The sequence below is a fragment of the Ovis canadensis genome, chromosome 10, assembly GCF_042477335.2.
Source record: "Ovis canadensis isolate MfBH-ARS-UI-01 breed Bighorn chromosome 10, ARS-UI_OviCan_v2, whole genome shotgun sequence".
Taxonomy (NCBI): Eukaryota; Metazoa; Chordata; class Mammalia; order Artiodactyla; family Bovidae; genus Ovis; species Ovis canadensis.
The window spans coordinates 46,878,198-47,020,270 of NC_091254.1; the positions used below are offsets into that span (position 1 = coordinate 46,878,198).

General features: G+C 46.1%; 3 protein-coding genes, 1 long non-coding RNA gene and 2 other non-coding genes across 9 annotated transcripts; 2 read left to right on the plus strand and 4 right to left on the minus strand.

Annotated features, from left to right (window-relative positions):
- Nucleotides 1-756: 756 nt before the first annotated feature.
- Nucleotides 757-3,647, minus strand: RASL11A (RAS like family 11 member A). The gene is made up of 4 exons (XM_069602248.1): nucleotides 3,097-3,647; nucleotides 2,669-2,725; nucleotides 2,475-2,554; nucleotides 757-1,501 (listed from the first exon to the last, which is right to left on the minus strand). The coding sequence occupies exons 1-4, from the start codon at nucleotides 3,203-3,205 to the stop codon at nucleotides 1,028-1,030; spliced, it is 720 nt and encodes a 239-aa protein (XP_069458349.1). The 5' UTR covers nucleotides 3,206-3,647; the 3' UTR covers nucleotides 757-1,027.
- An 8,930-nt stretch (nucleotides 3,648-12,577) lies between these two features.
- RPL21 (ribosomal protein L21) lies at nucleotides 12,578-17,074 on the minus strand. Of its 3 annotated transcripts, XM_069602251.1 has the most exons (7): nucleotides 15,096-15,166; nucleotides 14,648-14,719; nucleotides 14,386-14,464; nucleotides 14,084-14,145; nucleotides 13,484-13,596; nucleotides 12,818-12,968; nucleotides 12,578-12,710 (listed from the first exon to the last, which is right to left on the minus strand). In XM_069602251.1, exons 3-7 carry the CDS (start codon nucleotides 14,450-14,452, stop codon nucleotides 12,621-12,623), a joined length of 483 nt encoding a protein of 160 aa, XP_069458352.1. In that variant the 5' UTR covers nucleotides 14,453-14,464; nucleotides 14,648-14,719; nucleotides 15,096-15,166; the 3' UTR covers nucleotides 12,578-12,620. The 3 variants fall into 3 exon arrangements, with proteins under 3 accessions (XP_069458352.1, XP_069458350.1, XP_069458351.1); XM_069602249.1 differs by lacking the exons at nucleotides 14,648-14,719; nucleotides 15,096-15,166 and adding an exon at nucleotides 16,763-17,074; XM_069602250.1 differs by lacking the exons at nucleotides 14,648-14,719; nucleotides 15,096-15,166 and adding an exon at nucleotides 16,709-16,766.
- On the minus strand, nucleotides 13,327-13,453 carry LOC138447028 (small nucleolar RNA SNORA27). Its single transcript, XR_011259660.1, has one exon. It is a non-coding gene; the product is annotated as a small nucleolar RNA SNORA27 (small nucleolar RNA).
- Nucleotides 13,700-13,770, minus strand: LOC138447025 (small nucleolar RNA SNORD102). Its single transcript, XR_011259657.1, has one exon. It is a non-coding gene; the product is annotated as a small nucleolar RNA SNORD102 (small nucleolar RNA).
- An 18-nt stretch (nucleotides 17,075-17,092) lies between the features above and the next one.
- LOC138446879 (uncharacterized) lies at nucleotides 17,093-26,277 on the plus strand. The gene is made up of 4 exons (XR_011259588.1): nucleotides 17,093-17,225; nucleotides 23,271-23,402; nucleotides 23,520-23,605; nucleotides 26,023-26,277. It is a non-coding gene; the product is annotated as an uncharacterized lncRNA (long non-coding RNA).
- Nucleotides 26,278-53,907: 27,630 nt separating this feature from the next.
- On the plus strand, nucleotides 53,908-112,148 carry USP12 (ubiquitin specific peptidase 12). Of its 2 annotated transcripts, none has more exons than XM_069602253.1 (9): nucleotides 53,908-54,290; nucleotides 84,801-84,881; nucleotides 92,486-92,699; nucleotides 97,773-97,999; nucleotides 101,622-101,698; nucleotides 101,818-101,901; nucleotides 105,030-105,227; nucleotides 107,730-107,808; nucleotides 108,940-112,148. In XM_069602253.1, the coding sequence occupies exons 1-9, from the start codon at nucleotides 54,243-54,245 to the stop codon at nucleotides 109,039-109,041; spliced, it is 1,110 nt and encodes a 369-aa protein (XP_069458354.1). In that variant the 5' UTR covers nucleotides 53,908-54,242; the 3' UTR covers nucleotides 109,042-112,148. The 2 variants fall into 2 exon arrangements, with proteins under 2 accessions (XP_069458354.1, XP_069458353.1); XM_069602252.1 differs by lacking the exon at nucleotides 53,908-54,290 and adding an exon at nucleotides 55,676-55,795.
- Nucleotides 112,149-142,073: the final 29,925 nt, after the last annotated feature.

Genomic DNA, 142,073 nt, shown 5'->3' on the forward strand with positions numbered 1-142,073 from the left:
CCTGCCAATCCAGGCAAGAGTTGCAAAGGCTAGATTAAGACAAAGTGATGCTTTAGAGAAAAATAGGAGAACAGACAGACCAGGTGCCCCACTGGTGAGGGTAAGGGAGACAGAGAGGGATGGAGAATTTTCAAGCAACTCCAGGGAGCGTGCACTTACATTGTCAGCGCACTTACATGTCTTTGGCAATACTCAAAGGGAGATTGCTTCTCTAATATGAAGGAGAGGGTAAACTTCCATTTGAATCAATAAATGATGTTATTCATGTCATAATTTTTTGGCATCTATGTGCAAGGAACCTCTCCCCTTGAAAATTACCTGGTGTCAATTTCATGCCTGGGGAAAAGTGCCCTAATTAAAGATGTGTGTGGGAGTGCAGGCTCAGTCAAGTCCAGCTCTTTGCGAACCCATGGACTGCAGCCCTCCAGGCCCCTCTGTCCATGGGATTCTCCAGGCGAGAATACTGGAGTGGGAGGCCATTTCCTTCCCCAGGGGATCTTCCTGATCCAGGAATTGAACTCGAGTCTTTTGCATCTTCTGCATCGGCAGACAGGTTCTTTCCCAGTTGAGCCATCCTGCAGCTATCCAAATCCCATTCCTCCTCCACAGAGTCTTCTTTCTCCCACAGATTCCTTCTAAACCAATCCCACACTGCGGAAGCCACCAATCAGAGTTCAGACCCAGGGCAAGCTCAGAGCAGTTCTGGGCTCTGGTGCAAGTATGATTTCTATAAAAAGACATTTAAAAACAAGGAGCAAGGTTGCCATTTGCCTTTAATGGAAAAGTGGCTAGCTGTTAGTTTTTTAAAAATCTTTTGTTAAAAAAAAACAACAAACAATCTTTATACAACTTCTAGACAATCACTGTTTGAATTTTCAGAAATACATATACACTTGAAAACCAACAGTCTGTATAAAAATAAACTCTGAGTGTCTGATTAAAAAGGGGGGCCCACCCCCCGCAGTCTTCTCAGTAGCACGAATGCATGGGTTAAAAGGAGACGAGTCAAGCAGCAGTGGTGCTGTGTCTATCCCAGGGTGGGGGCAGAGGGGGCCTTGGCCTTGGAGGACAGAGCCTGCTTGAAGCGCCTCTTGAGGTCCTGCATGTTGGGTGAGCGCGGCCGCGGGACGACTGAGGCTCTCCTCCTCTCTGACCCCAGGCTGTGCAGCTTGCTCACTTCTCTGCACAGATGCCGGAACGCATCACACACGTCTTCATAGTTCTCGCTGGTGGAAACTTCCAGGAACAGGCTGCCCAGCTCATTGGCCAGCTGGACGCCCTCTCGGGTCTGCACCTGCCGGGCATGCAGCAGGTCCCCCTTGTTGCCCACGATGACGACGGGGGCTCTGGAGTCGGGGTGGACCTTCCGGATGTGCTGGTGAAGGGGGCGGATGGCCAGGTAGCTGTCATAGTCCGTGATGGAATAGACCAACAGGAAGCCCTCTGCCCACTGCACGCACTTGGACAAGGGGTCACCCGGCTGCGTGAGGCTGTCCTGGACCTGAAAAGAGCGAAAAGAGCCCGGATCTAGGAAGGCCTCGGTGGGAAGGCACCAAGAGAACATCAAAGCTACCCTTGGAAGAAAAGTTTGAAAGAGAGATCACTAAATATAGTTTTCAGATGCTACCTGGCTTCTGCAGCAGGCTTTTAACATGGAAAGACCCGATTCTCAGGCAGGGTCCCCGCCTGGGTTCTTTTCTGAGCTGTTACCCATGCATCACTTTTAAGCTTGGCAGGTTGTCTGTGATGAACCCTGGAGGACTGACTGAAGAAGGACTTCAGTGAGAACTTTCAACTCAGGATGGCGCAATTTTTAGGGAACTAACTTCGAACAAACAAAACTTTGAGCATAAGCCAAGATAAATATCTATTCCCAAACCCATAAAAATATTTTTAGCATGTCCTTCTTGAGAATGTTACAGAAACAAATTCCTTCTTTCAGATCTTCCCTCCCTAGGACAGAGAGCAATTAGTAACGTTAATCAAGTTACATTCCTGACAGCTTGCCCAGGGGTTATCTGAATGCAGGTACTGCAGAAACAGCTAGAAACGGGAGCGCTTCGGGGGTCCTCCTGGAGAGAAGACCCTCTCCAGAGTCCCACCCCACAGTTTTGTTCAGGCTCCAAGACTGAGCTCTTACAGAATTCCTGGGACCCCTGTAACCAGTGATGCCCGGGCTACTGCTGCAGAGAGAAGGTAAGCCTGACTCCCCGTTTCGGAGGAGGTGGCTGACAGGAGGGGACGGCCTCTAATGACCCCCTCTCCCCCCTCCCCTCCCCCTATCGTGGCCGGTTTCTAACACTGGGCCCCACCTGGGGAAGGCCCACCCCTCCATCTCCTGCCACGGCAGGCGGATTCTTTACCACCAGCGCCACCTGGGAAGGCCCCTGCATCTCAGTGCACAACCGGCTCGCGTAGACACCTGGCTCCGGCGTCCGCAAGCGCGTGGGCCGCCGGCTCCCCGCAGTCCTTACCTGGATGCCCCCGGGGGTGTCCTGGATCTGCAGGGAGACCTGGTCTCCCTCCACGTACACAAGCCGCGAGTACAACTTGCCTGGAGGATTAAGGAGACTTGGGTTTTAAATTCTCATACTCTCATCAAGAAAAAAAAAACAAACAAACACAAATATCCGAGCACGCAGCCCCAACAGCGCGAGAGGAATCTAACCTGTATTCGGCTCATAATCGCCGATGAATCTCTTGGTCAGGAAGCGCACGATCATCGCTGAAAAGGAAAGAGGAAAATTAAGCTGCAGGACTAGGGCGAGACTGCCAAAGCCGACCGGCTCAGGAAAGAGGGCGTGACCGGCCGCGGAGCCGCGGGTACCGCGCGCATCCTCAAGGCTCCGCAGAGCCCAGGGCGCGGCCGTGGCCTCCGCAAGTTCTGAGGCGGGTGCGGCCGTGGGTGTGCTACGGCCGCACCGGGCACCACACAGGTGCCCACTGGCTAGGGCCCGGGCATGGATGCTCCGGGGGAAGCCGCGGGAAGCCAGGTGAGCGGGGCGGGCGGCAGGCCTGCAGGCGCGCGGACACGAGTGGGTCTCCCCTGCCCTCCCCCGCTCCGCGGAGAGCCCCCCTTGTCCCCGGGGTACTCACCACTCTTGCCCACGCGGCCGGCGCCCAGCACGGCCAGTTTGATGTCCTTGGGCAGGAGGTAGTCGGAGGAGGACTCGGGGATGGGCGCGAGGAGAAAGTGCCCGGACATGGTGGGCGGCCGCACGGAGCGCGTGCTGGAGCGCGGGGACACCGGTGCGCGGGGACCGCGGCGGCCGGCGCGGCAGGCCAGGCCCGCGGCTTTTAAAGGGCTGGGCGCGCTGGGGGCGCTGCGGCCTCCTCCTCTTCCCGCCCCTTCCCGCAGCGGCGGGCAGGGGGCGGAGCCGGAGGGCCCGGGCGACCGTCACCACCGCGCCGCTGCCTGACGCTCCGCGCCGGCCCCCGGGCCCTGGAGACCCCGCCTCCACTGCGCCCGCGTCGCCCGGGCGGCCCCTGCATCCCGCAGAGGCGAGCCCTGGGTCACTAGACCAGTGGTTGAATCTGAGATCAGAGTTACGAGCTGGGGCACGAAAGGAAGAGGAAAAAGGCGATCCGCCAGATGTTTCCGCATCAATGGGAAGGATAAACTCCTGTCCAATGTTGCCATTTGTATCGTTGAAAGATGCTGAGGGGCGGCGTTATTAAGGAGAAGTGCCCTGACTGCCAGTGGAAGGGAGGCGCGGTCAGTGTGACCTCGCTCCAGATTTGTGAAGGCCCCTTGGGGAAGCGGTCGTTCACAGCTCAGCCTCCAGACCCAGCCTGGCTGCTGATGCCGGCTGAATTGACTCTTTAGCGACACTCAATCAGCGTCCCATCCATTGAGAGCGCTGACTCCGGACTAATTCTCCACCGGATCCCGTCCTAGGACCTGAGTCACTCGTTCGCTTCGTTATACAAGTGCTTACTTCTAGGTGTAAAGTGGAGTTTAGGGTGGGCGTGGAAGGGGGAGGAAGAGGACACAAAAGCAAAAGCTGTCTTGGGTTTCCGAGCCCACAGTGGCCAGGCTGAACAGCCTGGCTCTCAGTTGTCGGCCTTGAAAGGCCTTGACTCTGACCCCTCTCACATCTACATGGGTTAATCGCCAAGTTTCCTCATTTCTTGGGCCTCTCAGTCTCCTGGGGTCTCCTCGGCTCCCTCCCTCCTGCTCGCCTGGCTTCTTGCCTGAAGAATCTGGGAGTGGACTGGCGTCCTTCCTCCTCCCCCGGGGTCGCTTCCTTTGATCTCTGTCATCCCCAGCCTTGTACCCCAGTGATGAACTCTCAGGGCACCCTTGGCCAGCTGTCATTACTGCCTGGTGGAGTGTTTATTTCATGTCTGTCTCCCAGAATGCAGGGCCTCTAGATTGGTCTTGGGTGCCCAGCACATAGTGGTATCTTGGGAGGCCATTAATAAATGTGAGTTCACTGACTGACTTTCTGAATGAATGGGGTCTTCACTGTGTAAACTGGAGAAGACAGAAGTCACATGTGTAACCTCATTCCCCAAACCCTGGTTTTGAGGTTAACTTACTCTCAGGAGAAAATGTTCCAAGAAATACCCTGAGAGGGATCGCCTTATGTCAGCTGAACTGGCTTTTGGCTCTGCACAAGGCAGTTCCTTTCCGTGCACCCTCAGTCTTACTGGAGAGACTTGAAGCCTGGACCCTCCTTCCCTGACCGGGGAAAAATCCCACAAAGATGGTGGTGACTTACAGAACCACCTTGAAATCACCGGGTTCAGTGACAAGGACCTGGGCTATTGCCTTTCAGGTTCTCTTGGCCTCTGCTTCTTGAGCACAGAATGGCTCCTGCTTCACCAAACATCAAGTACTCATCCAAGCCAAAAGGGAAGGAGGGAACCCTCTGTCTCTTTTTATTATGAAATAAAGTAACTCTCAGAAGAACCCAGTAGGCTCTCTTACATCCCGGTGGCCAGAGCTGAGAAGCTGGGAATGAGTGTTTCCAATGCCCAGCAGAGAAGACCAGGACTAGCTTGAGTCAGTTCTTCCCGGAGGTGACACAAACTGCTACTATGCTAGGAACCCAGCAATGGAAGAGGGGATGCGTGCTGAGCAGCAGTCATGGGCTCTGTCCACACACCCTCACTCTTCTGAGGCTAAAATGTAGAACTTACAAGGGGCAAGAGAGCCCTTTCTTGGCTGAATCGTGGGTTTTCTGTCATGTATATACGATCGTTGTAGGTTAAGGTCGCCCCAGAGGGAAGATTCCTAAGACTGTTCTCTGCCCGGTGGCAGTTACGTTCTGTCTGTACTTACACTGCACCTTTGCTCAGAGAGCTCGAAACGTTACTCCATTCTCCTTGGAAAGCTCTTTGCATTTGCAAACACACAAGATCACCCATGACCTTTCAATGCAGATGTGTACCTGAACAGTAGAATTATAAATAGCCTTGCCTAAACTGTAGGTGCTTGTCTTCTATTTCACTTGAATTTCTTTGTGTCCAGAGTTATGTAATATGGTGGTGCAAGCAACATATCACAGGCAAGCTGAAGTGGTTTTAAAAAGATAATAGAAGTGTGTAGGCACAGATATGAATATACAGATCCGTGGGTGTTGAGAAGTGTGAAGAGTAGATTTGGTAATACGCAAATAGCAGGCTCCAGACGCTATTAACCTTCACCAGCCACAGGAAGGAGCTTGATTTCCAGCCCTAGACAAAACTTTGCCAGGGGTCCTCCTGGACTTCAAGAACATCTCTTCCAGCACCATCACCCAATGTCAGCTACCTTTCCTATGTATCCTAAATTCCCCAGTATAAAAATTAGGCTGTCCTCTACCCACTCCCTTATTTCAGCTCAGCAGTCAAATGATTGAAAATCTACTCTCAGCAAAGCTGCTAAGTGCTGGTACAGAACACAGAGAACAGCTTTCTATTATCAAACATTTACCAAGAGGACAACAATGTGTAAGACACTCTCACCTGCCTTCACAGACAGCCCCATTGTGAAGTTAATTAAGAACTGAAGTCAAGTGAAGTGAAGTCGCTCAGTCATGTCCGACTTTTTGCGACCCCATGGACAGCAGCCTACCAGGCTCCACTGTACATGGGATTTTCCAGGCAATACTGGAATGGGCTGCCATTTCCTTCTCCAGGGGATCTTCCCAACCCAGGGATCGAACCCGGGTCTCCTGCATTTGCAGACAGATGTTTTACTGTCTGAGACACCAGGGAAGCCCGAAGTTAATTAAAATAATTATAAAATTATCATTTATATATTATTCTTGAGTTTACAAAAAATTCTAAATTATCTTCAGTTCAGTCGCTCAGTCATGTCCGATTCTTTCCAACCCCATGAATCGCAGCACACCAGGCCTCCCTGTCCATCACCAACTCCCAGAGTTCACTCAGACTCACGTCCATCGAGTCAGTGATGCAATCAAGCCATCTCATCCTCTGTCATCCCCTTCTCCTCCTGCCCCCAATCCCTTCCAGCATCAAAGTCTTTTTCAATGAGTCAACTCTTTACATGAGGTGGCCAAAGTACTGGAGTTTCAGCTTTAGCATCATTCCTTCCAAAGAAATCCCAGAGTTGATCTCCTTGCAGTCCAAGGGACTCTCAAGAGTCTTCTCCAACACTACAGTTCAAAAGCATCAGTTCTTCAGCACTCAGCCTTCTTCACAGTCCAACTCTTACATCCATACATGACCACTGGAAAAACCATAGCCTTGACTAGACGGACTTTAGCCGGCAAATTATCTTAATTCTCCCTTACTCTTAATCCTGTGAAATGGGTAAAAAAAAAATTTTTTTAACTTTTTGGCCATGCTGAGAGGCATGTGGGATCTAGTTCCCTGATCAGGGATCAAATCCACACGCCCTGCAGTGGAAGCATGGAGTCTTAATCAACAGGACCACCAGGGAAGTCCCTTTAATAACTTTTAATGGAGTATAATCTATAAAAGTATTGAAACACTAGGCTGTGCACTTAATATAAGTCAGGATACTTAAAAACAAACTCATGGATACAGAGAGGAAGGCTGGTGGTTACCGGAGGGGAAGGTTGGAAGGGAGGCGAAAAGAGTGAAGGGGGCCACCTGTATGCTGATGGATCGTTAACTGTAACTTTGGCGGTGATCGCTTTGCAATGTACACAAGACGCTGGTTTTTAATGCTGCACACCTCGACCTTATGTTAGAAATATGAGGTGGGGGTCAGGTTATCAGGGAAAGCTACAGGGAGAAAAGACTGGTCTCTGGGCATATTGGATAGATGGAAACACAAGGTTAGAGACAGGTTTTATCTAGTTGGGGGAGCTGCATGAGCAAAACCAGGAAGGTAGGACGTGGTGGCACATAGTCTCAGATCAGATGCTCTCTAGCATCTTCAAGCTGTTTGCTTACTCATCTCCTGTGAGAAATTAACTGGAACTCTTGCTCTTTCTCAGGAGCAGACACTCAATCACGTCTCCCCTTGAGCTAAGCCATCATCTCATTTGATAGACAGCAAAGAGTACCCTGTGGCATCCCTTTTCTAACCTGAATGATTTCCATAAACTGCACTCTTGCTGGGAAAGTTCTGTGAGGATTCTCTATGCCTTTTTCATGTGGGACTCTGAGAGATGGCCCATCCGTGGCTCTTCACCACATGGCTCCTGCTGTTTGAAAAGACCCACAGTAGAGTCTTGGATGGTTCTTCACGCCTCTGTACATTCTCCATCTCAGCATAATAGCTGCAGTTGCTGCCTCACTCTTCTCATAACCAAGCAATCTACCTAAGATTCTATGAAGATTTCTCGCTTGAACAATACTAATTTTTCCCTTTTAAATAGGGCTGGGATGAATATGCTATAAACACTCATATCCCAAACAAATCAAATTCAGCTTGAAATTCTCCTGTGCTCAAAAAAAATAAGATAAACCTGTTATATTATAGTGATGCTTATTGCTAAATTTTAGCAATTGTTTATATTTTAGAATCTTTCCTATCCTAGTACAGAGAAAACTGCAAATCTACGCTAATGGGAAAATAGAAGAGATATGAAACTGAGGGTTTTTTTGTTTTGCCAAACATTTAGAAGGTAATTTCAGAGGTATAGCTTATTCAACCCTTCAGATTGGGTTCAGCTGAACACGAACATAAGGCCTTCACAGTGATACCTGGCTAGATCAGAAGAGAAAGTCCAAGAAGCCACACAGCCTCAATCACGATTGTGGCTCTTAATAAGAACAGGGTAAAAGTTTTATAGTTAGAATATTTTTTTTCATTTTCATTGGTATGTGTGGGAAAAAGGGAATTGTACAGTAAGGGATTCATTTATAAATGCATACTTTGTGATGGTTCCTCATTAAAGGACCTGCATTTCAAGGCAGGCACATACTTTTATCAGCACACACAAAGCTCAAGGGTTTCAATTTAATTCATCTCTCCACTAATAAAACCTTCCAAGCTCATCTGTAAAATAGTTGCACTAAACGAGAGATGCCCAAGAGTTGGAAATACAGATGTAGAGCTTCAGAGAAAGTGAGCTCTGAAATTGTCTCAAGTTTATTAGAGACGGCTGAAGATAAATCTAGTGGATCTCACATTTGAGAATACTGCTCAATCATCCAGGGAGCTTGTTTCAAGTGCCAGGCCCCACCCCTAGAATTTCTGACTCAGTAGCTCTGGGATAGGTCTGCATTTTTAACAAGTTCCTAGATGTGGATGCCGCCTCTGGGGCACCATACTTGGAAGAACCACTGCTCCTAGAAAGAACTTAGGAAGAACAGATGTGGAACCTCAAGGAAGATCCAAAATAAAGTGGCCGAGGGAGTTAGACAGGTAGGGAACTTGGTGAAAGGATGATGGCAGAAGGGCCTTCCCAGGTGGCATCGTGGGAAAGGACCCACCTGCCAATGCAGGAGATACACACATGCATGACGGCTGAAGCCTTTGAAAGGAAAAAAACTTCCTGGCTCTGACAAATACTAGGGAGATGAAGCCAAATTGGAAAACTCTCCAGATTTAATTAGCAGGTGTTTGGTGACCTTTAAGAGTATTTCATTAGAGTGGTGTAGGTGGAAGCCAGATTTGAGTGGGAGACTGGGAGTTGAAGCTACAAAAGAAATGAGACACAGAAGCTGTTTGTTTCATTTGCTGGCTCTCAGCAGTCCATAAGCTGAAATGAAGGCAGCAGCAGTGGAAAGGGTCAACAAACAAGAGAAACCAAGAATAATTGGTGAAAACAAGGGCCCTGTGTCAATGCACCTCTCGAAGCCTTATTTTGCCTTGATTTAAATAGGATTTCTGATTGGACTCCTTCTCCTAAGTTGTAACCTCCTTACGGGTGTTTAACCTCCTTTCAGGGTCAAGTAGGGGAGGTGACAGTAACCATCTCCTGATTTACTGAATCTGACTTTGGCTGGAAGTGGTACAAGATGAGGTCAGAAAGGGAGGTAGAGGCCAGATGATACAGAGCTTTGAATGTGAGAATAAAGGTCAGAAAGACAGGAAGGTCCAGCAGAGATGGCAGTGGAGGCAAAAGGAAACCAGGTAAGTGGTCCAGAAGCTAACGAAAGCCAAATTCAGTAATGCAACATTTTCTCCCACCAGATTAGCGAGGACTAAATTACAATGGGGCTTCCCTGGTGGCTCAGACGGTAAAGAATCTGCCTGCAATGCTGGAGACCTGGGTTTGATTCCTGGGTCAGGAAGATCCCCTGGAGAAGGAAATGGCAACCCAGTCCAGTATTCTGCCCTGGAAAATCCCCGCGGACAGAGGAGCCTGGCAGGCTATAGTCCATGGGGTCAGAGTCTGACACAACTGAGCGACTAAGCAGCGACAAATTAGCAACAACTGGGGAGTGAGAAGACAAGCATTTCACTCACTCAGTGGGCAGACTGGTACTACCCTTTAGGAAAGCAATCAGTATCAAGAATCTGAAATTCAGTACTGTGGCTGAGGATGCCGATTCAGTGTCTCACCATTGACAGCAATTTATAAAACTGCTGTACTGCACACCAGACAGAGGAGTTCCCATTTCCTGGTGACCTCCTGAGTGGCCAGTCCCATCTGCAGCCCTTTCTCTGGTCTAGCCTCAGCAGCCCTCCAGCACTGAGGTGTCCTATGATCCTCCATTTCCTTTTTGACAAGTCAAATTACACTTCATTTAGTTAGTGGAATCACTCAAAGCACACAAAGGACTTCTAGAAAATCCTTTGGTCCAGTCTGTTGGACTTGCAGACAATCCTCATTTTACAGGAGCAACACAAAACAAGGTTAACATGACTTGCTGGAGCATAAACAAAGGTTTGAAATAGCCTGATGTTTCCACGTTACATGAAATACTTAATAACCCCAATTACTCCTGAGCAACATGGTTGGTTAGCCCTCAAAACTCAGAAACACTGTAGGTTATAAGTCACTATAGTCAATAAATGCTCTTCAATGAGAAAAGCACTGCCTTTTAAAACAAGTAGACATCTCCCTTAGGTTGATTTTCCTGTAGTTTATAAAGTCCACAGGAAAATAAAACCACCTAAAGTATGTCTACTTCAAAAAAAAAAAAAAAAGAAAAAAGCAGTGCTTTTCTCATCCAAGAGCATTTATCCAGGACTTATGTGCCAGGGGCTTCCCTCATAGCTCAGTTGGTAAAGAATCCACCTGCAATGCAGGAGATCCTGGTTCCTGGGTTGGCACGATCAGCTGGAGAAGGGATAGGCTACCCACTCCAGTATTCTTGGGCTTCCCTGGTGGCTCAGCTGGTAAAGGAAGTGAAAGTCGTTCAGCAGTGTCACACTCTTTGCAACCCCATGGACTACACAATCCATGGAATTCTCCAGGCCAGAATACTTAAGCTGGTAGCTTTTCCTTTCTCCACAGGATCTTCCCAACCCAGGGATCAAACATCTGTCTTGAGAACTTTTTTTTTTTTTTTGGGGGGGGGCGGTGGCGGATTTCATTCCATCAACCTAAACCAGATGGTATTTCCGATTCCAAGCACTTTCATACCCTTCCTTAACATGCTTTTATCAGGGATGGTTCAACTATGATTCAAGGTAAATGAAGGAAAAGCAGAAATTCCATCAAATGAAGAAAGTCAAGTATGGGTGTTTTGGGCCAAGGCAAGTGTATGTGCAGAACTGGGGCAATGCACAGAATTTTCCTAATAGAGCCATCATGTAGGAAAAGAATATTTAGTAGGACCTGGACTTCAGTTAGAGTTACAGACAGCTGTTTTAATATTCCTGCCCTGGATGAAAACTGCAAACTCAACAGATCACAATGTTGCCACCAAACACTATGTGGCACCATGCTGTGTGTTTTACATGGCTTCCAATCAATCTCCACAACCACCCTGGAGGGGGAGATCTTTCATTCCTCTTTGCAAAGGCAGCAGAAGCGACACAGGCTAAGCAGTATGCATTTTAAGAAGAGGCTCAGCAAGTGTGAAGTCTTGAAGCTACTCTAACAGTAGCTGCAAGAAATGAAGAGAAAGTGAGACTAAAAAGGCAGGAATGAAGAAATAGCTGTGAAAGACATTCATAAAATAGAATTTTCAAATAGGCAAAGTGACTTCAACTGGTGCATAAGCGATACCATCAACTTACCTTGAAAAACACAGAACAGGAATGCCAACAGATGCAATTCATTAAGGTTTCATTTTCTGCAGTGGTGGTAAACAATTTCTTTTGCCCAACAGTCATGTTTAAACATAACCCTCCACCACCAGGTGCGCATCTTTAAGGGCAATTAATAACCTACCAGTCACTGTGTTAGGTTAGGAATCCAAGACTCAGTGCCAGGTTTGCTGGACTCCAAGCACACCTACGACCATCCTGCCACCCCAGATAAAACCAAAGGCCGCCAACACCAGGTTTTCACTCATTCACAGCATTTACTAACATCATTTACAGGTTCTTGTCTCTAACAGTGGGGAGAGAACACCCTTTAAACAAGCTTGCTACAATACTGAAGGCAAGGGAGTGGGGTGGGTCAAGCCCCTACTGGGTGTTTACCACATCCAACTAATAATACCCAGCAAGTAACAGAACCCAAAATGTGCTCCAAAGACACTAAGCAGCTTTAAAATCTTATTACTATGAAGCAATAAACCCTTGCCCGACCCTCCCCCCTCATTACCTTGGCAACTTACTTGATTTGTGCCTCTGCTTCCTTTCATGCAGAATGGGCAAAACTGAACTTATTCCAAGTTTTTTGAGCACATTTTGTTAAGTGTTTAGAAGGCCACATCAGTTTAAATAAAAAAGGTCTTCCGGTTTTTAACACTCCACTGAGCACTGCTGCATGAATGGTCTAAACAGCTCAGGCTTCAAAGTTAAGTTCCTGATCCTCAAAACACATCTATTTATGATGCAATTAGGAATAATCAACTTTTCCTGAATTTAACTATAACGCAACAGATAATCTTAATTGTTCATTCATTATATCCCCCCCAACAGGGATTTAATAGGCTATTTTCCAAGAAGTAAAAATACTTTACAAATAATATCTGGCAGTTTATTAAAAAAAACTGAACAACTATCTTACACCTTTCAGGAAGAAAAAACACTAAATTTGAAAAGACATTACCCACTGAATTTGGACACAACAACTCTACTCAATTAAGAGAAACATTTGCAGTCCAGGTCTTTATTTTTACACCCATCAGGCCATGAATTCATAGGGGATGGGCTCCAACAGTTCGGGTTCCTTTCCATTGGTCCTCACAAAGTGTGCTTCTCTAGGTGGAGCAGGCTAAAAAAACACAAGGGAATAATTATATAAAGTACTGTAACTCAATTTTAAACTGCTCCCAGAACCAATAACACACTCAACACCAAAAAACCCTGCCAAGTACTCACCTGGCGCTTCAGCTGAACCCAAGTCCCTTTCTCTTTGGCTTCCTTCTTTTTCTGATCATTTTCCTTCACACGTTTCAGGAAGCTATCTCGGCTCTTAGAGTGCTTAATATGCTCAATACGCACATTAATTCTCTTGGCAAGAATCTTGCCCCTGGAGAAAAAAGAGCCTTGTAAGTGCTTCATCAAAAACACAGCCTAAATTCAGAGAATCCTTTCACGGGTTTCCCTCTAAACCATGAACCTCTACCCACAGACAGGATAAACCAACAAGATGATAGCAAATTTACAATCATTTATTAAATCTTGCTGAATTGGGTGTTGAGGCAAACATCCCCATTCATAACCTCTCTTCTGTGAGATGACAGACTGAAATACCAAACAATTTAAACAAAACCAGACCACTAATAAAATGTACAACTTATTAAATTCTTACTTTCTGAAAACTCTAACTACTTAATTAACATACTGCATAAGACTTTAACACTGAAAGGTGCAAACTAAGTTTATTACAATGTTTCCTCTGACAGGTTACAAGACAAACACCCAGTTTGCCTGAGTTTTAAAAGGTTGTTTCCTTTGCCCCACTTGAATGACCAATAAAGACATAAGTCCAATTGGCAAAGTGAAAGGGGGTGTGAGGCAATACACAAATTGGACCTTACTTACTTAACTTGTTTGTTTACAATGATGCCAACAGCATGCTGGGTAACATTGTAGACTCTCCCTGTTTTGCCATGGTAACATTTGTGGGGCATTCCTTTTTGAACAGTACCCATTCCCTGTTTAGAAAGGAAATCAATGTTATACCAACAATTTCCCCTCTCCTTTTAAGCCCAAAGTAAGATATTTTAACTTTGTTTTTTCTTTAAAAGGCAACTCAAGAGCTCTCAGAGCCGGTGAAATGTCATTTTCACATTGCTTTAAGCAATCAAAAAGACAATCATCATTAAGCTCTGGAGTGCCAGGACACACACACTCAAGTTCTTATGATCCACCCCCCCAACACTTTTCCACTAGCTGTTAAAAACAAGTAATGAGAAAATTCTTAAGACTCAAAAATAGCATTTTAAAAGCTTGTTTTTGAAAGTGAAATTACAATAGCGATTCCACACTCTAAGGAGCTCCTTCTCAGTAAATGGAATGGATTTCCCCTCAATTAGGAAGATAAAAAAGATGTAATACACACTGTTCAAATTTCAATATTAAACACAACTTTTCTAACTTCTAATGTTATTCTGTGGTTAATTCTCCAGTTTTCTAATTTACCTTGATATCTACAATATCACCCTTCCTGTAGATTCGCATGTATGTGGCCAAAGGAACAACTCCTGCAAAAAGAAAAAAAAGTCAATATTGAGAGTAAAAGAAATACTTACTATCTTCAACACACTACTTTTTGGCTTTTAGAAGTACTTTATCTTGATAGCCAACAATTTAGAAATTATATATAAAATGCATGTTTTATATTTATTAAAAGGCAGATGCTGATTAATCAGTGTCATTTATTAAGAACACACTGTATGAACTGCAACACACAGGCAATAAACCAGGAGGGCAGCTCCACTCACCATGTTTTCTGAAAGGCCTGGAGAACATATAGCGGGTGCCCCGCCTCTTTCCCTTTGTGTTGGTCATCTTGGCGAATCACTGAAACCAGAAAGCACAGAACACTCAAACACGGTGTCAACATTGCCATCTTCTCCTTTAACCAAAAAACATGTAATTACAAATGCACTCATTTCAGTAGCAACATCAGAATTAGGCAACCATCTACAAGGTTAGCTCACCAATCAATAGCTCTTATAAAAGGGGAAGCAGCAGTAATTTTACCAAGATTTTTGCCAAAATCGCTGAAAGTCTAAGAAGCAGAACTGGATTTCAGAATCCAAACCAGCACTTTCCCTACGAGAATATAAAAACACAACAGACCCTGGAATACTATTTCTGAGACTGCCAAGAGCACTGGAATTACTAGTAGGCAAAGCACAAAACTCAGTCTTTTATTTTTGCATATTGGATAACCCCCCCTTTCAACCTACAGGTTTCTCTTATACAGCATCTATTAACTTATCAAAAATCTCTAACTCACTTCACATATCTAATTACTCAGTTGTTTACCAGGAAATGTAAGGTTTATCTACATGCTGTTTAACTTTTCACTGTTTCCCAAAAGGTCAAAATAATGGTTTTAATTGTTTCAGATCACCCAAGAGAACTACCATTGCTGGCAACGACTCCTACCACAAGGAGATCACAAGTTAGAACACAGTGTTCTAACCTAACCAATCTCTCAATGTTACCATATCTTCAAAAGAAGTGACTCCCAAGAATCTTTTTCATATGACTTGCCTGGCAAGGAAGCAGAATAATGTTTTAGCTAACCCATCAAAGTTAAACCACTGTGCACACTCTTACTTCACATTCTACTAATTACTTTGTAATGGTCTATATGGGAAAAGAATATTTTAAAAAAAGACATATGTATAACTGATTCACTCTGCTGTACACTACAAACATTGCAAATTGACTGACTATATGCCTATAAAAACTTTTTTAAAAATTCACAATGAAAAAGAAGGCTAAGAAGAATCTATCAAGCCCAAAAACGCTTCAATTCTCAACTCTACATTTGCACTAAGTTCATATAAACTCGACTTACGTTCATAAACAAGGAGACATGCTCTGTGGGTATCAGTAATGTAAGTCATCTCTTGACTACTGAGCCTACTAGTTAGAAATCCATTCACAACCCAAGACACATGACTTGCCTTTCCCAAAGTCAAAATGAGATCCACTACGGAGCGCATCTCGCAGTTTGGGCAACTCTGGCAACTGGCTGCTACAAACTAGCCTGCCAGCTTCCTCTGTCCTGGGACTTCCCAGGCAAGAATACTGGAGTGGGTTGGCATTTCCTTCTCCAGATCTTCCGGACCCAGGGATTGAACCCGGGTCTCCCGCATTGTAGGCAGACGCTTTACCGTCTGAGCCACCAGGGAAGTCCACAAAGTAGACAAAAAGACACAAAAACTAGGGCTAAGTGGTTTCTTACTTAACTCCGCCTCCCCCCCCGGTCCCTCCAAACTTTTCAGAACTAAAGCGTCTGCCTACAATGCAGGAGACCTGGGTTCGATCCCTGGGTCGGGAAGATCGCCTGGAGTAGGAAATGGCAACCCACTCCAGTATTCTTGCCTAGTGAATTCCACGGACAGAGAAGCCTGGTGGGCTACAGTCCACGGGGTCGCAAAGAGTCGGACACGACTGAGTGACTTCACTTCACTCAACACTTGCTGCCCTGCATTAATAATACACCGGTAGCCAACAAAAGCATTTTCCCTTTGTCCAACTGGGGCCCCAAGACAACATTTAAACGACCCGAAATCACTCCCTCTGTATGAAAGACTAACGGCCTCGGTTTCTTGGTCCAGCTGGACTCTGGGCACCTCTGAGGTTCTCCGACCAGGACCCCAGGCTTACACACACGCCTCGCCAACCCGTTCCTACCACACTGAAGCCCCTAGCCGGCAGCACGTATACTTCAGCTTCTACAACGAGAATAAGAATGCCACCCTGAAGGCATTCGAAAAGAAAGGGTCACGCGGCCTCAGAGCCGGTCCGAGGAATCCCAGGTCAGCGAGGCTGAAGCCGTGCAAGCGCCGGAAGAACCAGTTCCCTTGCCCCGACAGACTCGAGTCATGTCACCCAGGGGCCGCGGCCCCGCTACTCCGGGGTCCTTCCCCTCAGCAGGTCGTGCCTCGGCCCAGCCCCGGGGCCGCGGTCCCGGGTCTGGATGGACACGGCCCCACCACTTGAGCCAACGGCCCCCGGAGAAGCTAGACAGCCTTTCTAGGGCTTCATGAGCGGCCTCAGCCGCCACAGGGTTGAAACTCATGCCTGAGGGGCCGGGGGAGAGACGGGAGGCGGCGGGAACCACGCGTTGGCCTTTACCTGGAAGATGGCGGTTCCGGCCGAAAAGAAGGAGGCGGGGCCGCGCATGCGCCTTTCAAGGGCCTGTGGGCTGCCCACTGCGCTGCCTGAAGAAACGCCGATCGACAGCCATTCTTTCCTGGGGAGTGAGGTCATCGTCCCTGAGGACGAGGAGAGCCTGTGAGGATACTATCCCTTCTTGCGAAAAAGAGGGCGAGGTAATCGACCGACACAGGCTGACACTTGGCTCTTGCCAGACAGCCCGGAAAGGGGCCTTCAAGGGGGTCCAACGGGCGCCGACGTCCCTAGCGTGCTGACGTCATCACCTGCGTCAGACACCACGCCGGGTGCGGGCGTGTGCGTGCGTCTTCGGGCAGCACCGGGCGCGCGAGGTTATAGGTCTGTACTCCCTGCTGCAGTCTGTGGGGATGGCTATATGTGCAGAAAAGCCAGGCTATAGTGAAGAAAGCGTATTGTCCGGTTTGTACGTGTTTCAAACTTTTTTTTTTCTTAATGCGTAAAAGCATACTACACATCTGGTAGGTTCGTGCGTGTTACAACCACTTTGAAAAGCCACAGGGCAAAATCTAGTGAAACGGAAGATGTAGGAATAATCAGATTCCGGGGATTTCCCTGACGGTCCAGTGGCTGGGACCCCCGCTTTCCCAATGCAGGGGTCCCTGGTTCCATCCCTGGTGGAGGATCTAGATTCCCATCTACCGCATCTTGTGTTGCAACTAAAGATTCCGCAGGTTTCAATAAGGATCCTGCTAAGGCCCTAAGATGGAGGGGGGGGGGGGTGGTATTTTTAGTTGTTGGCCGTTACAATCACTCCCTTCCAGCTCCCACAGGTCATCTTTCCTTTCTTACGATTTTCCTTGCTAAGGCTCCTTGGATAAACGCAGCCTCTGCCGTCTCCCTGACCGCATCTCCACAGTTGAGCGTCGTCCTCGGCTGCACACAGGCCAACTGCAGTCACTATAATAAGTCATATCTGGGCTGTAGTTTGCACACACGGACTTTGTTTTGTTTAACAGATAGCAGTGTTAAGCCATGTGGCTCAGATGGTGAGGAATCTGTCTGGAATCCGCCTGCAATGCGGGAGGCCTGGGTTCGATCGCTGGGTCGGGAAGATGCCCAGGAGGAGGGCATGGCAACCCACTCCATTATCCTTGGGTAGGGAATCCCATGGCGGACTAGAGTCCATAGGGTCACAACTGAGAGTTGGACACTACTGAGCGACTAGCACACGCACCCACACACATACACACGATTTTAGTTAACTTAAAAAAAAAAACAACCATCCTGGGAGTTCCCTGATGGTCCAGTGGTCAGGACTCTCTGAGTCCTCTGCAGGGGGCATGGATTCTAACCTTGGTCTGGGAACTAAGATCCTGCACTTCAGTTTAGTCGTGTCCAGCTCTTTGATACCCGATGAACTACAGCACTCCAGGCTTCCCTGTCCATCACCAACTCCGAGAGCTTGCTGAAACTCATGTCCATCAAGTCGGTGATGCCATCCAACCATCTCATCCTCTGTGGTCCACTTCTGTTCCCACCTTCAATCTTTCCCAGCACCCTGGTCTTTTCCATTGAGTCAGTTCTTTGTATCAGGTGGCCAAAGTATTGGAGCTTCAGCTTCAGCATCAGTCCTTCCAATGAATATTCAGGGTTGATTTCCTTAAGGATTGGCTGGTTTGATCTTGCAGTCTGAGGGACTCTCAAGAGTTTTCTCCAACACCACAGTTCAAAAGTTCCGACAAAATGTGGTCCACTGGAAAAGGGAATGACAAACCACTTCAGTATTCTTGCCTTGAGAACCCCATGAACAGTATGAAAAGATCCTGCAAGCTGTGAAGTAAAAAAAAAAAAATCCTTACTTGTCATAGTAAAATTGTTCTATGTCAGATTTCTATTTTTTAGCAGATCCTGTTATTTATCTCACTCATCAGTGGATCTGAACTAAGGGTAACATGGTATTACTCTTATCCTAAGAAAAACATAATTAGTATGAAAATAATAGTATAACAAAATGAATTCCAAAATTAAATGTGTTCTTGCTGTGGCCTACAGTTTTAGACTTTGTACATATGTATTTGTGCATATGTATGTATATATTATATATCTTTGTAACGTGTGTACATATGGGTGTGTATATTATATATATATCTGTCTATATACATATATTTGGGTAAGGAGGGAGAAACTGAGATAGAATTTTTAAATATATATACCCTGAAATGCACAGATCCTAAGTGTTCATTTGGATGATTTTTGACTAATATATACAATCTACTATATATAATTAGTATATATACTTATATATACAATCTTATAACCAATATCTCCAAGCAAGATTAGAACATTGCCTGTGCTTCTTCCCAGGAAATCCCCTCCCCAACTAGAATAATCCAATATTCTGATTTTTATAACCATAGATTAGTTTTACCTATTCTTAAATTTCACATAAATGGAAATGTACGTACAGTATGTACTCTTTGTTGTCTGACTTTTTTTTCAGCTTAGTGTATGTTGTTGCTGGTATCAGCAGTTGAGTTTATTTTTTATTGGTAAGTAGTCATCCACTGTATGAATATACCACAGTTTGTTTATATATTCTTCTTTTAATGGAAATTTGGTTTTTTTTTCCCTTGATTTTATGCTGTATGAATAAGTTTTAGTCACTCTGTTGTATTCGACCCTTTGTGACCCCATGGACTGTAGCCCGCCAGGCTCCCCTGTCCATGGAATTTTCTAGGCAAGAATACTTGCCCTTCCCTTTTCCAGGGGATCTGGCTAACCCAGGGATTGAACTCAGGTCTGATGCTGGGAAAGATCTAAGGTGGGAAGAAAAAGACGACAGAGAATGAGATGGTGCTGGAAGTTGGTGATGGACAGGGAGGTCTGGTGTGCTGCAGTCCTTGGGGTTGCAAAGAGTCGGACACAACTGAGTGACTGAACTGAAATATTCTTGAGAATATGTTTTCTTTTCTCTTGAGTAAATACTGAGAGCATTGCTTGATCATAAGGTATGTCTAACTTCGAAGAAAATTACCACATGGTTTTCCAAAGTGAACCCTTTTTTTATTTATTTAGCATTTTCCTCTGAAGAGAGACTACAGCGTTTATTTTTAACACAGGCTTTTAAAGTAGGTTTGTGTCATTAGCTCCATTGTACAGATTTGAAAACCAAAGTGGTTTCCTAAATGTCTGATGGTCAGTTTATCCCATTTGAGATCATTAACTGTAAAAAGAATAAGAAAAGGCTTGAAACTTAAAAAGAAATGTGAAGTAAATTAAATGTAGAAAGTAGAAAAACTCAAAATTCATTCAGTATTTATAAGCATCTAGATTAAAACAGGTACCGTTCTGAGGGATGGGACCATAAAAATGAATAAAACATGATCCTTGCCCTCAAGGACTCCAAAGAGCTTGGTGGAAGAGGGAGGCCACAGACTGTTCTAGGTGTACTAGCCGAGGACACGGAGTGTGAGCAACACAGGAGTTCTGTGGCTGATCCACTGTGCCGAGGTGAGCGGAAGGGGTGGGATAGAAGAGTCCCTGGGTGAGAAAGGAAGCTTCGCAGAGAAGGCTGAACTTGATGAAGGAGGCACTCTTTGACCAGAGAACAAGTAGCAAGGGTACTTTAGGCAGAAAGTATCACTGCTTCTGTAAAGGCATACAGATGGATAATAACCTTAAAAACTCAGAAATGAAAGTCACCCAGTAGCTTTAGAAAATAAGGTCAACAAATGAACAGGAGTGTGACATTAAAATGAAACCAATTTTGGACTTCCCTGGTGGCGCGGTGGACAGGAGTCTGCCTGTCAACGCCGGGGACATGGGTTTGAACCCTGGGCCTGGAATATCCCACATGCTGTGGAGCAACTAAGCGCCTCTGCCACAACTACTGAGCTCGCACTCTAGAGCCCATGCTCTGCAACAAGAGAAACCACTGCAATGAGAAGCCTGTGCACCACAACGAAGTGGAGCCCCCGCTGGTTGCAACTAGAGAAAACCCACAGGCAGCAACGAAGACCCAGCACAGCTGAAAATAAATAAAAAAAATATTTTAAAAAATAATAAAATGAAGCCAATTTTATAATTTTGCACCGGACTTGAGTAAAATACTAAGCAAAATCCGTAAGTTTGCTCATTAAAGTTCATGGGACTTCCCTAGTGGTCCAGTGGTTAAAAAACTCCACACTCCCAATGCAGGGATGCAGGGAGCATGGGTTTGATCCCTGACCAATCTAGACAGCATATTAAAAAGCAGAGACATTGCCTACAAAGATCCATCTAGTCAAAGCTATGGTTTTTCCAGTAGCCATGTATGGATGTGAGAGCTGGACTATAAAGAAAGCTGAGCACCGAAGAATTGATGCTTTTGAACTGTGGTGTTGGAGAAGACGCTTGAGAGTCCCTTGGACTGCAAGGAGATCCAACCCATCCATCCTAAAGGAAATGAGTCCTGAATATTCATTGGAAGGACTGATGCTGAAGCTGAAACTCCAATACTTGGGCCACCTGATGTGAAGAACTGACTCCTTGGAAAAAACCCTGATGCTGGGAAAGACTGAAGGCAGGAGGAGAAGGGGATGACAGAGGATGAGATGGTTGGATGGCATCTCTGACTTGATGGACATGAGTTTGAGCAAGCTCTGGGAATTGGTGATGGACAGGGAGGCCTGGCGTGCTGCAGTCCCATGGGGTTGCAAAGAGTCAGACACGACTGAGCGACTGAACTAAACTGGGGAACTAAGATACCTCAGGGTGCGTGGCTCACTAAATAACAATAAAAAGTAGCTCATGTCTCTCTTTCTTGTGGGAAGATACTAGCAATGTGTACATTTTGTTTTATTTGGGTTTTCAGAAGACACTGGCAGTGTAACTCCAGCCTGGCAAATTTTCTAAGCTAGGAGAAAGCATGGATATATCCTCTTATGTGTGAGACCTAGTTGAAGACTCCAGCTGAGTATCAGTAACCTCCATCGGATTTGCCTTTGTCTTGGTGGATTGGCACGAGGACAATTTCAAGAACTGATGAGTTTCTAGTATGAAAAGCATATAATGAGAATTCTTGTCTCCGGGAGAATGTCACTGTAATGATAGCCAAAGTAATGAGGCAGAAATACCATGAATAATTGAAAAACACATGGTGAAGAATAATTATGCAAAATTATCTTTTTTCCATTAAAATTTTCATTTGAGATCTTGAGAAGAAGAAAAAAAAAATGAACAAGATAAGCTCCTTTAAAAAGAAAAAGAAATCAAGTAAGACAGGACTTCCCTGGTAGTCCAGTGGTTGGGAGTCTGCCTGCCAGTGTAGGGGACATAGGTTCGACCCCTGGTCTGGGAAGATCCCACATGCTGCAGGGCAGCTGAGGCTGTGTGTCACAACTGCTGAGCTGACAGGCTGCAACTACTGAAGCCTGCCTGCCTGGAGCCCGTGCTCTGCAACAAGAGAAGCCCCCGTTCGCCACAACCACAGAAAGCCCACACAGTACCGAAGACTCAGGGAAGCCAAAAATAAAAATTGATTAATTTTTAAAAATCAAGTAAGACAAAGAGTGTACCCTTTTAGAATTTGATTCTCTCCATGAAAAAGGCATAAACAAGCTTGTGTCCGTGGGATTAGGCATTTAAACTGAATCTCAACTTTCTCTGCATCTAGATTTTTCTGTTCCCAAATCCTACTTCTTCCTCCAGCTTCTAAAATATCTTCAACTGCCCTAGACATTAAGGCCAGAGCACCATGAGGAAGAACTGAATCAAATATCAGGAGCCTTGAGGCAGAAAGTGTATTGAAGGGAAAGTTGGGAAAGCCATTGCGGTGATTTATGGAGACCTAGTTATGCTTTGACAGTAAGGCACAACTTGGAAGTGTGCAAACAGATACAATGTAGGGTTTTCTAGTTTGCAGGAAGCATCTAGGAGATTGTCAGACTTGTAATAAATTCAAGGAGAAAACTAGTCAGTTGGAGTCAACTTATTCCTAATGATTACATTAGTTTTTCCAGGTAACACCATCACTTGGAGCCATTCCCATCTCTTCCAGGCAAACTTACTTTTTGTATTTGTAGAGAAGGAAGAAAGAGACTATCTCTCTGATCCTATTCTCTTGCTTCCTAATAATTTTGAATAGGGCTGACAGACCAATTTCATGTCTATTGTTAGCCCTTATTGACTATGATTTCCTGGTCCTGCATTGAGAAATTTCTTCTTCTTTTTTTTAATGACCTCATTCAATGCTCAAAGCAATAAACATAATATCGAGTCTTTTATTTCACTGCAAATTTCAAGAATCTAAGTTGAAAATCAGTTGGTCTTTCAAGGCCCAAGCTTCATTCATGTGGAGAATTAGAACTTACTAGTTCAGAGACAAAAGACTGTCTTAGAAAGGTTCAAAAGATTTCTTGGATAATAAATGGGTCTTACAGAATGCATTTGGATGAATTAAGTGTAAATGAATCAAGCACAATGGATTAAGTTATCCTTAATTTATTTCATTTCCTATTTATTTATTTAGAAAAATGTTGCACTTCAGTGACTTCCCTGGTGGTCCAGCCCTTAAGATGCTGCACTTCCACTTAGAGGGTCCAGGTCCGATCCCTGGTCAGGAAACAAAGATCCCACATGCTGCATGGCATGACCAGACAAGGTGAAAGAAAATGTGACGTTTTGACTCCTTTCACCCCTTTCTCCCATCCTTCATCCCCCTCCATCTCTGGCAGCCACCAATCTGATCCCTGTATCTTGTCTTTTTTTTTAATTTTAGAGTCCACATGTAAGAGATTTCAGGCAGTATTTCTCTGACTTTTACTTAGCTTAATGCCCTCAAGGTCATCCATGTTGTCACAAATGGTAAGAATTCTTTCCTTTTTTATGGCTGAGTAATACTCTATATTTTAGTAAGTAATACATATTTTTTTCAATCTGTGTGTGTATATACACAAATAAACCCTAAAGATATGTCAATAAACTGTTAGAACTAATAAATGAATTCAATAAGTTTGCAGGATACAAAATCAATACATAAAAGTCTGGTATATTTCTATATATATACATTGCTAACTATCAGAGAAATTAAGGAAAATTCCCATTTTTAACTACATCAAAAAGAATAAAATTCTTAATTTTAACCAAAGAAATGAAAACATATATACTGAAAACTACACACCATTAAGGAAAGAAACTGATGAAGGTACACCTAAGTGGAAAAATACTCCATTTTTAAGGAATGAAATGAAATTAATACTGTTAAAGTGTCCAAACTGTTTGAAGCAAGCTATAGATTCAGTGCAATTCCTATCAGAATTCCAGTGGCAACTGTACAGCTGCTGAATTGCCTTGAACTGACTTGGATTTTTAATTTATACTGTAATTAGGCTGATTTTGCTTCACTATTATTCTGTTATGTCTGTAAATTTCCAATGAAACTGCTTGTTAGGTCAAATTTCTGGGAAAATCACATAAATATGGAACTAGCAGTTGATGAGACTTGTTAAAATTTCTCTTGGAGACACTTTAAAAAGAAATCCACAGACGTTTTCCCAAAACAGCCTTTCTGGTTGTCAAGTGAAATAGGTGAGCAATTAGGCTTTGGTCCTCTGAGTAGACTCAGAATTTTCTGCTGACTGGCCGTGTCCTGTCTCCACCCCTCTGCTATCATTCAGGTCCTTGGCTGTACTCTCAGGGAATAAAGAAGAGTTTGTGGTTGAAATATTTTGACTACAGTACTTCCTGACAAAAGACTAAAACCTTTTTAGCCATTAGAAAAATTACTTGGGCTACAGTTTCATAATGCCAGGAATTTCTGAAATAGAATTTTTTGGAAAACTGACAGTAACTTTAACCATTGTAATAAACCACAATGACATCAAAATGCTTCTGCAAAATGACTGATACAAAGTGGTTTTGAAAAATTTTAGCGCTGGAGTTTGTAGCTGAAGCAAAAAGTGTTATGTGAACAATCTTTGTCAGACATTATTTTAGTGCTGCTAATTTTCACAAAGCTTTCACATTTTGCAAATGCAATCCCACTGCCAACTATTTTCTTCAAACTAGTTTTCAAGCATCTGTGATACTTAACAGTTGGTTTCTGTAGTATTTGAAAGCTGATTTAGGTGCATGAAATTGGTAAGGCTCAATTTAAATAATTTGGTAAAATTCTATTTATTTTTAGTTGATCTAGGAGAAGATATTTGAAACTGGAGAATAAACTGGATAGGAAACTTATTAGGGTAGTGGTCTGATTGCTTTGGCAGAGTGGATTCCAAAAATTTTAAATGTAAGTTTCCCATGGGTAAGGACTTAGTCACTTTGTATCCAGTGCTTAGAGAGTGGAGCATGAAGGTGGCTCAGTCCTGTCCGACTCTTTGCGACCCCATAGACTGTAGCCTACCATACTCCTCTGTCTGGGGGATTCTTCAGGCAAGAATACTGGAGTGGGTTGCCATTTCTCCAGGAGATCTTCCCAACCCAGGGATTGAACCCGGTCTCCCACATTGCAGGCAGAAGCTTTACCATCTGAGCCACCAGGGAAGCTCAGGTAAATGCTTAAGACATAATTGGAAATAGAGATGGAAAAAATGGAACTGGATGGGGGCAATAAGATAGCCCAATTGGTTCAGTGTTACTGTGGGTAATTTTAGAAAATACTGATTATTTCGCTGCATCAGGTCTTAGTTGCTGCACGTGGGATCTTCCTTGGGGTCGGCAGGCTCAGTAGCTGTGGCCTGGTGGGCTTAGTTGTCCCACAGTATGTGGGATCTTAGTTCCCCAACCAGGGATTGAACCCACTTCCGCTTCATTGGAGGGCAGATTCTTAACCAGTAGATCACCTGGGCAGCCCCTGGGCACAACTTGATAACACTTTGCTAGTTGAATGTTCCCATTTCCTGTATAACTCAGCAATTCTATCAGTAAGTACCCTACAACTGCTTCTGCACATGGACACAAGGAGACATCCATAAGGACATTCATAGCAAGATGAAAATGGCATTTCCACCTTCTTTTCTGCAAGCATTGAATAGATGCAGAGTCTATCTCTGTGGATGAAGTGACCTAGAATTTTAGTTATATGCGTAACTCATTAGGGAAGTGCTTAAAAATAAACAGAAGATTTTCATAGAACTACACATTCCTTTTTCACTCTGGGTAATTTTAACATGGCATCAGACTGGCAAGTCACCTCTAATAAAATGTAAACTGAAAACAGATTTTTTTTTCCTTCATTGTCTAGACTATTTAATTTTGTTCTCCTTTGCTATTTTGTCTAGTTTCAAAAGGAGCGGCTTCATGTGAAATTTGTGGGAAGGCTGCTATTCAGAGTTTAATGCCATTATGTAGTAGCCCCATGAAAATCCAGCAGGAAGAATGTAGATACTTCTAGAAGATGCTGAAAACTATTTGAAAAGTGAAGAATTCATAGATATAATTTCTCTAAAGTCATCGAGTTGGAGATTGAATAAATGGATAATTGAATGAATGAGTGATTCAAAATACATCATTAATGAATTGGAAGTAATCAACTATGTCACCTGGTCCTAAAAATATTCCTGAAAGGGCTTCTCTAGTGATTCAGATGGTAAAGAATCTGCCTGGAATGCTGGAGACGTGGGTTCAATCCCTGGGTTGGGAAGATCCCCTGGAGAAGGAAATGGCTACCCGCTCCAGTAATCTCGCCTGGGAAATCTCATCAATAGAGGAGCCTGGCTTGCTACAGTCCATGGGGTCACAAAGAGTCGGACACGACTGAGTGACTAACATTTTTTTTTTTCCCTAAAGGATGAAGCATGTGATAAAGCCATTGAATTCCGCGGTCGAAATCCCACTGGCAAATGACAGCCTCTGTAAATGCATCTCTTTACAGCATTGTGGTGATAGAGAAGACAGTCTCTGAGTTCGGGAATGCTAGTGCTGGTGGAACTCCTGGGGGACAGGGAGGGCAAGCACATGATTGGAGCAAAGGTCTATCCCACTGAGGCTGATTCTGCTGGAGGGGTCTCCTGCTGACCCGTTGGGGCATGGTGCCATCTCAGGGTCTCAGTGTTGATCAGATGCCAGCAGGTTGGACATTCAGCCCCTGCAGAAGCCAGACCAGAGTTGAGGAGGGAATAAGCTACTGGCGTGTACAGCTTCCACCCCGCCTCCTATGTCCTTTGTTCCTGAACCCCTGGAACAGGCTTGTAGGTGACGAGGAAAGACTGACACAGGTCCACAGGTTAGATCAACTTGACCGCCTGGTTTTTGCTAGGGGCTAGGTTTTTCTCTCCTCATATCCATGAGTTTATGTATTTGGAGAAGGGCCTTAAGGGAGATTATTGTTGTTGTTTAGACAGTAAGTCGTGTCCTACTCTTTGTGACCCCATGGACTATAGCCCACCAGCCTGCTCTGTCTATTGGGATTCTCCAGGCACAAATACTGAAGTGGGTTGGTATTTCCTTCTCCAGGGGATCTTCCCGACCCAGGGATGGAACCCATATCTCCTGAATTGGCAGGAGGATTCTTTACCATCTGAGCCACCAGGGAGTCCCCTTAAGGAGATGCTGCTGCTGCTGCTGCTAAGTCACTTTAGTCATGTCTGACTCTGTGCGACCCCACAGACAGCAGCCCACCAGGCTCCCCCGTCCCTGGGATTCTCCAGGCAAGAACACTGGAGTGGGTTGCCATTTCCTTCTCCGATGCATGGAAGCGAAAAGTGAAAGTAAAGTTGCTCAGTCGTGTCCTGACTCTTGGTGACCCCATGGACTCCAGCCTACCAGGCTCCTCCGTCTGTGGGATTTTCCAGGCAAGAGTACTAGAGTGGGGTGCCATTGCATTCTCCCTTAAGGAGGTGATTCAAGTTAAATGAGGCCCTACAGAGTGGGCACTAATCCAACAGGACTGTTGTCCTTAGAAGAGGAGGGAGACTAAATGTTCATTATAGCTCAGTAGAGCTGGAAGAAATGTGAATAAACAAAAGTGAGGAACAAAGGGGAAAAAAGACAAGGAGACCTCAAAGAGCTCTCTCACCAGTGGCGCTCAGAGGGGAGGCCCGGTGAGGACCGAGAGAAGGCCGCCTTCTCTTAACCAGGAAGAGAGGCTTCACGGAAACCAGCCCTCGTGGCACCTTGCTGTTGGGACTTTTAGCCTCCACAACATGGGGAAAGAAATGGCTATTGTCTAAGCCTGCCAGGCAGTGGAATTGTAATCTGGCCACCTGTACAGATTCTGTACACATTCCAAAACACATTCCAGCCACACGTCTCTCCCATGCCTTCCTGCCACTAAACAGTTTATTTTTTCCAAATCCCCATCAGCGTGGTGAACCTGCTACCACTGCCCAGGAGTCAGGTGGTCATTCCTCAGATGTCCTTCCCTTTTCTACAGTAAAGCAGGAGGACGCTTCTTGCAGGCCGCCCCTACTCGTTGGGTCATCCCTGCTGTCTGGTTCCATCCTACCATGTACATCCATGAATAAATCCGGCCAGTTTCTCTTTCTCTGCAAGTGGCTGCAAGGAGCTTTCCATCGGTCCACCAGTGTGTGTGGAGAGGGGAGCAGACAAGCTGTAGGAAGAGGTGCCATGGAGTGTGGACCGCCTGATTTGAGGTTTCTAGACCTGCAGAGCCTGGTCTCAGTACATCAAGCACAGCACGCTGCTGGGCATGCCCTGGGTGTGAGGGCCAGTGGGTCAAATGGTCAGTCCCTCTGGGGCCCTCAAACTGTCCAGGAGCTGCTTTTCAACTGCAAAAATAGTTATCAGCAGGACTACTTCCCTGGAGGTCCACTGGTTAAGAATCCGCCTGCCAGTGCAGGGGACATGGCTTCAACCCCTGGTCCGGGAAGATCCCACGTGCTGAGGGATAACTAAGCCCATGCTCCACGACTACTGCAGCCTGTGAGCCTAGAGCCTGTATTCAGCAATGAGAAGCCACCGCACTGAAGAGCCCCGCTCATTGTAACAAAGAGTAGCCCCCACTCATTGAAACTAGAGAAAGTATCCGCTCACAGCAACGAAGAATCAGTGTGAGTAAAAACAAAAAAGTTACTGAAAAAAAAGTATTTATCAGCAGTTGGCTTTACTTGGCTCTTATTGGGTCTTCCCAGGCCCTCCCCACCCCCAATCCCACCCCCATAGCATCTCTGCCACAGACTCTCCCAGGCCATTGGATCTGCAGCTCACAGGGCTTGTAACACAGCCTGGATTTGTTTCAGAACCTTTCATACCCTCTGCCCATTCCAAATGGGCAGCCTGGTAGGTTACCCAGTGAGTCGGTCAGAGGGGCACACAGCAACACGTGGTTGAAGCCGCCTCTAATAGCTCGGTGCTGTGTCTCCCTAGGGGTGTGGGGCGGGGCACAGCAGCTGTCTCCCACTTGCAGAAGAAGACATCCCAGCATGCCCCAGGCCCCTGGGACCATCACTGATGCCGCGGCCCCTGGACTTCCCAGGGGGTTAGCTCCTACCCCCTTGGCACGTGTTTTGCCAACGCACCCAAGGCTCCTGCCCCCTCCTGCTCCCCGGATCCAATTAGCATAATGCCATCAGAGTAATGGACCAGCATGACGTTCTGCAGAGTATCAGGCAAACAAGCGCCCTCCTGATTGTGTCCAAACAACAGGATTTGATTTAGTTCTGAGGCAGAACAGTTACGATAAACTGTTGTCCTTGACACATGGAGACAAACTGCTTTTAATTTTTTTGCTGATAGAGAAGGGGGGTAGTGAAAGCATTTTACAGATAATTTGGTGCATACTAGGTGCTGGAGAGTTGGACTGTGAAGAAAGCTGAGCACTGAAGTATTGATGCTTTTGAACTGTGGTGCTGGAGAAGATTCTTGAGAGTCCCTTGGACTGCAAGAAGATCCAACCAGTCCATTCTGAAGGAGATCAGCCCTGGGATTTCTTTGGAAGGAATGATGCTAGAGCTGAAACTCCAGTACTTTGGCCACCTCATGCAAAGAGTTGACTCATTGGAAAAGACTCTGATGCTGAGGGGATTGGAGACAGGAGGAGAAGGGGATGACAGAGGATGAGATGGCTGGATGGCATCACTGACTCGATGGACATGAGTTTTGGTAAACCCGGGAGTTGGTGATGGACAGGGAGGCCTGGCGTGCTGTGATTCACAGGGTCACAAAGAGTCGGACACGAGTGAGCAATTGAACTGAACTGAACTGAGGTGCCAGAACAATGGAAACAGTGACAGACTTTATTTTCTTGGGCTCCAGAATCACTGCAGATGGTGACTGCAGCCATGAAGTTAAAAGATTCTTGCTCCTTGGAAGAAAAGCCATGACCAACCTAGACAGCATGTTCAAAAGCAGAGACATTACTTTGCCGATAAAGGCCTGTCTAGTCAAAGCTATGGTTTTTCCAGGAGTCATGTATGGATGTGAGAGTTGGACTATAAATAAAGCTGAGTCCTGAGGAATTGATGCTTTTGAACTGTGGTGTTGGAGAAGACGCTTGAGAACCCCTTGGACTGCAAGGAAATCCAACCAGTCCATTCTAAAGGAAATCCGTCCTGAATATTCATTGGAAGGACTGATGCTGAAGCTGAAACTCCAATACTTTGACCACCTAATGTGAAGAATTGACTCACTGGAAAAGACCCTGATGCTGGGAAAGATTGAAGGCAGGAGGAGAAGGGGAGGACAGAAGATGAGATGGTTGGATGGCATCACCAACTCAATGGACGTGAGTTTGAGCAAGCTCCGGGAGTTGGTGACGGACAGAGAAGCCTAGCGTGCTGCAGTCCTTGGGATCTCAAAGAGTTGGACATTACTGAGCAACTGAACTGAACAGAGGTGACAGAAAGTGTTGCCTTTGGAGCAGCCAACCCATAACAACCCTGATGAGGAAGCCAGGGTTATAAACATGCCAGCCAGTCTCCAAGCTCCTGCTGGTGCCTCCAGGTACTCAAATCCAAATAAAATCCAATCCTACAGGTTAGACTGTGGGACAGGAGACAGAGCAGAGAAGGCAGAGACTGGGTCAGAGATGCAAATGGAAACCAGCATGACATAGTGCACGCTTGATAAATGAAGTGAATAATTGGATTCTGACGTTAAAGGCTTCTCTGGTGGCTCAGTGGTAAAGAACCTGCCTGCGATGCAGAAGACCCAGGTTCCATCCCTGGGTTGGGAAGATCCACTGGAGAAGGGATTGGCTACCCACTCCAGTATTCTTGCTTGGGGAATCCCATGGACAGAGGAGACTCCCAGCTGCCACTGCCTGTTTTGAGACCCATGACCCAGGTCCCACTCGGCACTAACTCTTTCTTTTCTCTCTCTTGCCCTCATAAGTAATTGTCTTATGTCTGAGCCATGTTCTATCTATTTTTCTTTTCTCTGCGTATATTTTGTTTGGCATTGCTTAACATCTGTAGAGGATGAAGGGCATCCTGACTGGAAAGCCAAGCATTGTTATTATACTTTGTATCTTAAATCATGGAAAATTCATTCCTTTCTCCTTGTAGGGTCTGTTCTGCAATACACTGACATTGTGTCTTTCTTACTTTTCATGCACAGCAAAACCAGAACTTACCTTTCAGATCATCACAGTATCCCTTTTCTGAACTCCGAAACATAGTTATTCCATGAGGGAAACAGGCATGGGAGAGAAGACCTTTGATGTTCAGGGGCTTCACCTGCTGTCTCTACCTGCCCCCAGCCCCGCCTGGGAGGAGGAGCACATGCCGAGGTCATGTGTACTCTCCACTTGCAGAATTTAATGCCGCCTTGTCAGCATGTTTCTCCTTACGAGTCACCCTAAGTCACTTTTGCTTCCCCTTCCTTCTCTCCAGTCTCAGTGGAAATGAACAGCTGGCTGGCCATCCTTGCTCCCCTCCTCCCCTCTCCTCTCCTCGGGAGCAGAGTCCTTTTGTAGCAAGAGATCATTCTTTAGTCACTCTGGAGCCATTTCTCTCCCTGGATGACTCATATCCCTTTCTTGAAAGTCCGACCTCGGTTTTATCATTCTGAGCGGTTAGTCATCAGATGGCTTTTCTTTGAAATCCTCCCTAAGCGCTTTTCCTCGCTAAGGTCCGAATGAGTTGGTTACTCTTTTGCAGAGCATTTCCAGGAGGGCTGAGACCATAATCCTTTTCATAATTCTTAGGATAAAAACATAAAACCCAATGAAGTAAACCGCTGACAACTGTGCCCTGACAAATAAGGAAGCAAATACATGGAGTTGGGGGATTACCCTCATTTCTCTTAAATATTCCGTTATGTTTCTTGCTCTGAACCAGGTCCTTACCTGCTAGGCTGCTGTCCTCCCTGATGTCCATTTTCTCCTTTGTAATCAAACCCTTAGTTATTGGCTGGACAAGAGACCCCTCAGAGTAGGGACTCTTTCTTAGGCTCCTTCCTAGCTCAATGGGACTGTGATCAGCGGAATGATATAGGAAATGTTGCATGTGAGTACTGACAAATAATTTTAAAGGGTAAGCACAGGCCCTGTGACCCTTTCTCCCTTCTCCTTGCCTGGAAAAGGAGATGAGATGGTAGAGACCAAGCACCTTCAGGGGCCACGAGGATGCTGTCTGCAGAGGAAGAGCTGTACAACTATCGGCCTGGACCCAGATGATCACGTTAGAGCGGCCTGGGCTGCCTACCTTCTGGCTTGTTTTATGTGTGAGAGATATTCATTTCTATTTTCATAAGCCTCTTGTGTGTGTGTATCTCTGTGTGTGTATGTAGGGGCAAGAGTATGTATTTATTTCATGCAGCTAAACTTGACTCAATGGGCCTTAGGAGGTGTTTATATGTGTTTTGTTTTGTTTCACTTGCAGAGAATGATACAGAAACTATCCAGCTGGTTATGTTTTCCTCTCCTCTGTGTAAGAATAGCTCAAGTGTACCAAATGCTTACTAGGCTTCCCAGGTGGCTGAGTGGTAAAGAATCTGCCTGCCAATGTCAGAGATGCAGGAGATGAGGGTTCGATCCCTGGATTGGGAAGATCCCCTGGAGGAGGAAATGGCAACCCTCTCCAGCATTCATGCCTGGAGAATCCCATGGGCAGAGGATCCTGGTGGGCTACAGTCCATGGGGTCACAAAGAGTCGGACATGACTGAGCATGCACGCACACTAAATGCTTTCTCTCTAGCAGGTATCTGGTATGCCTTGATATTAATCCTGACACACATGCTTCTACGATGCTGCTTTTATTTTCATTTTCAATGAAAGTACACTGACACCGAGAGGCAAATAACATGCTCAAGGTCACACAGTTGGTTAAGAGCGGATACAGGATTTGCATCCGACAGCCTGGCCCCAGAGCCCACCATCTTGGTACTTCATATAAATTTGGATTCTGTTCCCCAGTTCAGTTCAGTTCAGTCGCTCAGTCGTGTCCGACTCTTTGCGACCCCATGAATCGAAGCACGCCAGGCCTCCCTGTCCATCACCAACTCCCGGAGTTCACTCAGACTCATGTCCATCGAGTCAGTGATGCCATCCAGCCATCTCATCCTCTGTCATCCCCTTCTCCTCCTGTCTCCAATCCCCCCAGCATCAGAGTCTTTTCCAATGAGTCAACTCTTTGCATGAGGTGGCCAAAGTACTGGAGTTTCAGCTTTAGCATCATTCCTTCCAAAGAAATCCCAGGGCTGATCTCCTTCAGAATGGACTGGTTGGATCCCTTGCAGTCCAAGGACCTATCAAAAAGGTGTTCATAATAGCTACCGTTCACTGAGTCCCTGCTCCATGCAGGCACACTGATGAGACAGAAAGCAAATTCTAGAAAGCCTGGACTGAACTGGGCAGAGGGGAAGCAGAGCAAGCAAGGCAGCCGGGAGCCCAAATGGCGCATGTTTCCAACATCAGAGCACCTTTCAACAGTGCTGGGTAGCATAATTTTCCTCTCTTTCCACTGATGTATTTTGAAATTGTGATTGACAGATGCATTCTTTTTGATGCTCAGTGATCCACGACTCTTTCTTGTGCTTCTGTCTAAATTACTCTCTTAAATTGCTTCATCTGGACTCTCCCTTTGTTTTATGTTGAGAATACTGATATCATACAAATCTTATTCATCAAATGCTTAGATTAGCTCTGGAAAGTACTTACCCTGCGGTACATCTTGTCTTACTGACTCATATCCAAACTCATCACGAGACAAAAGAACATGAAGTATAATAAAAATACAGTAATTTCTCAGCTATTAACCCGCAGATATTAAACTACAAATAAAGTCAAGTAAAAGATTCTTCGGTGTCACTTAATGAACTAACATTTAAAAATCATCCCCTTTTAGACTAACAACCTTGGGAAAATTCAATACTCAATATACTCAATAAAGTATTGATTGATGCCACGTGAAAATAACCATTCTTTTTAAATTCTCCTTTAGCTATTCTTTAACAGGAGAAAACTCTTCTCCGTTTGCATTTTGAACAATTAGTAAGGTGAACTTTCAGTCCAAATTAAACTATCTTTCCCCATGAAATTCTGTCATACATTTTTATGCTCCTCTGCTTCTTGAATAATCGATCTCACCATCTTTTTAATTGAGAGCTACATATGAAAGTGTGACTCATGAGTATAAATCCTACACATTGCAACTTTGAACCAATATTGCAAATTAAATTCTCTGAGCCTTTTTTTTATGCTGATGCACTGTAATGATACAAATAATATCAGCTGCAAGATATAAAATTTAGCTATTTGTAGCTAAGTTGGTTATAGGGCTTTGAACTACCCAACTAGTACTTGAATATGGAATCAGTATAACTTCTATAGTATCATGCAGTATACTGTAAGAGCAAATGGTGTAGCATAAAAACCACTCCTTGTTGTTCAGTCACTCAGTCGTGTGACTCTTTGTGACCCCATGGACTGCAGCACTCCAGGCTTCCCGTCCTTCACTATCTCCTGGAGTCTGCTAAAACTTTTGTCCATTGAGTCAGTGATGTCATCCAACCAACTTAACCTCTGCTGTCCTCTTCTCCTCCTGCTCTCAATCTTTTCCAGCATGGGGGTCTTTTCTAAACCACTTAAAAAGAGACAAACTCCATAGTTTTGATCACTATTAAAAAATAAAATTCTGTATTGCAAAAATGTGGCATGCAAAAAAGCAAACTGCAGATTTGCAAAATTAATATACAAGACAAAAATATAGAGAGCTCACAAAAATAACTTAAAAAACCATAGGACACCAACAGAAGCATAGGGAAAGACTACAGACACAAAATTCATGAAAGAAGAGGTATAAACAGCTAATAAACATAACAAAAGTTATTCTCAAAAACAAAGAGATGCAAATTAAAAGACGCAGTGATTTAAAATATCTCACCTGCGCAAACATGTTAAAGCAACGCTCAGTTAAATAGAAGCGGTTGGAGTGTGCATTCTTGCTCTGCTCTGATCTTAGGGAGAAACCCTTTGGTCTGAATCCATTAACTATGATGCTAGTTGAACATTTTTCATAGATACTCTTGATCCGGTTGAAGAAGCTCCTTTTTATTCCAAAATTCCCTTTTGTTCTCTAGTTTGCCAATAATGCTCAAGGTTGGCAACAATGTCACAAGACAGACACAGATTCTCTGCTATGGGAGTATATGTTTGCACACTGTCTCTAAAATCAAGTTAGCACTATGTATCAAATACATATGCCATATGTTTAATTTTTTTTTCTTTGGCCACACCCTGGGGCATGAGGGATCTTAGTTCCCTACCTGGGATCGAACTGCCTGCAGTGGAAGCTTGATTCCTAAACCCTGGACCACCAGGGAAGTCCCTGGGTCATATTTCATGCAAGTACTTTTGCTTCCACAAACCAGACCTAAGACAGTCATCTGATATATGCCTAAAGATTTATTTACAAAAATATTCTTTGAAATGTTATTCATAACAGTGACAAACTGAAAAATAACATAAGGTCAGTATTAGGACAATGGTTAAGACAATTATGGCTGAACATAAAAGAGTAATATGCAACCATTCCTTTTCAATTTGCAGAGGCTTTTTAATGCTTGAAAATGGGCGTGGGGGAAAGTATGATAAAGATCAGTTCTGGTCCAGGAATCTGGCTTCAGGGTCAAAGAGGTGAGATGAATGGATTTGAAGTGACAGGGCTCTGAGATCCTGACCAGGGACATGATTTGGGGACCAGAGACAGGGAAGACTTAAATTAGGGTCACAAGCCCACAGATCTGCGTTCAGTGGGGGAAGAAGTAGAACCCAGTGTAGGAAAGAAGAAGCAGACTGAGAGTCACAGTGAGGAACAGAGCAGAGGAGACAGGGACCATGCTGCCAGTGCAGGAGATGCAAGAGGTGCGGGTTGGATCTCTGGGTTGGGAGAATCCCCTGGAGGAGGAAGTGTCAACCCACCGGAGTGTTCTTGCTTGGGAGAGCCCATGGACAGAGAAGCCTGGTGAGCTACAGTCTACGCAGTCCCGAAGAGTCAGACACTACTGAGCAACGAAAACCTAAAGCAACTAAGGTTCCAACAGAGAAAGGGGGGAGGAAGCCATGATTTCCCAGGGGGTAGGAATTATGTTTATCTTGTTCCCTACTGATTCCCTCGCTATAAGCTCATTCCTGGTTCTTAGTTGGTGTCCAGGAAACATTTATTTAACAAACGTTTGTGGGCAGGGTAAAGGGAAGAGACACATAATCAAATTCCCAGCCACGAGGAAACAGGTTTATTAATATAAAACCTAGTTTTCTTTGGTAGGAGGATAAGCTGCATGAAGAGGAGCACTGGGATTTAAATGGGAAAGTTATCTGTCAGGTCCAAATGTGCTGACTAAGGAGCACACAGCAGATAATCACGACGGTGGACTGGAAATGTTCACCTGCAGTGGTTTTCAAAATCAATGAAATAGACCAAAGATGAAGAACCAAGTGTAAATCTATTAAAAGGCAATTGGGGAAATATAGATGCAGACTGGGTATTTGGCAGTGCTAAACAATTATTGTTCATTTAGGTGTGATAATAATAGTTTGGTGATCTCAAAGAAATACAAGGAAATATTTACAGATAAAGTAAGAAGATATCTTGATTTTCTTCAAAGTCATCCTGAGGTGTCCAGGGGTAGGGGTACAGATGAAACAAGCGTGGCTATGTATTGATAACTGCCAAACTGGGTGATGGCAAAGGAACTTTCTGGGGTGATGGGAAAATTCTTTCTATTGATAGAGTGTGGCAGGCAAACAAGTATATGCATGCATGCTGAGTTGTGTCCAACTCTGTGCAGCCCCATGGACTATAGCTTACCAGACTCCTCTGTCCGTGGAATTTTCCAGACAAGAATACTGGAAGGGGTTGCCATTTCCTCCTCCAGAGGATCTTCACGACCCAGGGATTGAATCCAAATCTCCTGCGTCTCCTGCATTGGCAGGCAGATTCTTTACCACTGTGCAGCAGGGAAGCCTCAAACAAGCATATGATTTATCAAAGCATATTGTACACTTAAAATCCATGCATTTTACTACATGCAAATTTTCTGTAGAAAAATTGGATGATGAGTAAATTGGGTTCTGTTTATTCAGTGGGTAAGTTGGGTTATATTTACCCAATGGGTAAATTGGGCTCTAAATTGGGTTACTATTCTCTCTGCTTTTTTAATATATTTGAAAATTTTCATAACAAAAAAAGCAAAAAGGAAAGAAGAAAGAATCTACTGCAGTCTTGGCAGCAGGGAAATTATTTAAATTGGAGTAGTGGCATGGAAAGAAGGCAGAAAGATAAAGAGTGAGATCTTTTAGGTTCAAACAGGTGATTGGATTGCTGGATGGAGCAGGATTTGGCCTCCCTGGAACACTCACCTGGTGCCTCAGAACTGCGGTTGGTTTGGGTCGCTTTGAGCCAGGCATTAGAACAGGAGAACACAAAAGAATTCATCTGGTATTTTCCAATGCAGTTCTTATTTTCTCCAACCAGCTTCATTACCTGCATCATCAAAATGCCCGCTTGATATTCTCATCCACGGAACTGCTACTCCACCATCTCTCAAGGGAAGAAAACAAGAAAACAGTGAGAAGAAATTTTCTTTGATGTGCTTTGGTTTTAGGGTTGAGACTTTCTCAGACCATTTCATAGTAGAACCAGGAGGAAGGATATTTAGGGCTTTCCAGGGTATGCTTAATCCTAGAGATCCGGTACCTTGACTCTTTCCCTGGATGGCTTCTTCTGTTCGAACTATGTCAACAGAATAGATCATATTGCCATTTTCGTGTGTGTTGAGTTGTTTTCATTTTTATATTTGAATGCGAGCAATCTCTCTGGGGATATTTTCCTGAAGATCTGATATTCTAATTACTAACAATGACTATGAGTGGTGTTTGATGGAAGAGTTAGGGAGCAGGGATGGTCGAGGAGAGTTTTCAGGAAAAGGCTGGCAGGTCCTGAGCATGTAACTAGTGTGAACAGGTTCTAACATGGCATGTGCCTGGGCAGGAAGGCAGCGTATTCACCCAGAGCTTTACAATAACATTCTGAGTAACATTCAAACATACCGTTAAATGCATTGTTCCAGACGTATGCTGACAGGGTGGAAAGAAGACACTACCTGAGGCAGCTCTGGCCTGGAGGTGGATCGTTCCCCTAGTCCTGCTCCAGTGGACACATTTACCTAGCCTCTCTTCCTTGCTTCTTCTCTTCTCCCTGTTTTTTAGAGCTTAAATGTTTTGTCTTCTGGTTCTGAAGATCAGAAGTCTGACACATGCCTCACTGGGCTAAACTCAAGGTCTGGGCCAGGCTGTATTCCTTTCTGGACACTCTAGGGAGAGGTCATTTCCTTGCCTTTTCCAGCTTCAAGGGACCACCCACATTCCTTGGCTTGTCCCCTTCCACCATCTTCAAAGCTAGCATCCTAGCATCTCTGTGAAACCCCTCTCATCATCACATTTTGCTTCTTCCCTTCTGACTGAATGCTTGCTTTGGCCAAAGTGGCCCTCATCCCCCAAACAGTCTCATGCCTCAAGGAGAGCTGACCTACAGAGCAGGTCTGGGGGCAAGCCTGCTTAGTCAACCAGCAAATCCCACATCTGTACCCTGCCAGTGATCTGCTCAGAAACTAACTTGTGTCTGTTTTCTCCACTTAAATGTGGAGGAACTCCACGAGAATGTGGATGGTCATCTGCCTTGCCAAGAACTTGGAACAGTGTTGGGCACAGAATTCTCACTTAATGAATGAATTTATATTTTCCACTCCTCTTTGGCAAACTTTAATTGACCACCCACTTTATGTCAGGGACTCTTCTGAGTTCTGGGGATGAGAAGATATATAAGACTTAAGGATGGGTTTCCCAGGTGGCTTGGTGGTAAATAATCCACCTGCCAATGCAGGAGACATTAGAGACACAGGTTCAATCCCTGTGTTGGGAAGATCCCCTGGAGGAGGAAATGGCAACCCACTCCAGTATTCTTGTCTGGGAAATCCCATGGACAGAGGATCCTGGTGGGCTACAGTCCATGGGGTCATGAAGAGTTGGACATGACTGAGTGACTGAGCTCACCTAAGATCAAGGAGTTTAGCAGGGAAGACAGACAGTTCCCTAACAACGCACCATGGCAAACACTGTCATGAAGTCACACAGAGAAGGCCGAGTGGGCAAGGCTTCCCAACACCTCCAACAGGGAGCAGATCATGAAGGATGAAGAATTAGGGCAAATGCAGTGACAAAGTATCTTGTTGCCCAAACCAGGACACCGTGGAGAGTGAAAGGAAAGCTAGTCATAATTACACCGAACAACAGGTGTAAGCAGAGACCGCTCTGGGCAAACCATGCCATGTGTGCCTTGGCGGAAGCCCGCGGAGACAGGGAGATGTCTGTGTGCTGTGGTAGGGGAGGGGCCGGGCTGGCAGGTGGGGGCCCGTGTGAGGGGTGTATTCTGGTGAGCAAGGAGCCCAGGCGTGTCCTCCAGGGTTGGGGCCTGTGGGGCTTCTTGGCAGGAGAGCAGCAGAATCAGATCTGCATTTGGGACAACAGCTCTGGCCATGACGGGGAGAAAGGTCTGGAGGGACACAGGTCAGAGGAGGGAGACCAGACCAGAGGAGGGACACAGACCAGAGGAGGGACACGGACCAGAGAGGGACACAGGTCAGAGGAGGGACACAGACTAGAGGAGGGAGACCAGACCAGAGGAGGGACACGGACCAGAGAGGGACACAGGTCAGAGGAGGGAGACCAGACCAGAGGAGGGACACAGACCAGAGGAGGGACACGGACCAGAGGAGGGACACAGACTAGAGGAGGGAGACCAGACCAGAGGAGGGACACAGGTCAGAGGAGGGACACAGGTCAGAGGAGGGAGACCAGACCAGAGGAGGGACACGGACCAGAGAGGGACATGGACCAGAGAGGGACACAGGTCAGAGGAGGGACACAGACCAGAGAGGGACACAGGTCAGAGGAGGGAGACCAGACCAGAGGAGGGACACAGACCAGAGGAGGGACACGGACCAGAGAGGGACACAGACCAGAGGAGGGACACAGACCAGAGGAGGGTGACCAGACCAGAGGAGGGACACAGACCAGAGGAGGGACACGGACCAGAGAGGGACACAGGTCAGAGGAGGGAGACCAGACCAGAGGAGGGACACAGACCAGAGGAGGGACATGGACCAGAGGAGGGAGACCAGACCAGAGGAGGGACACAGGTCAGAGGAGGGACACAGACTAGAGGAGGGAGACCAGACCAGAGGAGGGACACGGACCAGAGGAGGGACACGGACCAGAGGAGGGACATGGACCAGAGAGGGACACAGGTCAGAGGAGGGACACAGGTCAGAGGAGGGAGACCAGACCAGAGGAGGGACACAGGTCAGAGGAGGGACACAGACTAGAGGAGGGAGACCAGACCAGAGGAGGGACACGGACCAGAGGAGGGACACGGACCAGAGGAGGGACATGGACCAGAGAGGGACACAGGTCAGAGGAGGGACACAGGTCAGAGGAGGGAGACCAGACCAGAAGAGGGACATGGACCAGAGGAGGGACACGGACAAGAGGAGGGACACGGACCAGAGGAGGGACACGGACAAGAGGAGGGACACGGACCAGAGGAGGGACATGGACAAGAGGAGGGACACGGACCAGAGGAGGGACATGGACAAGAGGAGGGACATGGACCAGAGAGGGACACGGACCAGAGGAGGGAGACCAGACCAGAGGAGGGAGACCAGACCAGAGGAGGGAGACCAGACCAGAGAAGGGACACGGACCAGAGAGGGACATGGACCAGAGAGGGACATGGACCAGAGGAGGGAGACCAGACCAGAGAAGGACACCGACCAGAGGAGGGAGACCGGACCAGAGGAGGGAGACCAGGCCAGAGGAGAGAGACCAGACCAGAGGAGGGAGACTAGACCAGAGGAGGGACACAGACCAGAGGAGAGAGACAAGACTGGAGGAGGAACACAGAATAGAGGGGGCACACCAGACTGGAGGAGGGATACCAGACCAGAGGGGCATGCTGAGGCTTGTAGCAGGATGCAAGGGCGTGTTCCAAAGGAAACATATTGACCAGGTGCTCCTGAGGTGGCCCTGACGGAGGGGCAGAGTGGGGAAGGTAGAAATGGGTGACGCTCACGTTCCCAGCCTCAGAGACCAGTGGCTTCTGCTGGAGACAAGCAGAGAATGACCTCAGCTGCTTGGCAGACTCTGAAGAGTCATCAGGGAGCAGACACAGGAAGCTGAACCTTGCAAGGCCAAGTGCCCAGCCAAGCGGGCAATCCAAGGGCTGAGTCACTCCATCCAAGGGGTCAGCACAGGTGGAAAACAGGAATCAAGGTGACTCATGGGGCCCAGGGAAGCCCGTGAAGGAGAAGTGCTGAAGCAGATGGGCAGTGGGGCAGGAACCGAAGGAGGCCTGGTTTCACATTGAGCCACAGGCATGTCTGGTGTGTTTGTAGCCTCCGAATCCTAATAGTGATTCAGAAAGGAGCGGAGACCCCTGGGCAGACCCATGGGGGCACTCGAAGGCAGGCCATAGGGTGGGGAGGCATACGGGGTGGCAGAAGAGAAGCTGTAGGCAGGTCAGTGTGGGGCCCAGAGGGTGGAGGAACTCAGTCTAAACGAATGCATTGACACTGTCTGTGTATAAGTCCTTGGTGAGTATTTTTCATGATTATTTTTTATTGTGGTGAAATGTATAATCCATAGCATAAAATTTACCATATTAACCATTATTAAGTATACAGTCCAATGGCATTAAATGTGTTCACATTGCTGTGAACCATCACCACCGTCCATACCCCAGACCTTTTCATCATCCTCGATAGAGACTCTGTACTCATTAAATACTAACTCTCCATTCCCCTCCTCCCAGTCCCCTGGCAGCCACCATTCTCCTTGTCTCTATGCATTCAACCATTTTATTATTTATTTATTGGCCACATTCCATGGCACCTGGGATCTCAATTCCTTGGCCAGGGATTGAACCCGTGCCACTGCAGTGGAAGCACAGAGTCTTAACCATTGGACTGCCAGGGAAGCCTTTGATCATTTTAGGAACTTCATGTGAGCGGAATTGTACAGTATGGCCTTTTGTGACTGGCTTATTTCACTTAGCATCATGGCCTCAAAGCACTTCCATGCTGTAGCATGCAACAGAATGTTGTTCCTTTTCCAGGCCAAATAATATTCCATTATGTGTATTTGCCATAGTTTGTTTGTCCATTCATCCATCGATGGACACTGGGGTTGTTTCCACCTCTGGCTACTGTGAATTCATTTCTCTTCGAATCAAGCAACCACACACTATTCTGACTGAATCATCTTGTTGAAGAGAAAAGAGGAAAGGATTCATGAGAACGGTCACGCACTCTCTTATGTCATGCAACCTGGGGGCCAGCAGAGGCCAGTCCTTACATGCAGTATCTCATTTAATCTCCCCAACAAGCTGATGATGTCAGGGTCTTCCCCTTTGCAATAAAGAGGAAACTGGAGTTTAGAGGGTGAAGAGTTTGTTCAGGATCACAAACTGGACACCCTGTGGGGGCAAAGGGGAGGGATCCAACCAAGGTGACACCCTAATACTATTTTTTAAAAATTGTTTACTTACTACTGGCTACACTGGGTCTTCATTGCTGCTTGAGGGCTTTCTCTAGTTGCGGTGAGCGGGTTCTCTTTGTTGAGTGCCTGGGCTTCTCACTGCGGTGGCTTCTCTTGTTGCGGAGCACAGGCTTCGGGGCGTGTGGGCTTGCTAGTCGTGGTACATGGGGTTCATTGCTCCGAGGCATGTGGGATGTTCCCAGACCAGAGATTGAGTACATGTTCCCTGCATTGGCAGCTGGATTCCTATCCACTGTACCACCAGGGAAGTCTGCTGCTACTGCTGCTGCTAAGTCGCTTCAGTCGTGTCCAACTCTGTGAGACCCCACAGACGGCAGCCCATCAGGCTCCACCGTCCCTGGGATTCTCCAGGCAAGAACACTGGAGTGGGTGCCATTTCCTTCTCCAATGCATGAAAGTGAAAAGTGAAAGTCTGAGACACCCTAATTCTTAAGTTGAAACCCTCTGGTATTTCAGAAGTCGACCACTGCTAACTACCAGAGAGTTTTATACAATTTTGTTTTTCCCTTATTTATTATTTTTGATGTCTGTTTCCTATTTATTACAAATGATTAATTATTGAATCCTTAAAAATAAAAAGCTCCTTGCTGCTTGCATGAAGCAAAGATGAGGGAGCAGTGGGAACCAGGTGTGGCCAGTTTGTCAGAAGCAGCAGCCCCTGGCTTGAGCCTTGAATAGAATAGGGCGTGTGTTTCCCTGTTCCCTGGAAGACCTGTTGAAAGAAAATCTGGTGTCATCTGTCATTGTTGCTCAAGCTTTGTGCCAGTAAGCAGATATATCTGCTCTTGTATGTAACTGTTGTTCAAAAGAGAAATAAATTTTCTACTATGCTTGTTGAACTTCTCTGGTGGCTCAGACAGTAAATAATTGGCCTGCAATGCAGGAGACCTGGGTTTGACCTCTGGGTCGGGAAGATCCCCTGGAGAAGGGAGTGGCTACCCACTTTAGTATTCTAGCCTGGAGAAGTCCATGGACAGAGGAGCCTGGTGGGCTACAGTCGATAGAGTCACAAAGAATTGGACATGACTGAGCGACTAACACAGACACAGACACAGACATAGACACACACACACACACACACACACACACACACACTATGCTTAGTAGAATTGGCCAGAGGGAATTGGGAAAGGCTAAAGATATTAAGAAGAAGTGGCAAGAATACACAGAAGAACTGTACAAAAAAGATCTTCACGACCCAGATAATCACGATGGTGTGATCACTCACCTAGAGCCAGACATCCTGGAATGTGAAGTCAAATGGGCCTTAGAAAGCATCACTACGAACAAAGCTAGTGGAGGTGATGGAATTCCAGTGGAGCTGTTTCAAATCCTAAAAGATGATGCTGTCAAATCACTGCACTCAATATGCCAGCAAATTTGGAAAACTCAGCAATGGCCACAGGACTGGAAAAGGTCAGTTTTCATTCCAATCCCAAAGAAAGGCAATGCCAAAGAATGCTCAAACTACCACACAATTGCATTCATCTCACATGCTAGTAAAGTAATGCTCAAAATTCTCCAAGTCAGGCTTCAGCAATACGTGAACTGTGAACTTCCAGATGTTCAAGCTGGTTTTAGAAAAGGCAGAGGAACCAGAGACCTAATTGCCAACATCCGCTGGATCATGGAAAAAGCAAGAGAGTTCCAGAAAAACATCTATTTCTGCTTTATTGACTATGCCAAAGCCTTTACTGTGTGGATCACAAGAAACAGTGGAAAATTCTGAAAGAGATGGGAATACCAGACCACCTGACCTGCCTCTTGAGAAATCTGTATGCAGGTCAGGAAGCAGCAATTAGAACTGGACATGGAACAACAGACTGGTTCCAAATAGGAAAAGGAGTACATCAAGGCTGTATATTGTCACCCTACTTATTTAACTTATATGCAGAGTACATCATGAGAAATGCTGGACTGGAAGAAACACAAGCTGGAATCAAGATTGCCGGGAGAAATATCAATAACCTCAGATATGCAGATGACACCAAAGCCTTTTGATGAAAGTGAAAGTGGAGAGTGAAAAAGTTGGCTTAAAGCTCAACATTCAGAAAACGAAGATCATGGCATCTGGTCCTATCACTTCATGGGAAATAGATGGGGAAACAGTGGAAACAGTGTCAGACTTTATTTTTGGGGGCTCCAAAATCACTGCAGATGGTGACTGCAGCCATGAAATTAAAAGACGCTTACTCCTTGGAAGAAAAGTTATGAGCAACCTAGACAGCATATTGAAAAGCAGAGACATTACTTTGCCGACTAAGGTCCGTCTAGTCAAGGCTATGGTTTTTCCAGTAGTCATGTATGGATGTGAGAGTTGGACTGTGAAGAAGGCTGAGCGCCGAAGAATTGATGCTTTTGAACTGTGGTGTTGGAGAAGACTCTTGAGAGTCCCTTGGACTGCAAGGAGGTCCAACCAGTCCATTCTGAAGGAGATCAGCTCTGGGATTTCTTTGGCAAGAATGATGCTAAAGCTGAAACTCCAATACTTTGGCCACCTCATGGGAAGAGTTGACTCGTTGGAAAAGACTCTGATGCTGGGAGGGATTGTGGGCAGGAGGAGAAGGGGACGACAGAGGATGAGATGGCTGGATGGCATCACTGACTCGATGGATGTGAGTCTGAGTGAACTCCAGGAGTTGGTGATGGACAGGGAGGCCTGGCGTGCTGCGATTCATAGGGTCGCAAAGAGTCGGACACGAGTGAGCGACTGAACTGAACTGAACTGAAAGCAAAAAAAAAAAAAAAAACAGTCCTACAAAAACACCCAGAAAAGGTTAAGATGCAGAAGTGCCTGGGAGGATGAGCACTCTTCTGGAGAAAAGCACCGGACTGTTTCCTGGACAGGTGTTAGGCAGGAGGTCACGTGATGGTGGTCATGGGTTCATTGGTTATATGATCACATGAGAGTAATCTCAAAAGAGATGAAAAGAAATATCATCTCTTTTCCATTTGGGCCTTGAGGATGGAGCACCAGGAACAGGAGAACAGACAGGATTTTCTGGGTTCACCTCCTTTCTTCCCATCTCTCATTTCCTCCGTGACCTTTTCCCTTTGACAGAGCAGGAGAAATACCCATGGCTAGCCCTCTTGAGGCAGGCAGACAAAAGCTTGCCCTTTTGTAAAGAGACTGCTATCTTTCTTAACTCACAGAGTCTGAGCCAGTGTAGACAGAAGAGCCCAGAGTCTTACAGGAGGTAGTGTCAGATGTCAAATGTGTGTTCTATTTAGGCAGAGATGGACCAGAGCTGAACTAGGCTCCCATTGACAAGTTACTTAAAATTAAAAAAAAATTTAGATTGTGCCCAATAATTTTAAAATATTGTCACATAACTGCATCTTTTGGTTTAAAAAAATTCAATTTACTCAACTTTTGAAATTGACATACTTTTGCATATTCCCAAACTGAAAAAGCATAAAAAGTATGCATCCACTCCCACTTCCTCAGTCCTGGGAAATCACCATGAACAGTTTCCTGTATGTTCAACAAGAGTTTCTGTATGCTAAATATAGTTTGGAATTTTTGCCTTTGTCTAACTTCACTATGCTTGGCTATTTTAATAGAGGATTCTTCTAAAAAGAAGAAGTGGGTGTCATGCCTGTCTGTCTCAACTGATGACAGAGCTTGCGCGTCTCAGGAAACCCCCGGGGGCTACACTGCCTCACACTAGATGCCCTAGGCAAGCTCCTCAAAGTCAAGTGCACAAGAGGCCCGGTGGGTGGTAAGATGCAAAAATGGCAGTAAAATCACAGGTCAGAGGCAAATGTTTACAATACAAACTCCAAGTACATGGTTAAATTCTGGTGAATCATACAGAAAAACTGTCTTGACATTTTTGAGAAGTCCTAAGGAGAGGGCAGGATGAAGTAAGATGCTGCCTCCACAGAAAAATCCTAAAGGCACAATCAAGAAAGTTGGAGTCAGGATTGGGAAAGTTAGATGTAGGTGCTTCAGACTTTCAGAGTCCACAAAGTACATTTTCTCTCTTTTTTTTTTTTCCTGATGCACTTTCTTACAAGAGCTGAGCAAATGCTGAAATGAAAATGAGAAACTCCAGATGGAAGAGACTCAGAGAAGCATTGGAGTGTCTCTGAGGGCTTTCGGAGACTTCATATTCACGGCGTGGATTATTCAGCATAAAACAGTTCTACCTGCTCTGGAGGGGGCATGCTTAAATAGTAGGTGTTTATCAGTTTCTGTTCATTCACTGACGTTTATCCATTGAGCACTTAACTGTTCTTTCTCAGGCCTTGGGGATAGCTCTAAAACAGACAGGGTTCCAGTTATCGCAAATGTACACATGGTGGTATCAGAGCAGGCCTCCTGGAGAAGGTGACCATGTAAAGGAGAGTGTTCCTGGAAGAAGGAATGGCCAGTACAGAGGCTCAGAAATGGCTTGGAGCTTGTTGGTATTTGAGGAAGAAGACAGAGGTGAGTGTTACTTAAAAGATATAATTATGTTACTCCGAGATTTTCCAATTTTTCCCTTTGGATCAGATGACCCTACTCTCTAGTAAGTGGTAGAACTCTGGATGACCTAAAGAAGAAACAAGCCCTTTCTTCTCTGCACAATGATACTACTACACATCACACAGTTGGTACTTAGCTGACTTAAAGTGGTTTGTGTACACGTCTTCTCTCTCAACTAGACGGGAAGCTTCTCGAAGGAGCAAGCTTTTTGTTCCTGGAGTGTCGGAAGTATTCAACAGATATGTGTCACTAAAAAAATGCAATTCAGATGCACAAGGTTGAGTAATTGCATGACTGGAATGGCTCACTTTTCTATCCAAGGTTGTCACTCTGTGGCTCTCTCTCTCTGTTTCCCCCTTTTCACAGGAGATAGAGTGGCTGATTGAAAACACTGGAAAACATATCCACTTCTCAAGTCACGCTCAGCAGCTTTTGCACTTTTTTTAATCAGCCAGGATGCTCCCCAGTTTTCTCCAGTCTCCCACAGTCAGGCCCTGCTTAGTAAGGAGCCAAGTACTGAATAAACCATTCTGAGTTACCGTCGTGCTCACCAGAAGTCAAGGTTTTTCTCCCCAGTTACAGACCAGTTAGTTTTATGTCTCCTTGAGATTCTCTATCATGTTTAGGCTCAAAAATGGCAGGATGAGGAATCCAAATGGAGAATAGGAAGGACAAGAAACAGGTTTCTCTCTTCTTAAACATTTATTTATTTTTATTAAACATTTCATTTTGTATTGGGGTACCACCATAGCTAGTTAACGATGTTGTGATGGTCTCAGGTGAACAGCAAAGGGACTCAGCCATACATATACAAGTGTCCATGTATTTATTTACTTGGCTGCTCCAGGTCTTAGTTGCAGCATGTGGGATCTAGTTCCCTGACCAGGGATCAAACCCAGGCCCCCTGCATCGGGAGCATGGAGTCTTAGCCGCTGGGTCACCAGGGAAGTCCCAGGAAACAGTGGAGTAGGCTGCTTCTACCACTTAGTACAGATGGAGATAGCTGTAGAGGTTCCAGAGACCATAGCCCTTGCTGGTCATTGTAGGTTGGATTGAATCCCCTTAACATTCCACCGTCATATCCACAGATACCATGGACCACTCAGTGCCCCAGCCTCAGACGAGCTTCAGGCTCGGATGGTGTCCTCCGTGGTCCCTTCCCTCACCACTGTTCATCCTGTTCTTCCAGGTTGTGAAGCTGGCCTCACCTCGTCCCTCCTGCAGGCAGACTTTCTTCACTCTCTCAGCTCGTTTTCCATAAAATTCATCTGTTCGTCCCCAAAGGACCATGTATTTCTTGAGGGCACAGATTTCTCCTAAGCATCAGTAGATGACCAATTGATACTGGTTTTAAGGAATGAACTAGATTTTTTCAGTTTTAAATAGAGTATAAAGGGGCTGTGCCTTTGGCCCTCTATTTGAAAATCTAGATTTAAACAATGACAAAGTTTTAGATATATTAGCTACAATGCCATGCTGCCCAGCAAAGCGCAGTTGTATATCCATAGAGCATATGCTTCAACTTCATTCGTCTGAATTAGAAATCAGCCTTGAAAAGACAGTCACTGATTTGTTGATCGACCAGCAAAAGAACATCATTGTTTTGATTAAATGATGGGGGGTGGGGGGGCTTCCCAGGTGGCGCTAGTGGTAAAGAACCTGCCTGCCGATACCACAGACGTTAGCGACGTGGGTTCGATACCTGGGTCAGGAAGATCCCCTGGAGGACAGCATGGCAACCCACTCAAGTTTTCTTGCCTGGGAAAGCCCATGGACAGAGGAGCTGGCAGGCTGTACAGAGTTGGACACGACTGAGGCAACTTAGCATGCTGGACAGTTTGTTGTTATTCACTCGCTCAGTCATACCCGACTCTGTGCAACTCCACGGACTGCAGCACTCCAGGCTTCTCATCCTTCACTGTCTCCAGGAGCTTGCTCAAACTCAAGTCCATTGAGTCGGTGATGCCATCCAACATCTCATCCTCTGTCGTCCCCTTCTTCTCTTGCCTTCAATCTTTCCCAGCATCAGACTCTTTTCCAATAAGTTGACTCTGTATCAGATAGCCAAAGTATTGGAGCTTCAGCTTTAGCATCAGTCCTGCCAATGAATTTTGTTGTTCAGTCCCTCAGTCGTGTCTGGCTGTTTGTGACCCCATGGACTGCAGCACACCAGGCTGTCCTTCACCAGCTTCAGCAGCTTGCTCAAACTCATGTCCATTGAGTTGGTGATGCCATCCAACCATCATTCATTCATTTCAATGAATATTCAGGGTTGATATCCTTTAGGATTGACTAGTTTGATCTCCTTGCTGTCCAAGGGACTCTCAAATTTGAAAGCATCAGTTTCACAGTTCGAAAGCATCAGTTCTTTGGTGCTCAACCTTCTTTATGATCCAGCGCTCACATCCAACTGGACAGGTAGATGATAATTAGTGTCACCAAGAAGGTTAATTCATTCAACTGTCGAGGATCCAGAGAGAGAAGGGGAGAGACCCTGGGTTTTCAGCATTTGGGTCTGGCCCCTGGCCCTGCACTATGTGGGCAGCGCTGAGATAAACATGGTAAAATGAGCACAAAATGATCCTGGTCCAAGGGCCTTGGGAGCTTACATTAGAAAACGCATCTAAAATACAGATCAGATGACTGGCACAGAGCAGAGCCTTGTCCTCTCGAAGGGAGTGAGCTTGCAGCATGCGAGCTGTACTCGCTCATCCTGATTATTAAAACATCGAAAAGCTTGCCAGTCTACGCTGAGTGCCAGACACTTTTATAACCGTGTCTCCAGGTTTTATCCTCGTCACACTCCTCTCTCTCTCTCTTTTAAATATGTTGTTGAGTCACTAAGTTGTGCTCCTCTGTCCTCCACTATCTCCTGGAGTTTGCTCCAATTCAAGTCCATTGAGTCAGTGATGCTATCTGAACATCACACCCATCACACCCCTCTGGGGTAGGCATAAACATTACTCTTATCTTTCAGTTGAGGAAAGTAAGGCAAAGCAGTATCTCTCTGAGTATATTTTGTAGCTAAAATCTGGATTTGGGTCCCAAAGGAGTGAGTACCTTTTAACCTCATTCTGTTAGAATCAAAATGAAGCACTTTGACGTTTGCTGGGTTAGCAGAGTATATACAAGCGTAACCTCTGGAGCCGGGTTAAAATCCTATTGCTTACTAGTTGTGCCAGCTTGGAAAGTTATTTCTGGGCCTCTGTTTCCTCATCTGGAATGAGGTGATGGTGGCACCGACTCCATGCCTGGTGCACAGAGAAGCCCTTAATAAGCACATCCTGTCATTGTGGGTGTCTTCCGCACTTCTCCCCACCTCCTCACCGTGTCCTTCCCTCCCCATCACAGGCAACATCTTACTCACTGATGTCAGCTGGTTGCAAACCCTAATGCCTGCAAGGGAGAGAGAGGCAGCAGAAATATACAAAGTGACACATGGTGAACTAGAGGCAGGAAGAGAACAGAAAATACAAAGTGGCTTGCAAGGAACTATACAAGGGAATATATAAAAGATTGTACAAAATTATTCAGATGAAGCCATTTAAATAAATATCGTGCTGACCAAATGGAATCAGCTTGGCCCTAGGTTGTTTACTCGGTTGGTCCCTGAAGTTATCTGGGTGTAAACTGGAGCTGATACACTCAGGGAGGCCAGAACGAAGTCAGTTGCCCACAAACTCATCTTTTCCCTGCATACAATGAAGCTCTTTGTAAAGCTGATATGGCTGCAGGTGAAAACTGTGTTCTAAGCCCAGATAATCCCTTTCAAGCTCTGGGAGCAAAAGTGTGACATTTCAGCTTACTCATCTTCAACTGCATTATAAACGGTAGAAAACAAAAACCAAAAAATGCACACCAGCACAGCACCTAGTGCGTGGAAGACTCTCTCTTTACATTTGTATCTTTCTATTCAACCTTAGGCTGGAGACCCGAGACATTGAGATATTTGCCTTTCGCATCTGTGATATCACCCAATTTATTTACGTTTTTGATCTCACTGCGAGGCATGAGAGATCTAGTTCCCCGACCAGGGATCAAACCTGCATCCCCTGCAATGGAAGCACAAGAGTCTTAACTGGTGGACTGCCAGGGAAGTCCCTCACCTGAATTTTGATGACTCTAAATTACAAAGGTCTGTACAGTCAAAGCTCTGAATTTTCCAGTAGTCATGTATGGATGTGAGAATAGGACAATAAAGGAGACTGAGTGCCGAAGAACTGATGCTTTTGAACTGTGGTGTTGGAGGAGACTCTTGAGAGTCCTTTGGACAGCAAGGAGATCCAACCCATCAATCCTAAAGGAAATCAATCCTGAATATTGGAAGGGCTGATGCTGAAGTTGAAGCTCCAATACTTTGGCCACCTGATGCGAAGAGCCGACTCATTAGAGAATACCCTCATGCTGGGAAAGATCAAAGGCAGGAGGAGAAGGGGACAACAGAGGATGAGATGGTTGGATGGCATCACTGACTTATTGGACATGAGTTTGAACAAGCTCCGGGAGATGGTGAAGGACAAGGAAGCCTGGTGTTGAGCCATGGGGTCACAAAGAGTCAGACATGACTGAGCAAACTGAACATCAACCAACACAACTCCAGGTAATTCTACCAGAAATCCATGTAGAAAAGTCCTTGTTCTTATGTGTGTGATTGCAAGCTCATCAGTTGTGACTCTTTACGACCCTATGGACTGTAGCCTGCCAGGCTCCTCTGTCGATGGGTTACACTTACACGTAAATCTAGTGGCCTCTTTTCTTGGAAAGATCTCGGTGGGCAGCATAGATAGAGGGGGGGGCTCAAGTTCTGGTGCAGACCTGCTTGATGAGACAAGATGAAGATAGATTTCAATCCAAATAGGGGAGACAGCCCGAGGGGCATGGCGACCCTGGTAGGAGGCCCAGGCACACACTGGAGGCCTAGGCAAGATGGAACATAGCAAGAAGGAGTTCAGGTGGGTGATACTTCCCAGTCTGAGCAGAGAAACAGGGAGACGAGCACCCAGCACCCTGAACGTGTGTTTTGGAGCTTTCTAGTACTGGCTCAGGCATCAGGGCAAAGAGGGTGGGCCTGGCTTCCCAGGAGGCAGGTGCCTGGAGCATCAGGCCAGCTACTATGGGACTTGGTTACATTCTGTTTGCAATTTATTTTCCCCCCAAGCAAGCTTATAATGGAAATCACTATGGAAACAGCATGCATGTACCAGAAATCTATTTTTCACCTAAATTTTGTTTGAATGTTTTGTTTCTTTTGAATGTTTTGAACTGAGGAGATAAGGAATATCTGATTTTAGAGATGCGTCTGAATTTCTGACCCACTGAAATGGGGGAACCCAAAAAAGCATTCCATGACTACAGTTCTTTAATCGTGAAAAATCACGCTTTCTAATACAATAAGGGCTTCCCAGGCGGCTCAGTGGTGGAGAATCCGCCTGCCAATGCAGGAGCCACAGGAGATGCGGGTTCGATCCCTGTGTGGGGAAGATTCCCCTGGAATGGCAACCCACCCCAGCGTTCTTGCCTAGAGAATCCCATGGACAGAGGAGCCTGGCCAGCCACAGTCCTTGAGGTCGCTAACAGTCAGACACGACTGAGTGACTGAGCACACAAGCAGGCTAATACAATAATTTATATTCTATTAACTTGAACTTCTTTCTCAAATAGGAAGACGTGAAGCTGCCCTGCCTGACAGGAAGCACAGGGTGAAATTATGCATTTTACAAAAGCAGAAAATGGTAACTGTTCTCCTGGCTAACACCAGCTTCACCATTTCTCACAGGACCTTTTTCTCACTTGCAGGACTACTTGTCCCTGGGAACATCATCGTCACTGCTGGGTTGAGATCTTTCCTATTTTGCAACTCGACTTTCAGAACAAATATATTTAGAAACTATATTTGTAACCAAATTCTAAATTTATGGCCAACAAGCAGGCAGGAAAGCAGCTTCGCCCCCTTCCTTGTAATTTACCTTTCTTGATTCAAAGAGCTAAATATATATAGTTTCTTCTTTGCCCCTTTCACGTTTATTGAATTAATTTGTCTTTCGCTAAATCATGGTGTTTTGACCCAGGTTATTCACCCAAAGTGTGTAAAAAGAGACAAACCACCTTGCATTTTTGCCGTTTGGGATGCTGGATGACCTGGGCTATTTTAACAGTCCAGAAGCAGGTTTCCCCCCACTGCACCCAGGATTATCGAGACCGCCCCTCAGTTTTCTGGCTGGGCAGTGGCGGCTAGCTGTTCCCTCGGCCGTGGTAGAAGCTGGAGGTCAGCTCCTTTCAGGATGGACGCTAGTCATCCCCGCGCCCCTCTTCGTCCCTCACCCGAAGCGCAGGCTCTAGGACCGCGAGGGCCGCGGACGGAAGGCGGTGCCGCTCGAGCCCCGCCCCGGCCGAGCGCGGGGTGGAGCCGGCGCGGGAGTTCCCAGAGCGGCGCGTTCAGGGAGGCGGAGGGAGGTGTTCGCGGGAGAGGGCGGGCCCGGCGCGGGAGTGGGCGGGGCTCGCGGCGGCGGGCGAGGCTCGCTGCTGTGGGCGGGGCCGGCACGGGAGAGGGCGGGGTGCGCGGCGGTGGGGGCGCGCCGGCGGCGGGCGGGGCCGGCGAAGGAGTGGGCAGGGCGCGCGGAGGTGGGAGGGGCGGGGCGGTGCCTGTGGTGGTGGGCGGGGCGGGCGCGCCGCCAGGCCGCGCATCTGCTGGGCAGGCCGGGCATTAGGGCCTCGGCGGAGCCCGCTCCCCAGCGCGCTGGGCGGGGTGCGCGGCGGGCAGGCGCGGGCCGCGAGGTAGCGGCTGCGCCCTGCGCCTGGGAGGAGCCGGGGGCGGGCGGGCGGCCGGCAGGCGGGGGCTGGGGCCCGCGGCGGGGAGTGCCGGAGCGCCGGCGGCGAAAGCGGCAGCGGCGGCTGAGCAGCCTCGGTGCGTGGGTCCGCGGAGGCTCGGGGTCGGCCCGCGGTGTGAGCGGGCGGCCCGGCTGCCTCCCTCCCCGCCCGCCGCCGCCGCGATTGGGTGGAAGATGGCGCTGGGCGGATGGAAATCCTAATGACGGTCTCCAAACTCGCCTCCATCTGTACCATGGTAGGTACGGCGGGCGGGCGGCCCGCGTCCCCGCCCTTGCCGCCCGCGGGGCCTAGCGCGGGGCCGGCCGGGGGCGGTTGGACGGCGCGGCCCGAGCGCGGGCGGAGCGGCCCCGGGGCGCGCGTGGGCAGGGAGGGGCGCGGGCCGGCGGTGCTCCCGATCGCCGCGGCTCTGGGGGGCCGGAGGCGGGAGCACGCGCGTGGTGTCCCCGCCTTTGCGTCCGGAGCGCGCGGGGCCGCGGCGGGGTAGGCAAGTCCCGCTGCCGGCCCGCGCGCACGGAAGTCGGCGCAGGTCTGCTCTCCGCGCCCTGGCGAGGCCGCGTCCCCTCGCCGGGCCCGGGGGACGGGTGTGTGTGTGTGTGTGTGTGCGCGCGAACAGGGAAACTTTCAAGTGCTGTCGAAACTGACCCCCCCTCCTCCCCTCACCGTGTCTCCTCCTCGGAGGTGACCGAGCTCCCTGGTTTGGAGCTGGGGAGTCTTGTCCGGGAATGCCCGCCGATCCTGAGAACAGCTTAAGCGTTCCTGTCGTTTGTTTACTTGAACGCACCAGACGCATCGGTGTGTGACTTGGAAGTATTTCTGTGCGGGAACTGACGGCAGCATCGCTGTCTTGTGTCGTGTCGGGGATTTTTAAGTAGAAGGGGAAAAGAGCTTCAGGGGAAAAGAGCTCCTGCCTCGTGGACAAGTCCCGAGTTAAGCAGAGCAAGTGTGCGTTTAAATCTTGGTGTTCTGTGCTTGGCCAGGGTACCCGTTGTCACTTCACACGGTGGGGGCGAATTCGTTTCCTTAGCTCCTCATGACTTTTACATCTGGCGATCTCTCTGGCGATCTTAGTTATGAGCCGTCTCAGGAAAAAAAAAAAAAAGTTATTCTTCTACCACGTGGGCCTAGCGATCTCGTTTATTAAAGACTCCTGCAGTCTTTCCTTCTGTTTTACGCCTTCCCAGCCCTTTTTGTGCCTGTGGGAGATTCCCCCCGCCCCCCACCAGCTGTCTTCCTCGTATGGGTGGTACATTTCCTGTACCTTTCTTTAAGGAGCTTCGAATCCGATCGGAAAGATGGCTTTTAGCCGCAGATTTCTGAACTGCACTCTGAGAACCAGTATTTTTAAAAATGGCTGAAATCAGGTGGGATTAAAATCTACAGTATTAAAGACATCACGCTGAAGAATGAATCATGAAGAGTCCATTTCAAGTGGATGTTTTTTCGCACAGTTCACATTTTAGGAAAGCATTGATGTTAAAGGGACCGTATTAAAGGATGATTTCCAAGGGTCAGGTAGATAAATTACGTTTAGATGTGTCAGTTATCATCTTACTCTGTTTCAGAAAGAATGTGATAATTAAGTCTTTGAAAATGATAATCTTGATAATCTCGCCAGATTGCTGAGCCTGCACAGACCACCGAGCCTGCACAGATTGCCGGGTCATGGTTCCCTGTCAAAGTCTAGAGTTTCTGGAGAGATGTGTCTGTCTTACTGACTGCTCATCCACTCCAGTATTTCAGGTATACATTTAGCACCTACTTCGTGCAGGAGGGTGTGCTGAGCACTGGGGATACAGCAGCAGTCAAGTGGGACTCTTGCTTTCAGGGTTGTTTACCTTCTACTTAAGGGAAACATGCATCATTCACATCAACGAATTTATAGATGCGCTAGTCACATTAAGAAAATGAGGCAGAGCAATTTGCCATGTCAAACACTGAGTGGGATCTTGATCTCAAGAACCTTATGCTCTGGAGTTCTTCCTAGGGCTTCTGCTCTGGTGCATTAATTGCATGTAGTGTGATGTGTGTATTGTTGGCAAATACAGAAACATCAGTGCTCAGCCAAATGAGATTGCTCCTGAAGCAGTGTTAAAATTGGGTGTGTCAGTGTTCATATTTGAATAAAAACTCTGACGCTGTCCGAGATAGGGTTGAACATCTCAAAGTAGCCTGCAGTCTTTTGCTTAAGGAGGACTTCAGCCTATCTTCTGAGATATCACCAAGTAGACAACCAAGAAAAGAAAAGTATTTACCTGTGTGCCTTTGTAGATTTCTGGCGCATTCACAGCTCTCTCTCAAGCGGGTAGCCTTACTTGAATAATCTTACACCTGTCCATCCCCAGCCTTCATCCCCACTCATGTCTTTTCACAGCATTTTTTTAATCTCAGTGGTACTTCTCACATTGCTGCTGCTGCTGCTGCTGCTAAGTTGCTTCAGTCGTGTCCGACTCTGTGCGACCCCATAGAGGCAGCCCACCAGGCTCCTCTGTCCCTGGAATTCTCCAGGCAAGAACACTGGCTATGTTGTAAAGTTTTCTCTTACCGCCTTATTATAATAGATTGTAAAGGCCTTAAGCAGAGGGACTGTTGTTTATTTGTTCAGTTTGGTAGAGCACTACCTTCTGCGGACAGTCAAGAGTTTCTCTGGGTCCCTTCCATCCCATGCTAATGTCTGGGGGGAGTGCGTTTGGCTAAACGTGGCTGAGATTGAGGTTGTGTGTTGGGTGGTGGGAGGAGGGGGCTGGATCTCTTAGAGAATCAGCAACTGTGAAAACATTTATAGTGAGTTGACATTTTATTCTATAAATAATAAAGTTGACAGAATTTTATTTCACCTGTGACAAAAGGCACTTGGGCAAATCAGCAGTCCCGTGATTGGATTAAGTACCTGTTAAAAGCGAATCTCTTCCGAAGTGTCTTCTCCTAGATCACTGTTCTGCTGGCACGAGAATGTTAGTCAAGTTTGTTGCTCTTAAATCAATGTTGCAGCTTAATCGAGTGAGGGATTGCATTTAGGCTGCAGGGAAGCCATCTGCAGGGTGCCTCTAGAAACCCCTCTTATTTATGATGTCCAGGAAGTAATTTCAGTATTGCATGATGCTTGTTTTGCCGCCAAAGTAGCTTCCAACTTGAGGGCCTGGCACGGAGTATTTACCTAATATTTAACATTGTACTTCATCGTGGTGAAATGATGGGAAAGTGACAAATGCACGCAGAGGGGCAGCCTGCGTTGTGAAATGAAGCGAAGTTGTAGAACAACTTGTAGCGGCCGGGACCAGGTGACCGCACGGGTCAGGGCCATCAGGAAGCTCAGTAGTGGGGGCGCTGGGGGTGTGAGAGGCATCTAGGCTTGTTTGGGTTGTAGGAGTCCTGGCCGGGGAGGGGGCATGGGCCGGGGCTTGAGTAAAGGAGAAGTTGTGGCAAAGGAATGTGGTAGGCGGTGGGATGGCCTGGCTTCTTGCCCGTCCCCAGTCCCTGGGGTCGGCTAGGTCCCCTGGAACATGGGACTGCTGAGCCAAGACCATAGTCTGCAGCTTGGTGTGTGACAAGTTTGCTTTGAAAAAGGCGTGGGAATCTTGAAACTGACTGTACTTACTGCAGGAAAGTCGCAGGTGAGGCTGGCTGCTTGTCTTTTCTTATTGAGTCTCACTGGGGTCACTCACCCATGGTACCTTGTTCATGGGAGTGAGGCTGTGGGGTAGGCTCTTCTTGTAGTCTGAATATTCTATTAAATAATAACATTCTGTGTTCCTTCTTAGGAAATAGGGTAGATGTGCTGTGCTTAGTTGCTCAGTCATGTCTGACTCTGCAACCCTGTGGACTGTAGCCCATGGGAATTCTCCAGGCAAGAAGACTGGTGTGGGTTGCCATTCCCTTCTCCAGGGGATCTTCCTGACCCAGGGATCGAACCCAGGTCTCCTGCGTTGCAGACTGATTATTTACCATCTGAGCCACCAGGGAAGGGTGGATGTAGTTCTTTTATTAGCGAAATATTTAATTAATTTTTATCTATATTTTAGTAGTAAAACTAGTGTTTCTGTGACAGGAATATTTAAAGTGAGTTGCTGTTGGTTTTCTAATTTTGCTGTGTTTAATGTTAACTTAGGAGGGATGAAAACTTCAAAAATAAGGAGTCTTCTGTCATATAATTGGTTGGATAGGAAATGTTTGAACATGTGTTTGAGGACCTTAGTGGAGAAATCATTGAGAATAAGTTTTATTTAAGCTGGCTGATCTCAATTTGGCCAGAATACTTACTGGGCATAAAAAATTATTTTCATTATAGAAAATTTGGAAAATATTCTATTAAAAAGAATTTGGAAACTCTGAAGGCAGCAGAAAATTTACTTAACCCCCCCGCCCCCCAGCTTGTTTTGTCCTTTTTTTTTACAAAAAAAATCATCTATTTTTGGCTGCTCTGGGTCTTTGTTGCTGCCCGAGGGCGTTCTCTAGTTGCAGTGCGCAGAGTTCTCATTGTGGTGGCTTCTCTTGTTGTGGAGCCACAACCCAGAAGTTGTGGTGCATCTGCTTTAGTTGCCTGAGGTATGTGAGATCTTCCACCATCAGGGATCGAACCCTCGAACCTGTGTCTCCTGCGTTAGCAGGCAGATTCTTTACAACTGAGCCACCAGCCTCCCTTTAAAGTCAGTTTAACAGAAGCTTTCCTGAAAGTTTTACTGTCTCCAGAAAGATTATGTAAGCATTTGTTTATTTAGCATTGATTTGTTTCCAGCAATCTTCATTTTTTAGGTTTAAAAGATCTGATTTTGTTTTGATTTCTCTCTCAGTAGCTCCGTTCTAGAAGCTTAATATAGTATTTTATAATGTGTCCTACCGCATGGTATAATTAAAAAGAGCAGTTGGACCAGAAGGAAAACTCTAGTCCAGATTTTGACATTTAGATCTGCGCATATGGGAAAGTCTCTTAAAACTTTCCGAGTTCATTTTTCTCATCTGTAAAATAAAGGGGTTGGACTAGACACTAATAAATATTCCTTCTGTGGTTTTTTTCCTTCTAGATGTAAAACTCAGTATTCTCTAATCCTTTTAGAGTTTTTAAATGACTGTTGATTTCATCATTTGGGGAATGTTAATCATGTTTAATTAATTCTACTTTTTGGCCCCCTTCACCCAGTTCTCTTCACACTTCACCCTTGTCGCCTCTGGCAGCCACCACTCCTGTTTTCTGTATCTATGAGCCTCGTTTTTTTTTTAAAGATGCCACATATAAGTGAGTTTATATGGTATTTGTCTGTCTGACTTATTTCACTTGGCATAATAACCATAATATCCATTCATGTTGTTGGAAATGGCAAGATTTTTTTTAGTGGTTGAGTAACATTCCATTGTATACATACACCTCATGTTCTTTATCCATTCATCCATTGATGAACAACCTCATGTTCTTTATCCATTCGTCCATTGATGAACATTTAGATTGTTTTTTCCATATCTTGGCTATTGTAAATAGTGCTGCACTGAACATAGGGGTCCATTTATCTTTTTGGATTAGTGTTCTCATCTTATGTGATAAATGTCCAGAAGAGCAATTGCTGGATCATATGGTAGTTCTATTTTTAATTTTTTGAGGAGCCTCCATATTGTTTTCCATAGTTGCTGTATCAACTTACATTCCTGCCAACAGTGAGCAGTGATTCTGTTTTCTGCACGTCCACACCAACACTTGTTATTTTTTGTCTTTTTGACACATTCTAACAGGTGTGAGGTGATACTTCCTTGTGGTTTTGATTTGTATTTCTCTGGTGATTAATGATGTAGAGTATCTTTTCATGTAACTTTTGGCAAATGTGTAGGTGTTTTTTTCAAAAGATGTCTGTTGAAATCTTCTGCCTGCTTTGTAATCGGATTGGCTTTTTGCTATTGATTTGTATTAGTTCTTTCATATATTTTGGATATTAGTCCCTTAGCAGATATATGATTTACAGTAGTTTCTCCTGTTCAGTAGGTTGCATCTGATCATGTTTTAGATAACATGAAGAGCATGGAATTAGATATAGTTAAATATGGATTATACCTAGTTTGCTAATTTTTAAAAAATGTTGTGGAATTTATGGATAATTATGGTCCAAAGTAAATGTTTCTTCTTTCAAAAGCATTTAGTGGAGGTTAGCGATATCACCATTTTATACATTAAGGGCCTCAATCCACATAGCTGTTTACTTATTTTTGACATTTTTTTCTTTTCCGATACCATTTTTTAAAGTAAGATTTTTGAATTGCTCCCCTTTTTGAGGGCTTTCCTGGTGGCTCAGATGGTAAGGAATCCACCTGCAATGCAAGAGACCTAGGTTCAATCCTTGGGTCAGGAAGATCCCCTGAAGAAGGAAATGGCAACCTGCTCCAGTGTTCTTGCCTGGAGAATCCCATGGACAGAGGAGCCCTTGCATCCATCAGGTTGCAAACAGTCGGACATGACTGAGTGATGAGCAGGCACAAGCCCTTTTTGATATTCCACATTTATTTTCATGAGTGTGAATCTGATCTTGGACAAATTAGTTCTCTGTACCACAATTTTCTTATCTGTAAAATCAGGGTGAAATAATGTTCACTTTATAGGGTTCTAGAATGGTACTGGCCCATGACTAATCATCTGATGTGTTTGTAGTTATTATTATTACCTTTGTAAAGTGGTTTGCTTCTAGTTGATGACAGGTTGGCAAATACTAGTAACCAAAAGGGAAATCTTTTAAATAAAATGCAGTTATTTTAGTTCATTTTCATCATAAGAAACATGAGTTTATTAATAGTATGTGCTTCTGAGAAAGCACACAGTTATTTTGAAGTTAAGTGGGTTAGATCATAATATTCAAACTAAGAACGTGGATTGTCTTTTTTCGCCTGTTTTGAGTAGTTTGTAGGAACTACTGCTTTTGGCTGGGAATAAAAATGTTCTAAATTTGCGACATTTTCAAGCATGTTTGAGAAGTTTAGATAAGTTGGGAATAGTACTTTGAGAAGAAAAGTCTTATTTTTTATGCTGAAAAAAAGCACACCAACTTGTCATCATTGGTAGAATGAAGTTTGTGTTTTAAAGTCAGCTTCAGGCCTTATTTCCTTTTGGATTTTCCTGTTCTTTCCTGGGGCCACATTGTTGCATTTGATTCCTTCATGCTGCCTCGGTCCCCTACCAGGGTGACACTTCTTGTTGGCCTGTGGTGCAGTTACTGAACCCACTTTTTGAAGAGGATTGTTGAAATATCTGTAAAATGCTTTGTGTTGGAAGAAAAAGATAAATGCCAGGTATAACGGTGAGTTACATGAGATGCTGAATCAAGAATCCAGAGACCCAGTACTGTTGAAAATACCCATATAGAAGTCGTCATCATTTAAAACCTTATGCACAGAATTTATATTAGAAGGAGACGAGAGAGATGGTTTGTATACATAATTCATCTTGGAAGAAAAACCCTGAAGTCTACTTTCCCAGAAATAATCAAGAATTTTGTGATGGTGTGAAGTACACGATATTTAATATAGAATGTGATTGTGTGAGTGGCTGTGGGTCTTCATAATCCTGTGTGTTCACTGGCTTATCCTTTGCTGCTGCGGCTTCCAAAGAAAGATCAACTTTTTCTCAGAGTTGTGTGACGTCTATAGAATGATGTCGAAGCTTGCTTTGGACCTCCATCTGTAGTAATCCACACATCGAAAGCTGCAGGCCGGTAAAAATTCTTTTCCAGCTCAGAACAAGATGTGGATATTTTTCCAGTGCCAGCTGACAGATATTCTTACTGAAATGCTGCATAGGTTCAGGGACCAACCCTGTACTTCCTACTTGTGAATAGTGGTCTCATCATGGTATATTTTAAAGGAGTTAGAATATTGTTGCCTTTGATTTTATTTTAGTGCTTTTTCTTTCAGTGACCTAAGCCAGGCTTCTTCCTGATGCTCAGTGTGTAAATGCTTTTCATGGAAGGCATGATGGGTTTATTCTTTTTAAGCCAATAGCGATATGTTCTTTTTTGTTCCCCCCTGTAAAGAGTGCCTTTTCTTCATAAGCGCTTTGAGGAAGTGTTCACAGGGACCTGCATGCTGTCAGGGTACATGTGGTACTGAGAATATGGAGAAGAGCATGATGAGCTCTGGTCTCACAGGAGCTTCCCGTTCAGTGTGTCCCGAATAGGTCATAGTTGTGCCCAGGGAGAAATCCTCTTGGCTGCTGGGCAACCAGGAGCTGTCTGGATTGACCAGAGACCCTTAACCAGTTGCATCCAGAAAAGAACCCGCCTGCCAGTGCAGGAGACATAGGAGACGTGGGTTCGGTCCCTGGGTTGGGAAGATCCCTTAGAGGGGGAAATGGCAGCACACTCCAGTATTCTTGCCTGGAGAATCCCATGGACAGAGGAGCCTGGCGGGGCTACAGTCCAGGAGGCCACAAAGAGTCGGACACAACTGAAACAACTTGGCAGACAAGTACGCGTGAGAATAGTCTCACCTGTATGTTCCTGTGGGCTCCACACTTAGTACCCACTGTGTGTACCAAGATGAGAAAAAGGTCGAGAAGGAGGCCAGACGTATCCAGCACGTCAGGAGTGAGTAATAATCAGTGTGTGAAAGAGGAAATGGTCGTTTCTCCCTGGGAGAGAGACACGGGCTTGGGGAGGAAACCTCTCGGAAGAGATCGGAACGTTGTGCGGTTGCTGTTGTTCAGTCTCCCAGTTGTGTCCGACTCTTTGCGATCCCATGGACTGCAGCACGCCAGGCTTCCCTGTCCTCCAGTATCTCCCGGAATTTGCTCAGATTCGTGTCCAGTGAGTCAGTGATGCTCTGTAACCATCTCATCCTCTGCTGCCCCCTTCTCTTGCCCTCAGTCTTTCCCAGCATCAGGGTCTTTTCCAGTGAGTCGACTCTTTGCATCAGGGTCTTTTCCAGTGAGTCGACTCTTTGCATCAGGTGGCCAAAGTATTGGAGCTTCAGTTTCAGCATCAGTCCTTCCAGTGAATATTCAGGGTTGAATTTAGTGCAAGGAAGTCAGTCATTGTGTTGCCAGGAAGAGAGGGGATTCCAGAAGTGAGCAGAGGTGCAGCCTCCTGGGATCTGCATTTATCCTGAGAAGGTATAAGTTCAGAGGAGAGTTGGGATAAAGGGGTAGTGGAGTTGATAAAGGCACATTGGTAAATTTTACTACATTGATTGTTAAAAAGTTGTTTTTAAAAAAATATAGTGACAATAACATGATGAAGTAGAAGGGACTATTTAATGGTAGTTAAAAACTTGTTAAAAGTCTTGTCCCCTATCCACAAAACCTCCCAAGAAACAGTTTTAGAAAATTTAAAGTTGTATATGCATGGTAAAAATTAAGGCTAAATATATACCTACACAAGAAATGATTTTCCTTGTTTCCAAACTAGCTGAAACTTTATCACTCAAATTCTGAGGGCAGGAAAACAGGAAAGACAAGATTGGGGAAAAAAAAAAAAGAGGATAAACAGAAAACCAAAGTAAAATGGAAGAAATAAGCTGTTTTATTATAATAAATCTAAATGGATTAAATTCATCTGTATTATAGTGAAGGAACTATCAGATTACATAAAGAACAACATATTGCTGAAAAACCTTTGTAAAACAAAAGGGCAATGTGTATAACAATAACACAACACTATCACCACGTCTAAGAACTTAATGTACAGATAGGTTTTCTAGATATTTTAAGATCATTTAGTCCTTTTTTGTTAGTCTCATACTCCTTCTCACATCTGTCATCTTTAAGATCCTTTCAGAGCAAGGAAAGCTCAGGGAATATTAGCCCCACTTTCACAGAGTACAAAAACAAGCTTCAAGTCGTCCCCAACGTGACTGGGGATGAGATCCATGTTTCTTGAGTCCCTAGTCCGTGATGGTATCTACAGGGCAATACGTTGCCTCTTTCATGGTTGAGATAAAATTGTTTTTCTTTCCTTCTTAAACAAGAATTTGGGAATTTTTTTTTGTTCCTAATTTCTAAGCTTCTGTGTGTGTGTGTGTGTAGCTTTGAGTCCCACTCCACTTACTAACTATGTGTGTTTGGATGGACCACTTACTGTGAGATGGAATCATTCTCCCCATTAGATCAAATGAGAGAATGAATGCCTGTGAAGGGAGATGATCGACGTGGAACTGCTTTCTTTGCACTGGAAACATAAATGGAGATCCCCGTGGTGGTTGGTGATGGGCATTCGTCCTCAGGGGCAGAGGGCGGGGCGTGTCTGGCCACCTGGGCTGTGGCATGGCAGCGGGCTCCCAGGTTCCCTTTGACGAAGTAGAAGTCAGCGCAGAGTTTGAAAATGAGTATTTTAGTGATCCTGGTCTTGTGGTGCTCAGGTAACTGATGAAGCACAATTTCAGGTTCTCTTTCATTAAAAAAGTCTTTTAGGAACTTATGGTTCACAGACCTTTTTTTTCTTTTCTTTTTTTTCTAATGAGGCATCTGTGGGCTTGCCTCTCCTATAGCACGCAGTTCTTTGCCGAGTTATTCGTGCTGTGAGGGAGCTGTTTCCTTGTGATGTCACCTAGCTTCTTGTTGCTTCCTTCTAGTGGCATTTTTTTTTTTAAGTCTAAAATTATAGTGACTCAATTGTGTTGATCTCTATAGTGTTCATCTACCTGGGTTTTTCAGGAATGCCTGAAAAGAGAGCTTTAGTAATTCTTTCAAATTAGGCTTGTAGAAAGAGAGCCCATCCAGGCACAAAGAAAGGAAGCAATGGAATAAGTCCTAGGGGCAAGGAAAGAAGAAAATAAGAGCCCCCTATTCTCTGGAGTGGAAAATATGTTTATAATGTGAGATCCTGTAGACAAAAACATTTCCTCTGCTCTGAACCTCAGTCCAGAAAGCTGGCCACTGTCATTTTGCAAAATTTTTTTTTTCTTTTTTCCCTAGAATGTTGTTCCACAGTTTTTTTTTTTTTTTTGGTTTGTTTGCTTTCCCTGACGTTGGGACGATTCCCTGGTGTTTAATCTGCTTCACGCAGGTGCTCTTCTGCAGGACGATCAAGGTGGTACCTTGGGGTGGCAGTTGGTACTTTACAGTTTGCATGAGGAAGATGTGTCTTGAAATAGCAGAGGAAGGGTGTTCTGGTTTCTACCGAACAAGACAGTATGTTTAGACGGTTTCAGACTTCGGCCGTGAATGACGTAGCTTTGGTTCATCCAGGAGCAGGTGAGAAATGGAAATCAAGTGTTCTCTGTGTCCCCCTGAGGGAATCGGGGTTACTAAAGGTGAACAGAAGTCAGAACAGTTTTGAAATGTCAAAGGCTCAAAACTAGATACAGTTGATCAAAAACGAAACCCCAGGTACTGTATTAATGACTCTGCTAGGCAAATTTATTATTTTTGTTTTCATTAATTTGCATGTTATTCTTTAAAAAAACAGTTCATCCTTTTTTTTTTTTCCAAGACTAGTTTCTCTAGTTTACTAGTGAGTTTCATTTGTTTTTGCTGCATATTTTAACTCGAAGGAGGCTTACATCTCTCTCCCAGGGGACGCAGCCAGCCCACAGGACGGTTCCCCTCCCTGGTTAAGTAGGTGCCCCAGGGGAGCTGGTCAGCCCAGCAGGAGAAACCTAGAGGCACCTGTGAGTGCTCTAGTGGGTTTTCCCTGTAAAAATCCAGCTCTCGCCCCATGAGCATGCTTGCAAATCTGCCTCGTCTTCTTGTTTGAAGACATTGATACATTGCCCTTTTTGACCGAAAAGTGGACTCTCTTACCTTTTCTCATCTCTGCTTGTGGTTTGTTTTTATTTTTGTCCTTTCGAGGTGGCGTTGCTGCCTCTCACGTGTCCTCCCGCCTCTCCCTCGTGGTTGCAGTGTTTCACCCCAGATGTCATCTTCTCTCCTTTTCGCTCCTGGAACTGCGCTGTGGTTCTTATACCACTCCTGTATATAGTGTTAGTGATGAGCTGGCTCATCTCCGTGGTCACTTTCGAGGCAGGGTGGTGCCTCTCTCTTGTCTTCCCACCTCTCCCCTCGTGTGTTAGACATGGGGTGGTAGATACGCCTCTGAGGTTGCATAAATTGTTTTGAACTATCAAAATGAGGATTTTAAAAGGGAGCACCTTTTGCATGCGTTACCCCACCTCCTCAGCCTTGCTCCTGCTGAGAAGTCAACTGTCAGTCTTGGTGTCCCTTCTAAGTGAATCGTCCTTTTTCTCACGCTGCTTTGAATTTTTTCTCCTTGTCTTTGACTTTCAGTGTTTTCACTATCACATGCCTGGTTGTGGGTCTGTGTGTTTATGACCTATAGATTCTTAAGTTTGGGTTTATGTTAAATGCCTATACAGTTCAGTTGAAAGTTTGTTTTTTTTTTAGGGGGGTACATTTCAGTTATATCAACTTCATAGGCCAGAGTGGTTAAATTCATTCAAAATCATTGTGTCTCAACCAAGAATATATTACTGCAGTTAAATATTACAAACATTCTCACAGAAGACATTCTTAAGAAAATTGGAAGCAAACTAAAATGAAATGATAGTATGAATTTCTTTCATGAGTTGTATATTGGCATGCCTTTAGACTAGCCTCGCTGAGTATTTATGCTACAGATGATATTGCTCGGTGTGAGCTCCTTGGAAAGGCAGTGCTCTTGAGGGTGTCCTGCATGCTTATGGGATAGCGTATTAGCTTCGTAGGGCTTCTGTAACAGGAGCTGCAAACTGAATGGATTAGAACAAGGGAAATTTATTGTCTTACAGTCTGGAGGCCAGAGTCCAAGTCCAGGGTCTTGACAGTGTACTGCCCCCTTGGAAGGTGCTGGGCTCCCCCCAACTGCCGCCAGCATCTGAGAGCCTCACTTGGAAGTCTGAGCCTCGGGTGTCCCGTGGCTTGTCAATGGCCACCTTCCCCTGGGTCCCTTCACATCATTTTTCCTCTATGTGTGTCCATGTCTCAATTCCCCTTTTTAAAAGGACACCAGTCATACTGAATTGGAGTTCACCTTAGTGACCTCATTCTAGCTTGATTACTTCTGTAAAGACTCAGTTTTTAAATAAGGTCACAATCCACGCTGCTGTGAGTTAAGTTTTACATATATGTTTTTTTTTTTTTTTTTTGGTGGGGAGGGCGGGAGTGGACACAGTTCAGTTCATAACGGGTGGCTTAAAAACATTGCCATCTCAGTCCTTTCAGAAATCAGATAGGGACTTAAAGAGCTGTAGTTTTTTGGTGGTGAGGGAGGAGCAACCAGTTTAAGTGTCTTTTAAACTAACTAGTGTAAATACCTCTAACGTCACTTGTGAGCCAAGATTGGACCTGTGCAGTGGTGGACACTTAATATTGCATTAAACCAGTGATGGCTGACAGTTTCTGGAAGTGGATGTAGTTGGCTAGCCGTGTGGGTTTTTTTCCTTTGTGACTGATCACTTGCTACCTGCCTTCGTGGGAGCTTCCCACTCCCAAGTCTTTCACAGATGTGTGATGTTTTCTTTTAGTTACATGGATACTTGCTAAGAAATTGTACTGTCTTAGTGATTATAACAGGAAAAAAATGTGATGGACAGCAATGTGTAAAGAAGCCAAAAGTCGCCAGTAACCCGTTAATCATTTACTCGTGTTTGATAACATGTTTTTGTATCTCTCTTGGTCTTTTCCATACATGGCAGACATGATTTTTTTTTTTCAGACATGATTTTTAAAGCACAGTTTGTATTATTAAATATGCTCTTACCATCTTGTGGGTAATTGAGTTAATTATTAATGCCAGTGCTCTCATAGCAGACGTTTTATTTGCTCTTGTATCTTTCTATTCTCTGACCTCTTGGGAACCAAGATGTTTTCGTTGTTTCTCATTCTCTCTTCTGACAGCCAGAGTCTGGTATTACAGGTTTATAGTTTTGGAGTTTAAAAAGAACCTTTTGACAACTGGCCCTTTACAGTTAGTATGTGGTACAGGGGAGCTAAATCTGAGGTCCTGATATTTCACAGTGATGAGCAGATTCTGAATGAGCTCCTTAAGCATCGTGTTTTAGGTTGAAGCTCAGTGGGAGCTAGTGTAAGTTATTATTAATTTGTCCTTCCTTCTGAAAAGCTGCCAAACTGGAACGGCAAGCATTGGAATAGAGTGGTTATGCAGGAAGTCTCCAGCCAACAGACTGATTTCCAGAGGTCTTTTTGAAAGTCAAGTCGATTGGTGCTCATTGGCTGTCCGCCGGAAACAGTGTATATAATTTAGTTCCTTAGCCAAACGGATAAGGCCTGTTTTAGCCCGAGTGCTACTGTGGTTCAGCCACATTATGACACGTGGTTCATGCAGAGGGGCTGCTGTTGCCACCTGGGAAGGTGGGACTCAGTCTCATGTTTTTGCTGCCTGTTGGTTTTCAAGAAGACTCCCTGGGGAAGGTCTTGCACTATGACAGTGATCTGAGGCGGACCTGACATTGGGGAGGGGTGTGATGAGAGGGGAGCTCTGTGACTCTGACCCGCGTTGTGCTTTCCCCTCCGCTGCTTATTAGTTGCAGCCGTGGGACTATTGCCTTCAACCCTTGAGTTTATTTTCTGTATAAAGTGGGACCCACATAATGTGCGTAATAGCTGGGTAGTGCTAGCTGCATGCTTGTCATTATTCTAAGCCCTTTGCATACATGAATCCATTTAGTTTTCAAGGTAGCTCCGTGGGGTTGGAACTGTTGTTGTCCTTTAGGGATGGAGAAAGTGAAAGTCGTTCAGTCATGTCTGACTCTTTGTGACCCCATGTACAGTCCATGGAATTCTCCAGGCCAGAATACTGGAATGGGTAGCTGTGCCCTTCTCCAGGGGATATTCCCAACCCAGGGATCGAATCCAGGTCTCCTGAATTGCAGGCGGATTCTTTACCAGCTGAGCCAACAGGGAAGCAAACTGAGGCACAAAAAGCTGAAGGAGTTTTCCTACCGTCATGCAGATCTAGGGTTCAGATCCCTCGAGTCTGGGTCGAGCCTTAGTTTATAACTGTCTCACTTAACCGCTTGTCCAGAAGCACTGCTCTGAGGTTACTGGGGGGCTTGCTGGTGGCTCAGTGGTAAAATACCCACTGGCTATGTAGGAGACGTGAATTAGATCCCTGGCTTGGGAAGATCCTTTGGAGAAGGAAATGACAACCCACCCCAGTGTTCTTCCCCAGCAAATCCCAAGAACAGAGGAGCCTGGCGGGCTAGAGTCCATGTGGTGGCGAAGAGTTAGACACAGCTAAGCGACTGCGCATGCACGCATGAGCTTACTAGGAGGAGTAAATGAGATAGTGTGTCGGGGGTCTGGTTCAGTAAATGTGAGCTCCCTTCTTCAGCTCTTTACTGGTCTTTGAGGAACCCTGTGTATTCATGGCTGACTGTATACTCAATCAAATTGTGAATTCCCTGTATCAGCGAGGTAAATTTTAGTAACATAGTAGTACTTCGCTTGACCTGTCTGCACATTACCTTCTTATTGGAGGTGGAAATCCCCAGTCAAAATTCAGGCACTTTTGGGGTGAGTGGAAAGGGAGGGACAGACCCTAGGAAGGGTCTCCCCAGGACATGGTAGAGTCGCTTGGTGTCAGGCATCATTGGCGGCTGGAAAGTCTGAGGCGTCAGAGCACTTTACGCTGTGGGGGTAGGGCCATCTCTCTGTGGTGGTTCTGAGTTGCACTTAGCTCTTTAGTTTAGGTTCTAGTGGGAGAAATTAACCTTTCGATTAAAAGTTATGTGTTCAACAAAGGAATTGAATTCTAAGTGGGCAGATTCTGACGGATCATCTCAAAATCAGGGCCTCCTTTGACCTGACAAATCCATTTCTCACCTGTGACAAGCCATGGTAGTTTTCTAATGCTGTCTGTCATGTACAACATAGTACCTGTGTGTGACTTCACCTGCATTTATATATATCCTAAGATCTGCTGGAGGAGGGCATGGCAGTTCATGCCACTATTCTTAACCTGGAGAATTCCATGCACAGAGGAGCCTGGTGGGCTACAGTCCAGCAGGGGTCACAAAGAGTTGGATGCAAATGAAGAGACTTAGCACGCACGTACCACATAAAATAATTTAAAGTGGGCCTAGGGCTTCCCTGGTGGCTCAGATGGTAAAGTGTCTGCCTGCAATGTGGGAGATCTGGGTTCGACCCCTGGCCAGGAAGATCCCCTGGAGAAGGAAACAGCAACCCACTCCAGTACCCTTGCCTAGACAATCCAATGAACAGAGGGGTCCTGTAGGCTACAGTCCATGGGGTTCCAGAGAGTCAGGCACGACTGAGTGACTTCACTTGGGTGTGTGGAATTGCTGTAGGAAAGCTCTGTCTTTCTAAAGAAGTTTCTGACATTAAAGTTTTATTTAAGAACAGCTGTTTTAGAAAGTTTTATACACGTGTGTAACACAAGCTGGAGGAACCTTACTACTGGGGTAGGAATATTGGATGTAGCAGCATTACAGAAATTAATCTTCCTCCATTAGATGTAAACTAAGGAAAGCTCTGTTGAATGTGTCTGCAGCTTAAATGTTATATTTTGATCTGTACGCTGAACTTCTTTACCAAAGAAAATCGTTAATCTGGGCAAAGTCCAGCAGAATGTTAATGGTAATAGATAGAGATGTGTAGTGTGTTCAAGTTGGAGCAAACTGAAAAGAATGAAAGGTGCAGTCGTGCTTGGGACGATAATGATTTAAGGTGTAGAATGTGAAAACGAGGCTGCAGACCATTCTCGTCTCACCTGGAGCCCTCTGGGACTGAAATGTGTGCTGACACCTGGCCCACACTGTCTCAGGCAGAGCAGGGCATCCCGCAGGGTCAACGTCGATCTCTCTGTTGTATTCTGGAGTTCCAGAATCAGTGTTTCTTTAAACTCAAGAGATGGAATGATGGCAAAACTGAAGGGGCGAACACTGCACAAACTGTGCCAAATGTAGAGCTTCAGAATTGAAGATCGTCACGAAGTTCCCAGCGTAAACCAGCATGTGCTTGTCATCGAGCAGATCCACTGCCAGGTGAGGCTCTGATGAGAACTGACCTCTGGCCAGAGCACCAACTGCAGCCTTGCAGAGGGCACAGGTTGGAGGGGCCTGGCTTTTGACCGGCTGTCTATAGGAGACAACCCTCAGCACCGAGAGGTCACCTCCAGTTCCTGGCTGTGGGACCTCTCCATGGGACCCCTCCGCCATGTAGCCCTCCCGTCCACCTGGCCCCCCTCTGTCCTGGGATGGTCCTTTCAGCACCGGGTAGCCTGTTCCTTCAGGGCCAGTCAGTGAGTCAGACAGCACACCAGAGAGCGGTGCAGAGTCTTCTACAACCAAAGAATCGTCGTCCCATGACCTTCATCAGATTCTGTTGGTTAGAAGCAAGTTGCCGGCCCTTCCTGCAGTCGAGGGGAGCCCTTTTACTCTGTCTACCGCAGTGATGCCTTCCCAGCAACTTGTCAGTGTGAAGTCAGCCTGGCTGAGGCTTGTTTCTCCCCTTGCTTCCTTGCTTGGTAAATGTCCCACTTGTGATTATTTTCTGTGAAGGGGCCACCTCTTTCTAAATGAATCCGTGATCTGAATCACTTCTTTGCCAGTTCATCATGTTTCCCATTCTGTTTTAACCAAGCACAGCCTTCTTTCCTAAAGAAAAGCGGACGTTTCTTGGGTCAGCGCGTCATGTTGCGTGCTGCCGTGCACCATCCGCAGTCTGCAGCCCAGAGTGTCTCTTGACCAGCCTGTATCTTCTTCCTTCCCACCTGCTGTAAACCTCCTGGATTATTTTGAGGTGAATCCCAGGTACCATGTTATCACTGAAATTAACTTTTCCTTTTGGGCCCTGGTTCTCCTCTCCTACGCTGTGGGTACCCTGCAAATAGGGATTGCCTCATCCACATCTTGCTTTGTCCTGGTGGTGCCAAGTGGGTAGGCAGCTACACACACGTGTGCAAGGTCATTTCAGAATCCCCATTGCTTTCCACATGGATTTGTGGTGGCGAAGCAGTCCTTTGATAACAAGACTCCGCAGTAACTCAGGCCTGTGGTGGGAAGATTCCTAGACGGAATCCTGCCTGAGTTCTAGCCGGAAGGAACCCCGTTCACACAAAGCTTGTGTGTTCCGGGTGGGGGAGACGTGTCCTGGCTCCCTCTCCAGCGTGCTCCTGGCTGCACTTGTTGATGTATGGTTGTATCCTCTGTAGAGGCCAGCGGATATCTTAGGATTTGTGTATTTCATAGACCTCAGTGGCTAAGCGTTTATGTAAATGTTTGGAGGTGCAGCTGAGACCATAAAGCATTACCTGTATTCAGTTGATAAATTTTGTTACACTTAGGGATCTGAGATAGGAGAAAAACAAACTGTGAATGTTTTCATTCATTTTATGATGCCTCTTCGTTCATCTTCAGGCTGCTTATAGGTGCCTCTAGCAGCAGCGTTTTGTTCCTGATGTCTCTGTGTCATCTGGGCCAGCTTGTCTGCATTGCATCTCCTTTCTCGTTTAAGTGCATCACATGTAAGTCTCTCTTTACGACGCTGGTGGCTACTGTGGCTTGGGATGGCATTCCTCTTCACAGAATATGGATCACTGTTTTTTGTCTGCTTGTTTGCTGATGTCCCCACATAATATATCACTAATTGCTGACCTAGTCTCTTCTTTATAAAAGTGATTTTTAAAAGACTATTTATTTTATTTATTTGGCTGCACTGGGTCTTAGCTGTGGCATGTGGCATCTAGTTCTCAGAACAGGGATCAAACCCAGGCTCCCTGCATTGGGAGCTTGAAGTCTTAGCCACTGGACCCCCAGGGCAGCTCCCTGTAAAAGTGATTTTAAAGCTTTGTTAGAACATCCATCACATTCTGTTATGAGGTCACGTCTCTAGCATTACAAAATTATGTTCAAGTTGTGTTCAAGTTCCTTACTTCTTCTCTAGAGGAATTAGAATTACTGTTTGTTGGGGTTGTTTCAGACTTCCTCAGCTTACTCTTCGCTGTTCAGAACGAAGTAACTGTGCGAATATTTTTGGTAGTAGGAAAGACTTTAGGGGACCTGAATGGAGAGCAGGCCCCTGTTCTCTGGGATTTGGGGGAGGGGGCACCATGTATCTGAGCAGGTGATGTATGTGCTCACCTTGGACTCAGGTTTCCCTCCTCAGCCTGAATAGAGGAGACCCATTCCCCACCTCTGTGTCAGTTTCAGAATATAGTGGAAGATGATTCTAGACGGCAGACCAAACGTGATCAGGACATTTTTGAAGCTGAGTCCCCTTTGGTCTGCATACTGCTTCTCCCATGTCCTATCCTGTGGGAATCAGCATCGCTATAAAGAGCAGTGCTTTAGTCCTTTTCTTTGTGGTGTGGTGGCACAGTCATAGTGTGACTAATAAAATAAGTTTTTAAATTTGTTCTAATTTATAAAAACTATTCTGAAGTAGATAATGGATCTATGAGTTTCTTTTACATTTCTGGAGGTAACAAGAAAGCTTTGTTGGAAGTGACTGCAGGGAACAGCGGTCCGAGTGGAACAGCCTTTGCTGTGGGGTGCGAGTTTCCGCTGAGATTGGTTTAGCGCCAAGGACTCCTTTCATGACTGTAGATGTTTATTAGCAGAGCTTGCTATAGGATTTAGATATATTAGTGTTGTGTGGCACGCAGACTACTGGAAGCAATACTATGCTTGTTAATATAAAAACTCTTCCTTTATACGAGATCCGCTATAAAGGACCCTGAGGCCAGTGTGAGCACGCGCACGTCTGCCTCTTCAGTGGCACCATCTGTGGGAGTCACAGAAAGGTGTGTCTGCGTGCGTGTGCTGAGTGGCTGGCTGTTGGTGCTTCGTCCGTTGAACTGCAATAGAGCTAGAGGGTGAGCGGCGTTACCGAAGCACCAGGTCCTTTGAGGGATTCCTAGAGGACTGGAAAGTAGTGATGGGAAAGAAAAGAAGCAAAAAACAGACCAGCCAGCCGTGGTCTTCCCCAGAGAGCCCCGGTGGAAGCTTGCGCTTGGAATCTGCCGTTCACGGTTGGCTGTGGCTGAGACGCCGTCACCATGGTAATCGCATCTAGCCTCTGGCTTGGGAGAGCTGGGTCAGGGAGCCTTCTCACTTCCTATTGACTCAGAGTAGTGAGCATGTGGGGTCAGGCCAGAGACCTGGTCTTTGCAGAGAGTGGCTGACCTTCTGTCTGGGGGTGGGTGGACTGGCCGTTAGGGCTGGGGAGAGAGCAGGGACCAGCATGTGACGGGCTGGGTCCCTGCAGACCTAGGGCCACACCAGGGTGCAGCCACCCCCGCGCCCCCTGGCACTATGCCTCCCTCTCCCTCCCAGCTCTTTCAGGACCCGTGGGGAGGAATCCCAACCAGAGATGCAGATGCTGGCCATCTTTCTTTCACAAGTTGAATCTGCTAAGCGGGGGTTTCCAGACACTTAAGGGAAACTGGGGAGTGAGAAAGAGAACAGGAAACTGGAAAGGTTCTCCTTTAAGTGACAATAGTTAAATGTCCAAGGGGCATGTGTCTGTTCCTTAGGTTTTTTTCTTGTTGACTTTCCTGAACTGTCTTTGTCGCAGCGATGATTCGTTTTTGTTTTTTGATAGTTACTTGTAAAGTTTTGCTGCCTTTGTAACTCACTTTTTCTTACGTCGAAGTTACTCAACGTCTTTTTGTCTGCTTTCGAGTTGAGCTCCCGGGCAGCATTGGCTGCCCTCCAAGCCGCTGTCTGTGGAGCTCCTGTGTTGTGAGTGAAGTGTGGTGGCTGAATTGTCACAGAAGCAAATGTGAGTGGTCCAGGCTTTCCCCAGGTAAACAGGTAGTAGGGATGGGGAGGAAGGAGAGACATAAAAGGAGAGTTTCACAGCAGTAATTTACCTGCTTTATGAGATTGGTAAATCTGGCTGGAGAGTTAAATATAGAATTACTAGATTCCCTAAAGCGATCTTATACCCAGTAATTCGTAATAAAAACTGGGAGGTGGCGTGGGGAAGGAGAACCAGAGGTGTGTGTGTGCCAGTTTCTCATTTGCAGAGCAGGTTTAAAGCTGGTGACGAGACATCTGTAATTTACGGCTGTGATAATAACCACTGTAGAGCTGAAACCAAGCTGTTAGCAGCCGGTGTCTCTGGGGAAAGGAACGAAGGGAGGGGGCGACCAATAACACCTTAGTTTTACTCTCTACCCTCTGCACTTAGCGTTGTTTTCAGTGTATGAACTTGCAGTATTTATTAAATAAGGTGTTACATGAGGCGCACAAAAGGGATTTGGCGCTTGTTCTAGTATTTATTACCACTGTCCAGGGGGTGCTAACTTAAGACTTTCGGATAAAGAGCTATGTGTTTTCTTTAACCTGCCCAGTAGCTTCCAAAACAAAGTACAAGTGAGGTAGTTCGCTGTCTTCTGTTGGAATTTTCCGTTGTGTTGTTCCGTTTGGTTGAAACCATCACTTGAGTGACTGATGCTTCTGATAGCCTTACAAAGGGCAGCTTCACTCTCGTTGTTTGCTTTCCAGCCCCATGAGCTTGGCAGAGTAGGTATTTTCCTGTATTAGGAGGTGCAGAGACCACACCGGCCTTGGTGTCTTGTCTGGAGGTGGTGCTGAGCTTGGGCTCAAACTCTGTCCCGGATTCCCGGCCCCTACACAGGATCTCTGTAGCATTCTCAAACTCAGGCTCCCACTCCCATTTCTCCCTGCATTTGGAACATTGTGTTCTAGTTGTATTTAACATACGTAAGCCTGTGTTTATTTTGAAAGGTGAGTTTGGTTGAGGTTTTTTAGCAGTGCCACGCATGACACTGGGTGTCACTCAGCCTCTGGACCACACTTGCTCTCTGCCCTGCTGTCCCCATCCTTCCTCAGACAGCAGTGCCTCCCGGAATTTTCCCTATGTCTTTATTTTGCACTCTTGTAGCTAGCTCAGTCAGAGCAGTGGAAGGTAGGTATTGTTTGCTTCAAGGTTTAATTCATCTTTTTGGGCTTGTGACACTAAACAAGCAAGGCTTGGCCTTATCTGATCCTCATGCTGAGGTTTTTTACCCAAGAAATTATGGATTTCGGTAGTGACTTGCTCTCCAGGAAAACGATGGTGGGGGAGGACGCGTGATTAACTCTTGTCTTGGGATCCCAGTGTGATAGCCTTGACCCTTAATCACGAGGTCCTTTCCTTAAAATTGTGGTCAGATATATATAACAACAACAAAAAAATTGCCATTTGAGTTAATCTTATGTACAGACTTCAGTAACATTAATTACATTCGCCGTGGTGTGCAGCTGTCAGCACTGTCTTGTTCTAGAATGCTTTCATCACCCCAGCCGCAGCTCCACCGCCATCCAGTAGAGCTCCCCATTCCTCCCTGTCTGCAGACTTTGCTTAATCTAAAGTTGATCCACTTTCTGTCTTCTGTGAATTTGCCCAGTGGAGGTGTTCCGTGTCCGTGGAACCCTACACTATTTGTCCTCTTGGGTGTGGCTGATTTCACTTAGCATAATGTTTTCAAAGGTTATGCGTGTCGTGGCATGAATCGGTACTTCATTTCTTTTTTATGGCCCAATGATACTCCATTGTATTAGTCGACGTTTTGTGTATCTGTTCCTCTCTTGATGGGCATTTGGGGTTCTTTCTACCTTTTGCCTTTAATGACTAATGCTGTTGTGAATGTTGACATTCCTGTTTTCAGACCTTTTGGATATATACCTAGGATTGAAATTGTTGAGCCATATGGGAATGCCATATTAAATTTTTGGAGGAACCACTAAGTTTCTTCACGTCTTCACCACCGCTTGTTGTTTTCCATTTTCCCCCCTTGATTCTGGCCAATTTGATGGGTGTGAAGTGGCGCCTTGTGATTTCGATTTGCATGTCCCTAGTGAGTAGTGAGACAGAGCAGCTTTAAATGTACTTGTTTTCCATTTGTGTGTCATCTTTGGAGAAATGTCAGTTCGAGTCACTTGCCTATTTTTTGGTTGGTTGTTTTTTTTGTTCTTGAGTTGTAAGAGCGCTTTATTCTGGGTGTTTATCCCACTTGGTCATGGTCGGTAATCCTTTTAATATGTCACTGAATTTGGCTCACTAGTGCTTTGTTGAGGTTTCTGCATCTGTATTCATAAGGGATAGCGCCTGTAGGTTATAGTGTCTTAGTCTAGCTTCAGAGTCAGGGTGATGCTGGTTTCATAAAATGAGAAAGTGTTCTGCCCTCATTTTTTCCAAAGGGTTTTAAAGCCTGTGGTTGTACGTCTTCCGACATAGTTAATGCTGAGGGTTTTTCAGCTGAACAGTGGTGGTGGAGGGCCTGACCCCAGGAACTTCCCGCTGTGTCTCCTCTGTGACGTCTTTCCATTCTGCGGGGTGTTTTGGACAGGACTCCACGCGGTGCCAGCTGCAGTCAGTTCTTTTCTGTGTCTAACAGATATTTCAGTTTGATGATAATTTTAGTTTTTATTATAGTTAGCCCCTGGAATCTGGAGTATGAACCCTGTTGTTTCAGTAACAGAATAATTCAGTCAGTCAATAATTTACATAGTTTTGATTTCACTTTAGCTTAATAGTACATTGTAGCTGGATGGTGATTTTCCTTGCAGGAGTATGAGGGACTTTTCACATAGTTCACTTTACTGTAACACAGGATTTGGGGGAAACAGAGGGGTTCATGTTTTTGTAAGTGGGGAAAGGTTACTCCCCATTTTCTGATTGAGCAGTTTGGCAGTTAGACCTAATATATGTGTACTTGAATATTGGAACAGAAGTCTCACAAACCACCGTTTACTCTCTCAGTAGGGAGAGTCACTGTGACCTCTTCAGCATCACTGAAAAGGGAGCAGCGGTCGTGATACTCTGCTTATTTACTGAGAGCTGCGACCTTTTTGGTTCTCAGATGCTTATTGAGGTTCATCTTTTCTAAAGGACTACAGCTTTGGGATGACTTTTAGGATGCCTGAGACTGAGAGTATGGAAATGGTTTGTTTTCTCATGAAAATGTTTGTTGTCTCTGGTTTAGTGTCAGGGTACAGTATCTGGGTTAGTGTTGGGGCACGGCGTACCTCTGGGTTAGCGCTGGGGCGCGGCGCCTCTGGGTTAGCATCGGGGTACAGTCTCTGGTTAGTTGTCGGGGCATGGCATCTCTGGTTTAGGTACGGTGTCTCTGGGTTAGTGCCAGGGCACTGCGTACCTGGTTTAGTGCCGGGCATGGCGCCTCTGGTTTAGTGTCGGGCACAGCGTCTCTGGGTTAATGTCGGGGTATGGCGTCTCTGGGTTAGTGTTGGGGCACGGCATCTCTGGTTTAGGTACAGCATCTCTGGGTTAGTGCCAGGGCACGGCATACCTGGTTTAGTGTCGGGGCACGGCATCTCTGGTTTAGTGTCGGGGCACAGCATCTCTGGGTTAGTGTCGGGGCACGGCGTCTCTGGTTTAGGTACGGCGTCTCTGTGTTAGTGCCGGGCACGGTGCCTCTGGTTTAGTGCCGGGCACGGCGTCTCTGGTTTAGTGCTGGGCACGGCGCCTCTGGTTTAGTGTCGGGGCACAGCATCTCTGTGTTAGTGCTGGGGCACGGCATCTCTGGTTTAGGTACGGCGTCTCTGTGTTAGTGCCGGGGCACGGCATCTCTGGTTTAGGTACGGCGTCTCTGTGTTAGTGCTGGGGCACGGTGTACCAGGTTTAGTGCCAGGCATGGTGCCTCTGGTTTAGTGCCGGGCATGGCGTCTCTGGTTTAGTGCCGGGCACAGCGCCTCTGGGTTAGTGTCGGGGCATGGCGTCTTCCGAGGGAGCAGTCTTGGGCTCGCAGCCGTGCCTTCCTTCCCCGTCTTCTGGTTTGGGAGACAGGAGCTGGCTTCTCACATGTGGCTCTGGATCCACCCTTTCCCTGCCCGCGCTCACTTCCTCCTGGCTGTGTCCACATCCTATCTTGCCTCTTCCTCTGCCTCCTGCACTGTTGTCGGTTTGTAGGGTCACTTGCTTCTTTGATCTTCAGGAAGCCTTTCCTGCCTGTTTTGGCAGTTCTCCTTTGGCTGCTGACATGATCTGACCCTCTTCAGTATTAAACTGGGAATGATAAATGCTGGATTTCAAGATAGGACTTGAAACACAACAGTGGGGGAAATGTGTTCTCTCATATTTGTATTAAATACAGGCTATCTAGTATAAAGAACCGTAAGCTGTCTAATGGAAAGAAGGAAGTCCTGGCCCTCCGTATCTGTGGGTTCTTCCTCCCAGGATCGAAAACATTTGTGAACAAAGTCCCAAAATGTTCATAAAAGCAAAACTTGAATGTGCCGTGTGTTTGCAGCTGTTTACGTGGCATTTACACCGCACTAGGTGTGACACGTCGTCGAGGGCCCATGGCTCATGGGTCATATGCAAGAACCGCATCATTTCACATGAGGGGTTTGAGCATCCTTGGGTTTTGGGATCTGTGGAGGTCCTGGAACCAGTTCCCCACATATACGGACAGATGACTGTGTTCTTGATAAGCCCATTTTCTATATGGAGGTGTTGATCTTTTACACTTTTCATCCCTTTTTATTTCTTGCTGAAATGTATAAAGTTTGCTATTTTCTTTAACAGTGTATACTGAACATAATTAGCTATTCCAAATATATCTTCACAGATAACCATTTTTTAATCATAGTTGAGCGTTAGATGGTAGAAGAGATTCCTTAATTTACTTCCTTGAAAACATTCCTGGGTGTCGCTTTGCTTTGGTGTAATTGTTTCTTTCTCTCAACGGCAGAATGCAGGGTGGTCAGATGTGTTTTCCATGGTTGACTGTGTCAACATTGTCTTTCAGAAGAGCCATCTCCTGACTGGTTTTCTTTTTTCCTATTTGCAGCTGTGTCCTCAAAATGTAGTATCTTTATCAGTAGACAGAAGGTATCCTTGTAGTTTCTGGTTCCTCTTCTTTCACATAGGTTGGTGGTTAATTTTCGGTGAGACTCAATTTTTTTAAGAATTGGACTAGGTCAGGGTGTTGTTAAATTGCTTAGTTGTGTCTGACTCTTCATGGGTCCATGGATGGCAGCACGCCAGGCTTCCCTGTCCATCACCAACTCCCGGAGCTTGCTCAAACTCACGTCAGTTGTGTCAGTGATGCCATCCAACCATCTCATCCTCTGTCGTCCCCTTCTCCTGCCCTCAGTCGTTCCCAGCATCCAGGGTCTTTTCCAGTGAGTTGGTTCTTCATATCAGGTGGCCAAAGTATTGGAGCTTTTTTTTTTAAACTGTCTCCATAATTACCATTGAGTTTTTCACTTTCAATTATAATTTTCAGATTTGAAAGTTTTATTTGATTCTTTAAGAACAAATCAGCTTAGGCTTTAAATTCTCACGTTTGTTCTTATAATCAGGCTTTTGCTGTTTCTTTGTATATACCAACCATTTACTTTATGTCATGTCTGAAATATTTCTGATATTTAGCATCTTGAGTCTAATTCTTCTGTCTGTGTTTTCACTGGTTTTTATACATGGTGCTTTGTTTTTCTGCTTTTGTGTGTATGTGTGATTTTTGACCGTGAACTCAACCTCTTGGGAGTTTTACTTGAGGGAATTCCTTGTGGGTGGATGGAATTTGTCTTCTGGAGTGAGTCTATAATTCCACTGGTTGCTAGTTGTGGACACCATCCACTCAGGACCTCGTTGAATTACGTTTCCTGCCCGATTTTGTTTGTGTGTGTGAATTCGGGTCACAAGCTTTGATGGGGGCCAGCTTGTAGTTATGACTGTTGGAAAGATACTGGTCGTCTCTCCCTCCCCCAGGCCAAGGAGAAGTCCGGCAGGTTCCTTTGCCATCTCCTCTTGTGGTGCAGGGTTATTTCTTGTTTCGCCTTTGCTGAAGACACAGCCCTCTTGGTTCCCTTGCTGTGCTGGGGTCTCTTGCCGGCCCCTGTCCTGAGCGGGCCCTGGGCCTCAGCCCTGGCCTCCGCGCCCCGTTCAGTCCGGCCCTCAGCGTAGGGTGCTCAGGTCGCTGGTGTCGGCAGGTGCCTCCTCGTGAAACCCGTCTTTGGCACTTGCTCTTCTCTCAGGTTCTCCCATCACTTGATTTTTGGTTTCTGCAGATTTCTTATTTTCTCACCAGCTCACTAAATTGCTATATATATATTTTTTTAATTAAAAAGTTCATCCACTTTTTGGTGGTTTTCATCAGGAGGGTCATGAATATCTAATCACTTCTTCGTGATGAATTTGTAGCAATAGGCCCTGAGTCTAAAATAATCTTACGAGGTGACAGAAGAGTCAGAAAGAATGTTTTCTTCCTTCAGTGCGTTGTGTTCTCAGACAAAACAGATGACATTCCTGATCCCCACGAAAGCTTTAGAGCAGAGATTCCTGAGAGCGCCAACATTTCTTCCCTTTGTCCCAGTGAAGAATCGTGATTTCACTCAGCGTTGTTAATTGCAGTAGGAACATATTTTCTCAAGTGTGGGGATGGGAGACTGTTCAGAGCCATCACTGTTGGATGTTGACAGGTTCTAGACTCAATTTAAATCTTGGGCTGCTGGATTGACTATTATTTGACATGATAGGCTTTGGCAACCTTCAGCAGAATCTTAGACTCTTCAGGGGATGGTGTTTGAGAACTCTTGTAAACGTACTAAAAAAAATTGTATAGCAAATTTTCAACTTGGTGGGTTTTTTTTCTTTCTTTTTTTAACCAATTAATGTCTAACTACAGTGTTGAAAACACTTCTAAATTAAAAAACAAAAAACAACCACTTATCAGCCATTGGATTGCTCTGTCTACACTCTGCCTTTGTAGTTAGCGTTTGGCTAGAGGCAGGAATGCGCTCTGGTCGTTTCTGCAAGAGAGTCTTGAATTCCTGCCATGAGGCTGTCCTCCCGCACATTCACAGAATCAGCGCTGAGGTATCATCGTGCTGCACTAAGGTATAGTTTACTGTGCTGTACCTTAACTTAGCACTCACGTCCATAAGTTCCGTGCTATCTGTACTTCCCATTGCAGTCTGCTGCCCTTACTCCATCTATAACCATCTATGGTACTTGTCATGTGCTGGTTGACTTGGAGTTCCTAGAGTTTTGTGTTAATCTAGTAGTATCCTCAGAAGTGTGGATAAAAGTGATTAGACATGATAGAATGTTGAGTTAGAAGAGACTTTAGAAATTATCTGACCTTTAGCTGTGAAAACCTAAGTTGGTGTAAGGGCTTTCTTGAACACCCAACAGAAGAGCTCAGAGCTGGGGTTTGGAAAATTGCTGAAGAAATCTACCCTGGATATTCATTGAAAGGACTGATGCTGAAGCTGAAGCTCCAGCACTTTGGCCACCTGATGCAAAGAGCTGACTCATTGTAAAAGACCCTGATGCTGGGAAAGATTGAGGACAGGAGGAGAAGTGGGGGACAGAGGATGAGATGCTTGGAAGGCATCACCGATGCACTCGACATGAATTTGAGCAAGCTCTGGGAGATAGGGAAGGACAGGGAAGCCTGGCCTGCTGGGTTCTCGATTCACCCTGAGGGCGAGAAATGCTTTCCTTGGGTGTGCCTGCTGGCTTTTACTGTTCCAAGCAGATGTCCTTTGACAGTAGCACCTTTTCTAGCTTTAGTGTGTGTGTTTGTGGAAGGAGGTTATACTTGTTTGAATGACACCAGTATCAGTTTGAATTCTTACTGATAGTTTTCAGCACATGTGAGGAAATTCTGTGACAAGACACTCGAGCTGGTGGTGTCAACAGTGGACTGGTAGGCTCCCCACAAAGGGTTCTGGTTCAGGGGATCTTGAAGTTGCTGTCAGAACTGAATTTCGTGTTTTTATTAAACAGTTCAAATTTGGAATGCCAAATTTAAATAGTATCTGTGAGCTAGGAGAAGGCAGTGGCACCCCACTTCAGTACTCTCGCCTGAAAAATCCCATGGACGGAGGAGCCTGGTAGGCTGCAGTCCATGGGGTCGCTAAGAGTCGGACATGACTGAGTGACTTCACTTTGACTTTTCACTTTCATGCATTGGAGAAGGAAATGGCAACCCGCTCCAGTGTTCTTGCCTGGAGAATCCCAGGGATGGGGGAGCCTGGTGGGCTGCCGTCTATGGGGTCGCACAGAGTCGGACACGACTGAAGCGACTTAGCAGCAGCAGTAGCAGCAGGGATTGTATCAAGGTCTTATATAAAGCTGAATAGTATGTCTTAAGTTAAACAAGTAAGCACCATGTATAAATACAGGTGCTGGGTGGCTGGAATGTATTCAGGCAAATGTCTTGTTTTGGTCGAGCTTGACCACCAGCCCACCCGGTCCCTTCTGTGAGGCCTTATTTTCAGGCCTGGCGTGTCAGGAAGCCAAGGAGGCACCGTCCGCCAGAGGGCCGGGCTTCCAGGCTCAGGAGGCAGCAGGGGCGCCCTGGGCACCGGGTGGTGTTGAGCGCGGCTGTCCCTGGGGAGGCGCCATGTGCGTGTGGTCCTATCCGCAGCTTCATACACGAGGCAGCGTTCGGCTGTTTTGTGCGTAGTGTCGGTTGTATCCGTCTGGTCCTGTGTTTTCTGGGGAATTTTGAAGTTAACAGCTACTCTGTCTCCAGAATCGCTCTGACTTCCCTTTCAGACTGCGTCTGCAGTGCATTTGCTAGCACGCGCCGGTGCTCGGGGCCTTTCACCCCGCCCCCCCCCCCCCCACCCCCGCCTCCATCCCTTTTCCTTCCGGGCCTCAGATTCACAGACGTGAGTTGATCCTATTCCTGAGACCAGGGCACACGGTTACTCTCGGGGCCTTTCACCCCGCCCCCCCCCCCCACCCCCGCCTCCATCCCTTTTCCTTCCGGGCCTCAGATTCACAGACGTGAGTTGATCCTATTCCTGAGACCAGGGCACACGGTTACTCTCTGAGCAAGGCCCTTCTTTTGTTGGATGTCGCCTCATTTTCCGCTCTTGTCTTTCTCCTCCTTCACTTCCGCGTCCTGGTGTCTTCTGGCCCCACTCAGGTACCTGTCTTGTACATTCTCCCAGCCCCCTTGCCGTGTGCTATTTTGTATATATGTGGTGGTGGTTGTGTTAACCTTTTTTTCTTTGTGTACTTAGTATTATGTATTTGAGAAATAGCTGTGTGTTTGAATGAACTCTCCTTCGTTTATTCTGACTGCTACGTGGTATGTTGTCATTTTATAGACCATCTGTTAATAGATTGCGGTCAGCTGTGCTGTCATCGGTGAGCGTTCAGGAAGCGTTCTGCTTTAAAGTTTTTTTCATGTTATTATTTATCTGCTTTTGGCAGTGTTGTGTTGGTCTTTGTTGCTGTGCGGGCTTTTTCTCAGGGGCTGTCCTCTAGTTTCTCGTGCCAGTGGCTTCTCTTGTTGTGGAGCACAAGCTCTAGATGCACAGGCTTCTGTAGAGGCAGCACACGGGCTCAGCTGCTCCAAGGCACGTGGGATCTTCCTGGACCAGGGATCGAACCCGTGTCTTCTGCGTCGGCAGGTGGATTCCTTACCACTGAGCCACCAGGGAAGCCCTCAGCAAACATTCTTGCCCCCTTTGTTCTGTGTGAGAAATTTTCATGCGTACACTGCTGAAGGAGTGTTAGGTTGCCGACAGTATGCCTGTTTAACTTCACGATGTCTCTGAGATCACATGCCTGTGAGACCACAGATACAGCAGGGGCTCTCATCCATCACATAAGAATCATGTAGGAAAAGGAGCAGGATTTAATAGAATTCCTTAATCCAACTGTTCCTGCAAACTGGTGTTGTTTTTTTTTTTTTTAAGTCATATTATTAAAAGCCTTTCTTCTTCATTGTCACCCTTTATTTTCTTTCCATAATGTTAGGAAGTTACAGGAAACAAAATCATTTTAAGGCTCTCTCTGTAATGTGTATACAACTGTGATAGTATTGGGAAAATACCCTAAATACTGAGATTTCTCCTTTTCATCCCATAGGGCGCCAATGCCTCGGCATTAGAGAAAGAGATTGGTCCAGAACAGTTTCCGGTCAACGAGCACTATTTTGGATTAGTCAATGTAAGTATCTGTTAATACGTAAGTAGCCTATAGAATTGTGCTTGGAAGTAGTCTTAAGGATGATGAATGCAGTTCATAATTTATTAAAGGAAAATTGTTCATTCGTATCAGCAGATTTAATGCCAAGAAACTTGACTTGGAATTTCAGAATTCTCTCTAATGGAAAAGAGAGAGGCACTGCCTGAAGTCCTAAGAGTCTTGGAACAGTTTCTAATTTATCAGCCTGATTTTTTTTCTCTCTCTATTTTGTGTCAGAATTTTCTCATAACCAAAATCTCATATGGCCTAGACCAAATGATCTGGTTCTTTGAAAATTATTTACGTGTCTAAATATAAGTGGTCTGCGTGTACAGATAGAAATAAATATAGTTTTGTAAACGCCTCTGTGTGTCTGTAGAGTCTAAAGAACTTTCTTTAGAATTTTGAACTCTTTACTGAATCAGAGAACACCACCGATCTTTACACATTTGTCATGGTAGTTTATGCTGTTGTACTGTACTGTTAGGTGGATCTGTGGATTTACTTAAATAAATAAGTAAATAAATATATATATAGGTGATAATACAGATACGAAAGTAAGTTTTATTAAACTTGGTTCTAGCATGCTGTTATGTATACATGGATTTCTTGTGCAATTTGAGGAGGGCAGATAAAGTGGTGTGTGGTGTCACCTTGCCAGGGGACCCTTCTTTGTCTGTGCTGGACACAGAATCAGCAATGCCCACCTTCCTCTGTATTCCCCTCCGTGGAGGAGACCACTCATCAATCCCCTGGCTCTTTTTTCTGGAATGTGTCCTTATAGAGTAAGTAAGGTACTTATACTTCTATTTATATATATATATGTACACATGTATGTATACTGACTTGCTGTTTTGGCAGAAACAGAAGCAGGAACTTTGCTGTCTTTTCCCACCATTCCTGCCCAAGTTCACTTTCCCTGGTTCTCCCAGTATGAAATTAATCTTGGCCTTAATTGTCACTTATTCTTAACCAAAATCTTCAAGAGAAACAAAGAAAGCCAAGAAGACCTTGTGTCAGTTTCCACGGAGCTGTGCCCAGCAGGCCCCCTCTGCTCTCCTGGTGCCTGGCAGCGTCTCTTTCGTCGCCCTGCACAGCCCCTGTGCTTGACTCCTCCCCTTCATCCTGACCCCTTCCCTCCACCCCAACCCCTTCCCAGAGGTTTCCTCCCTTGCTTTGCAGAACACAGCCTGGAGTCGCTTGTTAAGGAGGTGTGCACAGGTATAAACTCTGAGGTCATGTGTACCGAAGATGGGTTTGGTTACCTGTCTCTAAGTGTCAGTTGGATGTCCATCCTAGGGTATACCCATCCTTCAGAGTCTTTGGGGCTTGCTCTGGTGCTTTCTGGCTTCTCTTGATGCTGAGAGGGCACTTGCCATTCTGGCTCTTTCTGTCTTACGAACGTGCCTTCTTTTCCCCTTTAGAAGGTGTTTGGGAGTCCTAAAGGGTGTTTTCTGTCCCCAGTGTTCTGAAATCTCATCGTGTCTCTTGATGGGAACCCTGTTGTTGTATTGTTTACTGATCCATTCAGACTAATGATGTGTGTCCCTCAGGTCTAAGCCGTTTCGGATACTATTATTGGGATAGTTTTCTTCTTGTTACTGTAATGTCTCTGTTTTGTCTTTTTTTTTTTTTTTTAATGGTTATTGCGTATTGAAACAGACTGATTCCTTATTTTTTCTCTCATTTTTGATCATCTCCTTTAGTCTACATTTTAGACTGTATCTTCAACTTTTTTTATCCACTCTGCATTTTTCATTTTTTAGAGTGTTACCTTGTTTTATTTTTAAATCTTGTTTCATGGAGGCAATATCTTCTGCTCCTTTTCTTAGGCTATTATTCAAAGATTTTGTTGTTGCTGAGGTTTTCTTGTACTCACTGGATTGTTTCTGAAACCTTTGAGTTTATTTCCGCCCCCCCTCCCGCCCCACCTCTTTTTTAGTATCTTTACTATTGGAAGTTTTCCTCAAATTTTGCTCATCTAAAAGAGTGAAATTTTCTGTAAGTTTGCTGCTGTCTCTAGTCTGTTGTCATCTTCTTTAGCCTTTTGAGTTTTTGTCTAATCTATTCTTTTACTGTCATTTTATTTGGGGTTTCATGGGGAGGAGAGTTAAATGAATATTTAATTTCCCTTGTTTATTGAGAAGTCTGGCCTCGACTTCTGTATAGTACCTGAAATGCTCGCACTTACATCTGGAGTTGCCTAGTGATCGGAAGCCTCATTTCAGTTCTGGGGGAGCAGAGCCCATTTTCTTCAGTCTCACTGCTCCTTTTCTGTGGCAGCCATCCTTACCTGGTTCAGACCCCAAAGCTCATTTGTGTCCTGAATTGTAAAGCTGTGCCCATTGTTGGTGTCCCAGGAGAACCTCTTTTCTTTAGAACAGTAGTGTTTCCTATATTGAAGGCTGTCTTACCTTGAGCTTGTCCTGCGTAAGCATTCCAGCCTTCTCCTTTTTGTGCCTAAGTAACTTTTTTGCAGATAACCTCCAAACAAGTAAAACAACATACTTGATACAGTATGAGCCCTAAAGCTCTGTGGGGCTTCTCTGGTGGCTGCGTTGGTGAAGAATCCGCCTGCAACGCAGAAAACCTGGGTTTGAGCCCTGAGTTAGGAAGATCCCCTGGAGGAGGGCATGGCAACCCACTCCAGTATTCTTGGCTGGACAATTCCCAAAGACAGAGGAAGTCCATGGGGTCTGACAGCTGCAGTCCATGGGGTCTCAAAGAGTTGGAAACGACTAAGCACAAAGCTCTGTGGGTTTTTTTTTTTTTCCCCCGCTGATGTTTTTAACACAATATGGTACCAGTATCCAAAAACCATTGTTGATTGTGTTACCAAAAGTTTTTAAGAAGTTATCATTTTTATTACTTTGTATACACCAGTATAAATTCAGAAGGTGGAGTTTGTGTTTCTCCCTGAAGCTGAATAAACGAGATTCAGTATAAGCCAAGGAAAGCTGGAATTTCTGATCTCTGTGCCTCATTACGATGAAGAATTGAGATCCCTGAGATCCTGAGGTAGCCAGGGCTCCGGCTGGGAAGGGTTGATGAGCACCTCAAACTCTGCGCAGAGATCAGTGGTGGTGAGAGTAAGCTCCGCTGACCTGGGACAGTGATACACGCTCCTGTGATCTGTGCTCTTGGGCCACTTTACGGCTGTGTTGTGGGCCTTGAACCGTTTTCCACCAGCTCTGTTTTCAACTCTTACATTGTCATCACCCTTCTCTCTAGTTTCATTCTCCTTTTTTATTTGGAGTTATCACACTATTTATAGAATCCCTTAAAAACTAAGGTTGGAGCTCTGAGGAGTTGGGGAGATGGCTTAGTTAATTCAGAGGTGAACATTTGAACATTTTCCTCCTGTCCTATGCCTGTCTGCCAAGTCGTTAGTGTTTATAAACAACACAGAATGCAGCTGCTTTAAGGAACTCGGTGGTTAATCTTTCCTAATAATTGGATTCTGTTAAAATGAGGCACGTGTCTGTTTTCTTCTAATCAGTCTGTTCTAGCGAAGTGTGCATTTCCAGGTTCATTATAGTCACTCTTACAAAAAGCAAATACTGAAAAGAGTTCCTGTTAGGTCTGCCTGATTGAATCCCTTTTTGCGACTAGTAAAGTACTAGAATCACTCAAAGGTATTTGCTTTTGGGACACTGTCTGTGCATTTGGGCAATTAGAAAAGTGGACTTTTTGTTTTTAATGGAGAGAAGGAAAAAAAAACCCATAGTTTAATTAACCTACCAGAAAATTCAGAGTGGTTACTCTTCACTTTGTTAATAACAATCTAGTTTCCATTACTTTCAGTTATAGATATTTTTATCTTGGAGGAACATTTTTGCAAATGATAGCTTTCATGGCAGTTGACTCTTCATGATAACTCTGATGTGTCTATCCCTGTGATTTGCATAATACATATGGTGGGGGTTTCCTATTGAGTTAACCCTTGTGGATACGTTAGTATTTCCGATGTTGCAGGATGTCAGGAGAAATATGGGTGTGCCTGGGTGGGTACAGGGGAGTATGGAAACCATCTCGAAAGGCAGAGGAGCCTTTGGGTGCTTTCTCTTGCTGTAAAATCCCTCTTTTACATGTTGGCTGTCTGTGCAGTTAGCTGAATTCTTTGAAAACGAGTGGTTTTAATCTGATCAGCCAACTTGCCTTTTCCCCTTTATATCTTGTAGCCAGTAAATTGAGTGAAGAGTGATTTAGACTACTGGTATCTCTTTCCTACTTTTTGTGCAGTCTCTCCATTTTTAGCGGCCTTTCGAGAATCATTTTAATTTTCTAATACATAAGCCCCCAAACACAAGTCGGTTGGGATTAATGAATCTTTTTGTGAGGGTGAACCATCTTATAAAAGGCTTTCTCTAACCTGAACTGATAGTAGTCATTAGTTGGAACTCTGAATGCAGGGAGCAAGGGTCACCACGGAGAAAAGAGAAATAAAAATGAAACTTACCATTTGCAGGTTACAGGGTTGAGTAGGCTGATGTCGCTTGGTTCTATTTTCTTTTGTGTTGATCTCATTCTCCTTTAGTTTCTTCCAACCTGGTGTCCTTAGGCTGCTCAAAGCCTGTATTATCAGAGATCGCATACTGTTCCTATCAAACCTGACCAAAGAACTCAGGCCAAATTGGATCAAATGCCTGATCCTGTGGCAGCTTCTGCAGAAGGGCTTGTGACTAACCCCCTTACAGGATTTACATAGAGAAGTCAGTTCCTGTGAGGAGGCCTGGGGCTGGGGAGCAGGTGAGGGGGGAGGAACGGGTGGGTGGGGGGGCAGGTGAGGAGGGGGCAGGTGAGGGGCAGGAACAATGTCCCTGAGAATCTGGATTAGGTACCCTTGGCTGCAGGGAGCAGGTGGTTGGGGACGGGAGGTCTAGAGTTACATGGAACAGAGCCACCTGAACAGAAATTGTGGTGGGGAGAAGAGGGTCTTCCCTTAGAAGGGGATGTTCATGGGACAGGCACCATCACCAACCAGCGTGGGCGACAGTGGAGCAGGTAGCCATTTAACACATTATGTTGACATTATGTTGACTTAATAGTGGTTAAAACCAGTAGTTTCCAAATGGAATATGTAAGATGATTCATTGGGGGGTGGGGGCGAAAGTATGAGCACTGCTAATGTTTACTTTTATCTGAAAATGAAAGATAGATTAAGCTTTGCTGATTCTTAATAAATGGACGATGCTGGTACCCGTACGCTGTCCACACATGTGATGGCTCTGTATCACTTCAGGTTGCACAGTGCTGCAGGCTGATGGTACCACCCCTCTGGTTTGTTTGTGCTGCTGCCATCTATCATGATTTAAGTGTAGACCTGGGGATTATAGGATTTAATCTGTTTCAGCTAAGCTAATTTTCCAAAGGGGACAGATGACTCAAAAAGGTTGTTTCAAAAATAACCATATAGTGATGAGGTATGCCAAACCACGCTAAGTTCTTCATGCAGGTCATTGAGTTACTTCTTCACAAGATTGTAGAGATTGGTGCTGGCAAAAACGTCATTTACAGATGAGGAAACCGATAGAGAGAGTGGCTTGGTAACTTCCCCAGGAAGGCATTGATAGTAAAAACCCATCCTGTGTTTTAAAGTCATTTGAAGTCATTCTTTAAGTAATTCTGCTACCAACTTGATAGACATTTAGGCTTATTTCTGTTTATTTTCAATTTTAGGAATTTATTTTTTCTTCCTGTTTTAATTTAGTTTTTTAAAAATATGGATGCAGGGACTTTCCTGGTGATCCAGCAGCTAAGATTCTGAGCCCCCAATGCAGGGGGCTCAGGTTCGATCCCTGGTTGGGGAACTAGATCTTACATGCTGCAGCTAAAAGTCTGCATACTATAACTAAAGATCCTGTGTTCCTCAGTTGAGACCCAGGGCAGCCAAATAAATCTTTTCTTAAAAATTTATGGGTGCAAAAGAAACTTCCTATAACCATGTACATGCACAGTGGTCTCACTTTCGTTGCTCTCTCCTCTTTGCCTTCTCGCTATAAATAATCGTTTATATTAGCTTTTGATTTAGCCTTCCTAATTTTAAAATATTAGCAGATGTGTGCATGTGTTTATGGACATGGTTGAAGGGTTCCCATCCTTCAGCACTCCTCTGCAGGTAGCCTGTCAGAGTTTTGCGTACTGGACCTTACCCTGGGACAGTGCTCTGAGAACTGTCCTCGGTCCTTGTTTACTCCCTGGATCCTCCCTGAGTGACTTCCAGGTGTTTTATTAGCCTGCTTTTCACATCATCGTCTATTCATGGGAAGGAAAAAGGAAGGCAGAAAATATTTGTCAAGCTCTGTGTTCTTTTCTTTGTAAAGTAAGACTGTTTCCTCCCTTGTCATTAAATAGAAGGAAACTCGTGCCTCCCTGGTGTCTAGTGGTTAAGACTTTGTGCCTCCAATGCAGGGGTGCAGGTTTGATCCCTAGTTGAGGAACTAAGATCCCACGTGCCTTGGGGCAAGGCCCCCCCCTGCCAAAAGAAAAAAGAAGAAGAGGGAAACTGAAGCTGAGTGAGTCGTGGTCGCCTGCTCCAGGCCACATGGTCAGTGAGAGGCAGGGCTGCTGTTCAGGATTGAGTCTGGAGCGAGTCCACGTCCTCCTGATGGACTGAGCACGGTGTGACCTCGCATCAGCATGTCAGTGGATAGGCCGTCACACTGTTGATTCTTTCGTCTAATACTTCAGAGTATCCTGTTTTTTTCTTTTCTGTTTTTAGTTTTTGGATGGCACTGAAGAACTTGATAGTAAACTTCACTATTATGTTTTTATAAAAGAATTTTTGAGAGTTATATTTTTAAATGTACAGTATAGAAGATGGTTCTTATACAGCCAATACTATCAAAACAGTGAGAATTGGAAAAGGAAAAAATTCTCCAGAACCCTAAACCTTAACTAATTTCACTATTTAAACTGTAGTTCTTTAACTCAGTGGTCATAAAGGCCAAATTTGTCCCATGTATCTTTCTTCCATTTTAACCTGAAACTGATGTCAAGAGCATCCATTTAATGTTAAAATCTCTAATTTACAGTCAGGACAATTATTTTTACCCTCAGTTCAGTCACTCAGTCGTGTCCAACTCTTTGTGACCCCATGGACTGCAGCACACCAGGCCTCCCTGTCCATCGCCAACTCCCAGAATTCACTCAAACTCATGTCCATTGAGTCGGTGATGCCATCCAACCATCTCATCCTCTGTCGTCTCCTTCTCCTCCTGCCTTCAATCTTTCCCAGCATCAGGGTCTTTTCAAATGAGTCATTTTCAAATGAGTCTTTGCATCAGGTGGCCAAAGTATTGGAGTTTCAGCTTCAGCATCAGTCCTTCCAATGACTATTCAGGACTGATTTCCTTTGGGATGGACTGGCTGGATCTCCTTGCAGTCCAAGGGACTCTCAAGAGTCTTCTCCAATACCACAGTTCTACCCTCAGGTACCTTTTTTAATTTATGAGGATCATAAATATTCCCTATCTTACTCTTTCTCTTCTCTGAACAACTCTAGGCTTGGAAATTCTTTCTCTGGATATTGTTTTACCCCCAAATTTAACCAAAAATAAAATTTTTTTTTTCTTTTTCTCTCCTAGTTTGGGAACACCTGCTACTGCAATTCAGTTCTTCAGGCACTTTACTTCTGTCGTCCGTTTCGGGAAAAAGTTCTCGCCTACAAGAGTCAGCCCCGGAAGAAGGAGAGCCTTCTCACGTGCTTAGCAGACCTCTTCCACAGCATCGCCACCCAGAAGAAGAAGGTTGGAGTCATACCTCCTAAGAAGTTCATAACGAGATTGCGGAAAGAAAATGGTAAATAACTCTTCTGCTTCTCAACCTGCTGCTGAGGTAACAGCACGGTCGGGTGCAGCAAGCGTCAGCTGGGCGTCCTCACGCCCGATGGTGCGGCTGCCTCTGAGAAGCCAAAGGTGGTGCTCCTGCCTGGAAGGCAGCGCCAGCCGCTCAGTGAGGACACAGTCACTCGGGTTCCTGTGAGGTGTGGCTGCCGTCTGAAGTGTGCTGTACAGAGATTAAATTCTGTACACCCGGAAATGAGAAATCAGCATTTCTCTTTTTTTTGCCTACTTGGCTGTTTGATCAAGGAAAGTTGTTGGGGGACACTTCCCTGGTGGTCCAGCGGCTAAGACTCCAGGCTCCCTCCCAATGTGGGCGGGGGCAGGGGAGTTGGAGGTGGCTGGGTTTGATCCCTGATCAGGGAGACCTGGTGCAGCCAAATATTGAAAAAAGAAAAGTTGTGGAGTCTTCTGCAGTTTTTTTGTTGATTTTTTTTTTCCCAGTTACTGTTCATTTGCTTTTTTTGGTAATGCTTTTTATGAATATTAACTAATTTGATCCTTACAATAACCTGATGAGAGGCCATTATATTTCCCCCACTTTAGCCATGAAAAAGGAAACAAAAAGAGGCTGAAAGACTTGCCTGGAGTCACACCCCAGGCAAAGGAAAGTGCCAATAAATGAAACTTTCTGGCTTAGGATATATCGTTTTAACTCCACCCCCTACCCCACCCCACACTTTTAAAAATAGTTACTGGCTACACCCCCACTTCCTTTTTCTCTCTTCAAATAGTATTCTTTTGATTTCCCTAGCAAGGTCATCATTAGTCACTACTTCCTCAGTTGCCTTAATGTCACTGGCACTCAGGGATGTTAAGGTGACCCGTCAGGCCCGTGTCCTCCCTGACGTCTGAGCCCAGCATCTGTCCAGGGTGGTGAGCTGCCTCGGGAAGTTCGAATGGACTTGAGGAAAGTGTGGAATTCTTTTTGCTTGTTTGTTTGGAGGTAGGCATTTCAGTCACTGTAGAAAGAAAATTGGGTGTTATTTTTAGTTTCATTTGTTATCTGTTTAATATAATGATGCCCATAGAAATATGGTTTGAGAAGTTTCTGAGGTTGGTTATTAATGGCGAGCCCTGCCCTTAACTCAGTTGACACTGCTCATTGTCACATGAATCCAGAGAAGCATGGGTCATACTGAGTTTCCTAAAACATGAAGGTGCTGGAATAATATGATTATAGGTTACTGTTTTTTAATCTGATAACCATGTTAAAAGTTTGTTCATTTTCTCCATATACAAATAGATTAATTGCTCACAAAAGCACTTTTTAAAATATTTCCCTGAGTCAAGCTAAACCTACTTACTGTCTTAAATTCCAGATGTGTCGAGTGTCTGCTGTTTGTGAGAAAGCCAAGTACAGCTCTTAGAATGAGACTGATTCAGGTCTTCTCAGAGAGTTGTGTTTTTTTGTGTTTTTTTTTTCGTCTGTGTTGGTGGGACACTTAAAAAATTTTGTCCTGGTAGAAAGCTCATGTACAGTGGACCTTTGGACAGCATGGGTTTATATTACGTGGGTCCACTTATACGAGGATTTTTTCAGTAGTCAATACGAGAGCCCTGCATCATCTCTGGCGGCTCACAGCCACAGGCGCAGGACCAGGTACGGAGGATCCTCACATACAAGGGATCAACTGGTTTTACGTGGGTTTTCCCCTGTGCAGAGGGTCACCTCTCCTAAGGTGGCTTGCAGTCAGAACAGCTGGCTTGTAGCAATGTGCATCATTCATGTTGCTGTTGGGGGCCAAGTTTATTCTTCTTGTGTCCCCTTCACTGTTTCAGTGCCTGTGGTCTGTTCATTCATTCATTCATTCACTCAGGAAATGCCAAGTGACCTCTTTGGTTTACCTTGGGGTTGAATGTTTTTTCATGTATTTTACTTAACCTTTAAAATTTTGTTTCTACAAGTTGTTGATTTCAAGTCTTTTGCTGACTTTGTCTTTTGTATAAATTCTTCTTATGTTGAAGATGTTGATGCCTTTCAGGTTTCGCCATCTTAAACTTTTTAAATGATTTCTAGTACGTAGAACTTGGTCTTATGTGGTCATATCTGCAGCTCTTCTAAAATGTAATTTTTAAATTCCTTGTGTCTTAGGGAGGCTTTCCCTCGATTTTCTAATCGGTTTCTATTCTATCATTTTGAAAATGTAAACCATAAACTTCCTGAACTTATATAAGCTCTGGAGGTGAAACTTCCTGACTGGGTGGTGGTCTGAGTGCATGCTGTTGGCTGGGTGCAGACGCCTGTGTGGCCAGGTGGCCTGGCTGCCCGAGTCCCGTGGGTGGGGCCGGACGGCCTGCCTTAAGTCCTGGTCCTGCTGATTCCTGGCAGTGTCTTGACTGCTCTCTTCCGTTTCCTCGCTTGTGAAATACTGCTAATGGCGGTGTCACGGGGCTGTTAGGAAGGTGGCATGAGGCCGTGCCCTGGAAGGGCTTCCTCTCTAGGCTCAGGGTACATGATGCGAGCACAGGCCAAGTGCTTAGTGTTTCCATGACAGCGACTCATTTGAGTAGCTACGGGGACGTTCCACGGAGTTACAGATCTTTGGAAGGGCCCTTAGAGATTCTCTGGATTAAATATATTTTCCATGTTGCCTTTGTTCCCTAAACGTGACTGCACAGCAGAATCACCTGGAGGAGCTTAGAGAAGTGCAGGTTCCAGGCCTCACCTAACTCTGTCAGAGCATGTACACGGGACTGTGTGGCTCAGTGATTTATCATGTTCAAGGCTTCCTCTGTGATTCGTATACATTTGCCCTGGCACTGCCACAAGATTGTCCACTTCCTGCTTTAAAACTTGCCCTGTTGTAGTATTTATCAGTTCGGTTCAATTGCTTTGTGACTCCATGGAGTGCAGCACACCAGGCCTCCCTGTCCATCACCGACTCCTGGAGCTTGCTCAAACTCATGTCCACTGAGTCGTTGACGCCATCCAACCATCTCATCCTCTGTCGTCCCCTTCTCCTCCTCCCTTCAGTCTTTCCCAGCATCAGAGTCTTTTCTAGTGAGTCAGTTCTTCGCATCAGGTGGCCAAAGTATTGGAGTTTCAGCTTCAGCATCAGTCCTTCCAATGAATATTCAGGACTGATTTCCTTTAGGATGGACTGGTTTGATCTCCTCACAGTCCAGGGACTCTCAAGAGTCTTCTCCAACACCATAGTTCAAGAACATCGATTCCTCAGCATTTAGCTTTCTTTATAGTCCGACTCTCACATCCATACATAACTACTGGAAAAACCATAGCCTTGACTAGATGGACCTTTGTTGGCAAAGTAATGTCTCTGCTGTTGAATATGCTATCTAGGTTGATCATATCTTTTCTTCCAAGGAGTAAGCATCTTTTAATTTCATGGCTGCAGTCACCATCTGCAGTGATTTTGGAGCCCCTAAAAATAAAGTCTGTCAAATGTTCCCATTGTTTTTCCATCTATTTCCCATGAACTGATGGGACCAGATGCCATGATCTCAGTTTTCTGAATGTTGAGTTTTAAGCCATCTTTTTCACTCTCCTCTTTCACTTTCATCAAGAGCCTCTTTAGATCTTCTTCATTTTCTGCCATAAGGGTGGTGTCATCTGCATATCTGAGGTTATTGATATTTCTCCTGGCAATCTTGATTCCAGCTTGTGTTTCTTCCAGCCCAGCATTTCTCATGATGTACTCTGCATATAAGTTAAATAAGTAGGGTGACAGTATACAGCCTTGACATATTCCTTTCCTGATTTGAAACCAGTCTGTTGTTCCATGTCCAGTTCTAACTGTTGCTTCCTCACCTGCATATAGATTCTTTAGGAGGCATGTCAGGTGGTCTGGTATTCCCATCTCTTTCAGAATTTTCCACAGTTTCTTGTGATCCACACAGTCAAAGGCTTTGGCATAGTCAATAAAGCAGAAATACATGTTTTTCTGGAACTCTCTTGCTTTTTCCATGATCCAGTGGATATTGGCAATTTGACCTCTGGTTCCTCTGCCTTTTCTAAATCCAGCTTGAACATCTGGAAGTTCACGGTTCACGTATTGCTAAAGCCTGGCTTAGAGAATTTTGAGCATTACTTTACTAGCATGTGAGATGAGTGCAATTGTGTGGTAGTTTGAGCATTCTTTGGCATTGCCTTTCTTTGGGATTGGAATGGAAACTGCCCTTTTCCAGTCCTGTGGCCACTGCTGAATTTTCCAAATCTGCTGGCATATCGAGTGCAGCACTTTCACCGCATCATCTTTTAGGATTTGAAATAGCTCAACTGGAATTCCGTCACGTCCACTAGCTTTGTTCATAGTGATGCTTCCTAAGACCCACTTGACTTCACACTCCAGGATGTCTGGCTGTAGGTGAGTGATCATACCATTGTGATTATCTGGGTCATGAAGATCTTTTTTGTATAGTTCTTCTGTGTATTCTTGCCAGCTCTTCTTAATGTCTTCTGCTTCTGTTAGGCCCCTACCATTTCTGTCCTTTATTGAGCCCATCTTTGCATAAAATGTTCCCTTGGTATCTCTTAATTTTCTTGAAGAGGTCTCTAGTCTTTCCCATTCTATTATTTTCCTCTGTTTCTTTGCATTGATCACTGAGGAAGTGTTTCTTATCTCTCCTTTCTATTCTTTGGAACTCTGCATTCAAATGGGTACATCTTTCCTTTTTTCCTTTGCCTTTCACTTCTCTTCTTTTCACAGCTATTTGTAAGACCTCCTCAGACAACCATTTTGCCTTTTTGTTTTATTTATGGGACAATAGATTAAGTGAACTGATAAAAAGCAGTTGTTTCTTACTACCTCAATACATTATGTATGAGGATAGGTTTTCTCTTTTTTTGATCAATTAGTATTTTTTAGAAGATTTTTCTTCATAACTGTATTTTCCTCAAATTTGAGTCATAATTTGTATATGTGAAAGATATATGTTTCTTGTTCATTACTAACAATCCCAAACATTTCATGTAATTCTGATAGAATACTAGATATTCTTTTTTTAATTTAGTTTTTTTTTAATGAAGTTACTCATTCTGAAATAATTCTCTGCACATTCTTATTTTTAGAGCTCTTTGACAACTACATGCAGCAAGATGCCCACGAATTCCTAAATTACCTACTAAATACCATTGCTGATATTTTACAAGAAGAGAGAAAGCAGGAGAAACAAAATGGTCGTCTGCCTAATGGTAACATTGACAGTGAAAATAACAGCACACCAGACCCGACATGGGTTCATGAGATCTTCCAGGGAACACTGACTAATGAAACCAGGTGTCTTACGTGTGAAACCGTAAGTGTCTCATAAAATGTCATATAGAACGCATCTAACCCGTTGTGTTAAAAGCTCTTTGAGGATGAGTATGAGAGTGAGCTTGAGAGTTGTGGTGCCTGTGACTGACGAGCCTCTCGGCTGTCTGCTTGTTGACCGAACCCTGAGCTGGCAGAGAAACACTTGCTGCGGCGTGAACTGTTTCGAGACTTCATGTTGAACAGTTGGGCTGTGTTGTGACTGCAGTGTCCTACAGAGTAGTCTCGCTGCTCTGGCGACCCTCTGTGGCCTGTGTATTTGTGCCTCCCCTCCCCTGACCCCTAGCGGCCACTGGTCATTTTACTGCCTCCAGAGCTTGCCCTCTCCGGATGCCACATGGCTGGAGTCGTAGAGCATGGGGCCCTTTCAGATTGACTTCTTTCACTCGGCAGTGGGTATTTAAGGTTCCCACCTGCCTTGTCACAGCTTGATAGCTCATTTCTTTTTATTGCTGAATTACATTTTATTGTCTGGATGTACCAGAGTTTATCCATTTACCTACTGAAGGACACCTCAGTTGCTTGTTTTGGTAATTATGAATAAACTTGCTCTGAGCACGCATGTGCAGGATTTTGTGTGGATATAAGTTTTCAGTGCCTCAGTTAGTGGCCAGGGGCGCAGTTGCTAGATCGTGTGGTAGGAAGAGTACGTTTAGTTTTGGAAGGAACTACATTCACATTCCCACCAGGAATGAGGGAGAGTTCCTGCTGCTCCACGTCCTGGTCAGCACTTGCTGATGTTGGTGTTTTGGATTTTGGCTGTTTTAATAGGTGTGTAGTATTATATTTAAATCAAATGCATTTAATTTGCATTTCTCTGATGGCATATAACGTGGAATATCTTTTCATGCACCCGTTTGCCGTCTTTATATATCTTCCTTGGTGAGGTATCAGTACTAGTCTTTGGGCCATTTTTCACATGAGGTTGTTTGTTTTCTAGCTGTTGAGTTTCAGGAGTACTCTGTACATTTTAGACACCAGGCCTTTGTCAGAGGTGTCATTTGCAAGGTTTTCTCCCAGCCTGTGGCTCATCTTCACATGCTGTCAACCATACCTTTGGCAGATCAGAAGTTTTTAATGTTTTAATTTTAAATTTTAATAAAGTCCAGTTTAAAGGACAGAAATGGTATAGACCTAACAGAAGCAGAAGATACTAAGAAGAGGTGGCAAGAATACACGGAAAAACTGTACAAAAAAGATCTTCACGACCCAGATAATCATGATGATGTGATCACTCGTCTAGAGCCAGACATCTTGGAATGTGAAGTCAGGTGGGCCTTAGAAAGCATCACTACGAACAAAGCTAGTAGAGGTGATGGAATTCCAGTGGAGCTATTTCAAATCCTGAAAGATGATGCTGTGAAAGTGCTGCACTCAATATGCCAGCAGATTTGGAAAACTCAGCAGTGGCCACAGGACTGGAAAAGGGCAGTTTCCATTCCAATCCCAAAGAAAGGCAGTGCCAAGGAATGCTCAAACTACCGCACAATTGCACTCATCTCACATGGTAGTAAAGTAATGCTCAAAATTCTCTAAGCCAGACTTCAGCAATACGTGAACCGTGAACTCCCTAATGTTCAAGCTGGTTTTAGAAAAGGCAGAGGAACCAGAGGTCAAATTGCCAATATCCACTGGATCATGGAAAAAGCAAGAGAGTTCCAGAAAAACATGTATTTCTGCTTTATTGACTATGCCAAAGCCTTTGACTGTGTGGATCACAAGAAACTGTGGAAAATTCTGAAAGAGATGGGAATACCAGACCACCTGACCTGCCTCCTAAAGAATCTATATGCAGGTGAGGAAGCAACAGTTAGAACTGGACATGGAACAACAGACTGGTTCCAAATAGGAAAAGGAGTATGTCAAGGCTGTATACTGTCACCCTGCTTATTTAACTTATATGCAGAGTACATCATGAGAAATGCTGGGCTGGAAGAAACACAAGCTGGAATCAAGATTGCCAGGAGAAATATCAATAACCTCAGATATGCAGATGACACCACTCTTATGGCAGAAAGTGAAGAAGAGCTAAAAAGCCTCTTGATGAAAGTGAAAGAGGAGAGTGAAAAAGATGGCTTAAAGCTCAACATTCAGAAAACAAAGATCATGGCATCTGATCCCATCACTTCATGGGAAATAGATGGGGAAACAGTGGAAACAGTGTCAGACTTTATTTTTGGGGGCTCCAAAATCACTGCAGATGGTGATTGCAGCCATGAAATTAAAAGATGCCTACTCCTTGGAAGGAAAGTTATGACCAACCTAGACAGCATATTCAAAAAGCAGAGACATTACTTTGCCGACTAAGGTCCATCTAGTCAAGGCTATGGTTTTTCCAGTAGTCATGTATGGATGTGAGAGTTGGACTGTGAAGAAGGCTGAGCGCCGAAGAATTGATGCGTTTGAACTGTGGTGTTGGAGAAGACTCTTGAGAGTCCCTTGGACTGCAAGGAGATCCAACCAGTCCATTCTGAAGGAGATCAGCCCTGGGATTTCTTTGGAAGGAATGATGCTAAAGCTGAAGCTCCAGTACTTTGGCCACCTCATGCGAAGAGTTGACTCATTGGAAAAGACTCTGATGCTGGGAGGGATTGGGGATTAGAAGCGGAAGGGGACAACCATGGATGAGATGGCTGGATGGCATCACGGACTCGATGGACGTGAGTCTGAGTGAACTTCGGGAGATGGTGATGGACAGGGAGGCCTGGCATGCTGTGATTCATGGGGTCACAAAGAGTTGGACACGGCTGAGCGACTGAACTGAACTTTTTGTTTTTTTTTCCTTCATGGAAATGCTTTTGATATTCTTTAAGTGCTTTTCATGTTGTATCGAAAAAGTCATCACAGACCATCTGTGCATGTGGAGTCACTTGGTGGTGGAGGGGTCCCAGGGACCAAGTCTGACGTCCCTCCTGTTGCATCCCGTCAAGGGAGGCAGCCAGCATGAGTGATGTGTCTTACTCTAGCTCACTGATTAAGTAGTAACTTTAGATCATTATAGATGATTTATTCATAAATCAGAACATGGTTAAATTTGGAGGATAAATAAAAGAAGGTCATAAGTGAAGGCTCAGTTTGGCATGTTGGACTAATATTTTTTCTTAAATGGTAGTTTTTTTCTTAAATAATTAAACAGTATAGAGATCATGTCCTTTACCAGCCATTCTCATTCATCCTTGTCCTGTGTTCTTTTAAGAATTACTGTGTATGGCATAGTTTGTTTTATGCTTTACACCATGGACATGGGAGCCTGGCAGGCTACAGCCCATGGGGTTGAAAGAGTGGGCCACGACTGAGTGACCAAACCACCCCCAATACCAGGATTCGGGGAAGTGATGGGATTTCACATCACACCAGCCTTTGCCAGTAAGGAGAGCAGCTGTAGGTGCACTTTGGTATTTTCTTCTAAATATAATGAAGGGTATTGATTCAGCTTCCTTTTGTAAACTTGTATGACTCAAGTAGTTTCTTTTCAACTTGGGGAAAAAGGTTCTTTATATATTTAATAATACTGATAATAACCCACATTTAATTCTTTCACTTTGGAGCAGTAATTTACTGATATCTAAAGAAATCAAAGGTAATTAATTCTCTTATTTTTACAGATAAGCAGCAAAGATGAAGATTTTTTAGACCTTTCTGTTGACGTGGAACAAAACACATCAATTACTCACTGCTTAAGGTAAGCGTGGAATTATTTATTTTGACAGTTAATGATTATCTTTGGTTTTTAGAATATCTTTAAATGAATACATCATTTTCTGGTATAGGCAAAACTAATTTATTTTGAATTTTACACAGGGGTTTTAGCAACACAGAAACTCTATGCAGTGAATACAAATACTACTGTGAAGAATGTCGCAGCAAACAGGAAGCACACAAACGGTAATTTAGTGTTTTCTGTAATTCATAGTGATTCTTTGGCCATGGATGTTCTAACCAAAAGTGATCTCTGGCAGTTTGCATTGAGTAATCATCCTTTATTTTATCACCAACTGTTAAGACTCATTAGGTAATTACTAGACAAACACATGAGGTAGTTACCAGGCAAACAGTGCTCAACTCCGGGCTGCCTTGACTATCCACACTTGGTGAGTGTTTAATCGCCATAAACCAATACAGTGAGAGGATTCTGCTTTGAAGCTTTCCTCGTTGTGTAAGCTTTCTCGTGGTGAGGAAAGAAGAGGGGAAAAGTGCTTTCCTCACGCCCACTCCAGTCTCCACTGTTCCTCCATAGGATTCACGCCTTCTCTCAGTGTGTCACCATGAGGACAGTACTCTGGTATCAGAAAATGGACTTATCATCACCCTGATTATTTTACTTTTTGTTTTGAGGCAGCCTCAAAGTCTTGTGAACAGTATACCAAGAATGCTTTTCACCCTTAACCATTTGAGAGTGGGTCCCTGCTGTGATGTCCCACAGTTCTGAGGCTTCGGTAGTGGTATCCTGCCAGCAAGGACGTTTCCCCTGTACCATGTCCGGCCACATCAGGAGAGCAGCGCTGAGATGTTACTGTTGTTGTAGACCTTACTTTAGCATCACCAGATGTCCCAGTAATGTCCTTTATAGGAAAAAAGGGTCTAGTCCAGAGGCACACGTTGCATTTACCATTTGTGTCTCTGTCATCTTTTTATACTGGGAGCAGTTCCTTATCAGTCTTTGCTTGACTTTCACTCTCTTGACACTTAAAAATTACAGGTTAGGTATTTTACAGAATGTCCTCCTTTGAGTCCATCTCATGTTTTAATGTAATGAGGTTTAGATTTTGTATTCTGGGCAGGAATCACACAGAGGTGAGGCTGTGTTCTTTTTAAATGGTACACGATTTTGATACGTGTCATGTGTCGGGGCCCCCACGACCGCTCCTGGATTTGATGGTTCCCTAGAAGGACTCATAGGATTCAGCGTCTGTAGTCCTGCTCACAGCTAAGGTTTGTCACAGGGAACAGTGACAGGTCCGATCAGCAAAGGGGAAGCCAAGCCAGCTTCCAAGTGTCCTGTCCCCGGGGAGTCACATGGACACACTTGTTTCTCCAGCATCGAATGTGACAGCATTGTCTCCCAGAGAAGCTCATCACAGACTCGGTGTGGTGCCCGAGATTTACTGGGGGCAGGCCACCTAGGCACTCCCTGCTTGCGTGTGCGTACACGCTCAGTCACGCAGTGTCCGACTCTTTACAGTCCCGTGGACCACAGTCCTCCACACTCCTCTGTCCATGGGGATTCTCCAGGCAAGAATATTGGAGTGGGTTGCTATTCCTCCTCCAGGGGATCTTCCTGACCCAGGGGTCAAACCTGAGTCTCTACGTCTAATGCATCGCAGGGGGATTCTTCACCCGCCAAGCCATCAGGCGTGTACCAAAACTCCAGGCTCCTGCAAGGGAAGCAGGTGTTCAGCATAAACCATATGATCTGCGCAACAAGTTCAGGCACATCAAGACCCTCTTACCAGCTAGGGAACAGCAGGAGTCCCCCCAGATCAAGTTCCCAGATGCCAGCTGAGGGTCAGCCCCACAGCCAGCCTTTCCCAGGATGTCCTGTGACTGCTACCGTTCTCTCTGGTCACTTGACTGAGGTGCTGTCTCCCAGCGTTAAGCTGTGCTTTCTCCCTAGTTGTAACTGATATGCATTTTGTGTGGAGGTATTTTGAGATTATAAATATCCCTGTTTCTCAGTCTCAGTGAGGGCTCAGGGATATTGTATTTGAGGTTATATATTTAATTTCTAGAAATGGAATTATTGAGGAAAAGGACATAAAGACTGTTGGTTCCTGTGGCTGGCTGGTTTTCCAGCAAAGATTGGGTTTTTACATTTCTTTTCATTAGTGTTTTGCACTGGCCAGGTTAGTAAATATTTCTGGGATAATCTGCTGCTCCTCCACATTTAAGATCTGTAGAATGCAGGTTTCGAATAAGGCTATAAAAAATTTTTTTTTCACTTTATTAGAGGCAGTGGCTTAGTAAATTTTTTTTTTAGCATGAGAAGTGTTTTGCTTCACTGAACACATACAGAATTCAGTCCTGCACTGTTTGTCAAGTACCTGCTGTGTGCCAGGCATATTACTGGGTGGTGAAGAAATACAATGAAAGAGATGGTTTCTGTCTGCCCAGAGTCCAGACCCTAGACAGAGAGAGAGACCACAGCCATCTCTGTATTTTGTAGTGTAGCAGACTGTTCCGAGACAGGGTGAGTCTGTAAAGTGCTGGTGGAGGACCGAGGAGAACAGCTGTTTCTGTCGGAAGGGAAAGCGTTGGCGGTGAATTTTGTTAGGAAGAGGCTGCCGTGCGGTGACATCGGGGAGCAGAGATGGCGTGGAGGGGGTCGTCAGGATTGTTGAGGATGAGGAGGCCTGGACTTGACAGGTAGAAACCTCATTCCTGTGTTTCCAGGTTATTGTATTGCCTTTGTGGGATCCGCACAGTCAGAGCTGTTAGTAAGAAGCTGTATCCTGTCTGTGAAACGCCCTGAGTGGCTGGTCTCCATTGCTCTTCTCTTTCTCCTGTTCCCAGTCTGTTCCTGACTTACAGATGAGCAGAACGAATGGATTTCAGTCTCTGCGCACAGCAGCTCTTAGGAACCGGTTTTTCCTCTACCAGACACAGGCGTCGCCTGCAGTCTGCCTGGTCATGAGGGACCTCTGTTTCAGGAGTACAGAGTTCTTAAAGGGCTACACCTCTGTCTGGGAGCCACACGGAGTTCCACGTCACATTATGTGGTTTGGAGATGATGAGGGACAGGGGGCCGTCTTAAGACCATCAGAATGTTGCCCTGCTGATGGTGGAGTGACAGGAGATCGCTGTTCACCCCAGACCATCACAGCATTATGAGTCAGTTCTACCCCAGCACACAAGAAAAGCTTAGAAGAGGCACAGGTAGAGAGAATGCGGAAGTGGGCGGTGCTGGGCTGATAAAACTGACTGTCAGCGGTTATTGAGTCCTGCAGTCTGATAGTTCTTTTAAGGACACGGTGAATGTCTGTTACGAGATTCTGTCTTCATGTTTATCCTGACAGGATGAAAGTGAAAAAGCTGCCCATGATTCTAGCTCTGCATCTGAAAAGATTTAAGTATATGGATCAGCTTCATCGATACACAAAACTTTCTTACCGGGTGGTTTTCCCTTTAGAACTTCGTCTGTTTAACACTTCAGGCGACGCGACCAATCCTGACAGAATGTATGACCTCGTGGCCGTCGTGGTGCACTGTGGAAGGTAACGGGCATGGGCCATGCAGGCGGGAGGCTTGGGGGCGGGCAGTGCACACAGGACACCCCAGGGCCGCTCAGAGGTGGGCCTGCCAGAGATCCCGTACCCCCGGTGCTCTAGGACCGAGATGAGTTTATTTCAGAATGAGTATTTCAGATCCATTTTACCATCTCCCCCTTAAAGCTTTTATCTGTTAAAATAGTGTGTTATTGCTTGGATCTGATATCTGTTCTTATTATCTAAATAGGAGCTTCTCTCGTAGCTCAGTTGGTAAAGAATCTGCCTGCAGTGCAGGAGTCTCAGGTTCAATTCCTGGGTTGGGACGATCCCATGGGGAAGGGGATGGCAACCCACTCCAGTTTTCTTGCCTGGAAAATCCCATGGACAGAGGAGCCTGGTGGGCTACAGTCCATGGGGTTGCAAAGAGTCAGACACAACTTAGTGGCTAAACCACCACCACTACCATCTAAATATTACTCTGAGAAGTTTTAAGTCCTGTTAGTTTTCTTTTTTGTTTTTCTTGGTTGTTGGTTAAAAAAAAAGAAAAAAGATGCTGCTTAAAGAGATTTTATAAAGTGAATTCTTTATTTTTACAAAATAAAGCTGAGACTAGTTGGATATGTTCATCATATTAATAATAATGAAAAATACTTTTAGAAGGCTTTGGAGATAACCTTCAAAGATAAGTTTTCTGATTTTACAAGGCTGTGTGTATGTTTCCTATTGCTAATTTAGTATACTATCTCATCTATAGACCTTAATTTATAAAATAGCTCAAAAAGTTTCTCAGACCACAAGAGCATTGCAGAATCAACATTTATGTTTAGAACATACAGTTTTCATTGACTGTTTACAATTTCCTGTATTAATTTTATTATATACACACACACACACACACACACACACACACACACACACATACATACTTTGGCTGTACTGTACAGCTTGTGGGATCTTAGTTCCCTTACCAGGGATTGAACCAGGGCCTAGCCAGTAGAAGTGCAAGTCCTAACCACTGGACCACCAAGAAATTCCCTTCTTGTAATAATTTTAAAACAGGACACTCCTCCATTTCCCCTGGTGTTTGGAAACTTGTACCGACAGTGTATTGTATCCCAGAGAACGAGAACGTTAGCTGTCCCTCCCTCCCACCTTCCTGCTCAGAACATGGTCAAGATAGCTGGGAAGGGGGGTCCACGTCTGTCACGGTCCTTAACCTCCATGGTCTGCGTCAGCCCATTTCCTGTCATTTATCCTCAGCAGTAATCTCGCTTTTCCATTTTTGGAGCATTCTGTTTCTAAAGTAAGTAAAGACATCTGAACAGAGGAAAACAGTATCAGATAACTTACAGAACCCTACTGTAATGATCAGACTGGAGGTTCATGTTAGCATTAAGGTTTTTTTTTTAAGTTTAAGATGTTTTCTTCTGCAGGGAAAAAGTACTCTCGTCATATCTTTCTGTCAACAAGATACTCATTTTAACTACGGGATCAAAGATCTGAAGAAACTGGGAGGCAGCTTATTCTCACATCTGAGGTTGCTGCTTTTAAAACAGTATTCAGAGCCATAAAGGATAATTTGTGTTGAAAATTTTTTCAAGGCCTATAATATAATAATTGTGGTAGAATTGTAATTTAATTAAAAATGATATAGGCTTTTCTAGTGAGTCATACTTAAGTAACTGGGAGCAGGTAAAAAAAATATTTGATATGTTCTTTAAAAAGAATTTCTTTTAGGGAATTTGCTGGTGATCCAGTGGTTGGGACTCTATGCTTCCACTGCAGGGAACATGAATTCAGTCTCTGGTTGGGGAATGAAGATCCCACAAGCCAAGCAGCATGGCCCCCCAAAAAAATAAACCCCACCTTTATTTTTACATTTTTCTAGATTTCTGTATCCCAGATTTATTTAAAATGAAATGCAGAGGCAATTATAATAATTACATGTTGCTAAGAATTAAATACTTAAAACTAGCACTAATAATACTAAAAATAAGTTATTTGTTTAGAGAAGTTTATGAAGTTGGAGCTTGATTGCAGATCCAAGATTTCAGTATCTTTTTCAAGCATCATGTGGAATTTTTCCTCAAGAAAAACTATTGCCAAGGGTTAAGATTCAGAAATAATTCTATGTACATTGTTCGACAGTTATAATTCAGTGTGTTCTGGCCTCTCCTGCCCCACAAAAATGCTAGAAATTTTATTTAAGTCTCTTGCAGACTCAAATTTGAACATTACTTCAAAAATAATAATTTTGAAAGGCAACAAAGAATTTTAATAGTATAGCTTTATATAAATAGAATACTGGTTATATCTCTCAGAGTACAGATTATTTTAAAATCAAATGACAGTTCAGATCAACGTAGCTTGATCTCTTGGGGGGAAAGAATAGGTAAGGAACATTTTTATCTGTTTCAGTTTTCCTCCTTTCAGAACAAGGAATTTAGAACATAGAAGAGTAATACTAATCAACTGTATAAAGCTAACTTTTGTTTCTCTCTGTTTTAGTGGTCCCAATCGAGGCCATTACATTGCAATAGTTAAGAGTCATGATTTTTGGTTGTTGTTTGATGACGACATTGTAGAAGTAAGTAGTTTCCTGATTTCTTGTTTTCCTTTAAAGTTGTGTGTGCATCTTGCTCGTGACCTTTTCCTTCCAGCTTCTCATTGTGTAGGACAAGTCTTCAGGTTGTAATCGAATCCCTACTTCTCTCCCTAATGCCCAGTTCAGTGCTGCTGGAACAGTCGGCTATCCTTGAAAATGTCTAGAATAAAAACAAGTGAGATCTTTCAACCACAGAGCTAGTTAAGAAAAGAAAAATAACTTATACCGTTAAGAAAATAACTTACTGAGCTATAAGACACAGTTAAGTGTGCAGATTTTAAGCAACAGTTTAAATTGTTACATGTGAACACACACACGAGTGCACACACATAACTGCCGTCTAGATCAAGAAATAGTGTGTTTCAACACGCCAGCAAGCTCTGTCATTCCTTTTCCCCTTCAGTACCTACGGCTTTCCCCTCCCATCCGCCATCCCCTGGAACCCACTGTTTCTAATCTTATTGCCTTACTGGGGTTAATTTTGTCTCTGTTTGAATACAAGTGGACTCATCCAGTATGACTTCTTTGGTGTCTTTTTTCACTCATTCGCGTTTATGCAGTTCATTCTTGTTACTTGCAGTAGTGGTTCTTTTTTTTCTATCTAATTTTTCATTGTACAAATATACCATGTGAGAAACTTGGCTTTTTGTCCATTAATGATTATTAAAGTAAAACTGCCTTGGTTACCCTCGTACAAGTCTTTCTCTGATCATATGCACTCGTTTTTTTTTTTCTTGAGTATATATTAGGTTGGACCTTATGAAATTGCCAAGTCCATAGATCCCAGATGGTTGACAATCAGTTGTTTCTTATAGTTCATCCTGTACCTAGGAATAGAATTGCTGGGTCACAGGGTATGTTCAGGCTTAGAAGATGATGAAAGTATTTTGTCTGCGTCTGGTGCGGTTTTGCAGTCCCAGCTGTGAATGAGGGTTTCGTTTGTTCCACATTCTCACCAATACTGGGCATCATCCAAGCCATTCTGATTGTGCAGAGCTGTTTTACAAATGAGAAAATGAAAGACATTATCCTAAGAAAGGCTGAAGCTTTTACTGGATTCCAGGAGTCCGAAGAGCTCATTTTTCTACTGACGTTTGTTTTTTTCCCTCACAGAAAATAGATGCACAAGCTATTGAAGAATTCTACGGGTTAACATCAGATATCTCGAAGAACTCTGAGTCTGGCTACATCCTTTTCTATCAGTCCCGGGACTGAGGGAGCTGCGATGAAGAGAGACTTTCTGCCTCATTTCTTCTCTGGTTATTTGGGAAAAGATCAAGCACCGATTTTTTCCAAGAAAAGAGAACTGCGGGGAGCTCAGGGGGGCAGCAGCGCACTTTGCACACAATAAAGCAAAGGCTGTGGGTTAACACGCTCTTCCTATCCTGGTAGTTGATTGATTCGCTCAGGTATCATGCTGTCTGTGCAGCTCTGCACAAGGCAGTGGAATCAGAGATACCAGCTCCTCTTGTGGAAACAGCCTTCCAGTAACCGACATGCATTTTCTCTTCCTTCATTGCACCAGTAGTGATTGAGCTCCTTGGGGGTGCAGCAGAGAGAAAACGGGAGTCTGTGCGAGGTTATACTGACGATGGCAGGAGGTGATGCTGAACACGCCGCACACGCGCGCGCCTGGGTTGGACACGCAGAGAGAGAACACTGGGTAGTCTTTTCGAGCGTAAACCAGAAATGCTTTTTGGGCCCAACACTTGCAGTCGCCTTCCTGATGTAAAGAGACTTAACAGATACTAGAATCCAGTGTCAGGAAGGCAAATAACGTTTGCTTCTCTGAAGAAGCTTATAATCATATACAGTATATGTATATCTAGGGAACAATTGGTCAAAAGTGGCTTTTTGTTTCCCCAAGGGGAAAGACTGGCTTTGTAATTATAATTTTTTTCCTTATTTATTTTACTTAAAACTGGTAGAGTCTAAGTATTGTATGAAGTGCCCATGATTCTGTCGGTAAATTTGAGAATATTTTTATTAGTTTTTGTCAGTTTAATGAATCCTTTCGTTTGTTTCTATTTTTAAGGTGAATTTTTAAACTATTTTAAATCATAGGTTACCCTAAGAAAAATTGCAGTGAGAGAAGGTAAATTATTCTTTTTCCAGGAGGAACTGATATCTCTGGCTCTAAATATTTGTTCCTAGTTGTAAGTTTTATTCAGCTTTAATTTCAGTAAAATTTAAAAAAATAATCAAAAAATTCCCTGTTGTTGTGGAATGATGGAGGAAGTCCTGGTGCGGTAGTGGTGTGCTGGTCCTGAGGGTTCTTCAGGGCTCTGTTTCAGGCTGAGGCCGCGTTTGGAAAACTCATGGCACGGCAGTTACCTTATTTTCAGAAGTTGTTTATTCTGGAAAGAAGTGACCATCCCAACCCCAGCCTTCCTGGGGAGCTGACAGACCCTGGGAAGAGTGCATTAATGAGGTCAACCAGGAGTACTTTGAAAGCAAGTCCTTTTTTCCCCCCTTCCACCTTTACAGATCTTACTGGAAGAGTGTTTAGAAATTTAACTTTGTGTTTGTAAAGACTTCATTCTGTTGGGAGTTTCAAGAAGTGACATACGTGATGTAAGATGTATGTAAACCATTGCAGTTGACACTTTCCTATACATCAGTAAGTTGTCTGACAGTGGCCGAATGTAACTTGCAGAAAATAATTGAATATATATTCAAGATAATAGCAATCAGGTCTTAGATGTTCTTTATTCCAGTCTTTTTAAGGCAGTAATCTTTTTTTTTAAATTGCTGTAATTTTCTAAACTTATTTTACTAATACTGTTGAATCTGAAAAAAGAAAAGCAACAAAGAAGAATGTTTTTGTCTGCTGCTATTATTAACATTTATTATCTGTATCTTTTAGCTCAGGAAATGACTTCACCTATTCGTTCCACGAATAGATTTTTAACAGGGTCACTTAGCTAATTGGGCTGTTGAAACAAATGTGCTGGCAGAAAATGATGATGTCTTCGACAGATTGCTTTTGGAGATAACAGTTTCTAAAGCCTTACCCCTGGCTGGGATGGTTTCGTACAAATTACATGGCCTGCCCAATCTACCAGGGTGGCTCAGAGAATCACAACCAAGAATGTGGGCAAGGTCAGAGCTCTGGAGGTACATACATTTTTTTTTGCTTTGAGGGCTTCAGCCAGATCGTCTTGCAATTTAAAGCTGAGTGTCTGCAGCTTTTAGTCCAGAGACGAGGAGTAACGTGAAGCTGAACCAGCTTTGACTTGCATTGGGCCACGGCATGTAGAAGATAGATAGATGAAGTCATTTGCATAAAGGTACAGCGTTGGGATACTGTGTTGTGTTTGTAAACTTTACATTTTGCATTAAAAAAAAAAAAATGCAGTAAAGTAAAAGCCAAGGTTAAATTTTCTATGAAAGCAAGTTCTCACATTTTTCTTGAGTTCCACGGTAGTCGCACACTGTCCCATCTACACCCTGTTGAATAGGACGACCTGTCGGGGGCAGGACAACGGCATGATGGTTCTCCATTTCCTTTGTCCTCCTGAGTGCACCTGCATCTGCGTGTAATGTCTCGAAGCTTCTCAGAAATGCAGTATGCTTTAGAAACACGGAGGGTTTAGGGCTAGGGGGAGAAATGCAGACAGAGGAGGGAAAGTGGCGCGTCCAGAAAGCGACCTGAGGTGGTGTGTTGGCTGGCCGACCGAAAGGGGCGGGTTTCAGTTGTACACGGTGGTGATTACTGTCTGTGTACATGTTTGTTGGGATGACTGTCCCATATTTTGTGTATTGGAAGAAGAATTTCTATGAATTATCGTAACTGAAAGTAAGTATTCTAAATTAAGTCTCACTAAGTCATACGGTTTCTGCCTTGGCAGCGGTACCTTTAGAAGCTGGCGGGAGACAGGAGCCCTGAGACTCTAGGCAAAGGGAGAAGGGGGGGTGTGTAATATATGGGTCTCGTCGCCTCTAACCATCCGTGTAGTTTTTTCCTTTCCTTGATGGCAGTAGAAAAGACCTCACTTCCATAACATACTACTCTTGATACTTTCTTTAAAGCTACTTTTTCATTGAAGATTTCTCTCATGAGGTATTTAACCTGGGAGCCGGGAGGCTAAGGCGCTCAGGTCCTGGCTCTTCAGTGAATTTAACTGTGTGACCTTGGGCAAGTCACTTAACCTCTCTGTGCTTCAGTCTCCCTATCTTGTAAAATGGGAGTAATACCTACCTCACAGGGTTGTTGTGGGGATTAATTAGATACAATGTCTGTAAAGCATCTAAGGTTCTTGAAGAAGGCGCTATATAAATACAAAATAATATCTATTAAAGTTGGTCTATTTGTGCCTGTGGGGCTTTGTGTTTTTTTTTTCTCCTTAAAATGCATGTACGAATTAGAAGTATACACTGTGGGCGCTGTCTTACTGCTTTTCCTCAAAAGTTGACTACTCCTGTCACCCTAAGAGATTTTCCCAGAATGCATCCCACAAGTCTAAACCGGTGTTCCATCCGTGCCTGTGTTTATTCAGCATGCACCATGCATGTATTCGTCTTTATTTAGTGGCATTGTCTTTCCCCAAATCCCAAGTTTAAAAATTTAAATTTCACATCATAGAATCTTAGAGGGCAAGATACCTTCGCAGTCACTGTTCCTAACGCCCCGTCCTCCCTTCCACGGGCCTACTTGCTCCTGTAAAATGATCACCTGAACTTGAAACGAAGCCTGGTCCTCTGTAGAGTGACTTAAAAATTGCTGTTTTCTTGATCCCCATGATTCTTGGGAAGCCTGGCTAGGCAGCACTCTCATTGGAGTCTCTGAAGGAGATTTCTCAGAGGTAAACACAGTAACAGGGGAGCCAGCTACCTGGGGACCTGAGATAGACATCTGTAACATACTGAACTTTGAGTAAATGACATTGTCTGTATTCAAGAGTGTTTCACAGACTGTTGAGAAGCCATGACTGCCCCTCACCTTTGCCACCTTGTCACCCGGCGCTTGTGTGTGAGTTATTTTAAACCCTCTCCACCTTTCTGCACTGGTCTGTTCTTTATGATAAGCTATCAACCATTTTTAAAAATCTCCAGGTCTGCTGAAATAACCCATCATTTTTGAGTTGATTGTGTGATAGGCTCTATACTCAGCATTTTACGTTTTTTAAAAAGGTAGCTTGAAGACTGTCACAGAGATCATGATATCCTCACCTTACAAAAAAGGAAACTAGGTCTCTCCAAGGTTAAGTGACTCCAAAGTCACTCAGCTGGAAGGTGTCAACTAGGTATAAGTTCACTGCCAAGCTCTTAACCCCTTGGTTCCTAAAGAGGATTCTACAGTGCTCTTAGGAATTCTCTCTCAAGCAGCCACTATGGACCTGATTCCTGAAGAAACAAGCTCACACTATTTGTCATTTGCTGCTTACTATGAAGGTGAAATAGTAGGGAAAGTATTAGGCGTTTGTTCAGTCATGTCCGACTCTTTTTACAACCCCATGGACTGTAGCCCAGCAGGCTCCTCTGTCCATGGGATTTCCCAGGCAAAAAGACTGGAGTGGGTAGCCATCCCCACCCAGGGATCAAACCCCAGACTCCTGCATTACAGGCGATTCTTTACCATCTAAGCCACCAGGCTTACAGTAAGCCACTTATAATCTACCTTATAACGGGTCCCTTTCTTAAATTTCCTCACTTGCTGTCAAGGATTTGCCTATAAGGAAACTGATGCAGAACTTAATGAACATTTCATTTCTCTAAAGTTTTTAAATAAAACTTTCAAGAGCAAGGAAAATCATCCCGCTCTACTGATAAGTCATTTCCAAATCTGGACAATCTCAACTTGCTGGCGTTGAGAAAGCTCATTCTCAAAGGCTCCCTGGTGATTCTAATCATCCAGTTTGGGGCCTGTGTTAGGACTCCTTTGAAGTTCTAGATTATGTTTCTGTAAGGTCATGGCCAGTCTGGAGTGGACCTGATGGGAGCACTGTTGAAAAGTCAAATTAAGCAATGGTCAGGGTTGATTTCCTTTAGGATTGACTGGTTTGATGATCTTGTCCAAAGGACTCTCAATAATCTCCAGCACCATGGTTCAAAAGCATCAATTCTTTGGCGCTCAGTCTTCTTTATGGTCCAGCTCTCATATCCGTACACGACTACTGGAAAAACCATAGCTTTGACTATATGGACCATTGGAAGGGCTGAAGCTGAAGCTCCAATACTTTGGCCACCTAGATTCCCTGGTGGCACAGAGGTTAAAGTGTCTGCCTCCAATGCGGGAGACCCGGGTTCGATCCCTGGGTCGGGAAGATCCCTTGGAGAAGGAAATGGCAATCCACTCCAGTATTCTTGCCTGGGGAATCCCATGGATGGAGAAGCCTAGTAGGTTACAGTCCACGGGGTTGCAAAGAGTCGGACACGACTGAGTGACTTCACCTTACCTGATTTGAAGAGCCAACTCATTGGGAAAGACCCTGATGCTGGGGAAGATTGAGGGCAGGAGAAGCGGGCGACAGAGGATGGGATGGTTGGATGTCATCACTGACTCATTGGACAGGAGTTTGACCAAACTCTGGGAGAAGGACAGGGAAGCCTGTTGTGCTGCAGTCCATGGGGTCACAAAGAGTCAGACCCGACCGAGCAACTAAACGACAAATTATCAGGTCATTCAGAAATGCACTCCAGAATGGGAATCAGAAGAGCAGACTGGCTCATATCTCTGTGGCGCACAGTGACTGTGGTTCCATCCATCAGAGAAGGCGGCGGCGGGCAGGGGTGGAGGGGTGGTGTCTGGCTGGTGGCTCTGGTCTGATGAAAACAGGTGTCATAAACACACGCCCTAGAGCGACAGATCTGGGCCTCAAACTCCATCCTCATTCCCAAGCAGGATTTGAAAATCAACTTGAAAGCTGGAGTGAAAATTTTACCTGAAGGATGATAAACATTTAGCTTTGCTTTTAGAGCTCATGGCTGATCCTACATCTGAAGTGGGTTGTGGGATGGTGGGCCAGAGCCCAGGGCTTCTCTGAGGCCCACACATCTGAGAAGGTGGGAGGGAGAAAACTTCCCATGACCAAGGTGTGTGCATGTGTGAGCCTGCCAGGCTGGGACCCCAGCAGGGGGCCTTTGGAAGAGGGTGTCAGTGAGTGACCAGAGCAGGAGCGTGGGAACAGGAGACCCACAGTTGTGATAAGTGTAGGCAATGTGCAGACAGGTCAAGAGAAGTACTATGTTATTAAAATTTACTTTGCTGATACAGGGAATTCATAATTTGATTGAGTGCACAGTCATCCATGAAAACACAGGGTTCCTCACAGACTACTAAAGAGCTGAAGAAGGGAGCTCACATTTACTGAACCAGACCCCTGACATACTATCTCATTTACTCCTAGTAACCTTGTGTGAGCGTCCTCAGTCACTCAGTTGTGTCTGACTCTTTGCGACCCCATGGACTGTAGCCTGCCAGACTCCTCTGTCCATGGGATTTTCCAGGCAAGAATACTGCAGTGGGTTGCCATTTCCTTCTCCAGGGGATCCTCCTAACCTAGGGATCGAACCCACATCTCCTGAGTCTCCTTCATTGACAGGTGGATTCTCTACCACTGGGCCACCTGGGAAGCCCTTTACCACATCTAGCTGCCCTGTTTGCTTTTCTGATTCCTATGGCGCCAGACCGGTTTCCATCACAAGGGCCGCGTGCTTGCGTCAGGGACTTGCATTCTACAGAAGGACTCTTCCACCTCCGCTCCAAGTCTCACTGGAGCAAACTCGCTGGCAGGTGCAAGTGAACCTGGAATCTCTCCAACTCACCTGCACACCTTTGAGGGGAGCTTTGTTTTTTCCCAAACTAGCTGATGCCTGAGGTTCATGATATTGTGCTTAAGACATGTGATTACCTAGTACATCAGTCAATTAAATATTACATATGCAAAGATAATGAGTTTGGAAGGGAGAGTTGCTTCTTTGAAAGCTCAGTTGAATGATTTGAAAAGATTCAATAAATGTAACAATATTTGCTTTAAATTAGGTGTAGGGGACACTGGGGGAAAATAAGAACAGAAGGGTTCTGTACTGAAATGGTTTTTCAATAGTCTTTAAGATCTCCAACCCCTTTAAAGAAAACAAAATCTGAAATTGTAGATAATTCATTACAGGTGTGATTTATGCAAAAACAGAGGCAGCAAGATTCCCCAGTGAGGGCATCACTCAAAGAAAGACTTCCCCCGGGTCAAAATATTGGCAAGTAAATTACCATGTATGTGTTTTAAGGTAAAAGAAAATGTTGAAAGTATTTATATAATTTTTAAATCTTTGGTTCATCCATGTACTTATCAAGAGCCTGCTACATGCCAGTGTTGTTAGCTTTGGGAATGAAAAAATAATTGATTCAAACCAACAAGTCCCTGGCACGGAATGTACCTGCTAGTGTAGGCCAAGGCAGGAAACAGGCCTGTAAAACATACCTATGACGTCATGTACGTGTGTGGGCCGCACAGGAGCACAGACCCCCGGATGCGGTGAAGAGGCAGGGGCAGGGAAGGGCTCTGTTATGAGGGGACATGAGGGCAGAGAGGGAATCCGACGGGAGCCACCTGGACATCAAGGGGAGACTCGAGAGGCAGCGGGGCCGGGGGCAAGACCCCCAGCCCAGCCTTAGCTGGGCGTATTGAAGGAACCTGGAGAGCAGGTTGGAAGATGGGCACTAAGGAGAGAGGAGAGACACAGGCAGGGCCATGTCACGGGGGTGGGGGCTGACTTTGGACCTTATCCAGAAAATGAGGGAAGCTAAATGGGGGTGGAACCTGGTAAGTCTGATTTCCAGGGTTTTTTGTTTGGTTGGTTTTTTTTGGCGGAGCAGGGCACATGGGATCTTAGTTCCCAACCAGGGGGTCGAACCTGTGCCTCTTGCCATGGAAGTGCAGAGCCCTAACCACTGGACGGCCAGAGAAGTCCCTGATTTCCAGTTTAAAAAGGATGCTCTGCTACTGTGTGGATAATTGAGGCCAGGGCGTGGGATGTAGGGTGGGTGCTGTGCTGTGCTGAGTCGCTCAGTCCTGTCTGGACTCTGTGACCCCACCAGCCTCATGTCCATGGGATTGTCCAGGCAAGGATACTGGAGTGGGTTGTCATGTCCTCCTCCAGGGGATTTTCCCCACCCGGGGATCAAATTCCGGTCATCCGCATCCGAAGGCGGATTCTTGACCGTCTGGGGAAGCTCACGGGGTCAGAGGGTGGGGTTAAAAGTGGAAGCAAAAAGCCAGAAATGGGCCAGACAGTGCTGAGCAGAGATGCTGAGGACATCAGGGAGGCAGGATGCCCAGGGCAGCAGCGGAGAGGAGCAGGTGGGGGTGGAGGGAGTGACCCCCTACCAGTGGCCTGATGGACGCAGGAGGGAGGGTGCCAGGGAGCTTAGAGAAGGGACAGGTGTGCTGGGGGCGGGGCGCCTGGGGGCGGGGAGGGATGGGGCGGCGAGGGGCAGGGGGCGCCGGGTGGGGCGGGGAGTGGAGACTGTGGACTTTTTCATTACAAGGGAGAAGGCCGGAGGCGAAGCCTGCTTTCCATCTGTCTCCGGTCTCCAGCCTTCGCGGCCAGCCAAGGGGGCGGGAGGTGCGCCTGGCTGCTCTTGCCCATTTTTGGCGGTGCTGCTGGGGCTGCTCCTGGGCCTGGTTCCCACGTGGAGGGAAAATAAGCCCCAGGCTTACATTTCTCAGGCTTTAGGTAGATGCCTTGCGGTTGGAAAGCTTTTGGAAAATATCTGTTTATAGGAATCTATTTTATATACAGGTGTCAACAATCTATTAAAAAATAATATTATTAAAAATAATAAGAATTTCTGGAAGCCTCTGGGCCTGGCTGGGTCCCCATCACAGACAGGAAATACCCTGAGTGGGGTCACTCTTGGGGACCATGTGCTTCTGCCGAGCATGGAAGACTCTTGACATCTTCAGAGATGTTGCTCCCCGCCACCCTCCTGGCTTTAATTTTCTGTCATTTCTGCCTCTGCCCCTCGGTACTGGAATTTGGGCACAGATGATGCCAAGAGGTTGAAGATCTGAAATGTTGGGATTTTGCTCCAACATAGCCCTTTCTTGCCCTTGATAAGCCCAAGTCAGGGAAGGTGAAGGCAGATGTGTACCTTTTACAAGGAGGAAGCCCCATGTGGGTCCTTACAGACTAGTGTGGCCCTGTGAGGAATTCCTTTCTCCCAGCTGGAGGTAGGTCAGAGCCCAGAACCCAGACAGGCTGGGCCTTGCCTCCTAACCCACAGCCGCCTCTTTCCTGGTGGGAGACGGCAGTCAGGGAGGGTGTGGTGTTGAGGGGTGCCTTTGGGGGTGAGCAGGGAGGATCAGGTGCCTGAGAGGATCAGAGGAGGGCAGAGCTGCTCTGGGCAGGACAGCTCCCAGGGCCTCTCCAGCTTTCTTAAGTTTGAAAAATATTGCTCTTACCAGTAAATAATAGCCAACATACCTGAAGTTGCTATGAAAGTATCGGGTTGGCCCATGAGGCCATTCGGGTGGTAATAGAAAAACCCGAATGAACTTACTGGCCAACCCAACTATACGTCCAGTTTAATACCTAGGAGACCATGTGCCTCTCTCTCTAGTCCACCTCCGACCCCTCAGGGTGACCGCCCACCTGACTGTCCACTACAGTGTGAGCACGCATGTCTCTATCTTAAGCACGGCCCGTGAGCTTTGACTCTTTCTGAACTGTGTGGGAGCGGAGTCGCACTCTGTTCCCGTATCCCAGCATTCGTGCTTTGAGATTCATCCGTGCTGTCCTGTGCAGACTTAGTCCTCTGGCTCTACTGCCATGTAGGATTCTCTCGTGAATATACCCCAGCTACTTACTCATTTGACTGTAGATGGGAATTGGCTGCTGTACAAGGCCGTTGGCAACGAGCAGCGCTATTGTGAATATTTTTGTATATGAGTCACGTGTCATTTCTCTGCAGGTTGTACCTCGCAAATTGGGAGTTCTGGGTTTGCATATCTGTGATTTTAAAGATAATGGCCAAGCTGCTTTTCAAAGAGATATCTGGCTTGTCCAAATCTATATCCTGGCTGATTTTTATCTGTTTGTTAATTATGAAAATAGGTCAAAATCACTGTATGTGTTTGTAGATTTGTCTGTTATTTATTTATTGCTTTATATATTTGAATCTTCCAGGTGATTCAAATTGTCGATGGTGCAGTATAGAATACACCTGCCTAGGCAGGAGACGTAGGAGTCATGAGTTTGATCCCTGAATCGGGAAGATCCCCTGGAGGAGGAAATGACAACCCACTCCACTTGCCTGGGAAAACCCATGGACAGAGGAGTCTGGTGGGCTACAGTCCATAGGGTTACAAAGAGCTGAACACGACTGAGCGTGCACACACACACACATATTTGAATCTAGGTTATTAGACACGTAAAGTTATTATATCTTCTTGGTCAGTCGATCATATTCAAAACAATTTTGATTTAAATGCAAGAATGTTGACAAGAGGGACTTCTCTGGTGGTCCACTGGTTAAGAATCCACCTTGCCAAGCAAGAATCCACCTTGCAAAGGTTCCCAGTGAGGGACCCATTTGGATCCCTGGTCGGAAAACTAAGATCCCGCATGCCTCAGAGCAACTATGCCTATGCACTGCAACTAGAGAGTCTGTGTGCTGCAATGGAAGAACCCTCATGGTGAAATGAAGATCTGGCATGCCGCAACTAAGGCCCGATGCAGCTGAATAAATAAATACTAAAGAAAGAATGTTGTGAGAGCATTGTGCACAGCCGAACAGCCCCAAACGGGCAACTGTCCGTGTGTTATCATTTTATCACCACGATGTGATCCTCATCATCCCTGCAGATGCTTTTTGCTGTAAAGTCAACTCTGTACGTCTAACCCTGTTGCCTCCAGGATCCTGGGAGAAAGAGAACCAGAGAGAGTGAAGCTGCTGAGTGAGCTCAGGAGAGGCAGGAGAGTCAGGCTGCCCCAGGAGAGGCACCTGGTCCTTGGGGCGCGGGGAGGTTGGGGGACCCTCAGTTCACTCCCTCCAGGGGCTGGAAGGAGGCGGGAGGAGGAGCAGAGACTTGAGGCCAGCGCTTCCCATTGGGACACCTGCTGGCTGGGGGTCAGCTGTGCACACGGCCTCCCCAGGGGCTCACCCCAGGGCTCTGAGATTCTGTTTCTAAGGCTCCTATTTCTATGCTATGATGTAGTTATCGACCATATTTTCAGAAGAGAAGATGTAAAATGTGAAGGCAGTTGTGACGGTGGAGGGACTCAGGCTGGGCCTCTGCTCTGGGGGGCTTGCGAGCTGGGTCCGGAGTAGGGGGCTTCCTGGGGCTTGTAGGGCTTGTTACTGCACAGTCAGCAGGAGCCTGGACCCCTTCAACTGAGATTCAGGCTCCTTGCCGGCCCCCGAGAGGAGGGAGGGATGCTGGAGTTTGGCCTCATGGCAGGACTGGAAGCCCAGCCAGCGTGTCACAGCTTCCATCCACATCACCACAGGCAGGGCAGCCTTATGACTCACCCCCTGCTCATCTCTGCCTCGTGTCTCCTTAAAGCCTGTCAGCAGAGAGGCCACGTGTGTCTATGCATGAGTGGGGTCCTTCCAGTCGTACCTGGCTCCCTGCTCACTCAGAAGCTGTCCTGTCTTCCTTGGGAGCCCCAGCCCTCCATCAGCAGTCCGCTGGTCCCATGGTCATTGGAGTTATGTGCCCCTGAAGGTAATAAGTGATCCCATCACTTCATATGGGATCAGCCAACACCGTCTTGCTCTTACTGGGTGAATTTCAGTGTTTTTAATCTTCATGTATCTTAAAGCTGACATGGAGCCTAAAACCCCCAATGCACTCCTTGCATCAGGCCTGCTGTTCCGTGGTCTCAACCACCTGGGATTCTTATCTGTTCAGTAAACCCTTTTAGGGACAGAAAGGAGTAAACAGAGATTCTCCCCCAGGCCTCCAGACACAACTCTAAAATAGCATCTCTACCCGAGAACCAGATGCCTGTGGACTACGCACCCTGTGTCATTTTCTTTCTCTCTCGCTCTCTCTCTGTGTCACTGGATGGTGTTTAGAAGCCTCTTTTCTATAGTTAGAAATTATTTGGCAGATCAACAGCGAGCTCCAGGCCTAATTCTCTATCTTGAATTTATAGACAAAGCACCTTAGCTCCGCGAGGCTGGTTTGAGATAGCAGCAACCTGTTTCAGCTCTTGTGTGGAGGAGCTGGGTCTGATCTGCAGGGATCTGGAGGGGCAGGGAGACGTGAGAAGGCAGGTCCAGGCCTGAGGGCCGCAGGTGTGACAGCAGGGGAAAGTTCGAACGGATGCTTATAAAAATAGGGAAGAGCAGAAAAACAGGTTATGAGAGTTCAGGGTCAGATAAGTGGGCCGTGGCATCTCATTCCTTGTGTATTTTTCCCAGGGATCTAGAGCTAGCTTTTTCCCCACAGTCACGTGCGTCGCCTGGGACACGGAGAGGGGCCTGGGCTCTCGGCCGCCAACATGGTCACCTCAGGGTTGGGGCTGTGGCATGTCCTTCCTTTACGAGATCTGGGAGCCCCGGCTTCAGCTCCCATCTATTCCAAAGCAAAGTGTATGACGCATACGTCCCTCTCCCCAAAACATTTAATGCTCTTCAGTGCAAGGCACCACCCGCAGCTGAATTTTCACCCTGAAAGTGGCTGCTGAGTACTGGAGTTGGTCAGAGTGATGTGACGCCACAGTGCTGGCGAACAGCTGAACCCTCCCTTGGGAGCAACTCGAGGGATAAAAGCCAAAAGGCCCAAGGCCCAGGGATGCCAGAGGAGCCCACCATTGTCCAACGGGGTTGCCCTGAGTTCCTACCTCCTCGGCAGAGGGTGTCTGTGTGGATAACGCCAAGTCAGCCTGGAAATCAGTGACTCAGGTTTGAAGTCGATGCACCGGTGCCCCTCACCCCCCTCCAGTTGTGCACAAGCAGGACCCGAGCCCTCCCCACCCCCACGTTAAGAGCCACGACTGCCTCTCAGTGTCCTCTCTCGGGGTCAGGCCCCGGGCACAGTAGGCTTATTCCTAGTCGAAGCGGAGCCTCGCCTGGTTAAGGAGCTCAGAGCCCGAAGAATTCTGCCCCGACCCCCGCCCTGGCCAGTGACTGGCAGAGTTCAGAGTTAGTCCTCGTGTTTCTGGCTTCAGCTTGTATCTGTCCATCACCCTACACAGCATGTTTGCCATCTTTGCCTCTTTTGTTTCCTTCATTTCCCGCTCTCCAGAGAAGCTCTCTGGAGGAGACTCCTGCTTGCACACAAGGACACGTTCCTGGCAGTGGGACCCCCAGCAGCTGCCCCTGACTCCGCGGGTCTCCTTCCCCCACACAAGTGTGTGTCTTGCTGTCTCTGCATCCTGGGGCTGAGCCCCTCCTGGGCTGCGTTCAGTGCTCAGTTTGGACAGGGCCCCCACCTTCCTCCCTCTGCTCTGGTCCCACTAGCCTTTCCTCCCACACCCCAGGGTTCTGATTGTCCCCCACAGCCACCTACGTGGCCTTTCTCAGTGCACTGTTCTCTCCCAAGCCTGAGGGAAGGGGCAGGGTGGGGCCAGAGCACGAAGCCCAGGATGCAGGGAGGGCCTCAGCGAGGTGGACTGACCACCTCAGGCTTCACACCTGACTCTGGTTTCCTCCACACAGGCCAGTGTGGGGCCCCAGAAGGTGGGGGAAGTTAGCATTCAAGTTTCCTCCTGCTGTGTGTTGGGGGGCAGTTTGCTCTGTGTTTGAAAGAGAAGCTAATGTTCAGCTGAGTCCGTGACAGGGAGGTTCGGGACAAAGAAGTGGCCTGTTAGTTGCAGGGCCTGGGGTATGGTTTTGTGGCCGCGGGTAGACACGGGCTCACATCAGTGATGGCTTCTGTGCGTCTTGGTCTGGGCCGCTGGTGGGAGCCCTGCAATCAGCGGTGAGAAGAAACCTGTGCTCGGGGCTGGCCGTGAAGGGTTGGGGACCCACCCACCCCAGGGGAAAGAGCAGCTAGAGAACCGCCCTTATTACTGGAGGGCCGGGTAACTATCCTCCAGCCAACCCTGCCTGTGGAGCTGAGTCTGGAACCCCATAACCTGGTGGCCGCATTAGATCAAAGGAGACTTGACTCACATGATTTGAGGCCTATTTTGCCACCAAAATACAAAGTATTGATCACAAGACAAAGCACAGAAGTCTGTAACTGTTATTACTTTCGCCTTGTTGCTTTGTTCAGTCACTCAGTCGTGTCCGACTCTGCGACCCCATGGACGGCAGCACACCAGGCTTCTCTGTCCTTCACTGTCTCCCGGAGTTTGCTCAGATTCATGTCCATTGAGTCGTTGATGCCATCCAACCATCTGTCGCCAACCTCTGTCCAACCTCTGTCTCCCCCTTCTCCTTTTGCCTTGGAGTTGCCCTAAATTTTGTGATAAAAACAAAATTTAGTAATTGAGTAAACTTGAAGATGTTACGTGCTCTGTTAGCTGAGTAATGAATCGGATAGCAGCATCTCACCCAGGGGGGGCTTGTACAAAACGGTGGGTTTTTATAGGCAGAAGGGGGTGGGGGAAGGGGAAGAATTAGCAGAAGAAAAGAAAGGATTGTCCCAGGCCAGGCCAACTCTTTTGGGGGAAGGGGAGACAGGCAGGGGTCTTACCTCACTAGACTCGATCAGGAAGAGTCAGATTGGCTGTTTCAAAGATGACATCTGGAAGGGACTGAAACTGTCACTAAGTCTTGCTTTGCTGCAGGGGTGGGGGTGGGGCACAAATGGCTCCATCTGGGGCTTGTAATTTCTTATTAACAGTTTTCTCAGCCAGTGGCTCTCGTCTTCTGTAAAGTCCTGTTCCTAAATGAGGGCTTCCCAGATGGCCCAGATGGTAAAGAATCTGCCTGTAATGTGGGAGACCTAGGTTCGATTCCTGGGTTGGGAAGATCTCGTGGAGGAGAGCATGGCAACCCACTCCAGTATTCTTGCCTGGAGAATCCCCATGGACAGAGGAGCCCGGCTGGCTGCAGCCCATGGGGTCACAAAGAGTTGGACACAACTAAAGTGACTAAACAACAAGCACTAGTGGCGCTAGCGGTAAAGAACTCGCCTGCCAATGCAGGGGACGAAAGATACGAGGGCCTGATCCCTGGGTGGGGGAGATCCCCTGGAGAAAGGAATGGCTACCCACTCCAGTGTTCTGGCCTGGAAAATCTCATGGGCAGAGGAGCCTAGTGGGCTGCAGTCCTTGGGATGGCGGACTGGACTGAGCAACCACACACACACACACACACACACTCCATAAATGACCAGGGTGTAGTTCAGGCTTCCTTACAGAGAGCTTTATCACATTTGATTTCTGCTCCAAAGCTGATGAATGTCAGGCAAATTTTCTGCCGCATAAACGCAGTGAGTGCTTGGATGACATTTTTATACACACCCAAAATACTTTAAATTATAATGATAGCAAATGAGGAAATAATGACACATGAGCCATCAAAATCCCTCCCATACTTTGGTTTCTGAAGTGTCTGGAGTACAGAAGCTGAGGTTTATTTTCCAACCATACTTAGCAGTATGAACACAATTTACAATTTCCCTGTCCTACCAGCTTTGGAACTGTATGGATCTTGATGAATTCTTAAAACTTGGAAACATTTGAATTGCTTTACATTTTGCAAACAAAGTGAGGCTTTATTAATATTTTGCATGACACCATTTCAACTTTGCAAAATTTGAGTTAGCATGGGATATATTCATTCATCCCACAAATCTTTTTGGAGTCTGGTTTTCTGTGGACCAGACTCTTCTAGGTGTTGGAGATTCTGCAGGGACAAAACCAGGTCCCCACCTTGGAGGACTTAACAGTCTCGTGGGAGGACTGACAATAAATAAGTAATCAATATGCTATGAGGTCAGTTCAATGAAGAAAAATAAGGCAGAGTAAAGATGGAGAAAGAGGTGCCTCTTCAGATAGGGTACCATACGGGAAGGGAGGGGGCAGGGAAGGGAAGGGCGGAGGCAGCAGTGAGCAGAGTGCCTTGGTGACTCTTTAACACACACTGATTAACTGTGTGTCTTTGGGCAAGTGATTTAATTAATCTCTCTGGGTCTGTTTGCTCATCTGCGGAGCCAGATGTAATAGTACTTGGCTTGCAGGTTTGTGGTAAATACAGGATGTGATCATGTGCCTCAAACCTCTGTCTCTGACCCCAGCACATACAGAGGCTGTGCTGAGAACAAGGCGGCTGTCACTATTATTATTATCACCGGGATGATGCGGAAGAGAGGGTGGTGCTCAGAAGAAGGGTGGTCTCTCTGTTAGTTTCCACTCACAGGCAGTTCTGTTGTGAAGCCTGTGAATTTGTTCCAGAGCAACTGATACATTAGGGCAGCCGTCCCCAACCTTTTTGGTTCCAGGGACTGTTTTCAGGGGAGACAATTTTTCCATGGAGTGGGGGTGGGTAGAGGAACAGTTTCAGGATGATTCAAGCGCATTACATTTCTTGCTTCTGCGTGTGCCTGCTCAGTCGTGTCTGACTGTTTGTGACCCCCTGGACTGTAGCCCATCAGGCTCCTCTGTCCATGGGATTCTCCAGGCCAGAATACTGGAGTGGGTTGCCATTTCCTTCTCCAGGGCATCTTCCTGACCCAGGGTTCCAACCCATATCTCTTGCATTAGTAGAAGATTCTTTACCACTGAGCCACCTGGGAAGCCTACATCTATTGTGCACTTTATTTCTTTTATTATTACACCAGCTCCACTGGGGTCATCAGGCATTAGTCTCCAGACCTTGGGGATGCCTGCCGTTAGGGGAAATTTAAGCATAACGTGAATTTTGTGTTTGCTTATGAGCGTCAACCTGCACCCACCTAAAATGAGCAAGGTAGGGATTGTGAACATGGGCAGTATATACGTGTGCAAATATGCACACTAGCACATGTGCCCATGTGAATGCAAGCACTGGTGTGAGCGTGCACGTGCACAGCCTTCTCAGACAGCTCCCAGCGACTTAGCTTCCCTGCACCCGTGGTCCTGAAAGGCTTCGTTCTGCTTGTACATATGTCAGTTTTTCTTCTATTAAATAAAAAAGAAGAAATGGTTATTCTACACCTAACTTGAGTGTGAGGCTCCAGGCTCACAACTCCAGGGGGCACTTGTGGGGAAGGCATTGCGGGTGTGCGGACACCTTCGCAGGATTCCCCGAGCCCTGCGGAAGCTGCCTGGCTCTGCACCATCCCGGTGGCTCAGTGGTTTCAGGTCCTGTCGCATTTCCCCAAGCGCTGAGTGCTGATGAGAAAAACAAGAAGGTTAGAAACACATTTCCAGCAGTGATTCCCAAGCTGACTGTAAGAGAAGTCGATAATACTGGATTTGATTCTCAGCTTTGATAAAAACAGATATTTACCATAAACACTTGCTTCAAAGGACCTGCCTCTCCAAGGCAGGAAACCAGACCTCAGGATAAAAGGCTGGAAAGATTGCCTCCCTTTGGTCAAGGATAACCAAGGATAAGGGGTCCTGCCCCCGGCCCGTGGGTATCATACTTCCCACCTTTCATGAAGACACACAGGCTGCAGCCCTGCCCAGCCCCCTCCCTGAACCGCTTCAGGTCATTTCCAAGGTACAGTGGTATGTTCATTCTCCTCTTTTTGTGTTTGTGAACCATTGATTGTGTCAAAACACGATCCCTAGGGGGTCCTGTCTGTGTATGAAGGTGTCCTTGGTCTTTAGGGTTGTTCCATGGGCCCCATTTACTCCTGTGAGTCCAGGGCTGTTCATGGAGTGAATTTTGATTTTGCGCCCGGAGGGGGTTTTTGGAACACAGGCATCACGTTAAAGCTCAGCGGACTGTATTTGGCAACGGTTTGTCAGCTGCAGTTACTTAAGGAGGCTTAGTAATCTCCCCACGTGGCTCATGGAGTATGGGGGTGGGGGTGGGGAGCCAGTGTTAATATTCTGAGGAGCCTCACATTTATTTATTAATTGAGTTTTTATTACGTTGTTTTCCAAACATACACAAATGTTGAGAATACCTCTCTGGAGCTCAGGATGTACAAGAAAGAGCCTGGGACTGAGAACCAGAAAAAGGACCCCAGGGCAGGCATGAAAAATCCAGTTAGGGAAGTGAGACCTGGGGACAAAACCAACCAGAGGCAACTTGAGAAAACACTCCTAGAGTGGCCTGTGATCTTTGAAGACTCGGGTCAGAGCTGTGAGCTGAGGGTATCCTGGAGAAAGAGGGGCTGGTAGGATTTGCGGGAAGGCAAGAGGGGGCATCACAAGCAAGAGAAGAGCAGGTCCAAAAGCCTGGGTTTGAGGAGGTCACCAGGCATCATCCGTCAAGAGCTCCTCAGAATATTAACACTGGCTCCCCACCCCACCCCCATACTCCATGAGCCACGTGGGGAGGTTACTAAGCCTCCTTAAGTAACTGCAGCTGACAGTGAGTTGTGCCACAATTCATTTGGGGCTCCTGGCATCCACTGCTGGCTCTGTCGGTGATGCTTGGGCCTCTGACCATCTTAGATGGTCCGTCAGCAATCTGGAGCCTCCCAGCTGCAGCCCTGGGTCCATATGGCAGAATGACTGCCTGCCAGATATGTGTAAATGCCCCAGCAGAAGTCACCAGATCCATAGCTGGAGTGAGCAGAGGGTATGACTCCTTTCTCAGAGCTGAGTGAGGTCAGGGCAGCCTCACGTCTTCACTGGGGACCGGGCTGAAGGCTCAGAGAGGCTGGGCAAGGCAGAAGGGATGGAAAGAGCCTTGAGGCGGGATGGTGTCATGATAACCTGACCCCCTGCCCAGGGTTATCCTGGAGAAGGTAACTGGAAAGGCCGGGAAGGGGTTCCCCCAGCACACGCCGCCCCCAGGATCTCACTCACCCAGTGTTCAGCTGTCGGGGCTTGTGGAAAAGCTCAGGGATTAATCCCTCCTCAGCTGCTCCCTCCAGCTTCCTGGCATTCCGCAGGTCAGACTGCACCGCTGGCATGGCTTCCTGCTCTGGGCTGAGGGCTGCAGTCCCCTTGCTAGCTTGGGAGCAGTAGAGGGAGCAGAACCTCTCCTCCTCCGAGTGGGCGAGGAGTGATACCATCACCCTGACCAGTCCCTGCTGGAAATCCTTCCTTCCCACTGACCATCTCCCTCCATCCTCTCCCATCACTCCTGGCTCAGGGGGAGACTGTCTGGGGCACCTGTGAGTGATATTGACATAGATGGTCCAGCATCTCTAGAGCATGTGGGTACCTGTCATCTGCTGTTCCCAGCCGCGGGGCCTCAGCTGAAACACCAAGACAAGGGCAGTGTCTGGTTACAATCCTACACACATAGATCGTCTGTGAATTTACTGCTCTGTCCCATTGGTCGCTGAGTGTGTCCTGTGCCACACCTGCGGTGTTTCTATTTCTAGAACTTGTTGCATGTCTGATTCTCTAGAAATGTGGCTTATCTCTGACGATGGGATATGGTCTAAGATCAAGAATAGCAGAGAAATCTTGAATTGCATTCACTGTTATTATCTGTAGTAATGTGGGTCTAGTAATTTTGAAGGTAATTTCATAGGAGGCTGAAATCAATAGGTAAATTTGTTGATGTAGTGAGCCAAGCTTTTCAAGGTGAGAGAAAAGCTACAATGACTCTATAAACTAATTCGATGACTGTAGTTAAAAGATATCCTAAAGGTTCTCATCACAAGTAAAAAATTTTCCCTTTTTTATTGTTTCCCCTTGTGTCTATATGAGGTGGCAGCTGTTAACTAAATCTATTGTGAGAACCATTTTACAACAGCTGTAAGTCATTTTGCTGACACCTTAAATGTACATGCTGCTCTATGTCAACTTCACTTCAATGCAACTGAAAGAAAAAACCTGATTAAAAAAGTGTATTCTAGATATACGTTCTTTAACAGCTGTATGATTTTTCAGATATTTCTCCCAATCTGTGGCTGGTTTTATTTATTTTCTTGTTCTCTTAATAATATTCTCAAAAAAAAAAAAAAAGCAGAGGTTTTCGTTTTGGCAAAGTCTGCCTTTTTCTTCTATGGATCATTTTTACTTTGCATCTTTGGGAAAAGTCAGTCGTGTGCTTATGTGTGGGTCTGTTTCATTCATCTCTTTGCCTTCTGCCTTGACTAGATAGTTGTAGCCTATGCGTAGTCTTGGAATTAGGTGGTGTTATTGGATCCTCATTTTCAGAGTTGTTTTGGTATTCTCGTCTGGGCCATCGGGGTGCCCAGATATTCAGCCAAATGTAACTCTGTGTGTTGAAGTGAGGGTGTTTGGGATGAGATTAACACTTATTTATTTATTTTTATTGGAGTATGATTGATTTACAATGTTGGGTTAGTTTCTGCTAACCACAGAGTGTATCAGCCATACAGATACACATAGCTCCTCCCTCCTAGACTTCCCTCCCACTCCCCACCTTACTCCTCTAGGTCATCACAGAGCACCGAGCGGAGCCCCCTGAGCTATACAGCAGGTTCCCACTAGCTGCCTAGTTTACACATGGTAGGGTAGATATGTCAAACCTGGAGAGTAACATTTGAATCAGTAGACTGAGAAAAGCAGGCTGTTCTCCCTAATGCGGGTGGGCCTCGTTCAATCAGTTGAAGGTATAGATAGCATTGGAAGGTTAACTGGAACATTGTCTCTTCCTGGGCTTCCAGAGTCTGCTGGCTGTCTGACCAGAACTTACATCACCAACTCTCCTGGTTCTCAGACCTTCAGACTTGGACTGGAGTCATACCATCTGCTTCCTTGGGTCTCTAGCTGACAACTCACCCTGCAGGTCTTGGCACTCCCCAGCCTCCAGGATTGCATGAGCCAGTTCCTTATAATGAATCTCTCTCTTTTCTCTCTTGATAAACAGATAAGTCTGTGTGTGTGTGTGTGTGTGCATGTGTGCACATATGTGTATATATATGGATGGAGATTGGGACTTCCCAGGTGGCACTAGTGGTAAAGAATCCACCTGCCAATACAGGGGATGGAAGAGACGCAGTTTTGATCCCTGGGTTGGGAAGATCCCCTGGAGGAGGAAATGGCAACCCACTCCGATATTCATGCCTGGAGAATCCCATAGAGAGAGGAGCCTGGCTGGCTACAGTCCACGGGATTGCAAAGAGTTGGTCATGACTGAGTGACTAAGCATATGGGGAGGTTTTTCTCCTTGACAAAAAGGAAGAGCCCCAGGAGGAGAAGCACTTTTTACTCTTGGCTTTATTGTGTTGTGGCAGGATGAACTGTCTAGAGCTGTAATGGTCAGCTTTGATGACAAGAACATGAGTCTAGGACAGTGGTGCTGGAAAGCAGGGTAGAAAGACAGAAAACCTGACCCCTGGTGACGTGGCCAAGCCACTGTACCCATGGTCCAACAGCCTGATCCAGGCATCTCCTGGAAGTTTAACCCTTGCCACCAGAAGTGAGGTCCACAGCCCACCCTGATTGCATTATCCATTATCTTGGCCGATTACATTGTCAGTTATGTTCCACAGTTCTAATAGGGATTTCCCTGGTGGCTCAGGGGGTAAAGCATCTGCCTACGACGCGGGAGACCTGGGTTCAATCCCTGGGTCAGGAAGATCCTCAGGAGAAGGAAATGGCAACCCACTCCAGTACTCTTGCCTGGAAAATCCTGTGGATTGAGGAGCCTGGTGGGCTACAGTCCATGGGGTCGCGAAGAGTCGGACACGTCTGAGCGTCTTCACTTTAGACCCCACCCCAGGTCTTCTCATTTGAATCATTTAAAAATCAGCATCTTCATTTTAGTGAGATCCCCGGGTGATTTGTATACACTCTGAAGTTTGGAAAGCCCTTTTTTTTTTTTTGGAAAGCCCTTGAGTGACTTTTTGCTGGGTGTTAATTTTCTTGTACCCAACCGTATCCTCATATAACTGACGTGACCTCATTCGGATTCATGGATATTTGGCTTGTGTGGTTTTCTGACCGTGCGGGGCCCCTTCTTTCCCGCTTGTTCCTTTGTACAGTCTGATCTCTGTCCCTTACTCCCAGTTTTTCATGCAGCTAGTGCTTCTGCTTCATGACTCAGCTAAGGCATCATCGCCTCCTCCAGGGAGCCCCCGTGACTTCCCCCAGGCAGAATGCAGAGTGCTTCCTGTAGTGGCTGCTGTATCCTGTTTCATTTGCACCTTACTCAGCTCTTCAGCTGGAACCCAGGCGCCTTGAGGAGAACTGATGTTTACTCTTCATACCCTCCATGCCTGCCCACCATCTGGCATAGGTAACAGCTGAGGAAGTGTTTCTGAAAGGCTGGCTGTAGAGCGCTCTGCTGGCGATCCTTGCTGCTGCGTCCCACTCCACCAGGGTTCTGGGCACCCGAGGAGGCACACGGATGGGTTAGGAAGCCGGGTGGTGTTAGGGAGAGAGGAGGCCAGCTGGCCCAGCAGCTGTCTCTCCCTGCACCCCCCACCCCACCCCCGGTCCCCAGAGTGAGCCCACGTCAGAAGCAGCTGTCGGGGCCTCCCTCTCCCTCCCTTTCCCAGAAACAAACGTCACAAAGCACCGGACAGCTGAGGAAGAAACATTTGGGTGAAGAGTGTGTGTGCTCAGCCCCTTAGTCGTGCCTGACTCTTTGTGACCCCATGGACTGTAGCCCGTCAGGCTCCTCTGTCCATGGAGATCCTCCAGGCCAGAATACCAGACTGGGTTGCCATGCCCTCCTCCCCCACAAATGTGAGCTGGAGCACTCCTGTCCTCCCCACACCAGGGCCAGTCTGTGGAGGCGATCAAACTGCTCAGGCCCGGGCTGTCATTTTAAAAGCCGAGTGAGTGGGGATAAAACCTCAGAGGATAGGTCTGGGGCAGCCCTCTGCAGTTACACCGGGGGCCTGGCGTGTTCATGGCGCTTTCTTATTAAGACATGGTTAGAGGTGACTTAGCAGCAGCAGCAGCAGCAGCAGAGGTGTGTTCAGAGAAGGCAATGGCAACCCACTCCAGTACTCTCGCCTGGAAAATCCCATGGACGGCGGAGCCTGGTGGGCTGCTGTCTACGGGGTCGCACAGAGTCGGACACGACTGAAGCGACTTAGCAGCAGCAGCAGCAAAGGTGCGCTGTCGCTCCCTCTCTGGATGCAGTGTCATTTGCTTGCGTGGATGGACGCTTTCAGCAAAAGCAGCCTGACTTTAATCTTGGCCTTTGCTGGGGCAGGTGAGGGGAGGAGGTCAGTTGCGGTTCCCCAGCGGCTGAGGCAGGGCCCTGACCTCACCGGGGCGCTCTAGCGTCTGGGGGTGTCACCTGTCAGGGACTGCTTGCTGAATCAGCTCTTGAGCTGAGCGGCCTCTCCAGCTGGTGCCCTCCTGGCCTGATGTGTAGATGTGCTAATTGGCCTGACTGCAGGTGGAGGAAAGTACTGAGGACTCGGGGTGGGGATGTGTGTGCATCTGTCCCCAGGGGGACCCCCGGGGAACAGTCCCCTGGGTGGAGGTGGAAATGGTGAAGCTGCAGTGAGTTTTCTCATTTTGCAGATGTTTGTGGGTGAGCCCCTGTCACCAGCATCCGGGTGGGCCTTGGGAGTCAGAGTTGAAGGGCCTGCTCCTGCCCTCAGAGTGCCCCGTCCAGCAGGGGAGACGGACAGACAGACGGACAGTCTGATGTAGGAAGTGCTGACCTAGAGGTGACCCCAGGGAGCCAGGGGAACAGAAAACCCAGACCGAGGAGGGGTCAGAGGACGTCTCAGAGGAGGGGTACCTGAGCCCGTTCCTGGAGGGACAGGGCCAGGAAAGAGCGGACTGATATCTGGCGGTGCTGGCCTACTGGTAGTAGCCCACTGTGTGAATATACACACACCATATCTTCTTTATCCAGTCATCTATACAGGGGCACTTGGGTTGCTTCCGTGTTTTGGCTTTTGTAGATAATGCTGCAACAAGCATGGAGATGCATGTCTCTTTCTGAATTAGTGTTTTTGTTTTCTTTGGATAAATACCTGGGAGTATTTACTCGAATTGCTAGATCCTATGATCATTCAATTTTTTAATTTTTGGAGGAATTGGAGGTAACTTTAAATTGGGTGTCATCAAACTGTGTCAGGAGTGGTCAGCACAGTGAGTGACAACACGGGCGTTTGACCTGTTGACGTTAGTCCTGCAACCAGGTCTAAGTTCCACCCACAGGGAAGACACGTCTGCTTTGTTGGTGGCTGCGTCCCAGCGCCTAGTACAGTGCCTGATGCAGAGCCAGTGTGCAAAAGGTATTCACTGAATTGGTAGATGAAGGAGCTGATGAATAGGCAATGATTGTTTCCATTAGCTAATTAAAGACCTAGCAGGCCAATGGCAGACTAGTGGCCAAATCGACCAAGACACAGTTGTCTGTGACACAGCTGTTATAGTTGCTTTCTGTACAGATACGAGATCTGTTTCTGGAGAATGTTTAACAATGTCGGGAAATGCTTACGATTTGTCATGGAATGACATTGTAGAATATGACTGCTTATTAAATTTCAATTATTTTAAAAAAGAAGAGGAAAGTGAAAAGAGGTCCAGCACTGAACCTCATGATGACTGAAAAACCTAATCTAAACGCTGATAAAGTTTGTTGTTTTCTACATTGAATTTATTTAACTCCTCTGTTTCATTTGCTAGGTGCCTTCACGTCAGGGCTAAAGAATGATTAGCACCTTTAAAAATTAGAATCCTATTAAATATTCTATATTCTTTGGGGCATAAAAATGAAATGAAAAATAAATAGGGCCTCTGGGCTAAGATAATCTTATTTTCAGTCACTCATTTTGCCATTAATTAAACCATATCTGATAGAATGTAAAATGAGAAGATGGCAATGATGACCCTGTATGCAAGACAGGGAAAGAGACACAGATGTGTATAATGGACTTTTGGACTCAGAAGGAGAGGGAGAGGGTGGGATGATTTGGGAGAATGACATTCTAACATGTATACTATCATGTGAATTGAATCGCCAGTCTATGTCTGACGCAGGATGCAACATGCTTGGGGCTGGTGCATGGGGATGACCCAGAAAGATGTTCTGGGGAGGGAGGTGGGAGGGGGGTTCATGTTTGGGAATGCATGTAAGAATTAAAGATTTTAAAATTTAAAAAATAAAAAACTAAAAATTAAAAAAAAAAAAAAAGTAAAATGATAGGTTGAAACTTATTTTGCACATTTATTCTTTAAAACTAAAAAATTATTTTTTTTCTGATTTCAGAACTAATACATGCTCATTATCAAAAGTTTCAATATCAAAGTAAAGTAGAAACTTAAAGTACTCTAAAATTCAGCTTCAATCAGAGCAATACATTTTACATTTACATGTTACATTTTGGTAATATTCTCCAGAGTTTACTCTAAACACACATTACCACATACAGATGTTGTGTAGAAATGAATCCATAGTACAGGATGGTCTACAAGTAGCTTTTTCAGTTAAAATATTTCTTTGGCTAAAGCTTCATGTCAATTTCCATCACCTCTCTGGTTCTTATTATCCCAGGATGGTCTCAGACTCAGACTTGGCAACTTAGGATCTGAGAAAGGTCTCTGAAATACAGGAAGGTGGCTGCCTCCATGGGCAGGATGGCCATGGTCCAGATGCCTAGACTGGTTCATACTCTGTTGATAATCACTGTCTTTGGCTGTGGAGACCAAGCTCATACTCCACGTGTGCTGGGTGTTTGGATGAACCGTTTGTAAAGTCCTTTTGGATAGAAGCAGCTGTGTAGGGAACATTACAAGAGAACCTGGGTTGTCCTCTGCTTACTGGAGTTAAAAGTCCCACCACTTTGTAGAATTCTCTGAAGGTTAATGGAGTTATTTCACTATCATTTGGAGCTGTGATGGAATATATGGAACTGTGTGAAATAGCTAAGCATACAGATTAAATGGACGTCCCCCGTGGCCCAGCAGGAAAGAATCCACTTCCAATGCAGGAGACTTGGAGATGTGGGTTTGATCTGTGGGTCGAGAAGATCCCCTAGAGGAGGAAATGACAGCCACTCTAATATTCTTGCCTGGAAAATCCCACGGACAGAGAAGCCTGGCGGGCTACAATCCATGGGGTCCCAAAGAGTCGGACATGACTGAGCAACTAACACATTCTCATTTCAAGTAGTGATGGTATGGGGTGTGTGCTACGCGTGTTTGTGTGTATCTGTATGTCTGAGTGTTTTACTAACAATTTAGGAAATTTCAGTCTCCACATTTTCTTGTGAAGTTATACTCTTCTCATATTCTCAGTGATTTATAGATACTCCTTTTTCTCCCTCTGTTTGGTGAGTGAAAAATTGTATCTTTAAGTATACTGATACATTAATACATCTGAAACATCAGAATTATATTTTGAGGCATCTAATGGAAAGCAGAGGTTGCTGTCGTTTAGTCACTGAGTCATGCCCCTACTCTTTGAGGAGCCCCCCAGGCTCCTCTGTCCATGGGATTTCCCAGGCAAGAATACTAGAGTGGGTCGCCATGTCCTCCTCCAGGGAATTTTCCTGACCCAGGGCTTGAACCCGTGTCTCTTGAGTCTCCTGCTTTGGCAAGTGGGTTATTTACCACTGAGCCACCTGGGAAGACCAGTGGTTACTGCAGGGTCTGTAAATAGCCTTTGCCCCTCAAATTTGGAACGCCATGAAGTGCCAGTGTTACTATATATTTCAAGGCTGATTTTTCCGAATGAGCTCTGCCCTGCCCTGTTTTCCAGCCTCTTACCTTGTGCGGGGAGGACTTCATGTCACATTCCCAGGAGATGATGGTACATCCTACCACACTGACGGTAAACAAGGGCATCAGCTTCGAGCTGCGGGAAAGAAAGCCTCTGCGGAGAGGAAGACTGCAATTTGAAGTTAGTCTGAAAATGCTTTCATTGCCTTATATTTTATAGAATGCTATATAAGATAATCTATTAATTATTCCATACTTAGAACAGCTTTTTCATTCATTTAACAGAGCAACCCTGTTCACCTTCTCTCAAGGTACAGAACAAAACGTAACAGCCCACAGTTATGAGTAACGGGCTCAGGGGAGCTTTATTCCTGCCCGTGGTGCACACCTCATCCATGCTTATTGGTTTCACCTTTGAGGCTAAGCAAAGCATCAGACACATCCTTTTATGTCAGAATCAGGAGATTCTGGAAAGAAAAGCAACTGCACAGTATTTCAGAGAGAAAGAGTTAGGAGCAGATGGCAAGGAGACATGAAGAAGGACTTTGAGCTTGAACCTTGATTTTGAATGTCATCGAGGGTACTTTCCTATCTGGGCGGCAGGGAGGAGGGGGCTGTCTGCTAGTCTATCACACACAGCCCGGGCGGGAGAGCATTTAGTGCTCTGCTAATCAGTCTGCAGCCGGAGCTCGGTCCTGTGCACAGCAGGAGCGTGCCTGACAAACGCTGCTCTCACCTCCCAGTTGGCACTAGGGGTAAAGAACCTGCCTGCCAATGAAGGAGACCCGGGTTCCATCCCTGGGTGGGGAAGATCCCCTGGAGGAGGAAATGGCAACCCACTCCAGTATTCTTGCCTGGAGAATCCTGTGGACACAGGAGCCTGGTGGGCTACAGTCCATGGGGTCTCAAAGAGTCACACATGACTGAAGTGACTTAGCACGCACACAAATCTGAGTGGGCCAGTGGTGCCCAGATAGCTGGTTAAGCATTATTTCTGGGTGTGTCTATGTGGCCGTGGTTCTGTTTCCCTGAAGAACCCCTACTATCCACAATGGACTTAGTGTGTCAGTTTTGCAAGGTGAGAAGAGTTCTAGAGATGGATGGTGGCAACTGCAGGGCGATGGACAAATGTGTGTGGGACCACTAACCCATGCACTCGAAAATAATTCAAATGGCAGATTTTGTTACATGTATTTGACTGTAATAAAAAAATGGGGGAAAAGGTAGCACATGATTTGCTCTCAGTCACACAAGGGGTTAATGCTGGAGTTCAGATTTAAAGTGGGATCTTTCAGATTCCAGAGTTTTGACTAAACACTGCACAGTGGGTATGTCTGTCTGTGTGACTGAGGCTGACCACGTGTTGCTGTGCTGAATCTTGCCATCGTGAAGGTGGCTATGGTGGTGGTCCACCACCCTGAGAAGCCAGGAAGCAGCCGCTCAGTGTGCAGAGGTGGGGTAGGGGGGCTCAGGGAAGCCACAGGGATGCCCACGCTGCGGCGCATCTGGATGTTACCCCGCCTCTGTGCTAGGACCTCGTGGGAGAAGCTAGGGGACGCCCCCGCCCTGACACAGGCTCCTCTCTGCAGCTCAGCTCTGACGCCATCTGCCCCTGTCGCACAGCAAATGAGAACGAAATTAGACAAAAAATTAAACAAGTGAGATAGAGCAAATCCCTTACCTTGTCTGGAAAATTCTGGCATCTAATTCTACTGTCTAATTAGAAATATTGAAGATGCCAACAGAACAGACACTAAGTTCATACAAGTGAGAAATCTCTCTGTTTCATAGTCTCTGGGAGAGGATGCGACTGGCTTGTTAATAACAATGTGTGTGTTCTCAGTCATTCCAATTGTGTCCAACTCTTTGCGATCCCATGGACTATAGCCCACCAGGCTCCTCTGTCCATGGGATTCTCTAGTCAGGAATACTGAAGTGAGTTGCCATGTCCTCCTCCAAGGGATCTTCCCGACTCAGGGATTGAACTTGTCTCTTCTGTGTCTCCTGCATTATAGGTGGATTCTTTACGCTGAGCCACTGGAGAACCCTGTTAATAACAATGGCGGACACTGAGCAAAGCTTTGCTGCCCAGGCATTGCAGAGGCCAAGTTCTTGGCACTCTCTCTGATCTGCCCTCTTCATGAAGCCTGTAGCCTGCTGAGCTTTCCTTGGCCCAGCTCTTCCTTGGATTCTCTGATTGACCCTAGCCTCCCTTTAGTAACTTACCCCCCTTCCTTTTTTTTTTTTTTTTTGGCTTGAGCCAGTTCAGTGGGCCTCTGTTACTTTCACCCAGTGGTCTATGACTGAGGGGTTATATCCATTATACAGATGATGGACCTGATTCTCAAGGGAGTTGAGTGATGTGCCCAAAGTTAGCAGCTGGCAACTGCAGAATCTACCCCTCAGTCTGTTTGGCACTGAAGCACATCACCTCTTCATGCTGCGTTCCCAGGGTGCTTGTCCCAGGGGGTGGCTGGAGCGGCAGGCTGTGGGAAGGCTGGCAAACCTCGCCTGCTGGTCTGCATGGAAGAGAGAGGAACGGGCTGGGCAGGGGCCTGAGGTTGGCAGCTGGACAGGCCTGCAGCGAGCATGGAGTCAGGAGGTGGAAGTGCAAGAGGGGCACCCATGTCCACTGAGCGATTAACATCCCAAAAGCTCTCCCGGTCTTGATCTTGGTTGGATGTAACGTTTGAAAAGAAGGAGGGCCATCAGTCAGGATTTTACTTTGAAAATCCATTTGCTTGAAGGCAATTTTGGCGAGAAAGCTCTTGGGTGGATTTTGCTTTTCCACCATCCTGCTCCCTGCCCTGCCCCCTGGCCTCACGCTTGCTCACACACACACATACACACACAGACACAACACACACACATGCACATGCATCTGGCTGTCAGAGCCCTGTCTGCTAAGGAGTGTCCCCGCTGAGGGCCAGACAGCCTAGCTTTGTCCAAGCTTGTGGGCTCTTCTTTGGAACACCTAAGTCTCTGTTTGGGTTGTCTGCCCCTCAACCCGTGGTCTTCGGGCCACCGAGGGCGCCAACGATGGTTGAGGGAGCCCTCTGTGAAGGCCACCCTGGGCCGCTCTGGCCCTGGGGAGCCCCTGTGTTTGGAGGATGTATGTGTCCTGCTGGAGAAAGGCTGGATGGTCCATTTTCTTTAAGGACCACCAGCCGTGCCTCAAGGTGCAGGCAGAGAGCTTTGCTTGCTGGCTGGGGCTCTCAGGGCTTGTTGAGGTTGCCCAAGCAGAGCGAGGTTGGCGTCTCCCCTGCGCCTCACCTGGGCTCCTGGCCTGGAGACAGAGGTCGTTGGAAGGAAGAAACCCGGCATGGCAATGAGGCAGGCAGCCTCCTGCCTTCTCCTGCCTCCTGCCTCAGTGATCAGTGATTGAACTGGCACCACCTGGCGACTCGGCGCTCCCCTGGGCTGGCACTGACTGCCACCCACACTCCAGCTGGCTTTCTGAGATAAACCCATCTGGACTGTTCTGAAAACATGGAGGCTTAGTGATATTGTTGAATACTGGAAAAAAAAAAACAAAAACCTGAGGCTGCTTTTAACGTATGAATATAAAAGCTAAAGTAGTGACTTGTCCATTCAGCAACCTGCTCTGAGGGCGGTGGCTGAATTTCTCCCTCATTCATGCCTCCTTTTGATCGCTGAGGTTCTGTCCAGGCCCCGGACTCGGGGCAACAGCTGAGATATCTAGGGGTGCTGAGCAAGCCGGCAGTTACCTGCTGCTCTCTGCCCAGGATAAACCACTTGAATTGGGAGATTCACAAACTGCTTAGTCTGAACTGAACTCATATAGTAAGTGGTCTTGGCAGAGAAACTGGTCAGTTTGTTACTTAAACAGATATTTCAATGGTCTTGAACTATGATTCAAATCATGGTGTATAGCAGCCCAGCATTGATGTTTTGTTTTGTTTGTTTGTTTTTTTAAATTTTATTTTCGGTTGCACTGGATCTTCATTGCTGCACACCAGCTTTCTCCAGTTGTGGAATCGAGGGCTCTCTTCCTTGTGGACAGGCCCACAGGGAGTGCAGAGTCAGGAGGTGGAGGTTTACGAGAGGCGCCCAGGGACGTGTCCTGTGGGCTCCTGTTCTGTGCTAGTAACATTCTCGCTGCGGGGACTTTTCTTGTTGTGGAGAGCCGGCTCTAGGCGTGCAGGATCACTGGTTGTGGCCCACAGGCGTTCGGGCTTCAGTAGTTGGAGCACTCGGCTTGGTAGTTGTGGCGCACAGACTTAGTTCCTCCGAGGCATGTTGGATCTTCCCAGACCAGGGATTGAACCTCTGTCCCCTGCATTGGTAGGCAGAGTCTTATCTACTGCACCACCAGGACATCCTGATGGCTTTTAAAAGGTGTCCACTTGTTCCTTCAGCAAGTGTTTGCTTAGCACCTGCTTCCTGTGCACGGTGGGGTTGGTCCTGCCCACGGGGGCACTGACTGCTGGAGAAAGGGGGGCAGTGGCTATGGGTTCATGCTCCACAGGGAAGTACAGCTTGGGTGGGAGGCACCTGGACTACTCAGGGTTCCTGGGAGGGCTTCTCATGGAAGGGTGTCCAGGGTCAGACCCAGCGAGTAGCTGGGAGTCAGCAGCAGCAGGTGCTGCAGGCAGAGGGTGTCCTGGGCAAATGCTCAGTGGTTACTGAGAACACAGCTCCCACTTCGGGTCAGCGGTGGGCCAACGGGATGCCCTGGGAGGACTTGCATCGATGGATGACTGTGCTGGCAGGCCCCACTGCCCCCATCATCCTTTCAAGCACACGGGGTCTGGGGGAACCATTGCCAGCCCCAGGTCCCATAGGCCATCCACCCACTCGGGGGAGCCTTGGATAGAGGTGCCCGGGGTCCACACCAGTCATCAGGCTCCTCCAGGAAGGCCCCCATTTTGCAGGGTCATTGTTCTCTGTGGTCCACCCATCTGCCCCACCATTCCCAAGTGAAGGCCCTGTGTCCAGAGACGAGGGACTTGCCCCATGACCTCCGCTTGTCTGGTGCCCAGCCAGGTCTCCTGACTCACCAGCGTGGCTGCATCCGGGCTTCTTGCCCAGAGCCTCTGAGTTGTGCCCAGAAGGATGTTTTCCAAAGCACTAATGGACGTGATGGTTTCCTGCTTACACCCTCCTGAGGTTTTGCTTTGCATCAGGAATAAAATGCACGCCTGTCATCAGAGTCTCCAGGACTCTGGTCAAGGACTTTGTCTGGGTCAGTGCTTTGTCCCTGGGGGGCCCCACCCAGAATCCCCTGGATTGTTGATGATGCTGTGTGCGGTGTCTGGCATGCAGTAGGGACTCAGCAGGTATTTGTGGAATGGTGTGTGGACAAGCCGGATTTCCTTGAGTCCAAGTGGCTCTGTTGGAGCAACCGTCACACTTGGTGAGCTTACGTTGAGCTGTTTGAAGACCAGCATGGGCATCTCATTTTATCTGGGGCGCTCTTTCCAGAGGCCTGGGTGAGGCTGGAGGTCAGCCAGGCTCCCAGAGAACCAGCCCTGATGGGCACATGGGGGCTGGGCTCTCTCTTTGGTCTGTGCCCTGGGGACACACTGGACACAGGCAGAGTTGTCAAGCACCTTAGTGAAGGCCCTTGCTGTCTAATTTTCTACATCTGGAGATCGGCAGATTAACCACCAAGTCAGAGGCTGTCCCCAGACACAAACCTCGCAGTTAGCAAAGGCAAGGCTTACCGAGCTGAGTTGATGTGAGGTCTCAAGGTAGCACGCGGTGAAGTAGAGAGTGACTGACATCGTTTCCACCTGAACAAAGCTGGGAAGATCCACTGGAGGCTGCTCTGCCTAAGGAAATGTTAAGTTGCAGTTAGAAGTGACTGAAGATCAAGAGTCATCTTTTCCTCCGTCCAAATTGACAGATAACATCCCAAACCTGCCCACAGACCCCGGGGGGCTCCATGGCCCCGGGTGAGAAGTCCTTGGGGTTGGGAGGGGTCCTGGTCAACTGGGCCGAGTTGAGGCAGGAGAGGGACTGGGGGACCCACTGCAGGAGGGGACAGAGGAGGTGTCCTCGCCAGCTGCTTGGGGTCTGGGTGTCTGTGACTCAGAGTTGCTGCTGGGCTGGCTCTTGTTTAACCGGGGACCCTGGTTTCTTTCCTGTCACTTGAATCTCATGTCACAAAGGGGAATGACTTCAGAGGAATGTGGAAACTAGACTAGAGTCGAGGTTAAAGGTCAGGGAGGGTAGTTGTTCACATCAACCCCGCAATGCGGCAGAACTGGGGCGGGGAGGAGCCTACCTCCCAGGGGCGTTTCCAGGTGAGGGCGCTTTTAAATTTGATTCTGTTTATTTTGTGGCCTTGTCCACCCTGGCCCTGCCTGTGTCATGAGAGAAGGAAGTTGCCTTCTCTTGTCTCTGACCCTACAGGTTATAAACTTGAGGGCGGAGAGGTGGGGGCAAGGGGGGGCCTGGGGTGATGAGCCAGCAGCCTGGACCCCCTGCCACCCCCTGAACCACAGGGTCACTGCCCCACCCACCTCGGTGTCCTCGGGTGTGAGCGTGAGGTGCTGCTGACCTTTGCCACGGAGATCTCTGGCCGTGATGAACACGCATACACTCTGCCATGTCCAGTCCCCACAGTCACAGACACAAATATGTACAACAGGACAGAAAAGTAAATAGAGAAGAAAACTGGAGCGAAGGGAAACTGTGGGCAGGAAAATGTGATAAAAGGC

Excerpts from the sequence above, each read along its gene's own strand:
- RPL21 (XM_069602249.1), bottom strand. The coding sequence starts at position 14,452 with ATGACCAACACAAAGGGAAAGAGGCGGGGCACCCGCTATATGTTCTCC. Across the intron at positions 12,969-13,483 it reads ATTGTAAACAAACAAGTTAA|GGGCAAGATTCTTGCCAAGA; the intron begins GTAAGTAAGGTC and ends TTTTTTCTCCAG. Across the intron at positions 12,711-12,817 it reads GGGTTCAGCTGAAGCGCCAG|CCTGCTCCACCTAGAGAAGC; the intron begins GTGAGTACTTGG and ends GTGTTTTTTTAG.
- RASL11A (XM_069602248.1), bottom strand. The coding sequence starts at position 3,205 with ATGTCCGGGCACTTTCTCCTCGCGCCCATCCCCGAGTCCTCCTCCGAC. Across the intron at positions 2,726-3,096 it reads CGGCCGCGTGGGCAAGAGTG|CGATGATCGTGCGCTTCCTG; the intron begins GTGAGTACCCCG and ends TTTCCTTTTCAG. Across the intron at positions 1,502-2,474 it reads ACACCCCCGGGGGCATCCAG|GTCCAGGACAGCCTCACGCA; the intron begins GTAAGGACTGCG and ends CGCTCTTTTCAG.
- USP12 (XM_069602252.1), top strand. The coding sequence starts at position 55,718 with ATGGTTCCCTGTCAAAGTCTAGAGTTTCTGGAGAGATGTGTCTGTCTT. Across the intron at positions 92,700-97,772 it reads GAGATTGCGGAAAGAAAATG|AGCTCTTTGACAACTACATG; the intron begins GTAAATAACTCT and ends TCTTATTTTTAG. Across the intron at positions 101,699-101,817 it reads TCAATTACTCACTGCTTAAG|GGGTTTTAGCAACACAGAAA; the intron begins GTAAGCGTGGAA and ends AATTTTACACAG.